This window comes from Microtus oregoni, unplaced genomic scaffold (genome assembly GCF_018167655.1).
Source record: "Microtus oregoni isolate MIOR12 unplaced genomic scaffold, Mior012 000006F_ref0000085, whole genome shotgun sequence".
Taxonomy (NCBI): Eukaryota; Metazoa; Chordata; class Mammalia; order Rodentia; family Cricetidae; genus Microtus; species Microtus oregoni.
The window spans coordinates 41509448-41650748 of NW_024543065.1; the positions used below are offsets into that span (position 1 = coordinate 41509448).

The 141301-nt window shown below is 45.7% G+C and overlaps 6 protein-coding genes, 1 long non-coding RNA gene, 1 other non-coding gene and 1 pseudogene across 12 annotated transcripts; 5 read left to right on the plus strand and 4 right to left on the minus strand.

The window, feature by feature from the left end:
* Positions 1 to 686: 686 nt before the first annotated feature.
* On the plus strand, positions 687 to 1952 carry LOC121449038 (annotated as a pseudogene).
* A 7031-nt stretch (positions 1953 to 8983) lies between these two features.
* Positions 8984 to 9143, plus strand: LOC121450227. Its single transcript, XR_005974564.1, has one exon. It is a non-coding gene; the product is annotated as a U1 spliceosomal RNA (small nuclear RNA).
* Positions 9144 to 13073: 3930 nt separating this feature from the next.
* LOC121450222 lies at positions 13074 to 25377 on the minus strand. Its single transcript, XR_005974561.1, has 4 exons — positions 25272 to 25377; positions 24083 to 24177; positions 23875 to 23980; positions 13074 to 13145 (listed from the first exon to the last, which is right to left on the minus strand). It is a non-coding gene; the product is annotated as an uncharacterized LOC121450222 (long non-coding RNA).
* A 600-nt stretch (positions 25378 to 25977) lies between these two features.
* Ttyh1 (tweety family member 1) lies at positions 25978 to 47962 on the plus strand. Of its 3 annotated transcripts, none has more exons than XM_041653947.1 (14): positions 25978 to 26218; positions 29094 to 29272; positions 31228 to 31339; positions 32119 to 32339; positions 34943 to 35038; positions 39325 to 39397; positions 39691 to 39766; positions 40482 to 40537; positions 40720 to 40812; positions 41210 to 41302; positions 45342 to 45484; positions 45618 to 45663; positions 45809 to 45883; positions 46486 to 47962. In XM_041653947.1, the coding sequence occupies exons 1-13, from the start codon at positions 26093 to 26095 to the stop codon at positions 45845 to 45847; spliced, it is 1353 nt and encodes a 450-aa protein (XP_041509881.1). In that variant the 5' UTR covers positions 25978 to 26092; the 3' UTR covers positions 45848 to 45883; positions 46486 to 47962. The 3 variants fall into 3 exon arrangements, with proteins under 3 accessions (XP_041509881.1, XP_041509882.1, XP_041509880.1); XM_041653948.1 differs by having other exon boundaries at positions 47138 to 47961; XM_041653946.1 differs by having other exon boundaries at positions 25979 to 26218; positions 46005 to 47962.
* A 675-nt stretch (positions 47963 to 48637) lies between these two features.
* Positions 48638 to 61523, plus strand: Leng8 (leukocyte receptor cluster member 8). 2 transcript variants are annotated; one of them, XM_041654802.1, is made up of 16 exons: positions 48638 to 49005; positions 50796 to 50888; positions 51487 to 51658; positions 52001 to 52108; positions 53067 to 53177; positions 54022 to 54274; positions 54483 to 54624; positions 54824 to 55027; positions 55421 to 55699; positions 55792 to 55932; positions 56052 to 56337; positions 58045 to 58146; positions 58232 to 58300; positions 58390 to 58519; positions 58600 to 58807; positions 60276 to 61523. In XM_041654802.1, exons 2-16 carry the CDS (start codon positions 50851 to 50853, stop codon positions 60436 to 60438), a joined length of 2406 nt encoding a protein of 801 aa, XP_041510736.1. In that variant the 5' UTR covers positions 48638 to 49005; positions 50796 to 50850; the 3' UTR covers positions 60439 to 61523. The 2 variants fall into 2 exon arrangements, with proteins under 2 accessions (XP_041510736.1, XP_041510737.1); XM_041654803.1 differs by lacking the exons at positions 48638 to 49005; positions 50796 to 50888 and having other exon boundaries at positions 51635 to 51658; positions 52958 to 53177; positions 58600 to 60416.
* On the minus strand, positions 56721 to 57958 carry LOC121450091 (glyceraldehyde-3-phosphate dehydrogenase-like). Of its 2 annotated transcripts, XM_041654807.1 has the most exons (2): positions 57600 to 57958; positions 56721 to 57545 (listed from the first exon to the last, which is right to left on the minus strand). In XM_041654807.1, the coding sequence occupies exons 1-2, from the start codon at positions 57720 to 57722 to the stop codon at positions 56721 to 56723; spliced, it is 948 nt and encodes a 315-aa protein (XP_041510741.1). In that variant the 5' UTR covers positions 57723 to 57958. The 2 variants fall into 2 exon arrangements, with proteins under 2 accessions (XP_041510741.1, XP_041510740.1); XM_041654806.1 differs by having other exon boundaries at positions 56721 to 57958.
* Positions 61524 to 61533: 10 nt separating the features above from the next.
* Leng9 (leukocyte receptor cluster member 9) lies at positions 61534 to 63438 on the minus strand. Its single transcript, XM_041654804.1, has one exon. It carries the CDS (start codon positions 63040 to 63042, stop codon positions 61576 to 61578), a length of 1467 nt encoding a protein of 488 aa, XP_041510738.1. The 5' UTR covers positions 63043 to 63438; the 3' UTR covers positions 61534 to 61575.
* Positions 63439 to 64659: 1221 nt separating this feature from the next.
* Cdc42ep5 (CDC42 effector protein 5) lies at positions 64660 to 69852 on the minus strand. Its single transcript, XM_041654067.1, has 3 exons — positions 69460 to 69852; positions 69042 to 69148; positions 64660 to 65196 (listed from the first exon to the last, which is right to left on the minus strand). Exon 3 carries the CDS (start codon positions 65194 to 65196, stop codon positions 64735 to 64737), a length of 462 nt encoding a protein of 153 aa, XP_041510001.1. The 5' UTR covers positions 69042 to 69148; positions 69460 to 69852; the 3' UTR covers positions 64660 to 64734.
* A 50976-nt stretch (positions 69853 to 120828) lies between these two features.
* LOC121449556 (leukocyte immunoglobulin-like receptor subfamily A member 5) lies at positions 120829 to 125533 on the plus strand. The gene is made up of 6 exons (XM_041654070.1): positions 120829 to 120862; positions 121006 to 121041; positions 121201 to 121485; positions 121625 to 121930; positions 125179 to 125229; positions 125358 to 125533. Exons 1-6 carry the CDS (start codon positions 120829 to 120831, stop codon positions 125531 to 125533), a joined length of 888 nt encoding a protein of 295 aa, XP_041510004.1.
* The last annotated feature ends 15768 nt before the right edge of the window (positions 125534 to 141301 follow it).

The window sequence follows — 141301 nt, forward strand, 5'->3', positions numbered from 1 at the left end:
CTTAAGGAAGGAAGGAATGAACGAATGGAGGGGGGAGAAAAAGACGGAGGGAGGGAGGAGGAAGGGGAGAGAGGGGAGGGATGGAAGAGAGGGGAAGGAAGGGAACTGGCAACTAGGAGCACCTTTATTCCTTCTGTCTCTGCCTTAACTCCCCCTAGAGAGTACCACATAGGCCCAAAAGAGAGCTGGAGTTCAGAACTGACTCTAAAGAAAGTTCAATACATGGTCACAGTGGGCAAGCGCGTACCTTGGCTTCCATAAAAGGAGACAAAGCAAGACTTCCCACTAAGCCCCAGATGGATGGAAATGTCTTTCCAAACAGGAAAGGCACGGCCATGTACAGAGCCAAAGATGGCAACCATGCTGTCTCCATGCACAGCTGTCAAGGTGATAACTGAAATAAAGGCTCCTGCTCCTCCTGCCTGCCCACACACATTCTGCCAGGTGCCCAGAGAGGATATTTTTTAGAAACTAAGAGGCTGACAGACCTGTGGGTGAGAGGGTTGAGCTCCTCAACATTTTAATATACAAGTTTTGCAAACATAAAGGTTGAGAGAATTTGACAGTTTCTATCTACTCATATTCTGCTTGAGTACTTTCAATAGCACCTTACCCTGCTTGGTTTTAAAATATAAAGTCTCAGGAGGGCGGAGCTGCTGCTTAGAGACTGCGGGAGCCTTTTCGCCATGGCTGCCGGACCGATCTCCGAACAGAATCAGGATGCCACGGTGTACGTGGGCGGTCTAGACGAGAAAGTAAGCGAACCTCTGCTGTGGGAACTCTTTCTCCAGGCAGGGCCAGTGGTCAACACCCACATGCCAAAAGACAGAGTCACTAGCCAGCACCAAGGCTATGGCTTCGTTGAGTTCTTGAGTGAGGAGGATGCCGACTATGCTATTAAGATCATGAATATGATCAAGCTCTATGGGAAGCTGATCCAGGTGAACAGGGCTTCCGCTCACAACAAAAACCTGGACGTAGGGGCCAACATTTTCATTGGGAACCTGGACCCCGAAATCGATGAGAAGCTGCTCTATGATACTTTCAGCGCCTTTGGGGTCATCTTACAAACCCCCAAGATCATGCGGGACCCGGACACAGGCAACTCCAAGGGCTATGCCTTCATTAACTTCGCTTCATTTTATGCTTCAGACGCAGCAATCGAGGCCATGAATTGGCAGTACCTGTGTAACCGTCCTATCACGGTGTCCTACGCCTTCAAGAAGGACTCGAAGGGCGAGCGCCATGGCTCAGCAGCTGAGCGACTTCTGGCAGCCCAGAACCCGCTGTCCCAGGCTGACCGCCCTTATCAGCTGTTTGCCGACGCACCCCCTCCACCTTCTGCCCCCAACCCTGTGGTTTCATCCCTGGGTTCTGGACTTCCTCCACCAGGCATGCCTCCTCCTGGCTCCTTCCCACCTCTGGTGCCACCTCTGGAGCCCTGCCTCCCGGGATACCCCCAGCCATGCCCCTGATGCCACCTGGGGATGGAGGACATGGCCCCCCAGCAGCGGGAACTCCAGGAGCTGGGCATCCTGGTCATGGACATTCACATCCTCACCCGTTCCCCCCAGGTGGGATGCCCCATCCAGGGATGTCCCAGATGCAGCTGGCCCACCATGGCCTAGGACACCCCCATGCTGGGCCTCCAGGCTCTGGAGGACAGCCACCACCCCGGCCACCTCCCGGAATGCCGCATCCTGGACCTCCTCCCATGGGCATGCTCCCCCCCCACCCAAGGTCCTCCTTTTGGATCTCCCATGGGTCATCCAGGCCCCATGCCTCCGCACGGTATGCGTGGGCCTCCTCCATTGATGCCCCCTCATGGATACACTGGTCCTCCAAGACCCCCTCCCTACGGCTACCAGCAGGGGCCCCTCCTTCCACCCAGACCCACTCCATGGCCCCCAGTTCCCCCTCGTGGTCCACTTCGGGACCCACTTCCTCAGTAAATTGCCGTCCTTTGTCTCCCTCTTACACCCTCCCAGTACCGCCATTTCTTGGACCAATCAGAGTTGCTGCAGCTTGTCAGGGCTAGTGCACTGCCCCTCAGCAACTCTGTCCCTGTTTCAGTGTCATTTTTCCACAGGGGGGGGGGGTTCTTCATTTCTGTTTCAAAATGTTGGTCCTAATTGTTTTACAAATGTATAGAGAAAATAAAAGTATACTTCTTTAAAAAAATAAAATATAAAGTCTCTATTAACTCTTTGAGAATCTCATACTTGCATACAACTTATTTTGATCATAACCACTCCCACTCCTCCCATAACTCCTCTCAGGTCCATCCTTCACCCCTTCTTACTTAAAGTCCTCTTATTTTGCCTTAAATAATCTTCAGAGCTCAATCTGTACTACTCATATACTCATCAGTACAGGGGTGTACAGTGGAGCTTGGTGGACTTACTAGGAGTCAACCGGTAAAAGCTGACTCTCCCTCTCCCAGAAGCCATCAACTGCCAAAATCTCCTCAACCAGGGAGGGGCACTGGTGAGCCCCTCTCACCTCCTTGCCGGATCGTCACCTGGCTTGATCTTGTGCAAGCATCCGCAACCTCTGTTGAGTTCATGGATACAGCAGTGCTGTTGTGTCCAAAGGAAACTGTTTTACTCAGTCCTCCTTGGCCTCAGTCTCCCCTTCCTCGACAATGATCATTTGGAGAGTGAGGGTGGTAGAGGTGGCCCATTTTTGGCTGAACATTCCACACTCATTATTCTCTGTACTTTAATCGGTTGTGATGCTCTGCCTTGACTGTTATATCCACTACACAAAGAAATTTCTCTGCTGAGGTCTGAGAGCTACACTAAATAATGAGTATAGAGATGGAAATTTAGAGGGTAATTTGATAGATACTACTCTCATGTCTTTGTTAGGGTTTCTATTGCTGTGATAAAACACCATGACCAAAATCAACTTGAGGAAGAGTTTATTTTAAGTTTCCTTGCCAGATTTACAGTACCAAGCATGATCTTCTAAGAATATCGTTGCTCAGTTAAGTATGTGAATGCTGGTGTGGATTTTTGTTAGGTAAATGCCGAGTTCCGGACCTCCTGAGTCCTGAGAAGAAAGTGCAATTTTATTTCTCTGGGTAGAACTTTCATGTTTAGTCATGCAGGTTAGTTGTTTTATTGCTGCTGATTATCAGTTTTGTTCATGTTTGAAACCAAATCACAAAACTTGAAACCAGCCACTGACTATTTTAAAATTCTCTTGAACTCCTACTTAATATATAGTGGGCGTTGGGGTATGTGAGGGTCGGAGGACAGCTTGAGTGAGACAGTGGGTTTCAAGAACTGAACTCTGATTGCCAAGCTTATCAGCAAGCATCCTTACCCTCTGAACCATCTCACTGACCCACAACTGACTGTATGTAATTTGGCAGATTTGGTATCTTCATATATTACCCAACTTCAAGACAAATTCATCACCCTGAAAGGAGATTCCATCCCCTTAAATCATCATTCCTTGTGTCCCTGGCCACCATCTCTCAAAATTAGTGATCTGCTTCTGTTGGCATGGCTTTTGATATACATGGACTCATATGCCCTGTGACTTCGTGTGTTTGGATTCTCTGACCCATCATACCCACCCATGTCCTAGGTATTAATAATTCATCTAATTTTTGTCTGAATAATATTCATTTTTTGTGGGGTGCTGGGATGGAACCTAAGATCTCACATATACTAGGCAAGTGATTTATTACTGAGTTACATCCCTAATCCCCTTTCCTTTTATTTTGAGATAGGGTTTTACTAAGTTTCCTAGGCAGATCTTTAGATCACCCTGTAGCTAAAGCTACCTTTGAACTTTTATCCCACACTGTCTCAACCTTCTGAATAGTTGGGCTGACAGATCTGGACTACTATGTTAGGTTAACTAGCCTTCCATTGCAGGGTCATGCCATTTTTTGCTTACCCATTCATACACTGATGGGTTGCTTCTAATAATCATCCAACTCTTGTGGTGCCCAAGAGTTCCAGGGTTAAACTGTGGGACCACACATTCTGCCCTCGAATCCCGGCTCTACTAGCACTTTTTGTGATAGTGGTCAGATGGCTCATATTCACTGACCATCTATCTGTTGTCTCATAAACAGAACTAAAGGAATGACTGTGTCTGACTCACAGGATGGGTGGGAAGGTCGAGAGAGTTGATCTATGGTGAGTGTCTGTAGCCTAGGAATGACCCCTAACTCTTTTCACCGTTAATGAAACTAAAGCTTTTGTGAAGCCAAGTCACAGATGCACTGGGAAGCGAAGTCAGGTTTAAACCCACACTCATATCCTACATAGACTCATGTCCTACATATAGGCCTAGTCCTTCCTCCTCCTCTTCCCTCCTCCTTCTCCTTCCTTTCTCCTTGTTTTTTGGAAGTCTCCTACCCCTCAGAAATACCTCAGAAGCCATAATAATGGTGATGACAGCCAAAGAAACATGGCCATCGTGTCAGAAGGAATAAGATACATGTTAAAGTATACGCAATAGATTATTGCCCCATCACAAAAAAAAAAAAAAGAGGACTGATGTGTCTCTGTTTTGCCTCTCTGTTGCCATGATAAAATCCTGACTGAAACTTACTGGAAGGAAGTGTTTCTTTGCCTTACAAGCTGAAGTCCATCACAGAGGGAAATTGGGGCAGAAACACGGATAGGAACCTGGAGGTGGGAGCTGAAGCAGAGACCATGGAGGAACACTGACTGGCTTGCTTTCCATAGGAACCTGGAGGTGGGAGCTGAAGCAGAGACCATGGAGGAACACTGACTGGCTTGCTTTCCATAGGAACCTGGAGGTGGGAGCTGAAGCAGAGACCATGGAGGAACACTGACTGGCTTGCTTTCCATAGGAACCTGGAGGTAGGAGCTGAAGCAGAGACCATGGAGGAACACTGACTGGCTTGCTTTCCATAGCGTGCTCAGTCTACTTTCATACTGTGGTGGTTTGAAACAAAATGGCCCCCAAAGGGAGTGACACTCTCAGGAGGTGTGGCCTTTGTTGGAGGAAGTGTGTTGCTGGAGGCTCAGCCTCAGCTCTGATTCAGGTCTTGAGGTGAGGAAGGGGCATCAGTGCAAGGAAAACTTCAGACCCCCCAAGTGGATTGCACTCAATTGACCCCAGAGAGCTCGAGCTGTCTTTGTACACTAACAGAGTATTTGTTTCTTACCAGGGTTACATGAACAACTTTATTATTGGCTCCTTTTTTTTTTTGATTCTTAAGAAATACATCACATTTTAGTCATTATAAAAGCCTTCGTTGTTCCCCTTTATGCTTCCCCAAATACACTTTTCCACCCCTTACATAACCTTATTCTAGACATAGAGCTCAGCATTTTTGCAGGACTAGCTAAATATTGAGTCAGACGCATCCCGTCCTTGCAGCACTTACGTCAGCTAACAGCCACTCGGCTATAGAAACTTAAAAATTAATAGACAGGGGTACAATGCTTTAAGGACAACAATATTCAAACTCAAACAATTCTTTAATGTCTACAAGATAAGCTTCTCTACAAAAGGGCCCCATGCCTCAATCGCACAGACTTTGGTAAGCCCTCTCCCCATCCCACTGTGCCATACATCTTTCACCAATATAAGCTCCTATATATGGTAAAGCTGGATCTCTTCATCCCACATTCACACTGCATTCTTCCCCACTGGAATATTCTAGATCTTATCATTGAGTCTATATGATTGGTGTCCAGGGAACTTACAACAGATGACACGATGTGTATTCCTGAGACCCTTTTCCTATTTTGCGTAGGTAAGCCTTACTCTCCTTTCCAGAACTGACACATGGTTAATGTTCCAAGTGTTATTTTCTCACGTGTGCCTAATTGTCCCTATTGAGTTAGAAAAGTTCTCAGGATCAGGAGCTGTAGTTAGTCATTCCAGATAGGAGATTTGAGAAACATTAACCCCCTTTTGGATCTTAGAGGAAAATATTTGAAAATGAGCAGAATTTCGGGAAAAATTACAGCTGTTGTATGTGTGACTGACAAAGTAAAACTAAAAACCCACCCAAAGAATCACCAATATAATGAGAGAGAAAAAAACATGCAAGTTGCATCAATTTTGTAAATCCCTGTGTTGTCCTATGGACTACTGATCCTTGGCAAGTGAGAGTCCATTTCCATAGGTGCCCTGCCCTGAGGGAACCCTCTGGACAGGTTATATGCTGATCCAAGAGTTTGTCACTGTGTGGGGTGGGCCTTAAGGTCTCTTTCTCTCAAGCTTCCTTCAGTAAGTCAAGATGTAGGACTCTCAGCTCTACCACCACATCCGCCTTTGTGCCACCATGCTCCCCAACTCGGAGATAATGGACTGAACCTCTGAAACTCTAAGTGAGCCATCTCAATTAAATGTTTTAATTTATAAGAGTTTACACTGTCATGGTGTCTCATCACAGGAATAAACCCTAACTAAGACACGTATACACTCAAGGACCTCCTGTACATGAATGGCACTGCCCAAAGTGGGGGAACCTCCTTATATCAGTCAGCAATCAAGAAAATGCCCCCAGAGACATGTCCGCAGACCAGTCTCATGGGGACAATACCTTTATAATTGTTTCCCCTTCCCAGGTGACAGTAGGTTGTGTCAGGTTGAGAAAAACTAACTAGCACTGTTCCCTGTCACTGGAGGATCCTTGAAAATATTTTGCTTTGTGATAAGAAAGAAGATATCATGGGCTATGGATTGCATAATTCTGATCCATGTGAAATGCCCAGAAAGCAAACCTAGAGTCAAAAAGCAGATTAGCAGGGGACAGAAGGGGTAGAGAGTTGCTTCTCTCCATCACAGAACATTCTATGGGTCTGGGAAGACGGCTTCTACCACATACTGTGAGAACCTGAATCCAGATCCCTATAAGCTTATACCCATATAAGCTGGGCAGGGTAGAATACGCCAGTGATCCCAGCACTCCTATGGCAGAATAGGAAATGGAAACAAGAGAATTCCGGGAAGTTTGAGGGTGAGTTGTCCTGGTGTACACAGGAGCAAACAAAGAGACCCTTTCTCAAACAAGGTAGAAGGCAAGGACCAACACTTAAAGTTGGTCCCCACATGTGTGCTGTGACAGGTACACTCTCACACTCAAAAGCACGCGCATCATGCACACACACACACACACACACACACACACACACACACCACAATTATAGTAGCGTGTGTATGTGCATGTAGAGCTCAGAGGATAACTTTTAGGTGTTTGTTTTCGGCTCCTGACTTTTTGAGGCAGGGTTCCTCTTGTTTCTGCCATGCTGTTATCCAGCCTATCTAGTTCACAGCCTTCTAAGTGATTCCCCTAGCTCTGCCTCCCATCTTACTGTAGGATTACTAGGATTTCACACACATCCCACCACAGCATCTGGCTTTCTCACATGGGTTCTTAGGCTTGCAAGGCAAGTGCTTTTACCCACTGAGCCATCTCTAGGGTCATGAAAAATACTTAGGCTATGGCAATTCTAGCAAAAAGCTGGTATAAAGCTCTATCTCAAAGGAGTCAGCTGATGCTGAGGACCCTACTTGTAAATTTCCCCTGACAAAGAGGCTTGGGTCTTTTCATTCCTTCCTCCATGAAATCAGCTCTAGTGTGGCTTCCTCTCACTCTCTAGACTTCTAACCAATCTTTTCTTCTTTCCTTCCTTGCTTGCTTCCTTCCTTCCTCCCTCCCTTCCTCTCTCCTTCCCTTCCTTCCTTCCTCCCTCCCTTCCTCTCTCCTTTCCTTCCTTCCTTCCTCCCTCCCTTCCTCTCTCCTTTCCTTCCTTCCTTCCTCCCTCCCTTCCTCTCTCCTTCCCTCCCTTCCTCCCTTCCTCCCTTCCTCCCTCCCTCCCTCCCTCCCTCCCTCCCTTTCTTCCTTTCTTTTATGCAAGATCTCTCTATATAGTTCTGGCTGTCCACGAACTTGACATATAGAGAAGAAGGCTGGTCTTGAACTTACTTACGTCAACCTGCCTCTGCCTCCCAATGACTGAGATTAAAGACATGCGCCATCACACCTGACACAATATTTCTCTTAAAATTATTTCATTGCACTCTCCAATGAGCTTGCAAGGGAAATCAACAGAAAGACAGACAAGATGTACATTTTAAAATCCAGGAACTGTTAGGTTTTACTGTCTTTCTCCTTAGTTGGTGGCAAATTGCTCCATGCCTGCACGCCTGTCATGCTATAAATAAAATGATTTAATTTTTTTATCTCACCTGCTGGAGCTAACGCATCTGCAGCAAAGCCCACACACATTTCCTGCCAAGTTCCATTCAGAATCTTACTGCTGTGCTTGGAATCACCCCAGCAGCTTCTGGTGCCCGAAAATATACTCTGAACTCCCAGCCACCATACTTTAGAATACTGCGGCGTTCACCCTGCCTGCTCCCAGATCTATGCTTTAGCAATTCTCCAGCTCACCCAACTAGCCCTTACCAAAATGCTGTCAGAGTCTTCAGCCCTGCATTGGGTCTTTGGTTGCAACTGCTGACACCCACTAGCTATAGCTTCTTCTCATGCTCCCTATACCACCTTTTGTTTCGACCTCAAAGCACCTCTCCTGGAGTCTAGAGAAGTGGCTCAGCAGTTTAGAGAACATGTTGCTCTTTCAGAGGACATGGGTTCAGTTCCCAGGACCTTCATTGTGACTCACTCTTGATAACGCCAGTTTCAGGGGCTCTGATGCCTTCTGGCCTTTGTAGGTACTACACGCACATGGTGCTCATACATACATGCACGCATGCATACAGGCAAAACACTCATGTATAAGTCAATTTTTAAAAAATAAAGAAAACTTTTTAAAGACTTCCCCTGGTTATTCTAAATAAAAGGTCTCCCTCGTTGTGCCCCATCAGACTTCCATATCCATGTTCTATCGCCATTCTTTCCACATGTATAGTTACATGGGGAGAACTGTGTTGTTCCCAACCTACCACCACTACATCCAGAGCCAAGAGAAGGGCACAGTCTCTTCTGAATTCTATATCTGAAATTTATGTCATGATACTTATGTAGCCAAGGAGATACCATGATCACACGTGGTTTCCCCAGGGTGAAGTTTATCCATTACACTCCAGATGTGCTAGCCCTGCAATTTCCCCAAATTTGGGAAACTTGACTGCATACTTGTGGTAGTGGAGGGCTGTGTTCTCACTCTCCTCTGGCAAAACAATAAATTTATATCATTAATCCCAAACATGAATGAAACGGCATTATAAGCGATACATTTTGGGGTGATTGGTTTTAAACCTCCCTAATAGCATTCCTGTTTGATATGGTGGGAAAGACACTGAAACAAGACCTCTCTCTCTCTCTCTCTCTCTCTCTCTCTCTCTCTCTCTGTCTTTCTCTCCGTCCATTTTTTGCTCTCCTCACTATGCAAGGATATACTAAGATAGCTGAAGCCTGAAAGACAACGTTCAGAACATTCTAGAATTTCCCCACTCATTTTTCCCATCTAGAGAAGACAGATTCATAGCAGCTCTTTGCAGCACCCCACAGAATGTGTCGAGCAGGAAAGTTAAATATAGAGGCCCCCTGAGACTCTTCCCCATCCAGAACTGTCTATTGACAAGACCAGTCTTGTGAAGACTCTACTGCACAATCTACTCCAAGCTCATGATATATTGGGTGTGTCATACTCAGAAGATGGTATATAATGGCCTTATCTTCTGCCTCTCATGTTCTTTTGCCTCCTCATCTAATGATCCTTAAGGTCTAGAACAGTGGTTCTCAACCTGTGGGTCATAACCCTTTTCAGGGTCGAAGGAGGCTTTCACCGTGCTCACATGTCAGATAACCTGCTTATTAAATATTTGCATTACTATTTGTAATAATATCTAAATTACAGTTATGAATTGGCAACAAAAATAATTTTATGGTTGGGTTCTACAACATGAGAAATGTCTGTATTACTGTATTAAAGGGTCACAGGATTAGGAAGATTGAGAACCAAGGCCCTAGAGGGAAAGGTATATCTTGCTGAACAATGAGCTCAACTGTCGCTAATTCTCAGCATCTATTCAGCCATGAGTTGCCGCATTCACCACTGTTGGTTGCACAAAGACAAGGTTCTTTGGCTAAGGTTGAGTAACAATTATATATGGGTATAAATATATTTAGAAGGTAGTGTGATGCTACGTCAACTTAGCTGAAAATGGTACCTTGTTCCCTCTGAGAGCCTATGAGTTCGCTAGCCAGTGTTTCTGACTAGATTTACAGTAGCAAGCATGGATTTCCTCCCATGGAGCATATCTCAAATCTAATTAGAGAGTGCTTGGTTATCCCAGTAAGAGTCGTGCCTCTGTGCCACTAGGGGACTAATTGTGCCAGGCAAGTTGATGCTGTAGTTTGTAAATTTCACACCATCTCTGCTGAGCTATTGGCTATTGATAAAATCTTGGAGAAAGGGAGTCATTGCCTCTAGTTTTGGACTTGCTGGCGAGTTCACCAGGCTCCAGTGGATACTTCCAAGCAGATGATGACACAGACACCAATAGTTAAACTCTGAGTCTCCAAACAAAACCAAAAGACATGAATGAGAGAAAGGGATCTATAGGGAGGAGGGAATTTAACAAGGGTGGGAGGGAGATGAGAGGGCATGTGGGAATAAAGACAACCATGTTGTGATATAAACATGTAGGAAATTGTCCGATAACAAATTAACTAAAAACAAGACAAAAAGGAGTATATTTAGACGACCCTATGGAAACCATCCAGTCTAGAGACGACTTCTATAACTCAAAAAGGAAGGATCCCAGGGAACTCCTAACAAAAGTGTCTCCCAAATCTCCACATCTGAGGTTGAAACATTCCAAGAGAAGCAAGCAGGCTGCCAAATTGCAAGGGATGCTCATTGAAGTTCTGGGTAGTACCACTAGATGTCAGTATTCAGTGTGCCCGTTGTTTAAGGCCAAAATAGAAATATTTAGGAGCTAGTAAGTATCTTAGAGGCTAAAATCCTGGGAAAGGTTACTTTCAAGTTCCTAAGCCATGATCTCTGCAGTAAATTACTGCAAACCTAATACCTTACAGAAAGTCATCTACATTTAAGACAGTGAAGTACACGTATCTCTTCAAAGCCCGTGGATTCCTGACCAACAGGCTTAGCACATGACTCCTGTATTATCAGTCTATATGTTTGCTTGTTTGTGATTTGACAACTTGAGGTGTTGAAAACTCTATAAAGGGCTTTTCTAGATACGTTATCACATGTTAAACAACTCATCTGTTATGATGTTTAATCTTGGTTGTCAACTTGATTGATTGCTCCTGGGCTCCACTAAGGGACACACCTGTCTGAGGCAGGACATTTCCTGTGACTATGATAAAAAAAAATGTTCTGACAAAAGCAATTTGAGGGAGAAAGCGGTCATTCGACTCACAGTTCCAGGCTGCAGTCCATCATGGGGAAGTTAAGGCAGCAGGGATTTGGAGCAGCCAGTCACATTACAACCACAGTCAGGAGCAAAGAGCAGTGAACCCTAGCGCTCAAGGCATTTCCCCATTTTTATACAATCCGGGATCATCTGCTCAGGAACTGATGCCACCCACAGTGGTCAGATCTTCACATTAATCAAGACAACCCCTCAGGGACATGCCTGTCGTCCAGGATAATCTAGACAGTCCCTTATTGAGGCACCTTTCCTAAGCGATTCTAGATTGTGTCAAGCTGATAAGTAAAAGTAAGCATCCCGAGTACATTTCCTAGAAGCATTAGGAGGAGGAAGCTCTTGCCCAGAATAAACTTTACATTATGCTGCTCAGATAAAGTCCTGAGAGAAAAGCAGGCTGGGTCTTGCCTGTCTGTTTAAGCCTTTGCTGGTGAGTGTATCTACACTGTGGTTGCTGCCTCTGCCACCAACCATCCTTTGCTGACATCAGAACCCAGATTTTCAGCCTTCCAATGTGGATTGAAGGTCAGTGGCTCTCCACAAATTCTCTAGGCCTTCAACATTAGAGTAAGACAGCTGAAGAGGGGCTGAAGAGATGGCTCAGTGGTTAAGAGCACTGACTATTCTTCTAGAGGACCGGGGTTCAATTCCCAGCACCCATGTGGCAGCTTACAACTGTCTGTAACTCCAGGATCCAGATACACATAGAGGCTAGAACACTGATACAGTAATTTTAAACAAAGACAGCTGAAGCATCTAGCTTTGTGGACTGAGCAGCTTCTGGGCTCTCATCCTCTCTAATGTTCAGACAGTCACTGTTGGACTACGCAGTCCCTATTGTGTCAATCAATCCAATAAAGTCACTATATGACATCCATTCTTGAGACCCTGTCTCAAAAAACCAAAATGAAAAAAAAAAAACATTCTGTCAATTTTGTTCCTCTAACTAAACCTGGTTGATGTATCTGTGATTGTGGTTTCCCTATGCAGACCACACAATCTAGAATCTACCCACCAAACCCACACACATCATCCCCCCCACTCCTCTGTTGAGCCTGTCATGGCTTGGGTAATTATTCTCTGTCCTCAGCATTCCAAGACAGATACCAGGTTTTAAAGGCACCCTATCTTGAAAGACACTGAAACTATTAGTGTTAATTAATTCTAAAATTGATTTTCACAAACACAATAATGTATCTCACTCATGAATTCCCCTTATTTTCAGTGCCTCTTGACTGGCCTTGTGCTTCCCCGGGTATTTTTGTGTGGCATTGCACATCCCTTTGTCTATAAAAAGCTACCCTTCAATGGACAATCTCTTCTTATCTGTTGGTTTCATCTTATCTGTATTTTAAAACATCTTGATGCCTGAGTGAAATGAGAGATAAGGATGTGCATCCCTGGTGTTTGGAGTTGGAAGGATGCCATTGTGAACATTAGACCAGGTCACCTTTGCAGGGCTCACAGAAGGCTCGATGCTGCAGAGTCTATGTCTGGCAAAGAGAAAGCTGCCTAGAAATGAGAACAGCCAGAAGGCTGCCTGAGGGGAAGATTGGCCCCAGGGGAGTCATGGTAAACAAGAGCATAAAGGGGCAGGGCAGGACAGTAAGAGTTATCGCGGCACTCACAGGAACTGGAAGCACCGTGGAGAAGACAGATTCAAGGAACATCAGAACTCCTCCTAGCCAGAGTCCTGACGTCATCCAAGTTTTCTTTTTCATTTGCAGATGCCTTCTGCACAGGGGAGCCATCCTTAATCCCTTGTGATGCTCCTGCCAAAGGTGAGATGGAGCAACTGAGACAAATTTTCTTGGCCAAGCTGAAGGTGATAAACAGTCTTTGCAAATCTTCCAACCCTAGAGAAGTCATGTCTGAAAAAAAAAAAAAAAAAAGGAAAAGCAGGACATAGGTAGTGGCACCTGGCTGGGATGCTGTTTTCCAGTGAAAATGAGGAGGGGGGTGAGGATGTAACCCAGCTGGGAGAGCAATCACCTAGCATGCATGCAGCCCTGGGTTTGAGCCCCAGCACCACATAAAAGTGGGTGTGGTAATATACACCTGTAATCCCAGAACTCAGGAGATGGGGGCAAGAGGATTAGAAGTGCAATATAGTAAAGTTGAGGGAAACCAGACTGTACTACTTGAAACTCTGTCTCGAAACAGAAGAAAAAGAAGAAAGGAAGATAGGAAGAAAGGAAGGGAGGGAGGAAGAGACGGAGGGAGGCAGGGAAGGAGGAAGGTAGGGAGGAAGGAAGGGAAGGAGGGATGAGTCATGTTAGCCAAGACAGATCAAATGCACGTCATGGCAGACACAGCAGTACTCCAACTAATCCACAAAATGGTTTTATGAGTTGAATCTAAGATGCACCCACAGCCCCTAGGGCTCTTGTTGTAAAGTCTTATCTTCAGCTGGTGGCGCTGTTTAGGGAGGTGGGATCTTTAGGAGGGGTCTGACTGACAGAAGTAAGTCACTAGGTACAGACCCTTCAAGGTTGTACTTGACCCCATTTTTTTCTCTGCTTCCCGATCTACTTGTGGGACAGCTTCTGCCTCGTGCTCCAGCCACCAGGCACTGACCTCCACCTTGTCTTCCCTGCCTTAATGGACTGAAACCCTCCGGTCACCAAGCCAGAATAAATTGTTCTCCTTTCAGTTGTTTCTGCCAGATAGTTTGGTCACAGGGATACAAAAATAACTAATGCAGTTGATTCTTAGGATGTACACAAGATCCCAAACAACTCTTTCCCATCTAAATGATGACTTCTTGCCTGGCACATCTAACACACCAAATCATACACACACACACACACACACACACACACACACACGATGTATAGCTAGCCTGTTTCCTTTTATCTACTCCTCACTCTGTTACAGATTTTTAGTTTGGGGTGGAGGATAAGTGCATAAAAATATATTCTACGGTGAAAGTTCAAGTCCAATACGAAGCTCCACAACTTCCATTCCTGATGGCTACTTTACTTGTGTAGAAATACGCTGAGATGTGTAGACTTTGGGTCTGATTAATTTTGACGTGATATTTTTCTATTTGTAAGGTTTTGTAACAAAGCTAATAAAATATAAGAGAATAGTGACCCAAATGTCTTAGTCAGGGTTACAATTGCTGTGATGAAACACCATGGCCAGTGGAACTTGAGGAAGAAAGGGGTTTTTTACTTACCCCTTCTTCTTCATCGTCAAAGGAAGTCAGGGAAAGAACTCAAATGGGACAGGAACCTGGAGGCAGGAGCTAATGCAGAGGCCATGGAGAAGAGCTACTTACCAGCTTGTTCCCCATGACTGACTTACTTGGCTGCTTTCTTATAGAACCCAGGACCACCAACCCAGGGATGGCATCACCAGAATGGACTGGACCCTGCCCTATCAATTACTAAGAAAATGTCCTACAGGCTTGCCTACAGGCACATCTTATGAAGGCATTTTTCTTAACTAAGCTTCCCCCATCTAGGTGACTTTAGGTCATGTCAAGTGAACATGAAACTAGCCAGCACACCAAGTAAATCCAAATCTCATGAGACTTTCTTTTTTTTTCTTCTTCTTTGTTTTTTGTTTGTTTGGGTTCTTTGTTTTTGGTTTGTTTGGTTTTTTGTTTTTGTTTTTGTTTTCTTTCTCACGGAGTCTTTTGGTGCCTGGATTAGCCTTGTGTAGCCAAGAATGGCCTTGAATTTCTGATCCTCTTGCTTCTGCCTCCCAAATGCTCGCATTATAGGCTTACACCAACATGTTTTATTTGTGAAGAGCTTGGTGTTGAACGCAAGGCCTTGCACATGCTAGGCTAGCACTAATGCGCAGCCATGTAAATTTAGGAGCTTTGTGTATGAGGTATGTACACTACATCACACCTTTTTCTGACCCTCAAGGGTCAAAAGAGGGCTTCAGATCCCTTGGGACTGGAGTTACAGATGGCTGTAGTTGGAGTTACAGATGGCTACCAGGTAGGTGTTGGGAACTGAACCCAGATCCTCTGCAAGAGCGAAAGGTGCTCTTAACCACAGACCTATCTCTCTCCTAGTTATATTTTTTATTAAAATGCATTACAGCATTTCCCCTTGGCTTTTCTTGCTCCAACCAAGTCCCCTCCCTCCAACTTAAAATTTTTATCTTTATCCCCTCCCTATTTGTGTGTGTGTGTGTGTGTGTGTGTGTGGTGTGGTATGGTGTTGTGCCTGTTGTATGTATGTGCATGTAGTATGGTGTTGTGTGTGGTGCGTATGTGTGTGTGCATGTGGTGTGGTGGGGTTGTGTATTTGTGTGTGTGTGTGTGTGTGTGTGTGTGTGTGCATGTTGTTGGTGCCCAACCAGAAAAAATTGTAGCTGGAGATACAGGTGAATGTGAGATACCTGATATGGGTGCTGACACCTGAACTCAGGTTCTGTAGAAGAAGCAGTCAGACTTTTAAATTGCTGAGCTAACTCTATAGGCCCTATTTATTTTTATATTTATTCATTTGAGATATATATATATATATATATATATATATATATCTCAAATACATAACATATGGGTATACACAAGTCATAACATGTATGTGGAGGTCAGAAAACAGTATGTGGGAGTCTGTGAAAGGAAATTATCCAATCGGGAATCCCAAAACCAAGTTCTCAGCCCAAAGGAGATTTATTTGCCCCAGAGGGACAAATAGCTTGGAATAAGAGACAAAATCAGGAGACAAGCTGGGCGACGGTGGCACACGCCTTTAATCCCAGCACTTGGGAGGCAGAGACAGGAATCTCTAGGAGTTCAACAGGCTCCAAAGCTACAAAGAAACACTGTTTCAAAAAACAAAAATAAAATAAAATAAAATAAACAAACAAAATCCAAAACCAGGAAACAGATGACCAGGGAGAAGGGGAAGGGAACAAGGGAAAGGGGACAGGGGTATTTGTTCCCAAGGACAAAGGACTGCCTCTGGGTAGGGAGGAAACAGACATGGGACATAGACAAATGGTGGTTTATAAATGTAAAATGGGAAACCCTGTGTTAAGGTAAGATGTTCAGTTTTTAATGGGCATGTTAATTAGTTAGCCAAAGGGGGCTTCTTATTGTTAGACTTCAAAACTTTAATAGCTGGACCTTGGTAGTCAGCCTCAGGAGAAGGAAGAGTCCAAAGGAGGGAATAGACCGTGGGGCTAGATTTTCGAACGTAATCTAAATGTTTTTAGCAAGGCAAAGGGAACAGGAGAGAATGGCAAGGCCTGCCAGAGCCATGCTTGCCAAGCTCAAGCTGGCCAGAGTCCCTTCAGTCTTTGGTCTGTTTTCTCCTAAAACCTTGTGGGTCCCAAGGACGGAGCTCAGGTCATTAGACTTGGCGACAAGCAGCTTGACCTGATGAGTCATGTCACTGGTCCCTAACTGCTTTTTACAAGGACTCCAGTTGTGTCAGAGTCCACTCTTGGGGCCTCATTTTCCTTCAGTCATCTCATTAAAGATGCAACCACATCTGAGATACAAGGGGCCTAGGAGTTTAATAAAGGGTGATGAACACACATCATCCAGAACATACTTTTACTTGGTGTGGATTACCTCTGACCTCTGAGCCTATAATGTGTGTTCTCCTTGTGCCTGGAGCAATGTAAGATGCTTGAATAACCTCAGTGTCACTTAGCTGTTAAGCTCCACACTGAACTATTTCTCCTGTGGGGTGGGAGGAGGCTCATGAAAACTACAGAAAACTTAGAGGAAAGACTCTTGGGGGCTCCCTCTGAGGTTCTAGTAGAGATAAACAGTTGATGGAGGAGAGGAAGCTGGTCAGTGGAACTGCCTGGAAGATATCCACGAATTTCCAGGGATGCCAGTTTTATGAGGCCTCACCCATGTTGGGATGGACTTTGCAGGAACAGAGCTGCCCAAGTCACCCATGCTCCTGTGAATGGCTCCGGTAAGTCTGCTGTATTTGGATGGAAACATTCCTCCTGCCTGACTCTGCTATCCCTAGCCTGGGTGAATAGGAATAGACTTGTGGGTGAAATAACAAAACAGGGTTGCTTATCTGATGGTCTTTGAATAAAAAACATGGAAATTATGTGAGCAGAAGATGAGGATGGGGAGGAGGAAGAAGAGACAAGAAGACTCCTGGGAGTCCACAGGAATGACCCCAACTAAGACTCCTGGCAGTGGTGGAGAGGGTGTCTGAACTGGCCATCTACTGTGATCAGATTGGTGACTACCCTAATTGTCCTCAGAGAGCCTTTATCCAGTAACTGATGGAAGCAGATTCACAGCCAAACACTGGGCTGAGCTCCCGGAGTCCTGTAAAAGAGAGATAGAAAGGATTGTAGGAGCCAGGGACGTCAAGGTCACAACCAGGCAACCCACAGAGATAACTGACCTAAGTTCCGGGAGCACGTGTCTGTGGACTGGAAGTTGGGGAACCTGCATGGGACTGACTCCTGCATGTGTGAGGCAGTTGTGTGTCTTGGTCTATTTGTAAGGTTCCTAGCAGTGGGATAGGGACCAGTCCTTTGCACTTGACTGGCTTTGGGGGAACTGTTCCCCATACTAGGTTATCTTGCCCAGCCTTCATGAGGAGGAGGAGCTCAGTCCTGTCTCAACTTGACATTCTATGCTTTGTTCAAGCCCATGGGAGGTCTGCCCCTTTCTGAATAGAGGTGGAGGAGGTGTGGATAGAAGGGGCATAGATGGTAGTCCCAGAGAGGGGAATGGATGGAGAGGAAGGAGGGGAAACAGTGATTAGTATGTAAAATAAATGAAAAATGTTAATTAAATAAAATAAAAAAGGAGAGACAAGAGTTTCTCCTGTGATAGAGATTCTATAAAGCCCAAGGACAGAACTCGGAAAGTGTGAATTACAATGCTGCAACCAGAACTCCAGAGCCCAATTATCTTGGGTTATTTTTACTCCCTTTGAAAGCAATCCACTGGCCACCCCTGTGCCTGACCTAACAGCCTGTAGCTATCAAAACCTTAAAATGTTATTGTCAGAACGGAATTGAAGTGCTGGACCTCCAGCTGGTATCAGAGCTAGGATTCCAGGTGGAAGAAAGAAATTATTAAAAGGTTTCAGGAGGCAATATGGGAAATGAGATCTGCCTGGCTATTGAAAGATACTATGGAAAGAACACCCTTAAATTTTATTCTTAGCATATCACCAGCCTCCACCAACCCCAAAGCTAAGAATGACATCATATAGCAACTGAAACCCATAGCAGGAATCCCCCCCCCCCCATGCCAAAACCCCTCACCAATTTCTTTGGCAAATACTTGATTTATAACATTTTCTTTCTGTAACTAACTAATAAAATCTCATGAAACTATTTTCACAGCAGAGCATGGCTTTGGGAGAGCGGGGACAGACCCAAATTTGTGTTCCTGGACTATACCTACCCATATATGATTCCACAATAAACTATCACTGCCTCCCTTTGGGGTAAGGAGTGTGCTTTGGAGATAAGGGCTGTGGCTTTGCCTTGACATCAACAGTAGCCAGTGAAAAGATTTTGTGCCCTGATAAACCTCCCCACCAATGTAATAATGAGAATCAGACCAAATCAAACCGAATTAGATAACGTGCAGGTTTAATGGACACCAGTGCTCTTGGGTGGCATTCCAGCCCCAGAGAGGAGATGAAAAGGAAGAGCGGAAAACCATGTTTGGTCTCTGGGTTGATGTTTAAATACCCTGTGGGAGTGGTCTTGAGCATCTCAGAGGAGGGGGTCATCATTTGGCAGACTTTTTTGGGGGTGGAGCCTGGACTGAGGCAGCTCCCAGGGAAGGGGGCTTGGGATGGAACTTCCACCCAAACATTCCAGACTGTTTGGGTATATGGAAGCCAAGGGCTGGGGTGAAGCCTTAACCCAAACAGCGGGAGATAAGGAAAGCAGCAATTCTTGAAAGACTGGTCAAAAGGGAAGAGGGCTTCCCAAGAGCTTCCATCAGACAAGGATTCCAGCTACTTTCCTGGCAAGATGCGGGAGAGAAGAGCCAGAGTGAAACAGTGCCTCATCTTGCTCGACTTGACCCCAGAAATTGGAGCAGGGGAGAAAGGAAGAGAGTGAGGAGAAAGGACAGGTCTGTGTCTGTGCTCTGCTCACCTCCTTTGTCCTAGGGAGGTCTCAGCTCAGGCCCCCACCAGGTTAAGAGAAGCAACTTCGAACTGATGGACTGTTAGCCGCTTTAATATTAAGTTAGGCTAGATGATAGGGCCCCTGGAAGTTCGGCCATTGGAAAACCTCAAAATGACAATAAAATATTGAAGGCCTTCTCCAGATTATGGCCAAGGAACAAAGCAAAAATTGGGCCTTATCTGGACAGAGTGGCAAGTCTGTTGAATTACAGCACTTAGGAGGCAGGGACAAGCAGATCTCTGTGATTTCAAGAACAGACTCGTCTAGATAGCAAGTCCTTGGTCAGCCGGGGCTAAATAATAAGTTCCTTTCTTGAAGTGTCAAAGTAAGAGAGAGAGAGAGAGAGAGAGAGAGAGAGAGAGAGAGAGAGAGAGAGAGAGAGATATGGGGGAAGGGATGTAGAGAAATGGCTCAGTGGTTAAGTGCACTGGCTGCTCTTCCAGAGAACATGGGTTCAATTCCCAGCAAACAGATGGTGGTTCACAACTATCTGTAACTCCAAAGCCAGGGGGATCTGATACTCTCCTCTAGCTTCTGGGGGCTCTAGGCACACATGTGTTGCACAGCATACATACAGACAAAACATGCATTCACTTAAAACAATAATAAAATAATTTAAAACAATAAAAAGGCCAAAAAAGAAGGCCCAGTCACACATAAAACAAATAAAAAATAAAGCTGTTTTGTGCTCTGAGTTCATTTTAGAAGATGTTTGTAACATACATTGATTTGTTTATAGTGCATCTGTGTGTGGGTGGGTCATGAAAGCCAGGGGTTAGCTTGCAGAAGCCAGTTCTCTCCTTTCTCCATGTAAGTGCCAAGGATCCAAGTCAGGTCATTAGACTTGGGGGTAAGTACCTTATTAGCTGCACCTGTGTATTGGTCCCCAGACTTATATTTAAAACTCTTCTGTTGTGCTTTTTTTTTTAATTCACTCTGCTTTTTTAAATAATATTTTATTTTAGAATTTCAGATGCAAGGCAAGTTGCCAGCTACAGAGTTCCTATACATCTTTCCCAGAGTCTCCTCCTATTATCATCTCACATTCCTAAGCTTCTTTGTCACAGCGAAGGAGCCACAGGGTCACACTGTTGCTAACTGTAGTTTACACTGTACTCATATTCTCTTCCTTTGATTTACTGTCATTTCTCTGTCCCCAGATCCTGTTACATTTGTCCCTCCTATCTCCTTAGGCTCTTCTTGGCCTTGGCAGTTGCACAGGCTTTCTTTGTTTTCACTAACCTTGACAACTTTGAGAACTCTGGCTAAGGATTTTATAAAATGTTCTTCAGTTGGAATAGTGCGTGTGTGTGTGTGTGTGTGTGTGTGTGTGTATGTATGTGTTTGTGTGATGTGCATGAACGTCTGTATGCATGTTCACACATGTGAGAGGTTTTGTGCATGAATGTGTACATACGTGGAGGCCAGGGCTGACAACAGTTATCTTCCTCTATATTTCTTCACTTTATTTATTGCACAGGGTCCCTCATTGAATGCAGACTTTGAAGACTCTGTTAGTCACCTAGTCCCAGGGATCCCCTGTCTCTACCTCTCAAGACCTTGAATTAGAGATGGGCCACGACGCTTCCATAGCTTACCAGACATATTTTCTCTGATATATAAGCTCCCCCAAACAACACTACCAACTGGGAGCTGAGTATTCAAATGCCCAAGACTGTGGGAGACATTTACCATTAGATAACTACAGACAAGGAGCCACCATCTTAATGACTGATGACATTGACCTTGGTCACTGTCTGAGGATGCATTTGTCACATTTCTCAACTTTGAAGTTATTTTCTTTCATTTCTCCTTTCTGAATCTGTATACTTTGGAAAGGGGTCAATGGTTCAGCCCATCCTTTGGGATTGAGGAGCTTGTGTTGTCCATCTAGTCTTAGGATTAAAGCTTGTTACATAGTGTATGGTCAGTTTGTCCGGGGCTACCTCATTAAAGAAAATGGACTTCCCCTCTCCTAGCATCTATAAAATGTCAGTAGCTCCTCAGTTAATAGTGGCAACATTCCCTCCTCTATGCTGGATTTTGTCTGGCTGGAGCTCGAACAGGTTTCATACATGATGTCATAATTCACCATGAAATTCATAAGTTTATCTGACCTGTTGTGTCTGGAGAACTCTATTTACTTGAAATTATCCACCAAATGTGGCTCTTATGAATCTTTCTGCCTCCCCTGAAAAGACCCCTGAGCCTCTGAAGGAAGGGTGTGATATGAACATCCATAGCATTTTGTTCTCTGCACAGTGGCCAACTGTGGGGTTTTGTGTTGCTTGCTATCTACTGCAAGAAGCTTCTCTGATAGGAGTTGAGAGATTCTCTGTTCTACAGGTATGGTCATAAACCATTCCCTTAATATTACGTCCATTTGACAGAAAAATATTGGATTCTCCCTTGGGGCCTATGACCCATTTAGCCAGATTCTTGGCCCCTTTAATAGTGTTAGGTATAGGTTCCATGTCATCCTTTGTGGATAGATATAGACTATTTCCAGTCCTGGATTATTACAAATACAGCTGATTTGTACACTTTTTCATAGTTTTTTTTTTTTTTGGTTTTTCAAGACAGAGTTTCTCTGTAGTTTTAGAGCCTGGAACTAGCTCTTGTAGACCAGGCTGGACTTGAACTCACAGAGATCTACCTGCCTCTGTCTCCCAAGTGCTGGGATTAAAGCTGTATGCCATCACCGCCCGGCTTCTTTCATAGTTCTTGTGGTAGATGGATGTATTCATTTTCCCTGACGAATACTTAAGTGTATACTTGCCAGAACCAAGGGTAGGAGTTCTGGTAGGAGTTCTGCAGAGAAACAGCACAAATGAGATGGATGAGTGATGGATAGATAGGTAGGTAGTTAGACAAAGAACTAAAGAGATGAGAGAGAGAGAGAGAGAGAGAGAGAGAGAGAGAGAGAGAGAGACTCCATTCCTGGTACCAACTTTTGTATTAGTTACCTTTGTAGTTGTGATAAAATGTCTCAAGTTACAGAAGGGAAAATTTGCACTCAGGATTCTAGAGGGAGAAGCTGTAATGTTGGGGGTAGGGATACATGGCCCCAGGAGGCTGGAGCAGGAACCGGAAGCAGGAAACTGAGACATTTCAATGGCAAGCATGAAACAGAAATAGCAAACTAAAAGTTACATAAGGTTGGAACTCTCAAAATCCGATACCTCTGATGTACTTCTTCTAGCAAGGATCCACCTCTGAAAGGTGCCATTACCTCCCTGAAACAGTACTGCTAACTGGGGACCAAGTGTTCAAGTCCATGAACCTGGGGAGCGACATTTCTCACTCAAAGCACCACAGATAGATATACTAGACAGACAGATGGATGGATCGATGGATGGACGGACGAACGGACAGATGGATGGATATGTACAAAAATAGATCGAAGGAAATTTATTATGAGAATTGACTCAAACAACTATGCAAGTGAGAAGTCCCACAATATGAAGTCCTCCCTGAAGACCCAGGGACATCAGAGGTTGACTTCACCTTGAGTCTGAAGGCCAGAATATCAGGACCTCAAGTAACTCATAGCAGAAGAGGATGTTACAGGTATGGAAAAGAATGTGAACTTATTCTGTTCTAACCATCAATAGATTTGGGGATACACAAATCTTACATCTAATGTGATGGGTTAATATCTAATCTCCAACAACTTCTCTCAGACACGCGTACTGTGAATAAAGAAATAAGGTTGTACCAGCAATCTGTGTATCCCCCAATCCAGTCAAGTTAGCACATAAAAATCAACCACTCTACCATCTGGGCTCACACCAGGCAGCTCAGCTGTGAGGTCTGATCCAAGCTGTCAGTCATTTGAGTCTATACTTGAAGGTCACCCACATGCAGAAAGAGCCATTTCCCAAGTGTCTTTTGTATCCAGAAGCAACCATTTCTTTCCACCACACACTCAAATAGACTATGGAATTTGTTGTTAGTATTGATTAATTGTACATAGCAATGGGTCTCATAATATTTTCATTCATAAATATACACATATATATGAATATGATCTAGGTCCCCGGATGACCAAAAAATGCAATGTTTGCCTTTATAAATCTGGCTTATTTCAATAAAAACAATGATCTCCAATTCCATCTGATTTTTCGAAAATAATAATTCATTCTTCTTTACAATTCTATAAATTTCCATTGTGCATACAGACCACAGTTTCTTTATCCTTTTTTATTCTTTATTTTTTATATTTTATATATTTTGCTTTATATTTATTTTTTTTTCAACTGCTGATGGACAGTCGGGTTGAGTCTGTCACTTGACGACTGTATGAGGTGCTGCAGTAAACACAGATGTGTAGAAATCCCTGTGGCACACTGACTTAAGTATTCCCCTTTTCCTACAGCTTCACACTATACTTACAGTCCTTTTCTTGGGTAGCTACCATCCATAGGAGGCTGTGTCATTTTCTTTCAGGACACAAAGCAATGCCTGAAGCATAGCAGACACCCTGTACTGTGTATGAGGCCTATAGGAAAACAAATCATAGTTCATTCCATTTAGTGAGGACATACTATGTGCTAGAAATAGGATACAGAACTTGGTGATATCTTCAGGAATCTCCGCGTACCTGGTTAGCCAGCAAAGCTCTTCAAGTCTAGGTTGAATTTCTCAGTCGAGGCCTGCTCTCACCTTCTGACAGGAAGGGCTGGGCAGGAGGGCTCCCTGGAGGAGGAGACACATTACTACCTCTCCTGGGCTTCTCTTCCACTTCTCTGACTCAGCATTACCGTGGCCCCCTCATCCCCCGCTTGCCCCTTGCATGCCAGTGAGGCATAGTGTCTGGCTAGACCAGAGCTTGCAGACCAGCCAGCACCAACCCACAGACAGGTTTTATTTGGCCCACACAGTCACATTTTTTTATTTGAATTTATTTTAGCATTTAAAAGCTAAAGGATTTTGCTTTAAAAATATCCAGATTTCTGTCTTCATTTGGAAATTTGGAACATCTGGTGAGGCTGGGTCCCTCTTCCCATATGGTCAGCACTGGCTGAAACTAAATGGCCCCGACCACGTGGTCAATCCCAGCTTCTCTACACCCAGCCTGAATTAACGCCTGTGGAGCCTGAGGTCATTTGGGAATGGTGTCCCCATCTGGGGACTCCAGAATCCCACAAGGGCCATCTGGGAATAATCCCTCCATATCACTTCCAGGAGAAACAGGGAGGATACAATGATAGGTGGAGGTCAAGCCAACCAACCTATATTGGATGTGCTACAAATCTCTGGTATAATAGGACAGGTGTCTTAAGTTTAATCAATACAGGCTAAAGCAGTTCCCCAAAGAGGCTGCCTTCTGGGACCAAACCACACATTCAAGAGGCAGAGAGATGGAGACAAAAGAAAGAAAGGGGTAGATGCAGAAAGCAAACAATTCAAGTTCTCTCTGTGTGTCTCTCTGTCTCTGTCTGTCTGTCTCTGTCTGTCTGTCTCTGTCTGTCTGTCTCTCTCTTTCTCTCTCCTTTTGCTAGCCCTTTCCTATCAACCTGGACAAGAATCGAGATGGACACCTTTTACTCTCTCCATTACTGGGTATTTCAGAGGCAAAGACTAAAGACTATTCCTTTTCCACACCAAGAGGGACCCCCGTGCAGCATCCTGGGAATGTTAGTTCTAGTTCACACAGTGAAGGCCGGGGTGATGATATCACAGTGGTCAGGACCCCCGCCAGGGTCTCTATAAACCCTTCCTCATCTATCTGTGTGACTTTAGTGCCTTCCAATGAGATCCCAAACAAGTATTTTTTTTCTAGAAGATACCTTGAAAACTTTAAGGTGAATGGTGATGGGTGAGGATGGTCTAGACTGCAGCAGTGTGAAGGACGTCTCAAAGACCTGGGAAGCCACCTCATGCAGATGGGATGAGTTCCTACGTGGATAACAGGAGCCCTTACACAAAGCGGGTGGCGGGGGGGGGTGTCCTCTTATAAGAAGTTGATTAGTTCTTACAGCATGTGCAGGTCTTTAAACACATTCTAGAAGGATCTATCCACACAGGAAGGTTCCTGTCCATATACAGGTTAGGACAAAGTGGTGGTGGTGGGGGCTGGGACTTTTATCCAAGCAGAAGCGCTCATTACAACAGAGAACACTCTTAGAATAAAAGTGAGGGATTTTCATTGGCGCGCCTGGGTATTACCTACAAAATGCTGCTCAAATACTAATGACCTTTACACCAAGGTGAAGGTTTTACATAAGGATAAAGAGCTTGTGTGCTTCAGAGAGAAATCACAGTATCCTGCTTCTTGCACCTACGGGAAGAAGGAAGGCTAACCGATTATGTTCTCAGCACAGCTCAGCCCCTAGATACAACTGACTTGAGCAAAGACCCTGCACCTGCTCAGGCAGCAGGTGGGAGCCCGGGAGAGGGCGGAGCAACTGGGCCCACTGCTCACACCGAATTGCCTCTGGTGGCCGCCAGGGGCAGCACCGAGGCGCCTGCCGCACCTCCCCCTCCCCAATCTCCACCCCCCGCCCTCCGGGCTCCTGCTCCCGGGAGCCCCGCAAACCCCGCTCCGCCCGCGCCCCGCACAGCACCGAGGCTCCCGGCCCGGTCCGCCCAGCTGCCCCTCCCCGGGGCCATGGGGGCACCCCCGGGCTACCGACCCTCTGCCTGGGTGCATCTCCTCCACCAGCTGCCCCGCGCTGACTTCCAGCTCCGACCGGTGCCCAGCGGTTTTGCGCCCCGCGACCAAGAGTACCAGCAGGTGGGATGGCAAACAGGGGCAAGGTACCCCGGGAACAGGAGTCTGGGTCACAGTTCCTGCATCTTGGGGGTCGGGGACCCAGCCTGCTTTTGGAGGTACAAGAACATAATTAGAGGTAGAGAGCTCATACCTTGAGGTTCCCCCCTCGGACGTGCGCTGGGAATGCAGACCCCTCTCTTACTAAATAAGAGAAAGCCAAGAGCCTAGACACCCCTCCCCAAGAGTCCTAAATGGGCGGAGATGAGGCCCCAGCATTTGGGTTCCCGAGACCTGCCTTGGAAGCCAGTCTTCAGGGTCATCTAAGGAAAGGTCCGCTCTTGAGGTCCTAGATGAGAAGGACCCCGCCCCTACAGAATCCCAGCTAGTAAATATGTCCCAGAAAAGGGGGTACCTAAGAGAGAGGACAGAGAGCGGGAAGTCTGGGAAGGCAGCTGAAGTCTGGGACCGGGGATTGATATCCTCAAATAGGGAAGAGAGATTTTATGGCCAGGGCTGGGGAATGAGGTGAGGTGAGATGAGGATTCAGGGTGTTTTTGGCCTGCCCCAGGACGGAAGGGGCGGTCAGGGCGTTAGAGAGGATCGGGTGGAGATGAGGTTAGTTTTGGGGATACTAAAGAGAGGCCTGGGTCCCAGGAGGGTGAGGCTGGTAGTGGAACCTCACAGAAGCTGGGTCTCCAGGGAAAGGGGCCCAGCTGCAGCTCTGGGTGGGGGTGTGTGAATGTCCCCTGACCCAGTTTAATTCAAGTCCTTGACTTCAAGATTAATGAGAAAAGCTTGGCTGAGCTGGGGGGCCTGGCGAGGGGGGCTGGGAGTCAGCCCTGCCCTCCCCCCAAATCTGAATCTCTGCGGCTTCTGGGAAAGGGGCACAGGGTTGGGAGAGCTTCGAGGGAGGGGGTGTTCCCAGAAAAGCAGCAAGGGGGAACGTGTGCCGTGTGCTTGCTATTTGGGTCATGGCTGGCACAGCCTGAGCGGCTCCTCCCTGCCTACTCCACCCGCCCCCTCTCCCCTCCAAACAGGGACCGCCATCCCCTCGCCCACAGCCACTTACACAATCACAGCCTCCAGACGGTGGGTCCACCTACTCCCAGCCAGACTCACGGGGCTTATGGCTCCAGAGAGCGCCTCAGCCACGAGGAATCCCCCCCCCCCCCCCCGTGGGCCCCCGGCACCACCACAGTTCACTCAACCTGATCTTCAACAGCCGGAGTCAAAGCTAGGGCACACACAGTCCCATCCCCGGGACATTCTTCCTCATAGAAATGACCACTGTGAACACAAAAAGACGCTACAAGGGTCTCTGGGACAGGACCTTCAGGATCACATGCCAAGGCACATATACACAGCACACTCATGTGTACACCATCACACACATGGGCACACACAAGCACCCCACACGTGACACGTCTACGCCCCCGTCTACACACACACACAAACTCACAAACTCAAAGTCACACGCACATACACTCCACCGTCCACCAACACCACTCACTGACTGAAGAAGCTGTGTTCAGAAAACATCAATGCCCACAAGTGTTGCCTTGCACACAGACATGCAGCATGATCTACACAAACACCTTATATTCACAGCCCATATGCCCTCACCTGGTGGAAGGCAAATTCACAGCCACAGAAACACTGCTCGCACTTGTCACTCATACAGGTGATGTGAAGGACAGGCAGATATGCTACGGTTCAGGGACAATAGTCCCTGGGAATGCAGGGCTGTGATTCCAGATCTCATCCTGCCCATATCCTGCAGTGTAGCTCCAGGCCACCTTGTCCAGCTCTGGGCCTCTGAGAAGACAGGTGACACAGGTCTCCTGAAAGCCCCTATCACATGAAGAGCCTACAGTTCTGTAATTTATTTGAGACAGGGCCTCACTCTGTAGTCCAGGCTGGCTGGAGTTTATGTAACTTGGACTGTCCTGAAACTGTGACAACCTTCCTGCCTCAGCTGCAGAGTGTTGGGGTTATAGGGGTGAACTGCCTTTCCTAGCTCAGAGCTATGATGTTCTGCAAGGTGTTCCCAGCTATGAACACCCTTTCTGCCTGCCTTTCCTTCCCTCCTGCCTTTGGGTCTCATTACATACTACCCTGTCAGTCTCCGGTTTTCTGTAGTTCTTTCTCTGTGTGTCTCGTCATCTCTCTGTGTCTGTCTCTCTTCCCCTTCCCTCTCTCCCTATTTGTGCTAGATCCCTCTGGAATTTTTTTATGTCTTGTCTCCACATCCCTCTTTCTTTTTGCCTTTGTCTCTTTCCTCGCCTGCCTCTTCTGTCTGCCTATTCCTCTCTATTGCTTGATCTGTCTTCCTTCCCTATCTCCATCTCTGAGCCCTGTGTGTATGTATCACAACACACACATGCAAGCTGTCACAGCACCCTGTCCCCATCCCCAGCCCTGGGGTGACAGACTCAACCGCAGTGGGTGTGTGAGCTCAGCAGCAGGAGGGAGATGGGGTAAAGAAGGCTGTCTCTCCTGCTCCCCTGAAGTACGGAAATGGAAGCCTTCCTGCGCCTTCATCCCACACAGTTCAGAGGGAACCTCTGGAAGTCCGTGAGACATGTTGCACTCCTATTGCCTGATTGCGGTGAGGAGGAAACCGAGACTCAGAGAGACGAGGCCCCCTTTGAGGCCGTACAACCTGGGAAGAACAAGCAGGGTCAGAACCCCAAACCTGGGCTCCTTACTTGGATGCTCTGCCTCCGGCAACCTAGCCCTAAATTCTGGATGGGCCTCAGTTGCTAATATGAGAGAGAATAGGCATCTCAACTTTTCCACAACCTGGGTGCCATCAGGGACTGGGCTTCGTGCCCCTGAGCCCCCCAACTGAGGAAGAGCTTTTTGTCTCTGAGGCTTCTCATCACTTCTTCCTCAGGCTCTGCTGCTGGTGGCAGCCTTGGCCGGGCTGGGTTTGGGCCTGAGCCTCATCTTCATCGCCGTCTACCTCATCCGCTTCTGCTGCTGCAGGCCCCCAGAACCCCCTGGGGCCAAGAGTCCCCCACCCGGAGGAGGCTGTGTTATCTGGAGCTGCATCGCTGCCCTTCTCGTGGGCTGGTAATGGGGCCCCAGGATGGGTGGGGAGTGGGGATAGAGCTCCCTACACTTGCTCTCCGTCTTGTTTAAGCTACCTTGGGGTGTGGGCCCTGAGTTGGCGCAGAGAGTACCTGTCTGCTTGGTGAGTGGAGGGCTAGAGGCTTAAGGAGGATGAAGCAGCCAGCCTGGGAGTAGAATTGAAAGCCTGGGATAGGTTTGGGGTTCTCAGTGGTTGTGCTACCTAGGGGAGTGAGATGCTCTCTCTAGACCTCCGTGTCCACATCTATAAAGTGAGTTTTGCAATACTACCCATACCCTCCTTAGTCACACTAAGACTAGAGAGGGCACAGCACCTGGGTCCTAGGGGGTTGTCCTCCGTGTCCGCACTGAACAAAGAGTTATTCATTCACTGAGCTCATTCATTCAACAACTGAACATAACTACCATGTGCCAGACACGGGACATGCCAGCCCAGGCACTCTGTGACTTCAGCCAGAGTTTCAGTCAAGGAAACAGCAGGCCTTACAGGGCAGCAGCAGCACCCTGCTCAGCCCACACCCAAGCTGGGTCTGAGTCTTTTAAGAGCTGTGCTCAAGATGGCCACACCTGGTTCTGATTGAGGGAAGGTTAGGGAGGGAGAAAAATGAATTTTCAAGCCCATATGGTTTAAGAGGCAAGTGGAGATTCAGACTCATGGAAAAAGAACCCTCTCCTCCCACTCCCCCCTCAGGACCCTCAATAGGAACTCCATAGGAGCTTCAGTGAACTTGACACCAAGATTGCTGGCTCTGAGACCAGCCCCTCCTAGGTCATGGTTAGCTGACTTATGTCACATATGAGAATATTCGGGACCTGCTGGGACCTCATGCACAGTTAGCAGGAGCCCTGGTGTCCCCTCCAGCCATCTGGGGGTGTGGCCTGGAATAGTCACTCCAATCTGGGCTCTGGTCCACTCTTCTCATTGTAGGAAAAAGAGGGTGTGTGTTTGGGAGTATATGGGGGCTGGGCACCCTCTGTCCAAGATGTTTTCTCATCAGGCTCTCCAGAATGAGGGTGGCTGAGGGAGGCTGACAAAGGCCCAGTGGGGGAGAGTCACAACCCCAGCCCCCTCAGAGCCTGGGAACAAGAGGAGCTTTGTAGGGTTCTGAACAATGGGGCAGGGCTAGTAGGCTCCCATCCAAGGGATGGGGTGGGGGCCTGTGTAGCCCAAGGCTGGGAACTGTGAGGGCATCAGGCTCTCGCCCCCTCCAGTGTGAGGCACAGACTCAGGGAGAAAAGAGGGTCCCCATATTCAAGCCCCACAATGGAAGTCTGTGTGTTGGCTGGGCAGGGACAGGAGCCCAGCTCCTGGTTTGGCCTTCAGCCCTCCCTCCCACATTCTCTTACTCCTCTTCCAGCTGGCCAGATGCCTGGATCCCTGGGCAGCAGAGGGGAAGGCTGAGAGCTCCCAGCACGTGGTCTTTTACAAAAGAATAGGGGCTAGCGACCTTGTGCTCCTAGGAACCTTTAGGAAGCAAGGGCAAAGAAGACCAGGAAGGGCTAGGATGAGACAGGGGTTGGTGCCTAATGACTCCTAAGACAAGGTTGTGAATTCTCGGGTGTTTTGACAAAGGATGGAGGATCTGGTCGTGAGCTGATCATAATTAGGAGTTGGTAACCTTTTATCCAGGGATAGGCAAAACCAAGGTTCCATTCTGGGGAGGTGCGAGTTAAATCTGGGGGCTCCTTCTTTTCCACCACTCCACCCACCATTAGCATCACAATGACGTCTTTCCAGCTTGGGGGAGTGAGGTCTTCAGGTTACCCTGGCAACTGGTGGAGGCCAACCTTGGGCTGTTCTTTTTCCCACGGAGGATGAACCAATAGGGTGGATGCAGAGATTGGATAGGCAAATGAAGCAAAGGGGAGGACTGGTAAGTGTGGAGGCATGATCCTGCCCTCCAGATTCTGAGACTATTTCTTCTTCCTTCTCTCAGTGCGGGCATTGGCATTGGTTTCTATGGCAACAGCGAGACCAGCGATGGGGTGTCCCAGCTCAGCTCAGCTCTGCTGCATGCCAACCACACACTCGGCACCATTGATGACTTGGTGAGAGGGGCAGCAAAGAGCCAGACTGCAAACTCATACCTCAATTGATCTCCACATGGGAATGTGGTCCCCCACTGAGGAACAAAAGAAACCAAGATCAAAGCAGATCCCAGACCAGAAACCTAATCCCCAGATCAGAACTGTAAACTCAGACCTGCTGACATTAGACCATATGTTCCGCCCAAACCCTGCAACCTGGAGCTGGATCTAGAAGATTCAGACTCAGGCTGAAGACTCTTATCCAGGCCCAGGCCTGCACTTCCGTTTATAACCAAGCCAGAGACAAAACACCAAGGACACTGGTCCCTGTCTTCAGGCCAGATCTAAGACTACAGGTCCTATCCTTGGACCAAATACAAGCTCTGGGACCCCCACCACCACCACTGTGAGATCTTATACCCCAGGATATAAGCTTGGGACTGAGCTGCAGGTATTATATTTCAGTGCCTACTTGTGTAGAGCCAAGGAATCAGATTTGAGATCCCAGACTCAAAAAGACTGATGCAAACTTCAGACTTAAGACTCATCCTTTCATGTTGACTTAATTTCAGTGCTGGGTTAGAATCTTTACCTTGGACTCAAGCTCCTGACTAAACTAGAGGACCTGGGAGCCCCACCTTGACTCCCCCCCCCCCCCCGTCTCCAGATGCCCCAGAACTCCAGATCTCAGGCAACTGACATTCCTCAACCCTGCTTCACCCCCGAGACCCCATCCCTCAGCCCCAACCCTAGGCTTTGGAAAAGGTGTTTCCAGACCTGAGACCATGTCATCTCCCCAGGTGCTGGAAACAGTGGAGAGGCTGGGTGAGGCGGTGAGGACTGAACTGACCACCCTGGAGGAAGTACTATCAGAACGTGTGGAGCTGGTGGCCGCCACCCGGGGAGCCAGGAGGCAGGCTGAGGCCATGGCTCAGCACCTACAAGGACTGGCCTTCTGGCAAGGAGTGTCCCTCAGCCCAGTGCAGGTGGCTGAAGATGTGACTTTTGTGGAGGAGTACAGGTGGGAAAAGGACCTTTCTGGTTTTTTTTTGTTTTTGTTTTTTTTTAAGCATTGTAGTCTCACACTAGTCCCTGGGGGGATGTGGGACAGTATCTGGAGACAGTTTTATTTGCCCCACTGGGGAAGCAAAGCTACTGTCACCTGGTGGAAGCAGGGATGATGCTGGTCAGCATCCTTCAGGCCAGCCCCATTGTGAAGAATTACCTAGTTGTGAATATAGACCAGGCTGACAAACTGAGCTGTGAGGTTGGATCCAGACATTGGGGGCCCATCCTCATGTTTACATACCCCCTCCACAGTCTCCTCTCTGATTCTTTCACTCACTCGGCCATTCCTTGACTCATTCGTTCAGCAAATCAATCACAATTCAGTTTCCTCTTGGACTAACCCAATAGCAAACCTACCTACCAGATTATTTGGGAGGCAACTGTGTTCACTGTGCAACTACTTAGCATCTGGTGAGAGACAGCACATGTGGTTAGGAACCTTAGCTTCGGGAGACCACTCTGTCTTTGTGCACACTTACACAAGTTTCTTTGGCCTTGGTTTTCCCACCTTAAAGTCAGTCCTGTTGTGCGTAGCTCAAAATGCCTTGTGCAGAGTTAATAACTTGGAGTGTCTGAAACAAAGACTACGTTATGACAGATGGAACAGTGCCAGTAAAGTACAGATATGCCAAGCAGGGAGGATGACACAGGAAATCCCACCCAGGAAAGATTCTTTAGCAGGGAGATCAGTATAAAACAGGCTTACAAAGCCAGACCTGGTGGTATAGGCCTGTAATCTCAACTACTCTGGAGGCTGAGGTAAAAGGGTTGAAAACTCAAGGCCTGCTTCTCCTACTGAGTAATTTCAAGGTCAGTCTGAATAACTCAGTGAAGCATTGTCTCAAAGAGGAAAAAGAAGGCTGAGGATCTGGATAATGGAAGAATGTTTGCCTAGAACTGACTGCTGAGGGACTGAAAGTGTGACTTAGAGGTAAAACTTCTGCCTAGAATCCCCCAGTGAGGGACTGTGGGTATGACTCAGTGGTAGAGCACCTGGCTGGAATCTCCCAGTGAAGGGGATGTGGCTCAGTGGTAGAGAGCCTGCCTAGAATTCCCCAGTGATGGGCTGGGTTTGTGGCTCTGGTAGAGACTTACTTAAAATCTACTACTGAGGGGCTGGGGAACTTGACTCCGGTAGAGTTGCCTACTTAGCATGTGTGAGGCTCTGTGTTCACCAAAGCATCAAACGGAGTAAGAAGAGAGGAACTAGAGAGATGTATTAATGGCTTAAGGGCACTTGCTGCTTGTATAGAAGACCCAGGTTCGGTTCCCAGCCCTCATGGTAGCTCACAACTATCTGTAACTCCAATTCCATGGGATCCAACGCTCTTTCTGACCTCTGCAGACACCAGGCATGCATTTGGTAGATGTACATACATGTAGGTAAAGCACTCATAAAATAAATATTTTTAGAAAGCAGGTTTTCTGTAAGGTGGGTGAATGAGAGCTTTGGAGCATGGAAAATAGGAAGGGGCTTGTCTGGGGACAGGCAGGGCAGTTTATGTGAAAGTGTTTAGAAGGGCCATACTAAAAGGTGACACTAGGGAGGAAAGGGCAAGCTGTGAAGCCCTCTGAGTCAACCATCCATCTCAACAGCCAGCAAGACCCGGCTTTATATCCACACAGTTATTTCATTTCTTCTTGCGTTTAGCTGACGCTCCCGAGTCTTCTGTTCCCAAGCAGGAGGCCATGCTGCTTGGTACAATCACACCGGGGCTGAAACAATCCCAGCAGCGGATGATGCTGGAGATGAGGCAGTGGGAGGCAGGCAGGTCTAAGTCCAAGGGCCACAGGATCTGTGTCAGCCTGGTCAGCGAGGTAGAGGGGACTGTGACAATGATGCTTGGCAGATGCTCTGGAAAAGTGTCTGGTAAAAGACAGGCCCTCAATAAATACACTGGGGCCATGGAGGTGAGTGCAGAGGTATGGACAAGGTCTCGGGGAGTGCAAACCACAATTACACGGTGACTACTGAGAATGAATCTCTTTATGGAGCACTCACAGTGTGCCAAGTGCCGAGTTTGGGCCCCCGTGTGGCTTCCTCTACAGTCCTGATGCATTACTTACTTACATATTGTGTCGCGTTCACAGCTCCCCGGATGATGATTTAGCTAACACGAACTTCACCCACAAGCCCATTCTCCTAGGACCGTTCCATGTGTCCATTCATTCACCTGGCAACGGATTTTGAATTTGATCCTGATATGCCACTCATGTTCCTGGTAGGGAAACTGAGGCAAATAGGTTACATGGCTAATTGCGTAATTGAGACCTAGACATCAGACCTCTGAAGTGTGCACTAAGGTCCTGGGTGACTGACAGTACTGGCTCAGGGATTTATTTAGAGAGGCCAATGCATGTGTCCACAAACACAGAACTTCTGTGTGATCTGTTCAGGGTAGGTTTCAGGTGCTCCAGAGTCTTGTGAGCCCATGCACCGTTTCGCCAATGAACTTTGCTGGGCAGCAGGGAGGCTGCAGGGTCGGGTTGGGTTAGTGTGAATCTGAGGTCCTGCTGGCCTCCAGAGGCCCACTTCCTTCTCCCTTCTTCCTACAGGTGGCTGGCCTACGTCCTCCTGCTGCTCTTGGTGCTGCTGGTTTGCCTCTTCACCCTCTTGGGCCTGGCGAAGCAGAGCAAGTGGCTGGTGGTTGTGTGAGTGGGGTATATTGCACAGGGGAGAAAACCAGGCGTGTTTCCAGCATGCAGCATTGCTAAAGTCTTAGGAAAGACAAAGGCTGTGTTTTCTATAAAGGGGGGGGGGGTGATCAGATGATCGCTGACATGGCACGGATACTTTCTCCCTTGGTCACCACAACAAACCCATGGAGGAAGTGCCACCAGGTCCTCTGTATGGCAGGTGAGGGACTTATGGTAATGTGGGGACACATAGGACCCATGCACTTATTGAATAGTTCGCTGTGTACCAGATATCATTCTTAGGACTTCATGGGATTCTTACACTTAGTGACCCAGGGATGTAGGCATTGACCTCTGTAGAAGGAGAAGCGGGCAGGCCTGCTTTTCGTCCTGCCCAGCTCCCCACACGACTAGTTTCATACCTGAAATAACTACACGGAAACTGTATTCATTTAAACACTGCCTGGCCCGATAATTCTAGCCTCTTGTCAGCTAATTTTTTATCTTGCTTAACCCATTTCTAATAATCTGTATAGCACCATGAGGTGGTGGCTTAAGGGGGAAAGATTCAGCATGTCTGACCTGGCGGCTAGCTCCATCACATCTACTTGACTCAGTTTTCTTTCTCCCAGAATTCTGTTCTGTCTACTCCACCCACCTATGTTCTGACCTATCAGGTCAAGCGGTTTCTTTATTAACCAATGAAAATATGACCCTCCTCCATCATTTCCCCTTTTTCTGTTTAAACAAAAAAAAAGAAGGCTTTCATCTTAACATAGTAAAATTACATATAACAAAACAGTTATCAAGCAAGAATTGCAGTTACAATATTTATATCTATTTTATCATTTATCATAACAAAGGAAAACAACTATAACTATCTATTCTTCAACTCCATCAAAGACTCCAGAAGGCTATAATATTACCTAAGTAAATGAGAAGTAAGCAACTTACAAAACTCTAGAAATCACAGAGACATCTCGCTGCCTGGACAGTCACCCAAAGTTCCTCTGTACTGTTGGGGCATCCATCTTTGGCCTACAGGCCCATAGTATCCAGAGACATTTTCATGAAGCTGGAAATTTCAAAGGCAGTTCAGTGACTATCTGCTGTGTCCTGCAGAATGTCTCGCAGACTCTTTCATGAATCAGGAACCCAAAAGATCATCTCACTTTTAGGCAAGTTTAGCAGTCCTTTCTCTGCGGGTTCTCTGTGTCCAGTTTATGCAGCAGTCCAGGCAAGAGCAGTTTCTTGCCCAAATGGCTATCAAACTCCATAGGAGCCTCTTTGATGCCCATCCTTTTCTTGAAGTAGCTGGTGCTGCCAGGAGCAGACGTGTCTCATTGTCATGAAAAGTCCTAAGTTATTAAAACATTAAATGCCATATTCTGTAGTCTTTGAAAGATATGAGGAATGCTTATCTGAAATATATATATATATACATATATATATATATATACATATACATATCTAGAAAACCCAACTAACACGACTACAAGCTTGATGATTATTAATGATTATCCATTAACAACCTATATACATTACACAATCACAATACCTTAGTCAAGGTCAGAAATACATATACATATAACAAGATTGACCTTAAATTTATATCAATAAAGTCAAATCCATACCAATGCAAATTATTCATATCTCTATCATATCCCCCTTTAAATGTAAAAGAACATTTATAAACAGTATTTGGGAATATGGGCACAGTTATTTCTTTCCAAACTGCTTCCTGCTGAATGGGGGTGCTGTTAATCAGATCTTTCATGGTGTAACCTGTGTGCCAGATTCATCTCAGTCAGCATTGACTGAAGTAATTTTTTGGAAGGTGTTCACAGCAACCTTTCAGGAGGGCATGGTTTATCATACCATATTAGAATAGAAGCAATCCACAGGGTCTCATCCTCTGTGAAAACAAAAGGAGAACTTTTCCAAAGCATCATAACCTTAGATCCAAATTTTGAAGTATTTTCAAAATATCTATGTTGGATTCTTTCAGCAGCATTTATAAACAAATATCTTTTAGCATCTGTTGCTCCTTCCTCAGCATTCAAACAATTCAGAGAGAGCATAATAGCATACCGTATCAAGATTCTCTGTGTATTTTCCATCTTTGTGCAGATTTGTTTTAACCTCTATTTCTTTTATTTTTACTTTTACTTTTTGAGACAGGTTCTCTGTATATCTTTGTCCTGGAATAACTCTGTAGACCAGGCTGTCCTTGAACTCTCAGAGATCCGTCTGTCTCTGTCTCCTCAGTGCTGGAATTAAAGGTGTATGCTACCACACCTTGAACTCACAGAGATCTGTCTGTCTCTGCCTCCCAGGCATTGGGATTAAAGGTGTGTCCTGCCATACCTTGAAGTCACAGAGGTCAATCTATCTCTGCCTCCCAAGTATTGAGATTAAAGGTGTGTGCCACCACACCCAACTACTCTCTTTCTTTCTTTTTGTTTTTTACTTTAAGAACTTTTAGCCTGCATATATTCTTAACATACTGTAAATCATTTAGAGGTTTTCTTTGTTTTTGAATCTCTCTTTACTGTATTTTTCTCTCTTTTTCTGGCCACATGAGCCTTTAAATTACTGAGCAATATGGGTAGGCTTAAAGCCGTGGCTTTGCCAGCTGGATTCAGCCCATCCTTAGCTTTCTGCGATTCCAGCCTTGTGGCTAAGCTACCTGCCAGACCCGTATCCATTGCCACAACTCTACAGTGTTTCAAGGTCCCTGCCAGCAAGCAAGCTGCAGCATTCTGCTCACAGACCACACTCAGTCGGACTGCCTGCCTGAAAGAATCAGAGTTTGCACTGGCAGTATGGACCAGAACGCCAGCATTTTAAAACCGCACAGCTTTTTCCTGCTACGGCTGAAAACCGAAAAGCATGCATTCAGCTTTTCATCAACACCGTTTAAGTGTTTTGTGGAAGGACCTCTTAAAAGAGCTACAGGATTTTGCGGCTAAAGCTGAGTCAGGAAGCCTCTCTTAGATGAGAGCGCTTGCTTGCCTGTAGCAAGCAGAGCAGACCCGAGAAATTGCTGCTACCAAGAAAACATGCTTTACTCTATTATTTCCCAAGCTTTCTCAGGCTTTCTGTGGATTCAGTTATCCACATCTGGGCACTATTTGTAGAAGGAGCAGCGGGCAGGCCTGCTTTTCGTCCCGCCCAGCTCCCGCACGACTAGCTTCATACCTGAAATAACTACACGGAAACTGTATTCATTTAAACACTGCCTGGCCCGATAATTCTAGCTTCTTGTCAGCTAATTTTCATATCTTGCTTAACCCATTTCTAATAATCTGTATAGCACCATGAGGTGGTGGCTTAAGGGGGAAAGATTCAGCATGTCTGACCTGGCGGCTAGCTCCATCACATCTGCTTGACTCAGCTTTCTTTCTCCCAGAATTCTGTTCTGTCTACTCCACCCACCTATGTTCTGACCTATCAGGCCAAGCAGTTTCTTTATTAACCAATGAAAGTATGACCCTCCTCCATCAGACCTCTGTTTAAAAGTGGGAGGTGTTTGAAGCCCATGTGACTAGGTCAGGACCACACAGCAAGAAGTACGGTGGTGGGGCTCAAGTCCAGCCTGCCCATCACTGGAAGAGTTTATCCTCCTTCTCCTCCCTTGTGGCCCACTGTCTGTGGACTCTCCCTGGGAGATTAGTCCAACTACTGCATCTAGGCTCTCATCAAGGCTTGGAGACTCATAAAACACACTATGCTGAACAAGTATATGACTGGGGGCCAGGTCTTCCAGTTTACCACAGCTGTTAACCTCCCCCACTACCCCAGGACCCAGAATTATTCTACCCCTCACAACCCTGGACATAGGTCAAGACTTAAATAAATCAAGCTCTGAGTTTCAGAAATTAACTCTGAAACACTCTCCACACTTTACATCCTGGAGGTGGGGGGAGTGGAGAGAGGATAGCTAAATAAAATAGGCTGTAGATGGGCCTGAAACTAGCTTAGAACCTCCAGGACCCTGTGCAATGAAATCCCAGCGAATTCAGCTAATGGGTGGACAGCTGCCCGTTAGGGTCCAGGAACAGCTGGGATAGTGGTTGCTGACCTGCAAGCCAAGACCTTCCCCTCTCCTTTGCCAACTGAACAGATGTTCTATTTGACGTCAATCTGGGCCTTACCCCACCCTTTACTCCCATGCCTCTGATGCTAATCCTCTAGGCTATGGATGATGGTGGGTACTGGGGAGGGCTGTGATTGGATGTGGGGTATAGAAAGAGGCAAGGCTGATTAAGAAATCTGAGTCCAATCACCTCCCCCTCTAGGATGACTGCCATGAGTCTCCTGGTGCTTGTCCTGAGCTGGGGTTCTATGGGCCTAGAGGCTGCCACAGCTGTGGTAAGTATGGGACTCTGGATTGGGGTGTTCTGAATCCTGGGGTGGGTGTGACCTAATTACTGCCATTAATCCTAAGGCTTGGTGGATATGATCACAGTTCTGAGGTTTCAAACTTATTTGCTGGGTCCTGAGAGGGCAGAAGCTGGGGCCTAGACTAGACTCCTCAGTCTGAGGAGAGCTAGGGTCTAGACCTCTGGATCTGAGGGAGCAGGGTTGGAGCCTGGACCTTTGAGTTCTATGAAAATAAGAAATTGGACATTTCTGGTCTGATCCCTTCCTATTTCCTTCATCAGGGCCTCAGTGACTTCTGTTCCAACCCAGACACCTATGTGCTGAACCTGACCGAGGAGGAGACAGGGCTCAGCTCAGGTGACTCCCATAAATCCCTGCTGTCCTCGGCACTCCCTGCCACCCCCCTAGTGCCCAGTCCATTGTAGGGGTAGAGTGTAGAATCATCTGGCAATCCTGGCAGGATGGTAAAAGGGCAGGATCAAAATGTGAGTGGTGGGGATGGTGGAGTGGGCCATGGTCCTCAGTGATAGGAGAATTTGATTGATTATGGGAGAACAAGGAAGCATAATTAGGTCAGTTGAATTCCAGGTGCAGGTGAAGTAGAAGGGATGGAAGTATGTGATGTGATATTGCCCACCTATAATCCTAGCACTCATGATGTGAAGGAAGAAAGATCAGAAGCTCAAGATGATCCTCAGTTACATAGCAAGTTTAAGGCTGGTTTGTGCTACATGACTCTGTCTCAAAACAAGAGCAACAAACTGAACAACAAAACAGGAAGGAAGAAGAAAAGGAGGAAAGGAAATGGAAGGAAAGGGGACAAGGGGAGGGAACAGAACTGGGGAGTAAAGGGAGGGAAGGAAAGGTAGTGATGAAGGGAGAGGAAGAGGGAGGGGAAAGAGAAGGGAGAATGGGAGGAGAGGGAAAGGATAGGAGAGTGACTAGCAGGTCTTTGAGACCCCAAGAAAGTTCCAAACTGGGGAATGTCCGCTGGGCTATGGCCCTCCAGATTTGCCCAGGGAGAGTCTAGGCCCAGGCTCATAGCCTGCTCCTTTCTCTCCCTCCACTTCAGACATCCTCAACTATTATTTCCTGTGCAACCAGGCGGTCTCCAACCCCTTCCAACAGGTTAGGACTGTGGGCAAAGAAACGGGAAATGAGGAGATGGCTAATGTGGAGCCCCAAGGGCATATGCTGGGCTGCCCTTCTGGGAGGTGGAGGGGGCTAAGGTCTTGAGTTGTGTATTCTAGTGGACAGATGGCATGGTGGATACCCTGACCTGAGTCCTCCTCTCTCTTCTCCTCCTGCAGAGGCTGACTCTGTCCCAGCGAGCTCTAGCCAGCATCCACTCCCAGCTGCAGGGCCTGGAACGGGAAGCTGTCCCTCAGTTCCCTGCAGCACAGGTTAGGTCAATGGACTGCACCAGTGGGTGGGGGGAGCTGAGCCTGGTGAACCTGTGGAATGCTGGCCCATCTCATGTGAAAGGGCAGGTTGATTGGGTCATATAGACTTGTGGAGCTGGCTCTTCTCTAAGTAGGCATGATTTCATGTTGTGTGCAGAGCCTACGGAAAGGGGCAGGGCAATAGAGCTAAGCAGCTCTCTGGGCCAGAGCCTCCAGAGGCGACAGAAGTAGACTGGTCTCTTGGAGCTGAGGAGGAAGTGGAGGCGAGGGAGGATCTAGAGTGCTGTTGAACCTATGTAAAAGGGACTGCCTGGTCCCTCTGGGAAGTGGGGCTCATGAGTTGAGGGCAGGACATTGCTGGGTAGCATGACTGTGTAACTGTTCCCTCCCACAACAGAAGCCCTTGTTATCTTTGGAGGAGACGCTGAATGTGACAGAGGGAAGCTTCCACCAGTTGGTGGCACTGTTGCACTGCCGCAGTCTGCACAAGGTGCGCTCCTGTGTGCTTGCTTGCCTGCCTTCTGTCTTTTCCTCTCTCCTTCCCCTCTGTCCCTCTCTGTCTCCCTCTCCCTCCCCTCCGCTTCTCTCTCTCCCCTCCTCCCGAGGTTTTCAGCTTCAACCTTCTCCCCTACTCTTTGAAAGCTGTTCAGCCTCTTAAGCCCTGGAATGAGAGCCTGAGAAGGCTCCTAATTCCCTGGGTTGAATGCTAGAGATCACAGATCTCTAGATGTGAAAGGGGCAGGGGAAAAGGGCAGCAGTCTGCTCAAGCCCCACTGTAGGCTCAGCTGTAAGCTGTGTGACCTCAAGAGCAGGCCAGCATCTCTGAGTCTCAGCTTCCCCATCTTTACACCTTTGGGAGAACAATTATGAGCATCACAAAGACTCTCAAGAGTTGATCTAATAGAGACTTAACTGCTTTCCTTGGTTACAGTCCTCCCACACTGATACTGTCCATACACACAGCTTTTGCCCTGATCCTGACTCTATGGGGTCACTGGTCACTGACCCCCATAAACAGACCAGATGACTTTTTTCTTTTATAGTACTGGGGGATTGAATTCTGATACTCTAGCCTATTAGATGAGCACACTACCATTGGTGTGTGTATGTGTGTGTGTGTGTGTGCGTGTTTAGGGTTTCATGTAGCCCAGGCTTGTTTCCAACTAGCTGCATACCTGAGGGTGACCCTGGGTTCTGATCATTTTGTGCATACCTCCCTCCTGAATGCTGAGATTACAGGTGTGTGATGGCACACCTGTATGAAGGACTGGGTATGGAACCCAAGGCTTCATGTATTTTAAGGAAGCGCTCTACCAACTGAGCTATGTCTGCAACCTCCAGTCTTTTTATTTTTACTATTATTATTATTATTATTTTGGATTTTCGAGACAGGGTTTCTCCGTAGCTTTTGGTTCCTGTCCTGGAACTAGCTCTTGTAGACCAGGCTGGCCTCGAACTCAAAGAGATCCGCCTGCCTCTGCCTCCCGAGTGCTGGGATTAAAGGCGTGCGCCACCACCGCCTGGCCCTCCAGTCTTTTTAAAACGTTATTTTTTATTTTGAGGCAGAGTCTCATTAAGTTGCCCAGATAGACCTTGGACTCCTAATCTTCTGGTCTCAGCCTCCCCAGTAGCTGACAATATTTTCCAGACCCAGCAGGGAATATTATTACATCTTCTGCAAACCCGGAGGCTGGGAGAAGGCAGTTGAGTGATTTTCCCAGAAGGCACGGATGTCATGGAAGGGCACAGAACTGCTTCTGGTGTGAACTGCTATGCATGGCCAGTCTGTCCCCTTCTGATTTTGAAACATTTGTACCCATTCAAGGGCTCACTGCAGATCAGATCTGGAGAACATATGCTTCTTCACCATCTCTGGTCATCTGGTCTACCTTAGGATTAGGATACAGACTCAGCAAACAAACTCCTCTCTACAGGGAGTCCTAAGCAACACCTGGAGGTCCTTGCCCCAATTCACTATTGCTGGATATCCAAAGTCTGAGATTAATGTGGTATCCTGCCTCAGAGGGTACCAAAAAGTCAGTGAAGGGTCACTGAATAGGTAGGGGTTCTTGCTTTTTTATATACAATGGCAAGCTGGGCCCCAATCCTCTTTTATGTCTCATTCAGATGCTGAGCTTTAATTCTGGTTCCAAGATGACTATGAAGGGAGAGAAAAGGGGTCAGAGTCTGTGCCAACTATTGAGATATCATGTGACCCTGGGCCTTGGTTCTCCATTTAGACCTTTTCCACCACATGTTAAAATTAGGGACAGGACTGAGGACTTTGCTCCATCTATAAAGTACTCACCACACAATCATGAGGACCTGCGTTTGATCCCCAGAAACCATGTAAAAAAAAAAAAAGGGCATATGGTGCTCAGCACAGAGGGGGCAGAGACAGGTGGATATCTGGGACCTGCTGGCCACCCAGCCCAGACCAGTTAGTGCACACCAGGTCCCAGAGAGAAAGCCTACTTAAAAAACAAACAAAACATTGCTGACAGTGACTTGATACACCTTTAATCCCAGCACTAGGGAGGCAGAACCAGACAGATTTCTGAGTTTGAGGCCAGCCTGGTCTATAGAATGAGTTTTAGGAGTCGGGCGGTGGTGGCGCACGCCTTTAATCCCAGCACTCGGAAGGCAGAGGCAGGCGGATCTCTGTGAGTTCGAGGCCAGCCTGGTCTACAAGAGCTAGTTCCAGGACAGGAACCAAAAAGCTACAGAGAAACCCTGTCTCGAAAAATCCAAAAAAAAAAAAAAAAAAAAAAAAAAAAGAATGAGTTTTAGGACAACCAGGGCTATACAGAGAAACTGTATGGATAAATAAAACAAAACCCAAAATGTATTTGAACTTTAACCTTTGTTCCCACCCCACATGCACAGGCATACAACAACAACCCTTCCACATGTACACACACACACACACACACAAACATGCATAGACACAAATATACACATAAATAAAATAGGGACAAGAGACACTAGGCTAAGAAAGAACGGACTGGGTGTGGTGGTGCACACATTTCATCCCTGCCCTTCCAGAGGCAGATGCAAAGACAGGTGGATCTCTGGGAGTTTTAGTCTACAAAGTGAATCCCAGGCCAGCTAAGCCTATAGGGAGAGACCCTGTGTAAATGAGAGAGGCAAGGGGGAGGTGTCTCTGGAACCTAAGAGACTTGGTTCCAGATTCAGCTCTGTACCTTCTAGGCTGTGTGTCTCTGTAAAAGCAGATTGTCCACTCTGGGCTCAGCTTCTTTCCACAGTGTCAAAGGCAGCATTATATGGGGCTATTGGCACAGTATGTGTGCGCCTGATGCAAGCCTAACTGGTTAGTATCCTGGTGGGCTCCTCACCACACTTCACTTACTCAACAGTAGGATCCTCTTCCTTCACCCCAGCAGTTGCACCAGGAAATCAGGACTGCCCTTCCAGCTCGCTATCCTCACTTCCCCTCTGCACCTGCTGCTCACACAGCCACTGCGGCTGCAGACCCGGGCCCCTCCCCTCCTGCCAAGACCACAGCCTCTTGCATGCCCATCTGCTCATTCCATCTATCCAGAGACAGCTAGTAATCCTTTCAAACACAATCAGATCAGAGTCTTCCTCGAAAAGCCCTTGTGTGAATCCCCCTGCACATGGATTAAAGCCAGGGCTCCTAGCACTGACCTAGCAGAGCCTGTATAGACAGCCCTAGCAAAAGCCGCCGTGTGGCCTCAGTCTTGGTGATTCTACCCTTGTCGTCCATGTCACCCAGCTACCTGCCTCTGTCTGGAACTAACCACCTGCCTGGCTCCTTGTGCCCTTCTCAAATGGCCTCTGCTGGCACTGTCCTAACACCTTACTGTCCTACCAGCTCACAAGCTACCTTGGTCCCATGTCCTGAAGGTTGCCAGTGCTGAGCAAAGGCAGCTTAGTCCATTTCTACAGAATGAACCAGCACGTTGGCTGTGCCACTGGGCATTGAGGTCACAGTGGTTCTGCTGTCCTCCAGGGCAGCAGCCACAGTAGACAGTCTTTTCTGCATGTGTATCATGTGCCATGTCCAATCCTAAGTTGTTACGTAAGCCAGCGATTTGTAGGACCCAAGGGGCATCTGACAATGTGTGGCAACATGAATTTCACAGCTACAGGAAAAGGGTGCCAGCATCCTCACCTGTCAGTAACATGTGGTTGGAACAAGGACAGGCAGGGCTGGTGCTGGTGGGACGCAGCATGCAGAGGCTATTCCACCTGGGATCCTGCGAGAGCAGTTCTCTGGGTGCTGAGTGGAGATGGTAGACCACTTTGCGTGTGGGGTAGATGCATGAGATAAAGTAGGAACAGACTGGTGGGCTGCAGCTCAGCCAAAGGCACAAGGTGAACATATGGATGGCCTTCCATGTTCAGAACAAGCTCTCTGACAGGAGACTACTCTTGGGCACAGAGTCTCGGTGACTCATGCAATACCACTCAGCCAGGCAGGTGGATGGTTGGACCTGTGTCCAGAGCACATGTGTGCACACTCTAAGGCTTACCCTCTGCCTCAGGACTATGGCTCGGCACTCCGAGGCCTGTGTGAAGATGCCCTGGAGGGCCTGCTGTTCCTGATGCTCTTCTCTCTCCTGTCTGCGGGGGCCCTGGCCACCACCCTTTGCAGCCTGCCCCGTGCCTGGGCCCTCTTCCCGCCCAGGTCAGCAGGGGAGAGAGGGCAGGGTCCCCAGGGAGGGGACAGGAGGCAGCACCCAGGGCCACTGGTGGGGATGGGGCAGCCTCCTGATGGGTTCCCATCCTGCTTCTCTGCCACTCCCCACATCACACTCCAGTGATGACTACGATGACACAGATGATGACGACCCTTTCAACCCTCAGGTACAGACCCTGGTCTGTGGAGAAAGGCTGGGGTGTCAACTCGTGGGTCTGAGGGATGGTTGGCTCTGGGTCTCTGGGTCTGAGGGAGGGACCCCCAGTATGTGACAGATTCTCATTGTATATCTTCTCCCCATTATGGTGCTAGGAATCCAAGCGCTTTGTGCAGTGGCAGTCTTCCATCTGAGCCTCCCCTCCAGCCTGGAGTGGCCTTTCCTGTTAGGTAAGCTTTAATGACACCTTGGTGATCTGCTGGACCTTGACTTATGGCACTCTGAGGCTGGGTGGGTATCCACGGGAGTGTCTCCTGCCTATGTCAGCTCCTCATCTCTCCCTCTCTCTAGCTCCTTTCCTGGCTGCTGGAGAAGGCCCCACTAACCTGACCCTGACTGGGCTCTGACCACTAACACTGCTGGCCATGGACACCTCACATAGGATGACATTCTGCTCTGGCCCCCCAACATTCCCCCATTCCCATTTGTCTTTAGCACAAGGGACTGCTGAGATGGCAGAGCAAGGATCTGGGCTCGCTGGGAAGGGGGCTGACCTACAGCCAGGTGTCCCTCACCTCTGGCTGGCTGCTGGTATTGTTCTTGGAGGGACTAGGGGAGGCAGGAACAAGGATGTCTCTGCTCCTGCCATATTCCAGCAATCTCAACTCATGGCACTAGCTTGGAAGAGGGTTGATTTGAAATAAAAGGGAAGACTATTTTACAAGTAGCTAGGACCTTCTTTTTTTCTCCCCTCCTGGGAGAAGAAGTCCTGACTGAGCTAGAGAGATGACCCCTTCCCTGACAGTTGAAAGACAACTCTCCTCTTGTCTAGGTTCAGCACTGCTCTGGTTGTTCTGACAAAGGAAGAGGCAGCCCCAGGAAGAGAATAAACGTAGCTCTAGATCTAAACATTCATGAATCCACAGGAACAACAAAGTCGAGCTTCCAGACATGTGGAATGTGAAGGCCTAGGGGGTTTAGGAACGGTGTGGCATCAACTCACTTCCAAGCAGTTCAAATCCAGCACAAGATGTAAGAAAACCTAAGTGTGTGCCAGTAAAGGGGAAGAAGTATTCAAAGAGAAAATAGAATATTTGTATGTAGTGCTGCTAAGGTGATGTAGAAGAGGAAACGTGAAGATATAAATCTAGACAAGAAAAGATAAGGCAGTCAATGAGCTAAAAACTACAAACAAACCAACAAATATGGCAGAGGAAAAAGGGAAATTTATTGTACGGGAATAATGCCTATGTAGTTCTCTTTTGTAAAAAGAAAAAATAAGCACATATGACAAATAATTCATAAAAAGACAACTCAGTTTAAAAATAAGAAACTGAGATGAACATACAAAGAAACAAAAATCCAGAGACAAAACTCATAAAGTGGTTAAAATTCTAATGATTTCCAAACACAATGTGCTACTCCCCTGCCCAGTACTTACTTACTGTGACGTTAAATTGGGGTGCTGTCTGGTGCTGTTCTAGAAGCCCAGAGAAGAGGTGCTCAAAATATGCTGCCCAGAGGCTGTGAATCCCCAGTTGTGTGAAAACAAACAAACAAACAAACAAACACCTACTTATCTGTGAAAGAATGGCAACTGTGATCCTTTGAGGAACGGCTTCCAGAAAGAGACAAGCAACTGAAGATGTGTGTGAAGAGCCCTCTGTCCAGGCAACACTTGGCTTAGTTACATGCTGGAGACAAAAAGTCCACAAAAGGAAGAAAAGTGACCTGCTAAGTAGAACTCTCTGGAAGACCAGCAGTTCTCTAAGGGAAGCCAGTAGAGCAGGATCCTCAGGTTGGGTGTGACAAACAGTGGCAGTCGGGTGCACAAGCACCAGGTGACAGACCCTGAAACGCCCCCACACAGCGGTTGGATGCTTCTGGGCCCCAGTCCAGGCACCACACTGCCGAATGTGGGCAAGTCAGTTGACTCGTTGAACCTCAGTTGCATCGTCAAGCAAATGGGTGTCATAAATCCAGAAACCTCAGCTCTGACAGAACAGAGAAAAGCAAAATAAATGCAACACGATGCTCGGGGTTACACACTGGCACACAGAAAACATTAATGAGAAAAGTATCGAAGTCTAAAGTTTGCAGCTTAGTTCAGAGTATTAAAGCAACGTCAGTCAGTTTCTTACTTTTTAACAAATAAACCAAGGTGAATCAGAGGTGATAGCAATAGGGGAAACTGGGCATTCTATGCCCAACTTCTGTATTATCTTTGCAACTTTTCCCCCTGTAAACCCAAATTTATTCTAAAATAAAAGTTCATTATAAAAAAGAGCTGGGAAGAAGCCTACCATGCTAACAGTAACAAAATGTTATAAAGTTATCAAAGTGTTATGTAATTACCAAAAGTCTCTAGTACAAAGTGTGACTAGAAGCTGGGTTATTATTATTTTAACAGGTATCCCTAATTGAACAGCACAATTCAATCATTTCTGGTGTAAACAATGAGCTTTAAGAAAAGTCTACTGGGCCGGGCGGTGGTGGCGCACGCCTTTAATCCTTGGGAGGCAGGAGCAGGCAGATCTCTGTGAGTTCGAGACCAGCTTGGTCTAAAAGAGCTAGTTCCAGAACAGGCTCCAAAGCTACAGAGAAACCCTGTTTCCCAAAACCAAAAGAAAAAGAGAAAAAAAGAAAAAGAACAGGAAAGAAAAGCCTATTGTGGCCAGGCGTGATGGCGCACAACTTTAATCCCATAGGAGGGAGGTGGATCTCCTTGAGTTCCGGGTCAGCCTGATCAGCACTTACACACATTCTAGGTTCTGCAAACCTCTCCCTACACCTTCCTCTGCCCCGGTTACCTTTCCAGCGTCCACAGCCGAAAGGCTACTCCTCAAGCGACGCGTGTTTCCTGCTTTCTTGGGGTCTCACTCACTGTTGCTCACGCCAGGTGTGCCATTCCAGTTTAAACAAGCCTATTGGGGGAAGATTCATCCTCATCACTTATTCACTCCTTAAAAAAAAAAAAAAAAAAAAGTCAGAGCGCTATGCGCAGCCTCAAAACTCCCGTCCCTATAGTTTACATTTTACAGCTAAGGCTGCTGTGTGGGAGAGCCTGCGGCGCTTGTCCCCGTGGGGCCACCGTCCACGCCCAGCTCTCAGCTTGCTGACAACGCCCACACGCAATTGCGTAGGCGGGATAGGTGGAGGATGGTTCAAAGCGAGCGGTGACATCCATTGGCTGTACGCGACACGGGGTGGGTACAGACGTCCTGGTGACGCCATCACGCCGCGGTCAGGACGTTCCAGCCCCAGAAGAGCCTGCCGGTGACCTAGCGCTATCGCGGGTGTCCTGTAGCTGCCGTGGCCCACCGGTAACGAACCCCGGGAGCAAGAGGTCCTGGTGAGTGTGAGAACTGGCGGGCGGACTGGCGGGCGAGCATAGGGACTCCTTCCGGCTCCGCGCTCGGCGAGCCCGGGCCTGCTTGGTCGGGCTAACCGACGCCGCTCCCAGCGTCTGTGAAGGGTGTGGCCGTCCACGCATGCGCCCGGGGTTTGTGTGCGCGCGTTTGGCGACACTGCGCGTGCGCGCGCGCTTCCGCTTTGCCACCGTCCCTGGGAACGCTGCGGACCCTAGTGCCCTAGGCGCTCCCCTCGCGGCCCCTTTGACCCGCTGTTACGCCGGCCGCCGTGTTGCCCTGGGCAACCCAGAGAGACCATCCTCGCGGCTTGGTGCACAGGCACGCCTGGCTGGTGGCTGACCGCGGGGATAAAGGAGGGTCGCTTGGGCTCAGGGTGGCCTCCATCTCCACCTGGTGGCGTGGACCCCATGCCTGCGGGACAGCCAGGTGCAGAGAGTCCATGTTGTCCTCGTCTGTCAGATCCCTGCCCCCTAGGCCTCACTCCTAATACCAGTTAGTACTCCCAGGGTCTCCCACTTGCTTTCCTACTTTCGACCGACCCCTTGACTCCACCCAGTGGTCTGTCTGTTTTTTTTCTTTTTTTGGTTTTTCGAGACAGGGTTTCTCTGTGTAACAGTCCTAGCTGTCCTGGAACTAGCTCTTGTAGACCAGGCTGGCCTCAAACTCACAGGGATTCCCCTGCCTCCACCTCCCGAGTGCTGGGATTAAAGGCGTGTGCACTACCACCGCCCGGCCCTGTCTTTTTTTTTTTTTTTTTTCTTAATGTCTTTGAGGCCTGTCATTGCCCCTAAGGCTTCCTGCAAGCTTTCTGGTTCTTCCATGGGCTTCTTTGCTGTAAATTCTATTGTTTTGGCCTCAAGTCCTGACCCCAAGGCAGTCCTTCATGCTTCTGTCATCCCACCCTTCAACCCTAATGGTTTCTTAAGAAAATTGTGGGCCTCCCACATCACCCCGAAAACTTTATCTGCAGACATCGTACCCAAGGGATTGCCTGTTGTTTCTCCCAGACTAGCTCCTGCTCCCAGGAACATCTCATACAAGTCTCTGTCCTCTGGGGACTCTTCATTGATTCAAGTGCTGACAGCCAGTGACTTCACATAAGGAGAGCCTCCCCCACCTCCACTTTCTGTTGCTCCTCAGTGAGACATCCTGAGATTCCCTTTCTCTTTGAAAACTTTGCTTTGTTCTTCCATGTTACTCTCAGTCTCGGCTCCATGATCCTCTATGTGTCCCCAGAAACTTCCCTCTTGCCAAACGTCTTGGTAGCTAATGCTTTATTCACGGGTAGTTAAGACTTTACTCACTGGATAGTACCTGCCTTCTTTCTGCTTCTTTAGAACCTGTATCACTATTCTAGGAATTCCCATTGGATTCCCTGCCCAGGACTTGGGTATCCACATCCACCACCTCAGCCTGGTTTCCCCTCGCATCCACTCTGATCGTTTCATCATCATCTCTGTCTTTCATTTTTACATCCTGCATTTTAGGGAGTCCAGTGTCTTCCTTTCATGCTCAAGTCTCTTCATTCCACAAGAGGAATTCTCTAATTCTTTTTACTGGTTTTAGAAACAGGATTTCAACATGTAGCCTAGGCAGGCTTTGAACTCCCAAAAGAGTGTCGGGATTGCAGTCATGAGCCACCATGCTTGGATTCTTTTCCATTCTTTACCAGTGCTCCTTTCTATGAGATACTCTGTCTTTCCTATCTATCCTTTTATGGATCCAACATTTTTAATTCCTCCTTAGGTCTAACTTATCTTTTTTCTTATAGACAGTGAAAAAGCAGTCTGGCTCCCGAGGTCAACTCCCTACACCCCAAGGTCCAGATGGCGGCCAACGTGGGTGATCAGCGCAGCACAGATTGGTTAGTAGGACTAGGGGAACACAGCCTATTGTGCTGGGAAAGAGGAACAAAATACAATGGGACTTCTTTGCACAGCCTGGAAGAAGAAATCCACATTCTGGGGCTAGGGTGGAGGGGCAAGCTTCCCGACTGAGCTTTTTGTGTGTGCATGCCAGTGTGTATGTGTGTGAGTGAGTGTATAATTCACACTCATGTAGCTCAGAAGAGGCATGAGATCCCTTGGAGCTAGAGTTACAGGTGTCTGTGAGCCACTTGACATAGGTGCTGGGAACTGAACTCGCAACATCTGCAAGATCAGCAAATGCTCTTATATACGGGCCATCTCTCCAGCACCCTCTTACTGTCTTTCTGATAATTCCTTTTTTGTTTTGTTTTTTTTCCCCCCATAGTTGGCCATATCAGAATTCATTGACTTGTAAAAGATTGAGTCCTTCTAAGGTCACGTAAAGTTTTGTGTATACTGGCCAACCTTCTGTTTGCTTGGCACTTGCTGTGTGCCAGCTTCAGCTATGGCTCTGGTAGGTAGGGATCTTAGCTCTGGAACTTTGGCCTTGTCTACCTGTGTACAGTAGAACATAACTCTGTCTCACCTTTGCAGGTCTTCTCAGTATGGCATGGTGGCTGGAGCCAGCAGAGAGAATGGCATGGAGACTCCTATGCACGAGAACCCAGAGTGGGAGAAGGCCCGCCAGGCCCTGGCCAGCATTAGCAAAGCAGGGGCTGCCAGTAGCTCCAAAGCTAGTAGCAGTGGGCCGGTGTCCAGTGCACAAGTGAGAAGGGCACACAGGACTTGGAACTGCTGTGCTGGGTGGGGCTGTTGCTGAGAGAAGGATGGGGAGGATGCTGACTTTCAGAGAATGGCATGCCTTAGCAGACTGTAAATATGTTTTCCTGTTAACTAAACCAACAACTTTGAGAGTCAGCCAGGGTCTGAGTGATCCTAAGGAGGAAGACTTGCCCCATCTTCCAGAAGCCTACTTTTACTGTAGAGGCATGGACTCCATTTCTTTTCTGTAGTTACTCCGCACTAAAGGCCTGTCCTCTTGGGACTGTAGTGCCCGTAGACTCCTGTGGCTGTACTGACAGATGCGTACATGCTTTTGTCTCCACAGTATGTCTCTCAGGCAGAAGCCTCAGCTTTGCAGCAGCAGCAGCAACAGTACTACCAGTGGTACCAGCAGTACAATTATGCCTATCCTTACAGCTACTACTACCCCATGGTGAGTACCTGACTACAGGGTGAGAGCTTTCTGTCCGTGTGGGGCCTGGCTAGTGGGGGTGAAGACGGACATAGCAGTGTGCAGAAACACCTACCAGTATCCCCTAATGTAAATCCCAGCTTCCTGTTCCGGTCTCACAAGATCTGACTTGTCCATGGTCCATCCCACTGCCTCCTTACCCTAGGACATTAGGATATCCTAGTCCCCTGTGCTTGGCTCTGCTGCAGCTTTCCATTTTACTGTGCTCACTTCAAGATTCCTTGCTGCCTAGAGAGCATCTTCAGAGAGCCTCCCACTCCCAAACTGTTCAAGTCATATTCCTGCTTCTCTTCTTTGCCTTGTTTTCTTTCATGCTAATTACTGTGGGACGTTACCCACTTACACCTATAGCTGTATAGCTATGTGTGGACGTTGTTAAACCCGGGATTTGTTTGAGTCAGAATTCTCTATATAGCCCAGGTTGACTTCAACCACCCCTCCTGCCTCAGCCTCCTGAATATACATCACCACAACAAGCTTGCCTTTTTTATTTTAAATTTTAATTTTTTAAAGACAAGGTCTTACTGTGTAGGCCTGGTTGGCCTGGAACTAGCTATGTAGATTAGGCTTGCCTCACACTCCACAGAAATCCACCTGTCTCCATCCTGGCTCATAAGTCCTATGATTAAAGGGGTGAGCCTATCCCCCCTGACTCCTGCCTGTCTCTTTATCATAGCATTAGAAATGCTGACACTCACTGCTTCTTTTCACTTGATAGCAAGACCTATTGGGTGCTGGCATGAGTGGAATGAAGAGGTTTTTGGTTTTGATTTTTTTGAAAATACATGATTTGGTTTATTTGTATGGTAGAAAGAACAAGGGCCTGGCGTCTACAGCCTCTTGAGTTGAACATGGTTCCAAGGGAGGCCGAAGGCCTGAGCAGCCTTCACTAACTCCGGCTCCTCCTGTGCCTTGGCAGAGCATGTACCAGAGCTACGGCTCCCCCTCCCAGTATGGGATGGCCAGCTCCTACGGCTCAGCTACAGCCCAGCAGCCATCGGCTCCCCAGCACCAAGGGACTCTGAACCAGGTAATGCTTTGCCTAGCTGCTCCTGGTCAGCTGGGAGCAAGAGCCTGGCTTTTGAGGGGACTTGCAACCAAGAATGGTCTGCACTATTTCAAAGCTGCTCCCTCCCCTCTCGCTTGTTCTTTCTTGTCAAGCACCTCCTGATGTAAAAGCTTAGCTTTTAAAACTAGGATGGGCTTGAGGCTGGGCAAGGTCCAGGGGCTGTAATGTTGGGGAGATGGCGGGAGCAGTTTGTAGTTTGGCAGTCTGCCGTCTCTCTTTTTCTCCCGTATGTGTACTCACAACTGCGTTCTAGAGCTAGTGTGCCCCCTGCACACACAGCAAGTGGTGTACACACACCCACAGCCATACCTACCCAACATGCTGCCTTTGCAACTGGTGCAACCTAGAGAAGTGGAGGACCCTAGGGCATAGGAAGTACATTGACCTGGCTTTGAGTCCTTGCTTTGCTTCACTGTTCTCTACACATTAGTGGCTCCTCAGAGTTGAGAGGATGCAGCCTTTCATAGGGCTTGAGTAAGTGTGTTGTCACGTGTTGATGTGCTCAAGAGAACCCTAGTGGATGTGTTGTCAATGGCTCTTAGTAGAGTCAGGCCCCAGTGTTGGCACTGGTGGTAGCTGAGCCTATGGAAAGTTGCTCAGTCTCTTGAGTCTGAGACCTCTCTGTTGTGGGAAGGATAGCTAGTAAAAATAGACACCCCAGGAAGCCACCGATCATACGGCGTGGCAACCCCCAGAAGATTGTAGCACTTACTGAGTACTTACTGAGTGACTTTAAGAACTGAGTACCATGTGATCTGGCATCAGGATGCTGCCTGCTGCCTTCAGCCTCTGCTTCTTCCCACAGCCTCCAGTCCCTGGCATGGATGAGAGTATGGCCTACCAGGCTTCCCCTCAGCAGCTACCTGCAGCCCAGCCCCCTCAGCCCTCAAACCCTCAGCATGGGACACATGGTCTAAGCAATGGCCCTCAGCCTGGAACAGCCCCAGCCACTCAGCACAGTCAGACAGGGGCACCTACAGGGCAGACCTATGGGCCACACAGCTACAGTGAGCCTGCCAAGCCCAAGAAGGGTCAGCAGCTGTGGACCCGCATGAAACGTGAGTTAGACTTGTGGGGGTCAGAAAGTTGGAGCTTATTTGTGAGCCACCCAAAGTGGCTGGACCTTTGTCAGGGTGTTGTGATCGACTCTAGTCTAGGGAAAGACTGTTCTGGAACAGATTTGCTCATGCTAGAGACCTGCTCCAGCGCTGGCCAGTTTGAATGTCTGGGAAGGACCTAACTCCGATCTCCGCTGTCCTCCCACAGCAGCCCCTGGGACTGGAGGTCTCAAGTTCAACATCCAGAAGCGGCCCTTTGCTGTCACCAACCAGAACTTCAGCTCCAATACAGAGGGGCAACACAGTAGCTTCGGTTCCCAGCCCAGCTCTGAGAAAGCCCAGAACCATAGGTGAGTCACATCCCCATCCCTACCTACCCATGCTCTGTGTTCAGCAGTGTCTGTTCTCCAAGGTCTTCCGAGTGCCTCATGTGGTGAAGGGAACCCTGGGAGTATGTGGTGTAGGACTGCCATCTAAGATCACAGTAAAATTTCTGCTGAGATGTGGGGTCCTCCCACCTGAGTGCCCTCATCTGTCTTATTCCCACAGTGGGCCGTCTGGCCGGGGAAACCTGTCTGGGAAGCCGGACGATTGGCCGCAGGATATGAAGGAATATGTTGAGCGGTGCTTCACTGCCTGTGAATCAGAAGAGGACAAGGACCGGACAGAGAAGCTGCTCAAGGAGGTGCTACAGGCCCGGCTCCAGGATGGCTCTGCCTACACCATCGACTGGAGCCGAGAGCCTCTGCCTGGGTCAGTCTGGGTGACACAATGAGGGAGTGGGGATGCTGGGTCCTGGCCTGGGGACTTGGGCCTCAAAACCTGGCAGCTTCAGAGAGAAATAAGCCAGAAAGCTGACAGCTCTATCTCAGGACCCTGTGGGGAGGGTAGAAAGCCCAGGAGTGATCGAGGATAGGGTTTTGGGGAGTGGGCAGGACTGGCTGGGAAGGTATGGGTAGCTTTATGGCTAAGAGCATCCCCTGGACACAGTCTGGGGCTTGGTCCCTTTCCCGCACCACAATGGCTGAGTTGCCAGGGTAAGTGCCTCTCTGTTCTGAGGTTTTGTGGTCCTGGGCCACAGGGTGGGGTCTGCAGTCCTGCAGGTTGGTGGCTGGTTGGTAATGCCCTGCCCTACTATATCCTCAGGCTGACCAGGGAGCCTGTGACTGAGAGCCCCAAGAAGAAACGGTGGGAGGCCCCTAGCAGCCTTCATCCTCCCAGGGGGGCAGGCTCGGTGACCAGGGGCGGGGGTGCCCAATCCCAGCGAGGGACACCTGGGTCTGGGGGTGCTGGCCGAGCCCGGGGTAGCAGCTTCGCCAAGTTCGGCAACCGCAACGTCTTCATGAAGGACAACAGCTCTTCCTCCAGCACAGATTCGCGTTCACGCTCTTCATCCAGGTCCCCTACTCGTCACTTCCGGAGAAGGTGTGCAAGCTTGTACTGGAGGGCAGCCGGGAGGGGACTGATGCTTCCTAACCCTTGTGCTTCAGGCCTGACTTTTCTGTTTCCCTATTTAGTGACTCCCACTCAGACTCTGACAGCTCTTACTCAGGGAATGAGTGTCACCCTGTAGGCCGCAGGAACCCACCCCCCAAGGGTCGGGGTGGTCGCGGGGCCCACATGGATCGGGGCCGAGGCAGGGCGCAGCGAGGAAAGAGGTGAGCTTTGGGTGGGATTTCTTTCCTAGGCATAGGTGGAGTTGATTGGGTCTCACAGGTGGGGTAGATGGCCTTCAGAGTGACTGAAGACATTGGCCTTCTTTACGCTTTGTCCCCAGGCATGACCTAGCTCCAACCAAACGCAGCCGCAAGAAGATGGCAGCAATCGAGTGTGAGGACCCAGAGCGTGAGCTTAAGAAGCAAAAGAGGGCAGCCCGCTTTCAGCATGGGCACTCACGCCGCCTGCGCCTTGAACCTTTGGTGCTGCAGATGAGTAACCTGGAAAGCAGTGGAGCTGACCCTGACTGGCAGGAGCTACAGATTGTGGGCACCTGTCCTGACATCACAAAGCATTATCTACGGCTGACCTGCGCCCCAGACCCATCAACTGTGCGACCTGTGGCTGTGAGTCCCAGGCAGTGGGTCCACCACCAGGATGTGTTAGCATTAGGCCCGGGAGGCAGGGAGGTGGCAGCTCTGGCTCTGAGAAGACCCTAGCGTGCAGGTTCTTCACACTTGGGGCATAGTCTGGCCACAGTCAGCCTTAATACAAGCAAAGTCAAGGCAGACTTTCTTTTTTTTTTTTTTTTGAGGGGTGCAATGAACTTTATTGATGGTATTCAAGAGTAGGGCTCCCTAAGCCCCCTCCTGCTTTTCTGGGGGTCTGGGATGGAAACTGTGAGGGAGATGCTCAGTGTTAAGGGTTAGTTAGGCCAGGGACTGCTCAGCAGCCGAGGACCTCTCTCTTGCTGTGTCCTTGCTGGGACAGGTGGTCCAGGGCGGGCTTCTTACTCCTTGGAGGCCATGTAGGCCATGAGGTCCACCACTCTGTTGCTGTAGCCGAATTCATTGTCGTACCAGGAAATGAGCTTTACAAAGTTGTCATTGAGAGCAATGCCAGCCCCAGCATCGAAGGTGGAAGAGCGGGAGTCACTGTTAAAGTCACAGGAGACGACCTGGTCCTCAGTGTAGCCCAGGATGCCCTTTAGTGGGCCCTCGGATGCCTGCTTCATCACCTTCTTGATGTCATCATACTTGGCTGCTTTCTCCAGGCGGCATGTCAGATCCACGACGGACATATTGGGGCTAGGAACGCGGAAGGCCATGCCCGTGAGCTTCCCATTCTGCTCTAGGATGACTTTGCCCACAGCCTTGGCAGCGCCAGTGGACGCAGGGATGATGTTCTGGGCAGCACCACGGCCATCTCGCCACAGCTTCCCAGAGGGGCCATCCACAGTCTTCTGGGTGGCCATGATGGCATGGACTGTTGTCATGAGTCCTTCCACGATGCCAAAGTTGTCATGGATGACCTTGGCCAAGGGGGCTAAGCAGTTGCTGGTGCAGGAAGCGTTGCTGACAATCTTGAGGGAATTGTCATACTTGTCATGGTTCACACCCATCACAAACATGGGGGCATCGGCAGAAGGGGCGGAGATGATGACCCTCTTGGCCCCACCCTTCAAGTGGGCCCCAGCCTTCTCCATGGTGGTGAAGACACCGGTAGACTCCACAACATACTCGGCGCCGGCATCCCCCCATTTGATGTTGGCGGGATCTCGCTCCTGGAAGATGGTGATGGCCTTCCCGTTGATGACAAGCTTCCCATTCTCAGCCTTAACTGTGCCTTTGAACTTGCCATGGGTGGAGTCATACTGGAACATGTAGACCATGTAGTTGAGGTCGATGAAAAAGTCATTGATGGCAACAACGTCCACTTTGCCAGAAGTGAAGGCAGCCCTGGTAACCAGGCGTCCAATACGGCCAAATCCGTTCACTCCGACCTTCACCATCGTGTCTCTGGAACGAGGCTGGCACTGCACGAAAAGAAGCGGCTGTCTCTAGAACAGGGAGGAGCAGAGAGCCAAAGCAGACTTTCATATGGGACCCTGGAGCCAGGTGGCCTTTCAAAGGCTGCTCTTACTCTGCTTCAGGATGGCACAGCGCTATGTGTCAACAGGAAGTTGTGGGGCACTGAGTCTTGCTGTGTGTTGTTGACTCCTAGCCGTGGTGAATCACTGATAGAGGCTGTGCTGCAGCTCTCACTGAGCAGTGACACAGTGGCTTTGGCCTGTCAGCTGTCTGTACGCTCAGCCTTGATTCTATTCCCTGCAGGTTTTGAAGAAGTCTCTGTGCATGGTCAAGTCCCACTGGAAGGAGAAGCAGGACTACGCCTTTGCCTGTGAGCAGATGAAGTCCATTCGGCAGGACCTCACGGTAAGTCAGTTGCTGCGAGGCTCTGGTGTCAGCCATCTTGCCCTGCTCTGCTCAGCCTGACTCTCTGCTCGTTCCCACTGCCCAGGTACAAGGCATCCGCACTGAGTTCACTGTGGAGGTGTATGAGACACATGCCCGCATCGCCTTGGAGAAGGTAGGGAGCTAGGCAACTGCCATGGGGCACCTACCCTTTTGAAGCCACCTGTACTTGCCTGTTCCTTACATCCCTTCCTCCACGCTCAGGGTGACCATGAAGAATTCAACCAGTGCCAGACGCAACTCAAGTCTCTGTATGCGGAAAACTTGGCAGGCAATGTGGGTGAATTTACTGCATACCGAATCCTCTACTACATCTTCACCAAGAACTCTGGGGGTAAGAGGCCATCCTAAGATGAAGGGTGCCATGCCCAAGGTGGCACCCTGTCACCTGACCTCCAGTTATCTTTTGTGCAGACATCACTACAGAGCTGGCATACCTCACAAGGGAGCTGAAAGCAGACCCCTGTGTGTCCCACGCATTGGCACTGAGGGCAGCGTGGGCCCTAGGCAACTACCACCGCTTCTTCCGGCTCTATTGCCATGCACCTTGTATGTCTGGCTACCTTGTGGACAAGTTTGCAGACCGGGAGCGCAAGGCTGCCCTCAAGGCCATGATCAAAACGTATGTGGCACTGCACTCTGCTGCCTTTTGTGCTGTGGCTCTGCCACTCTCCTTCACATCCTGGTCAACCTTCAGCTTCTCTGCTGGAGTCCCCTCCCACTCTCCTGTTCACACCGCTGGCCCTCATTGCTTTCCTCCTCAGCCACCCTCAGTTCCAGGTTTTCTCCCACTGTTCTTCCCTCACTACTCCTGGTGTCATGTCCTCTCCTTCCCTGCACTCCTCTCTTCACGTCAGCTTGAAACCTGGGTTATCTTCCCCTTTTCCAGGCCTTTGCCTGCAGCTACTTGCTGTTCTTCTTCCTGACATAGTTATTAGAAAGGGTGGCCTGGCTCATACTGTTAGCAGTTTCTTGAAATGTCTTTCTGGGACAGTGTGATTGGGGCCTATGGCACAGGGGGTGGTGTGACAAGGCCCTCTGGTCATCAAACTGCATGAGGCTTGCCCATGTGGGGAAGAGATGATCACCATGCTGCGGCCATCTAGTGGGTGGAGACCAGGAATACTGTGCAACAAAAGGCCCCATAGCAGTGTGTGCCAGTCTTGATAAGGTTGAGAAACCCTAGTAAATATATCTGTCAAGAGTCTCAAGGGGTCTTGAATGCCGGGCTAAGCAGCAGCATTTTCTCATTTGGTCCTGTTATGGTGGGACCTGCCGAGGAATTTAGGATTTTGTTTTAGTCAGTCCAACCCAAGGGAGTGAGATGAGTGGGCACCGAGCTCTCAACTTTTTATGCTCCAATGAGCAGCCCTCAAGCCTCAGTGGTGCAAGTGATTCTTACTCTGTTCTTAGTCAACCTTGGCTACATAGCACAAATGGTCCTTGTGAGAACTCAGGGCCCTGGCTGGTGTTGACCTCATTCTCACAGCACCTTTCCTATGAACTTTGCAGACAAGTCCCTGTCATGGCCTAGAAGGTCACCTAGAAGGTCACCTGAAAGACAGGGAGGCTGCCCTGTCCCAGAGCCATAGAATACCTGAGTTCTAGATACTTGAAACCAAGTAGCTAAAGGGCTGCGATGGTCTGCAGGAAAAGGTCCCCAAAACTAGTAGGACATGTACAAAATTAGGGCATCTTGGTACCAACCAGAAAGCACTGCTGAGTGTGACTCTGTGCAAACATCTTCGAGGGTGGAGTATCACTGTCCCTACCCTCCAAGCCTTTGTACCACTTACTCTGTCTGGCTCCAGCCCCTCAGCCAGCAGAGGAGCCATCTGGGCCCTTTCCCTCCTGCCCCCTCCTTCCTGGACAGGTAAGTGTGGGCAAGGGGGGGCAACTGGGCACTGGGGCTACCAACCCCATCCCTGGCCCCCCCAAGCCGCTAACATGGGGAGGTTGGGAGGGGCTGCAGAAGCCAGCAGGTTCCTTGCAGAGGAAAATTCTGGGAGCCCAGATGGGGAGCATTGCTCCCTGCTCTTGGGCCCTCCCTTGTCTGCTTGCCTCATCATTTTCTCCTCTTGTCTCCATAGCTTCCGCCCTGCGCTGCCAGTCTCCTACCTGCAGGCCGAGCTGGCCTTCGAGGGCGAGGCCGCCTGCCGGGCCTTCCTAGAGCCCTTGGGCCTGTCCTACACGGGCCCGGACAACTCCAGCGTGGACTGCCGCCTCAGCCTGGCGCAGCTGCCAGCCTTCTGAGCACTCATCGAGCACGGGCGGGGTTAGGGCTGTGGCCCAGTACCGCCTTTGCGGATTTTGTTTTTGAGCCATGGACATGGGTTGTAAATTAATTTGTGGGGAGAAGGCTCCAGGAAGAGCCAGCATCCCTACCCCCGTTTTCCCACCGGGGATCTGTACAGAGATTTTTCTACGTTTTTATTTTTTGTCTCACAGGGGATAATTGGGAGTATAGTGGAGGAGGGCGGGGTGGGGGCTACAGGTTCTGTGTCCACCTCTCACCTCCACTAATGCTGTCTCAGTGTTTTTTCTCTCTCTCTTTCGAGCTCGTACTCCAGCACCTGACCCTGCGTGCTGGCCCATCCCATGTTGGGGGGTCAGCAGAAAGAAGACAGGCCGTCCAGCCCGCACCCGCCTGCAGCGGGGCACCAGCCAGCCACACCTAATTGCCTCGTCTGCCTCTTCATAGACTCTTGTTGCCCAGCTATTGGGGCCTCAGTGTTTGGGGTGAGGGGAGCTGCTTAAAGACTATGCCCCACCTTCAACCCCTCACCCCAGAAATGCCAGCCAGCACCACCAACACAGCCAGACCAGCGCCACACCGCACTGAGGACTCCAGGGCCTTCGCGGGACCATGCCAGCCGGGCTGCCTCGTCTTACTCAAGTTGTATTAAGTTGTCTCCGTGTCCCTTCCTCCCTCTGCCCCAATGTTTCTTCTGATTTTTTTTTCCCTTCCCTCCCTCCTCTTCCTTCTCCCTCCTTGCTCCCTGGTTCAACACAGGTAAAATGGTTACCCTCCCTTCCTTCCTCCCCTCTGCCTTCATGGATCACCAGCTCACGTCATGTTTCCTTCTCTTTCCTCTGTGTGTGTGTTTAAGTTATTTTTCTTCTTTCTCCCCTTTTCTTTTCACCCCTCCCTCCTCTTCTGCCATGTAACTGGAGGATGTGCTATGAGGTTGCAAACAGCTGGACTGTCAGGCTGCTTTTTTTCCAGATGCCTCCCTTCCTCCCCTTCCCACCTCTCCCCTCCCCTCCCTTCATTCTCCTTGAGCATTGAGTACAGTACATTTTGGAAGCTTGAAACCAAAAATTAAAGAGAAAGAGAGAGAGAAATTGTTTCTATTTGACTTGTTTCTTCTACGAAGTTTGGAACGTTGGTCACTTGAGGGAAATCTCAGCCAGGGACACGTAGCTATGTCCTGCTCTGCCCATACGGCATAGCCAGAGTTTCCCTAGGGGCTGTCTTCCTAGCTCCTGGTTCAAACTGAACTCAGGCTCAGGAATGCAAACCTGGGATCCCTGTGGCACCTTGGCCAGGGTGAGGTGTGGCTGTAGGCCCCCTGGGGGCTGCACCACTCTCAGCCCTTCAGCCTCCAGCCTCTGATTCAGAGTTTGGACCATGCCTGCCAGTGTGGGGGAGGGTATGGCACAGAGCACGTGATGACCCAGAAGAGTCAAGTCCTTGAACTGTAGCTGGGAGGGTACCTGAAGCCCTGGTTTGAGGAGGGCCCTCCGTAGAGCCCCAGTAGCTGCAGCCTCTTTCCCAGGGCCTGTCAGCCTCAGCAAGGCCACTGTGAGGTGCAGGGCCTGTACAGGTACCAGGAAAGCAGCACAAGGAGGAGCAATCCGCACCAAATGCTCTTGGGCCTTGACCACTTCCGCCCTAAGCCCAGGCTCTGTCGCCATCAGTGCCACAAAATGTGTGGGCCGGGGCTGGCGAGGGAACCTTCTTTCATCAGGCCAAGTCCCTGGAGTCCACTCACTTCCCATCTCTTCAGCAGAAAGCTTTGGAGCTTCCATGGCCTGTGTCTCCCACTGTGGAAGTAGAGTGGCTCCAGGTGTCTCTAGTGGGTTCAAGATCTCCTTTACTCCTGTGAAGCACCCGCTTTCCTCTGGTGTTCCTGCCTCTGTGGTCCTATTCAGGACAGTCTCTCTGGTTGCTCCACCCTCTTTGGGTATCTCCAGCCCCGAATCAAGCCCAGTTTTATTTTCCTTAGTTGCCCCACCGTCTTCGGGTGTCTCCAGGCCCGAATCAAGCCTAGTTCTTGCCGGGTTTCCACTCCCTTCCTTAGGGCCATCCTGAGTGTCCTGACCCTCGGAAGCCGCACCTGTCTTCTCTGTGTCAGGGATTTCTGGTGCAACCTCTGGCCAGTACTCGTTCCCGTCGTCCAGTGCGTCTAGGATGGTGGGTCCCCGTCCAGCCACAGAGCCCGAGCCAAAAATGAGGTCAGTACGCGAGGCACGGTCCCACACCAGGCGGCCGCGGAAGCGGAAGTAGCGGATGCGGTGCTGTGGCACCGCCAATACGCCGGGCCCGAGCGCTGCCAGCGGCTCGTCCCAGCAGAAGGCGCAGAAGGGCTCTTCTTGCACGCCCAGGAAGCGGTCAGTGTAGCCCACCGAAAATTCGGCAGGGTCCAGGCGCGGATCCCAGCGGATGCGCTGGATGACGTCAGCCGCAGTGCGCAGCGCCGGCTTTTTGGACCCAGACTCCGGCTGCACGACCTCAGGGGTTGGCGCTGGGGCCCCGGGGTGTGGCTGACGGCAGCGTGCGCCGAAGCGACAGCGGCCCTCTAGGAAGAAGCGGCAGACCGAGGGGGCCTCAGAGGAATCGGCCCCTGCCTCCATGGTACCGCAGTACACTGGGCAGCCTCAGTCCACAACGTTGAGCCCCAACTGTGACACCTGGAGTCTAGTCCGCTTCACCCGGAGGGAGGCCAAGAGACTAGGCGGGACCTCGGAGTGTCCCACCGGCTCTGGTGCTCCCGGCCCCGCCCAGCTTATTTACGTGTAGCTGGCTTCTGAGCCTCTGGGAACCTGGTCTTGCCCCGCCCAAAATGATCTTCGTGAGTCCAGCTCCTCAGAGGCCTTAGCGAGTCTAGTCCCGCCCAACCAGCCAATTAGTGTGTTGAGATCCTCTCAAGAACTCAAGGGAGTCAAGTTCCATCCCATCCAACTATTTTATATGTGCTCCTCCCTTTCTGGGCTTTGGCGAGAGACAGTTCCCAACCCAGGCAAACACTTTACGTGTTCTCGGCCGCTTTCAGGGCATCAAAGGAGCAAGGCTTCCTCTCTCCAGCCAGCTGATTTACATATATTTCCGCCCCGTGCGGTGGGGTGGGGCTTAGAGATCCGGGCCTGCTGCAACCAAATACTTTGCTTGTGCCCTGTCCTTCTCAGGACACCACTCCGCAGCATGCGATTTACCTGTACACAGCCCTTTGTGTGTGTCAGGGGCGCGCGGGGGGGGGGGGGCGGGGGTCAATACCCTGGCTCCGCCCCCGACCTCCTTAAAGTGTGTAGTCCCTATACCAGTGGTTGACTTACATACCATACCTCACTATGAGCAAAGTGACTCCTGGTCCTGCCCCATGCAAAGTTACTTATGATTGTCCCGTCCTGTTTTTCCTGGGAGCGTGGCCTCAACCCACTTGGTCTCAACCCACAATGCCCCTCCTCTCGTTGGCCTTACCTTGGCCTCCCCAAGTTTCAGTGGTTTTACCTGATCCTGGTTGTGGGGTACGAGTCTTGCTCCTGTCCCCAGTCTAGGGGTTGGCACATATGACCCACCCCTCTGCAAACTTCAAACGACCTTATTCTGAGTCCGGAAGTTGGTATCGTCCCTTCAGGGACCTAAGATAGCCACTCTCCAAGCCGAGTGATAAATACTAGAGGTCCCCTCTTTCCGGGAACCTTTGAGAATCTGGTTCCACCCTCAGTCCATGATATAGGCCTAGAGAGCCCCGCACCTCTAGGGTGTTAAAACATCTGGACATCTGTGGGCTCAGGGTTAACTTTGTGCCCAGATTTGTGACGCAACAGCTACCGCGCATGGCGACACTTAGTTGGCGGGAGCAGAAGCTCTACCTACCGGGACCATGCCTCTCATGGCTCCAACGAGTACCCAACCGCTCCTCTTTGCAGTTGCTCTCAGAAAAGCGAATGGCACCGCCTGGTCAAAGTGCACCTGGGGGATGTGTAGAGCCAGGCGTCTATGACTCTTCAAATCAAATGTTACCGTAGGTGGTGCTAAGCGAACCACCGTGTCTGGACTTTATCCAGGTAGCAATGAGGCTGGGTCAATATTTGAAGAATGAATAAGACTGTGGGAGCGGCCAGGTGCGAGACTCCACCTTTGGGAGTGGTTTATTACATGGATAAACCGGACTTGGCTTTTAGTTGGTGGCAATCGACCACTGTCCTGCCTCTGCACCCCTTCCCATAAAAAGTGAACAGACACAGCACTGGCACAAACCTCAGCCATTTATGTGTACAAAAGTGGGTTATTGGGCGGGACTGAGGGGTGCAGGAATCAGGACACTACAGGCCTATGACGTCGTCCAGTGGGAGGTCAGCATTGGGGCGGCAGCGGGCCTTCTGGTGCTGCGTTCCAGGGTGGGTGTCCCCGACAGGCTTGGTGGCTGTTGCTTCAGCACGCTCCGCGTCCATGACGCCTAGCACCGCGTCTAGCATAGAGGGGCCCAGGTCCAGGTGAAAGGACAACAGCGGGTCCGCAGGTGAAGGCACTCGGAGACCAGGTGCAGGGGGCTGTGGAACTGTAGGTGGAGGGACAGAATGCGGGGCCCCGACTGGTGGCGTGTGGGGCTCGGGGGGTGGGCCGCCCCCGTGGCGACTGAGGAACGAGGTGTCCCCGAAGGCATCGCCACCGCGCCCCACATGCAATGTGTGCCTGAAGTCTCCAAGGGGCGCTGAGATAGACAGTGCTCCACGCTCCAGTCGCTTCTTGGGCTGCGCTGGGCCCAGCTGCTTCAGCACCGGCATCTGTGGGGGCACAGGCATATCAGAGCTGCCTCACCCTGGAGCCCCAACTCTATGTTCCAGACCTGCCTAGTCAGCCTCAAAAATGCTCGGATAAGGCAGGACGTTGGTGGGACTATTCTCAGTTAACAAGTAAGGAAACTGAGGCTGTGAAAGCCCAAGGTCACTACTGTTGGACTCAAATTTTAAGTTTTTCTGACTCTAACATGTCCATGTTCATATTATACTATGTGGGTCACCCCAGTAACTAATATTTGAGCCTTCTTGGAGGGTAAGTACCAAATAATTACTTTTGGAGTGCTTCCCAACCAGACTGTAAAAATCTCCAGTAAGCATTAGCTGTAGATGAAGTATAGATGAAGATTACCAGTGCCCAATCCTTGAAGACGGGGCAGACTCTATCCAGTGAGTACCCTGGGCACAGGTTTAGGATCAACCACACACGCTCAAGTGCCCTTCCCTCCACACACACTGAAGAAGTGGACCAGGAAGGCACTACAGAGCAAGTGCAAAATTCACTGTACAGACGACATGAACATTCTCATTTGGGAGGCTTTGGGTGGTTCAGGGGAGCTTTATATTTATGCAGAATTTTAAAATTAAAATATGCTTTGGGGAGCATCTAGGGCATAACATCACCTAAGGCATAACATCTCATTTTTTAAAAAGCAAATAATAAAGCAAATGCCTCATGTGTTAAAACTTGGTAACAATGAGGGCCCTGAGAGAATAGTGCTTGCTGCTCTTCCAGGGGAGGCAAGTTCCAGGACCCAAGTTCCACATCTTACAACTTCCAAATTGTAATTTTACAACTTCCAAATTTCTTCCATACATATGCAGCAAAATGTCTGATGCCCTCTGTTGGCCTCTGAAGGCACTGCACCCACGTGGTGGGTCATAACCATCCATTGTCATCAGTTCCAGAAGATACCCTCTTCTGACCTCCATGGGCACCAAGCATGCATGTAGTGTACACACACATATACAGGCAAACACTCATAGGTAAAATAAATGAATAAATCGAATAAGCAAATATCGGCAAGAATGACATATGCTTGCAGCTGCCAGCTTGTGAATTGTATACCAGATACGCAGTTGCTAGGTTACTGCACCTGACTGAGTGGTAAAGAGAAACCCAGCAAATCTTGGCCCATATCCTGGAGCTTAGTCTTTTTCCATGGAAACTGTGACAGGAACTTGACAACTTTGTACTTTTAACACTTACTATTATGATGAAATCCCTTGTTTCTATTTCCATCAAAACCCCACCCTTTTCCAGTTAAGTGAATCTCCACAAATTAATCCTTCGTTTTCCTGTCTATACCTCAGATAAAATGACACTGCCAACTCCCTGCAGAGCACATAGAAACATGAAGTATGATTTAATATTAAGTGCTGCCAAGCGGGCGTGCTAGTGTTGGGAGAAGAAAAGGCTGTGTCACCCAAACAATAACTGTGGAATAAAGATTAGATTTGGTAAAATGCATGAGGAAGGCAACGGAGCCAACATTGTTCTTTCAGCATTCAGTACCCTGGGAAGGATCAACGAGGATGTGAACACAAAGTACAGCCAAAAATGTTCGAAATAATTTAGACGGATGCAGTCTAAGGACTATTGAATCCATGTACGCATGCACACAGAGCCCCTCCCACAGGGAGTGAGCCTAGAAACACATGCACACTTGTGCACTTCCCGCGTTTGCCCTCTGCGAGGACTGAACCTAGACTTTCATACATGCTAGGAACGTATTCTACCACTGAGTTATAGCCCAACTCTCCTCTCTTTAATTTTATTAGCTGGACAGTGATGGTGCCTGCCTTTAATTCAAGTACTTGGGAGGCAGAGGCAGGTGGATCTCTGTGAGTTCGAGGCCAGGTCTACAGAGTGAGTTCCAGGACAGCCAGGACTGTTTCACAGAGAAACCCTGTCTGGAAAACCAAAAACAAAGAAACACAAAAACAAAATTTATTTTACGTACATTGGTGTTTTGCCTGCATATAGATCTGTGTACCGCATGCATGCCTGGTGCCCACAGGGGCCAGAAGAGGGTGCCAAATCCCTCGGAACTGGAATTACATATGGTCGAGAGTTACCATGTGGGTGTGGGAATCAAACCCATGTCCTCTGGAAGAGCCAGTCAGTGCTCCTAACATCTGAATCATGCTCCAACACGGCCATGCCCTCCTCCAAAGCCTCTTTTTGTTGTTCATTATGGAACAAGGTCTTACTAAGTTGTCTAGACCATTCTTTGTAGCCCAGTTCTTGAACTTCGTGAACTAACAGAGTAGCTGTGATTACAGGCCAGTATTGTGATTATTGTGTTTTGTTGTCGGGTTTTGAGAAGATTCATTTGTTGTCTGTTTTGTTTTGTAGATAGCATCCTACAAGACAGATCTGGATGGCCTCCAGTTCAGGACAATGCTCCTGCCTCAGCCTTCACAAGGTGCTGAGCATACGAACCTGTGCCATCTTGCCCATCTCTGAAACCACTGTTGCTACAGCAGTTCCACTCTGCCCTAACCTAGGTGAATAAACACAGTTTTACTGTAATTTGACACTCAGTCACCACTCCCTCCTTCACTGCAATGAAAACGAATGTTTTGATAGACTAAGACTTGCCCTTAACAATTTAACAGGTCCTCGGACTTTCCCTATTTTCATTTCCTTATTTTTTTTTAACTGTGACTATTGAGTCACAGTTAAGCATAAAAATCCTCTCTGGGTGTAAATGATGCCATTCCATTCATCTTAATACTTCCTCTGCAGAGAGAAGTGAAAAGAGGTAGAATTCAGAAAACTAGCTGCCCAGGTTTGAATCTGGCTGGGGCTGTTGCTGTGTGGTTTTGGATTAGCAGTGTAAACCTTCTGACCTTGTCTTCTCATCTGCAAAGTGGGATGCCAATAGAATGCTCTGCCTTAGCAACCAAACAGTAGATGCTCGCTGAGAAAATGATCCATAGAATTCTACCCCCATTTTATTGGACTCCCGAAGATAGAACCCCGAGTTAGCTAACTTCCTGGGCGTTAGGCAAGCACTCTACCATAGAGCCATGCCCCTAGTACCTTATAGGATGATAGCTAGGGCTTATTCAACTCCGGTTGAATAAGAGATCCTCCTCCATTTCGAGAATAAGGTGGAGCTGACCTAGGCCCTAGGACACACGTATGCACACAGCCCATGCATGCCTCTCACACAAGCACTGGGAGATTTTAATGCCCTAATGCCCATGAAGCTCCTGGCTGGCTTGGAGACCTTGAGGGAGTCACTTTCCCCTCAGGCTAGGTGTCCTGCACACTCAGCTCTAACCTCCAATATGCTTGTTGCTGGGCTGTCACACTCAAGGCAATGCGGTCATTCTTGGAAAAAGTTCGTCATCAGCCTAGGCTCTTACAGAGGGACCCTTGTTAGGGATCAATGCAAAGTGGGCTGGATGCAAGCACATAGGGGCCCCCGCCCGCTCGGACAGACACACGCTCAGATAAGCAGATCTCCTCTGGCCTCTTCAACTCCCTTTCCTGGCTAGGCACTGTGTGGTTCCAGCTGCATGGGTCAGGGGCACAGCTGGTTCACCTCTGTCCTCTCTCAGCCCCAGCCCTGCCAGGACACGGAAATAACAACCCGCTCAGGAGCTGGCCCAACTGGTTCTCAGGCTGGAGGAGGGTGGAGCCCAGACCTGGCAGGGGACCCCACCTGGAGACCCCTGGGATCTTAGGACTGGCAACTCTTTTCCTAAAGCTACAGGGCTGCAACAGGGACTTTAAAGGCCCTGGTCTCTTCGTTAACTAGTCTGTCTCTTTTTTATTTCCTCCGGATGAAGACCCCTGCCCACCACAACAGCCTCCTCACCTCGTGGTCTTGACTGAATGGGTCTCCGGCTCAAGCTCTGGTCCCTCCTGGCCTCGGAGGCTACCTCACTGGCGCCCTTTTCCTTCTTTTCCCGGGCGGGATCTCACCTGGCAAAAAAGCAAATGTCATGCCCAACCTGGAAAGGGTTCCAGGACCTAGGCATGTGGTCTGAGTACCATCACCTCAGGTCGGGTTCTGCGCTCTTGGGTCCCAGGAGCTCCCCCCCCCCCCCCCCCCCGCCCCCCAGCTCTCTGGTTTCACAGGCAGGGAGTTTCCCTGGTCTCCGCTCTCACATTCCAGGGGTCCAGGCTTCTGCACTCTTTATCATTTACGAGGGGCCAGACCGCGGTCCTCCTCCCTCAGACACAGGAGACTAGATTCCAGAGTCTGGCAAAAGCCGGTTGTGGTCCCTTCTTACCTGCACCAGGAACTAAGCTTCAGCCCCTCTCGGGGGCCATGGTAGCCTACCAGGCGAGCGCGGAGTCAACGCCCAGTCAGCCTAGTTGGTCTTAACTTCTTGTCCCGGGTTGAGAGGGTTAAGCCATAGGCCCCTCCCAGCCTTCCTTATTCCCCCAAAGTTTGCCTCTAGGATTTAAAGGACTAGAAAGCCTTGATGGTGGAAAAGCTGAGAGCCCTTTGAGCGGATAGTGGGCGCAGGAGGAGACCAGGACTGGACGTGCTGAATGCAGGGGCAGAGCTAGGGGGATGGACGGTCGCGCCCCCAGCCCGGCCCCTCCCCCTTCCCAGCTTGGAATTTCCTGAAAGTAGGGAAGTCTGGCTGTTTAGAAGAGTAATTTCTTCCAGATTGCAGCTGTTGGGGGAGTGGTGCGTGCGTGTGTGTGCGTGCGTGCGTGTGTGTGTGTGTGTGTGTTGAGAAAGAGAGGGAGACAGGAAGAGAGGAAAGGAGAGAACGTGTGTGTGTGTGTGTGTGTGTGTGTGTGTATGTGTGTGTGTGTGTGTCTGTGTGTGTGTGTGTGTTGAGAAGAAAAGGGAGACAGGAAGAGAGGAAAGAAGGAAGAGAGAACTAAAGTCCCGCCTGGAGAAAGAAGTGGTGTGAGTGTCCTGGAGTGATCCCCAGATGGATGTTCTCTTTCAGACACCTTCCGGAGAAGGGTCATTACTGTGAGTGTCTGTGTCTGTGGCACACAATTCACCGGTGTTCCAAACATCCTTCTGAAGCTCCTGGGGCATGGCTGGAGTGGGGTATAAGTGTGTGGTCCCTGAGGTGTGGTATGGCTTAGGACAAAATCTACAGAAAGTGGGACGGCTCAGAGGGTGCAGAGGTGACCCAGTTACAGGTCTACCAAGCAAGCCACTTTGAGTTGCACACTGAAAGACCACTGGGAACTTGCAGCGCCCAGGAAGGAGGGAGCATATTAAGAGGAAGGCAGAGGCTGAGAGCCGTAGCAGAGGCTGTTAGTCCCAGCACTCTGGAGACATAGGCAGGTGGATCTCTGTGAACTCCAGAGACTTCCACAGGGTTCACAGAGACACTGTCTCAGAGGGCTAGGCATGGGAGGAGTGGACAGAGGCCTCGTGGAGCACAGACACACAGGGAAGCAGATAGAAGTGACTTTGCTAGACCCTGAGAGGTCAGCTCTAAGGCCACTAGGAAGGATCTAAGTCAGCATGCCACATACCTGCTAGCCCACATGTTGGCAATTTTTCCACAGGAGCCAGGTTACTGGATTAGTCAAGATGTCCACAAACAGATAGATGAATAGATAAAGAAATTGTGGTGTACATTCCCAATGCAGTTTTGTGCAGCCATGAAAAAAAGCATGATTATGTCATTTTTGAGGAAATGGATAGAACCTGAACCTGGAGGTCTTTGTATTAAATGAAGCAACCTAGTCTGAGAAAGACTTACAGGGCTTCTCTGTAGCTTTGGAACCTGTCCTGAAACTTTCTCTGTAGACTAGGCTGACCTCGAACTCAAAGAGATCTGCCTGTTTCTGCCTCCAAGTCCTGGGATTAAAGGTGTGCACCACTACCACCTGGCCATTTATTTGGTTTTCAAGACAGGTTTTCTCTGTGTAATAGCTCTGGCTGTCCTGGAACAGCCAGACCTGGAATTTGTAGACCAAGTTGACCTCGAATTCACACAGATCCTCTTGCCTCTGCCTCCGGAGTGCTGAGTGCTGGCATTAAAGGTGTGTGCCACCACCGTCTGGCAACAAAAATAATTTTATGGTTGGGGTCACTACAACCTGAGGAACTGTATTAAAGGGTCACAGATCTTAGAGGATGTTGTGGGCTGGAGCAGGGCCAGCTTCATGAACATGCATTTTGTGAAGCTTCCCTGGGTTCCATGCTCAGAAGTGCCCAGAACTTGCTTTAACACCCAGCAAACCCCATTGTAAGTCACCATTTTTAGAGAAGAGGCTCCCTTTTGACTTTCTCTAAATACTACCCCACACATTAGGAGACAGATTTCCTATGGAAAGGAAAAGCAAGAAGGTAAGGCCTAGGGGAATACTTGAAGTGCAAAGTTTGAATGATAAGGGGAGGGAATGGAAACCCTGGGGCAAGGCTGTTGTAGAACTGGGAGAACCGGCAGGATTGAGAGGAGACAGCAAACCTTCCTTGGGTCTCAGCAGCAAGCCAAGCAAGGGCAGTAGAATGAAACACAACAAAATAAACAGGGTTGTTGGTTTTCAGAACAATCCAAAGACTACTGGGGGTGTGTCTAGGAGCTGGCCTTAGAGGACAGAGTGGGAGAAAGCAAGGTCAAGGGAGGTGAGGACAGGAGGCTCTGAGGAGGGCAGGACCTGAAGGGCAGAGAGATAGGGTATCCACAGGGAAGACTAGGGTCACAGAAAGGCCTCCTCTTATTGGCTTGATTTATACACGTTTGCTACTATTTTGTATCATTTTAAAACATAGTTTTATTTCTTTTTTAATTTTCAGTGACATATTGAATATACAGCTACTTTTCTTGTGTGGGAATCTTTAATAAAGCTTTAGTGACTGCCAATCTAGTTCCCATCTTATTATTAATAAAATAATTTGTAGTAATTTCTGAAATTATAAAAAATCTACATTATTCGCCCCCTCCCCTTTCTTCCCTGCAAACTCTCTCGTGCACTACCCTTTCAAATTCATGACCTCTTTTATCTTTAGTGGATGTTCCATCCATCCATCCATCCATCCATCCATCCATCCATCCATCCAATTCCTAAATTCATAAATACAGCCTCAGTCCATGTAAGGTTACCTGTGTGTATATGATCTTAGGGATGACCCATTGGTATTAGGTAACCAGTTGGGGAGTTCGTCCCCATGGCATTCTCCTGCCCTCAGCATTTGCCACTTTATGCATCTCTTGGAAGTTAGTTTGGGGAATACAGCTCCTGACATTGGCATGGGCTCTTACAAATTGACCTGAACTTTAGCACTCTCAAAAGTTCTATTTGGGACTGGATAATTCTTGTGTGTGTCCCCCACCCCAATTTGTGTGTGGTGCTTGCCTATGTGTGCGCCGTTGCTACATGTGTATGCTCCTTTGGGGGTCAGAGGTTGATATCAGCTCTCTCTATTGTTACCCACAATGTTATTGTTGTTTTAACTATTTTTTTAATCTTTAAAGATTTTCTTTTTATGCATATGTGTGTTTTGACTGCACCTGTGCCTGGTGCCCATGGAAGAGAGAAGAAGGCACTGGATCCCCGGGAACTGGAGCTTTAGACAATTGTTAGCCTCCATATGGGTTCTGGAAGTTGATCAGGTCCCCCAAAAGAGCAACAAACTCTCTTAGCTGCTGAGTTATCTCTCTAGACCCTTGTTATTTTTTGAGACATAGTGTCTCACAGCCTGAACCCAGAGTTCACTCATTTGGATAGGCTGGCTGGCCAACAAATCCCTGGGATCCATCTATTTCCATTCCCTGAATGTGGCTTACAGGCACATGTTACTCTGCATGGCCTTTGAAACTTTTTTTTAAAATAGTGCTTAGAGAGATGACTCAGTGTTTAAGAGATGTACCATTCTAGCAGAGGATCAAGTTTGTATGGTGTGTATGTGGGGGGCATGAGTATGGAGATCAGAGGTTAATTTTATGTGGTTGCTTCTCTCCATCCACATGCGTGAGGCTGGGTACTTTTATGTCATATCTCCCACACTTCCCATTTGAAATACCAAAAGTGTTTCCAGGCTTACTGTGTTCCTATTTCTATAAAAATATCACAAGCTGAGCCTTGAACTCACTGGGTAGCTTAGGCTACTCTCTCTCTCTGGTGTGAGAGAATGGTCTGTATTCTGTCAATTATATTTTAAACAAATGCTGATTGGCCAATAGCCAGGCAGGAACAACCAGACAGGAAGTAGTGGCAGGTCAAGGAGAACAAGAGTGTTCTGGGAAGAAGGAAGCTCTTTCTGCAGTTGTAAGCCTGGCACAAAAGAAACAAGATGTGACTGCCTCGCTGAAAAAGGTACCAAGCCATGTAGCTAACACAGATAAGAATAATAGGCTAATATAAGTTATAAGAGTTAATAAGAAGCCTGAGCTAATGCGCCAATGAGTTTATAACTAATGTAGACCTCTGTGTGATTTTCTTGGGACTAAACAACTGGGGACCTGGTGGGACAGAAAACCCTCCAACATCTCTCTCTCTCTGGCTTTTCAAGACAGGATTTCTCTGTAGCTTTGGAGCCTGTCCTGGAACTAGCTCTTGTAGACCAGACTGGCCTTGAACTCACAGAGATCCGCCTGCCTCTGCCCTCTGAGTACTGGGATTAAAGGCAGGTGCCACCAACGCCCTGCTAGCTACTCTTTTTTTTTTATTGAGAAAAGGAGAAAAAAAAGTTTCCACCTCCTCCCAGCCTCCCATTTCCCTCCCCCTCCTCCCACCCTACGCCCCCTCCTCCCACCCTTCTCCCCCTCCCCCCACTCCTTTCCCCCTCCTTCTCCAGTCCAAAGAGCAGTCAGGGTTTTCTGCCCTGTGGTAAGACCTAGGACCTCCCCCCTCCGTCCATATCTAGGAAGGTGAACATCCAAACTGGCTAGGCTCCCACCAAGCCATCACATTACATAGGATCAAAACCCCGTGCCATTGTCCTTTGCGTCTCATCAGCCCTCATAGTTCGCCTTGTTCAGAGAGTCCGGTTTTATCCCATGCTTTTTCAGTCACAGTCCAGCTGGTCTTGGTGAGCTCCCAATAGATCAGCTCCACTGTCTCAGTGGGTGTGTGCATCCCTCGTGGTCCCGACTTCTTTGCTCACGTTCTCCCTCCTTTGGGGGTGGGGTGGGATGGGGGTAAGGGGAAATGGGGAGAGAAAAGTTAGAAGGGAAGGAGGTCGGGCCTTGGGAAAACAGGAGGATTGGGATAAAGGAAGGTTGGACAGGGGAGCACGGAACCACAATTCTTAGTTAAGGGAGCCACTTTAGGGTTGGCAAGAGACTTGACCCTAGAGGGGCTCCCAGGTGCCCAAGCCGAGGTCCCCAGTTAGTTCCTTGGGCAGTTGAGGATAGGGAACCTGAAATGACCCTATCCTAGAGCAATACTGACGAATATCTTGCATATCATCATAGAACCTTCATCTGGTGATGGATGGAAATAGAGACAGAGACCCACACTGGAGCACTAGACTTAGCTCCCTAGGTCCCTGCTAGCTACTCTTGAACTCTCAATCCTCCTGGATCAGCTTCCCCAGTGGTAGATTCACAGATATGTGCCACCTCAGCTGCCCAAAGCATTTATATTTTCAGTGTTTGGGGGCCTGAATTCCAAAATCAGTGCAGATTTGGGGTGTGATGAGAGTCTACTGCTCACACAGCCTCTTGGGGCTGGGTCCTCAACAGGTGTGAGGGGCAATGGACATGAATTCCAAGTGGTTTTGTCACCTACCTTTTCAATAACCTTGGGGGTGAGGATTTCAGTGTCGGGGGACTGAGACATTCAGACACAGACACTGGCGCCAAATGTTTCTGCCTAGCAAAATCACCTTTGCAATAATTGATACCCATATAGGTTGTCCTCAGACACCTGCGGTGCTCTTTAAATATGCTGAAATCCTGTGAGATGATTTTGGAAAATCGAGGTGTGGTGGCACACGCCTAGAATCCCAGCACTAAGGTGGCAAGAGGATTAGGAGTTCAGGGTTCTCCTCCCCTCATAGCAAGTTCAAGGCCAGTCTGGGGCATAAATCAAGAGGGAGGGAGGAAGATGAGACTGTGGCTCATTAGACTTCCTTCCTCTGTTTTATTTATTTTGCATCATTCATCATATGTAAAAACAGGCTTAAAAAGAAAGAGCGCATTAAATTTGGTATTATAAAGTAAGGAATAGTCGGGCAGTGGTGGTACACGCCTTTAATCCCAGCACTAGGGAGGCAGATCTCTGTAAATTGAGGCCGGTCTGGTCTACAAGAGACAGTTCCAGGACAGGCTCCAAAACAACACAGAGAAACCCTGTATAAAAAAAAAAAACAAAATAAGGAGGCTGGAGAGATGGCTCAGAGGTTAAAAGCATTGCCTGCTCTTCCAAAGGTCCTGAGTTCAATTCCCGGCAACCACATGGTGGCTCACAACCATCTACCTGTAATGAGGTCTGGTCTCCTCTTCTGGCCTGCAGACATACACACAGACAGAATATTGTATGCATAATAAATAAATAAATATTTTAAAAAAACAAAATAAATAAATAGATAAATAAAGTAAGGAATAAAAAACAAACTAACCCAAACAACAACAACAACAAAAAAAACCACACAATGTCATCTGAATGTTATCCAAGACTCAAAACCTCCCAGGAATAATTCCTTCTTCAGCAATACCACAGTGGTGGGAGTATGACCAGTTACTGCCAAAGTAATTGTTTCTTGTTGTTTTTATTGTTGCTGTTGATATTTGACATTTGATACTGAAATACATTATTAATTTATTTTATTCAGTCCTTTATTGTGTGCCTGCATGCACAAACACACATGCCATCGTAGCACATGTGTGAGGCTCAAGGATAACTTGAGGCTCTTCTTCCACCATCCGGGTCCTGGGCTTCGAATTCATGTTGCCAGACTTTGCAGCAAGCACCTGTACACAGAGCCATCTCGTTTGTCCTGGAATTTATTCTTAATAAATGTAGTTATAAAATAACCAAATTAATAAATATTATATTATACATAGCTTCGTCAGCTTATGATTATTATTAAAGTGTTTGTATGTGCATGCCACCATTCATGTGTTGGGATCAGAGGACTCAAGGTCTTTCTTGTTGCTTTGGGATGTGGACACTGAACCCAGGTTGCCTCATCCACCACATCCCCAGCCTCCCATCAATCCTGTACTGTAGCTTCTCAATCACTTTGCTGTCACGACATCTCCACAAATAGCAGTATGCTGAAAACACTTCCCCAGAGTTTGTCAAGTTCCAAAACTTAGGTTTCGATGCCACAGGAATACGCAAACTTCCCACTGGCAAAAAAATGTGCGGCTTGCCCTGGCTCCTACGCTGATTAATAAAGATGTCTTTGAGCCTAGTAAAAATGACTTCTTCAGATCTGAACCTGCTATTCCTTCGGCTTTGAACCAGGAAGCCCATAGGTGTCCAAGTCAGGCCAAGGACAACAAAACAACCAGACAAAACGTTCAAAGGATTTAGTAACAATCCAGAAACTGCTGTGGTTGTGATTAGGAGCTGAGACGTGAGGGCTGAGTGGGTGAAAGCGATTGGTGTGGGGAGAGTGCAGAAAAAAGAGTGGAGAACTCTGGGCATCCTGCGGGAGGGGAAGGGAAGGACAGGTCAGGAAGATAGGATATCTGCAGGGGTGGGTAGGGTCAGAAAAAGGTTTTCTTTCTTTCTCCCATAGTTTGGATACATTAGCTACTATTTTGTTTCTTTTCCTTCCTTCTGTTTGGTGTCAAACCTGGGACAAAAGGCTGAGGTGCCCCTTTAACATTTCAAAAGGGGTGCTGGCACTCACAGGGTTCTCCCAGCACCCCTCAGTCCTTACCCATTACAGGGTCCTCCTGGTTTGCATACCCCCATCACCTACCCTGAACTCTCCATCTCAGGGGGGTGGGCTGCTCTTCCTTTTATAATCCAACCCTATTGGGCCTCCTGACTACTAAACCTGGTTCCTTCTTCTCTTTCCTCCCCTCCCTCTCTGCTCACATGGCTCAGGGTCAGTCGACTCTGGACTCTCCTAGATGTCCATACATCTGGCTATGCTCGCCCACATATCTTTAATAGACTTTCTCCTCCACTGTAGGAACAGTCATGGTCCTTTCCTTTTCATCACCTTCCTTCCTGCCTCCTTTTTTTTTTTCAAACATGTTCAAGATACACTGTATATTGTATGAAAATTCCAAAGAATAAAAGAAAACTAGCTGGGCAGTGGTGGTGAACACCCTTTATCCCAGCACTGGGGAGGCAGAGACAGCCAGATCTCTGTGAGTTTAAGGCCAGCCTGGTCTACAGAATGCCTTTCAGGACAGCCAGAGCTACACAGATGTTGGGTCCCTTGAGGAAAGGCCTTCGCATCCCCACTTGATCTGTTTTGCACTCTTGTGGTTGGTTGTTCCGAAAACAGAACAAAAACAAGAACAATCTGTTGTTTTCAGCAATGTTTCTAAAGATGTTTACCCCAAGGTGGTGAGCTTCTTGCTTTTGCTGGCTTGGCCTCCTCTGCTGAGGGCTATATATACTGTGTGAGAAAGTGGAATAAAGGCTTGTCTGCAGAACCTGAAGTTGTGATGTGTGTTAATCCTGATGTCCTTCGCTCAGAGAAAACTACAGTTGCCATTCTGGCGGGGCACACAGAGAAACCCTGTCTTGAAAAACAAAACAAATAAACAAACAAAAACAAAGCGTAAAAAAAGAAAACTATTGTTTTCGCTATAACCTTGCAAAATGAGCTTCTTTTAAAGTTTTATGTTTAACATTTTTATTTATTTATTGTATGAGGGGGTCACAAGATTGACCTTTAGCACCGTCTAAGATGATGTTTTAGTGGGGTTGAAAAAATGGAGTTTTAGATTGATTTAGTTATTTAATTTATTCAAATTGAAATGGTCACTGCTGGCTTGGGTCCCATCCCACAATGACTAGCTCAGGCCCAGAGAACTTACAGAGGAACAAGGAAGTCCATCTCCTCTGGAAAGGGGCAAGGAGAGAGGAGGAGAAGGGTAAGGACTCAGCCCTGAGGCACCTGCTGGTCTGGGCTGGTCTCCGAGAAGGGGAAGGGCCTGCCTCAGCTGAATGCAAGAAACAGAAGCTGCCTCATTCTAGGTAGGAGAACAGCAAGGCAGCATCTACAGAGCTTTGGCTGAATGCAGGGCCCTCCCTCATCTAGCTAGATATATTGGCACCTGCCTATGATTCTGGTACTCTGAACAGGAAACAGGAAAATGGCCGATCTGAGGCCAGCCTGGGTTATACAACAAGACTGACTCAGAAAACAAGCAAGCAAACAGGAAACAAACAAGGAACTATGTTTCATAGTTGTGTTATGCACGTGGTACGTTATCTCGCTCCATCCTATCAGCCAAACTGAGTCATCTAGGCAGAGTCTGTACCAAAGTCCATAAAGCTGGGGGTGTGTGTATCATAAACCTGCACTGACCGATGCCTGGGACTTCTGGAGTTTGTACAGTTTACTGTTAGGTGTGGGCTGTCCAGAGCCAGAGAAACTCAGGATTGGGATGTCCAGCAACAAAAGGACTTTGTGAGAACACTGGGTTCAGAGAAGACAGAGAGAAGGGGAAGGGAGGAAAGGAAGGAAAGGAAGGAAAGGAAGGAAAGGAAGGAAAGGAAGAAAAGAAGGAAGGAAGGAAGGAAGGAAGGGAAAGGGAAGGAAAGGAAAGGAAGGAAGGAAGGAAAGAAGGAAGGAAGGAAGGGAAAGGAAAGAAAAGGAAAGGAAGGAAGGAAAGAAGGAAGGAAGGAAGGGAAAGGAAGGAAGGAAGGAAGGAAGGGAAAGGAAAGAAAAGGAAAGGAAGGAAGGAAGGAAGGAAGGGAAAGGAAAGAAAAGGAAAGGAAGGAAGGAAGGAAAGAAGGAAGGAAGGAAGAAAGGAGAAGGTAATGGATGGAAAGAGACAAAGAGAGAGTGTGGGAGGAGACATAGCCAGTGTTTATGTCTGGAGCACTCTCTTCTAATACAGCTCCTTTCCTCCTTCAGTTGAGGCTTCTGTCACTATTCCTGCCCCAAAGCGCAGACAGCCTGAAATTTCCCTCTACAACTTTCACTCCCTCACATCAGAAGTTCCTGAAAGCCCACTGGGCACCTGGGAAGAACACTGGATGCCTTGGGAATAAAGTGGGAAATTTGAGGAATTAGGGAGGTGTCAAGAGACGATGGCTACAACCCTTGGCAGAGGGTTTGTGAGGTTTGCCTAGGACTTTCCTGCCTGACTCTAAACTCAAGTGGATGGGATTGCAGCATGAGCTCTGCACACCTGGGTGCAGAGCAACTGGTCTGTGACCCTGGTTCCACCCCACACAAATATCTGCAGAGCAACTGGTCTGTGACTCTGACTCCACCCCACGCACACATCTGTGTTTCTTGCTTAAACGGAAAGCAAACTTTAAAATAAAACCTTGTGGTTAAAAGCAGTATTGAGCATTTATGCCACTTTAATAGCTCCCAGTGCTCCCTCTCCCCTATCCTTGACTATTACCTCTATTTTTTCCTGCTTACTGACACAGCATATCCCTCTGTAGTCCAAGTTGACCCTGAATTTGTGGCAAGACTCTTGATTCAGCTGTCTGAGCACCTGGGGATGGCAACCTGGCTGTTCCTATGGCTTTAACTCATTTAAACATATTTTATGAGTGCAATCATGTGATATTTGTCTTTTGGGGGGACGGACATGGAGCTGGCTTGTTTGCTTTTAGCACAATGTCCTTGATATTTGTCCATTACGGTGCATAACAGGATCTTCTCCTCCTCCTTTTTCTTCTGAGACAGGGTCTGGTAATGTACCTGTGACTGTCCTGGAACTCACTATGTAGATGAGGCTGGCCTTGAACTCCGAGAGATCTTCATGCCTGCCCACTACTGGTATTAAAGGTGTGCATCACTATCATCACTATGCTTGATTTGGCCAGTTAATCCCTAATTTTTGAAGATTTTTCATAAGGTTCTAAATTATCTTTCTTTCCCACCCATCTTCCCTTCCTCTTTTCTTTTTCCCCCCACCCCAGTGTCTTCTACGTAACCCTGGCTGTTCTGGAGCTCACTATGTAGACCAGGCTGGCCTCCAAAGCCTAAGCGGTCTTCCTGTGTCTGCATCCCTTGTGCTGAGGTTACAGGCCTGAGCCATCCAGTTCAGGGTTCTGATTTCTCCATCTTCTCACCAACTCTTGTTAATTTTTGTGCTTTGGTGGCAAACGTAGTGCGGCTTCTTACCGTGGCTTTGCGTTGGAAAATAAATGTTTGGGATAATTTTAAGGGTCTCCAGCATCGCTCCAGGATCAGAGACTTAAAATTGGAGAAGGTTTTGTGAAGATTTTCACACAGGTGGAAACACAGAACTAACTGGTATTCGGGATAACAATGCTGCCCTCTAGTGGGCTAAAAAGGCAATATTCTCTCTGTCTCTGTTAGGTGACACCTTAGACAACATCATCTTGCAGAGCAAGTATATAGTGCCACAGCGATTTTTGAAAGCAGTATGTGTTATCACATTGTTATAAGGGGTTCCTCACCCAGCCTAATGCGCCAGATCACCAGCTCCACTGATGTCTCATGTGGATGCATCCGACCTATGGTGTCCACGCTGCCTATCTGCACCTTTCCTGAAGGGGCCTTAAGCTGCCGCTTTTACCTTGAGAAAGTAGACTCAGTTGGTGACTTCCCAGAGACCACCATGCTTAGGGATATCGGGGCCTGGAGAGATGACTTATCAATTAAGGGCACTTGACTGCTCTTGCAAAGTTCCCGAGTTCAAGCCTCACGGTGGTGGCGCACGCCTTTAATCCCAGCACTCGGGAGGCAGAGGCAGGCAGATCTCTGTGAGCTCGAGGTCAGCCTGGTTTACAAGAGCTAGTTCCAGGAGTTGAGTTCCCAGCAATCACAACGTGGCTCACACTCATCTGTAATGGGATCTGACTCCCTCTTCTGTTGTGCACGAAGACAGGGCACACATGAATTTTAAAAAAAAGTGAGTGTCAAGGAGAGGCAGTTGTGCTGGTTTGGTTTGTGACAACCTGGCACTGGCTAAAGTTACCCGGGAGTGGGACTCTTAACTGAGGAGTTGTTTCTATCAGACTGGTCTGTGGGCAAAGTCTATGAGGCATTTTCTTGATTGGTGGTTGATGTGGGAAGAGACAACCCACTGTGGGAGGTGCCACTGTGTGGTGATATTTTGTTTGTGATCTAGCAAATAAAACTTGCTTGAAGGTCAGCGTGCAGAGCTAGCTACCGTAGCTAGCCATAGAGGTCAAGCAGTGGTGGCATACACACCTAGCAGTAATCCTAGCACTCAGGAGAGAGAGGTAGATGAATCTTTGTGAGTTTGAGGCCACCCTGGGCTACACAAGATTGAATCTGCCTAAAAGAGAAACAGAGCTCACGCGAACAGATTATAGCACTTGGGATCATACACCTTTAATCCCAGCACTAGGGAGGTGGAGACAGTACTGATATGGCTTGGCTGAGAAAAAAATATAAGATAGGTGGGAGGGGACAAGAGCTTGGAGCATTCAGTTTGAGGATTCGTGGAGACAGGATCTTACTCACTTTGGTCTGAAGATTTAGTAGAGGTAAAAGATCTTTCTAGTAACTGGCTCTCTGATCTTTCAGTATTTACCATGATATCTGACTCCAGGTTTTTGTTATTAAGACCAATTAGAGTTCATGCTATCCCACCCCTGGCAAGTGGTCCTGGGAGGTATAAGGAAGTGGGCTGAACAAGCCATAAGGAGGAAGCCAGTAATTAGCTCTCTCCTCCATGGCCTCTGAATCAGTTTCTGCCTCCAGACTCTGCTTGAGTTACTGCTCTGACTTCCCTGGATGATGGACTACAGTCCTGAAAAGAAATAAACTCTAGCCTTCCCAACTTGCTTTCGGTTATTGTTTCAGTGACTGTTCTGTTTCTGTAGAGAGAAACCACGACTAAGGCAACTCCCATAAAAGAGAGCATTTAGTTAGGGGCTTGCTTACAGTTTGTGAGGAGTAGTCAGTGGTCGTCATGGCAAGGAGTGTGGCAGTGGGCACGTGTGGTGCTGGAGAAGTAGCTGGGAGATCACGTCTGATCCAGAAGTTGCAGGCACAAGAGAGAGAGAAAGAGAGGCTGGGCTTTTGAAACCTCTTAAACCTTTTAAACCTTTTGAAACCTCTCTGGGACACACCTTACAAGGTCACACTTACTAATCCTTTTCAAACAGTTCCAGTAACTGAGCCTATGGGGGGCATTCTCATTTAAACTACCACAGTCATGGTGTTTATCATACCAATAAAAAAAAAAACCCTGACAGCAGTATTTCCAGCTGTGTTGGGACTCACCCTTTTTTCCTACCTCTTATTCTGTTGGACTCTCTCCTGCCCACTCCAAATCCTCTTTGTCTCTTGGTGAATTTCTTGTAGGACCCTCTTAATCACATTCACAATAGAAGGTAATATCCATTCTCCCAAGTCTCCTCTGTATCTTGGATCTCATAGCCTACAAACAGGTTTAGCAAAGTAACTTTAGAATTGACTTCTTTTTAAAAAAGGATTATTTATTTATATTATGTATGAGTGCTCTAACTGCATGTTAACTGCATGTCAGAAGAGGGCATTAGATTTCACTTTAGATGGTTATGGCTGTGAGTCATCCTGTGATTGCTGGGAATTGAACTAATATCTTCTGGAAGAGAAATCAGTGCTCTTAACCACTGAGCCATCTCTCCAGCCCCTAGAATTGACTTCTTTCCTTCATCTTATTTTCTTTTTTTTCATTTAAACTTTTTATTACATTTATATATTTTTGTGTATGAATTTATGTCACACACACACACACACACACACACACACACACTGAGCTCATCATGCCCATGCCACACAATGTGTTTATGGAGGTCAAAAGACAGCTGGAAGGAGTTATTTCCTTTTACCATTAGGGTCCTGGGGATCAAACTCAGGTTGTAAGACTGGAATACAAGTGCCTTTACCCATTTCACAGTCTAACCAGTCCATTTTCCTTTCATCCTTCCCTCTTGTCTCCCTGCTTTCTCCTCCCTCCCCCTCTCTCTTTTTGAGACAGGGTCTCATGTATCTTAGGCTGCCCTTAAACTTTCTATAAGCAGAAGACACCCTTGGACTGCCAAGCCTCCTGCCTCCACCTCCCAAGTTCTGGGATTGCAGACATGAACCACCATGTCTAGCTTGGGTAGATCTGTCAGGTGCTCCTTGTCTGTCACCACTTGATGACAAATGTTACATTAAGACTCTGACATCAAGAAAGCTGCCACCAGATGTGGACTCAATATTATAGCAGAAAAATGAGCCAAAAACCATTTATTTATAGATCACCAGGTCTGTGGTATTGTGCAATTAACAAAAGAAAGTACTTTTGAGGCCTAAGAGGACAATTGAACTTCTGAATTCTCCTTCTAGTCAGAATTCATGGAGTGTGGAGAGAATTTGAATTGATGCTAAATATGGATGTCTTTTTACTTATTTCAAGCTTATGCTCATGCCCCCACTTTCTCTTTTTTCTTTCCCTCCCTCCGTCTCTCTTTCCCTCCCTCCCTCGCTCCTTCCCTCCCCCCTCCCCCCCCTCCCTCCTTCCCTTCATCCTTTCAAGGTCTTATATAACCCAGGCTAACCTAGAACTCACTATATAGTAGGTGAAGATGACCTTGAACTTCTTATTCTCTCACTTCTACTTCATGAATGCTGGATTACAGGTAGGTACCACCACACCATTTCTGTGAAGCAGGTGCTAGATCCTCAGAATTTATGCATGGTAGGCAGACACTTTGACAACTTAGCTATGCCCTTAGTCCAATGGCATATTTCTTCAGGAAGACTATGTGTACGAAAAGCAACTGATTTAGCTTTTATGCATCCTCTAGTTCAGACAGCAGCAGTACTTGGAAGAAGCCGCATGAACCTATAGATTCTGACCATGGTGCTGAACTCAGAGCAGAAAGCCAGCATCTCAATCAGCACTGTGGACAGCAACCAGAAAAAAAAAAAAAACGATTCTCTTGAGGCTGCATCCTGATGAGAAAACTATTAGGGAAGGCATCTAGATTCTGGGCATATCCAGGGAAGGATTCAGAATTTAGCAGGAAGTGAAGAATCTTAAGACATTGATGAGGTCCAGATAGATCAAAAGATATTGCTCTGCTCCAGGCTGAGTGACAGAAGGGTAACAGGGAAGATATGGGCTTGGATTAGTCTAGACAGGACATCTTCTCTCAGTGTCTATGTATGTACAGTACATATAATAAGAATGTTTATAACACATCAGACTTTTTCTTTATTTTTTAATTATTAAATTTTATTGATATTTATTGAGCTCTACATTTTTCTCTGCTCCCCTCCTTGCCTCTCCCCTTCCTCTTCAACCCTCCCTCAAGGTCCCCATGCTCCGAATTTACTCAGGAGATCTTGTCTTTTTCTACTTTCTACTTCCCATGTAGATTAGATCTATGGATGTCTCTCTTAGTATCTGCATTGTTGTCTAAGTTCTCTAGGATTGTGGTCTTTAGGCTGGTTTTCTTTACTTTATGTTTAAAAACCACCTATAAGTGAGTACATGTGATAATTGTCTTTCTGTGTCTGTGCTACATCACTCAAAATAAACACATCAGACTTTTGTCAGCTTGTAATGTTGAGATCTTGTAGTAGAGAAACTGTGATAGGCTCATGGCATCCCATACCATCCATGCATTATATAAGAAGGACACGTCTTTCTTTCTTTCTTTCTTTCTTTCTTTCTTTCTTTCTTTCCTTCTTTCTTTTTTAAAAATTTCCACCTCCTCCCATCCTCCCATTTCCCTTCCACTCTCTCCACTCCCCTCCCCCTCCCTCTCCAGTCCTAAGAGAAGTCAGGGTTCCCTGCCCTGTGGGAAGTACAAGGCCCTCCCCCCTCCATCCAGGTCTAGGAAGGTGTGCATCCAAACAGACTAGGCTCCCAAAAAGCCATTACAGGCAGTAGAATCAAAACCCGGTGTAATTATCATTGGCTTCTCAGTCCGCCCTCATTGGCAACCACATTCAGAGAGTCTGGTTTGATCACATGCTATTCAGTCCCAGGCCTTGGTGAGCTCCCATTAGATCAGTCCCACCATCTTTGTGGGTGGATGCACCTCTCGTGGTCCTGAATTCCTTGCTCATGTTCTCCATCCTTCTGCTCTTCATCTGGGCCTTGGGAGTTCAGTCCAGTGCTCCAATGTGGGTCTCTGTCTCTATCTCCATCCATCACCGGATGAAGGTTCCATGGTGATATGCAAGATATTCATCAGTGTGGCTATGGGATAAGGCCAGTTCAGGCACCCTCTCCTCTGCTGCCCAAGGACCTAGCTGGGGAAATCCCCTTGGACACCTGGGAACCGCCCTAGAGCCAAGTCTCTTGCCAACTCTAAAATGGCTCCCTTAGTTAAGATATCTTCTTCCCTGCTCCTATATCCACCCTTCTTCCATCTCAACCACCCCATTCTTCCAAGCTCTCTCCCCAAACCTCTTAAGAAGGGCACGTTTGCTAGGAGTGAGATATGTAAAGTTTTTTAAAGGTTTATTTATATATTTATTTATATTTATATTTAATTATTTATTTATTTATATTTCATGTACATTGGTGTTTTGCCATGAGTGTTGAGTCTCCTGGAACTAGAATTACAGACAGTTGTGTGCTGCCACGTGGGTGCTGGGAATTGAACCTGGGTCCTTTGGAAAAGCGTCAGTGCTCTTAACCCCTGAGCCATCTTTATAGACCTTATTTATTTATTTTATGTATACAATTACTCTATCTGTATGTACACCTGCAGACTAGAGGAGGGCATCCAATCTCAAGATATGTGATTGTGAGTAACCATATGGTTGCTGGGAATTGAACTCAGGACCTCTGGAAGAGCAGCCAGTGCTCTTAAACTCTGAGCCACTTCTCCATCCCCCAGAATATGTAAAATTTAAGAGAACTTTTTTGATGTTCTAGCTTTAATGATCTGTTCTGATTCTTTAAGAGACAAGCCACACCTACTCCCTTTTTGTCCGATGAGGCAGGCAGATCTTCCTTCCTGCTTGCAGCCTGTGTCTCTTCTTTTTCATCTCGATCTTGAAGGGGCAGCTTCTCTCTCTCTCTCTCTCTCTCTCTCTCTCTCTCTCTCTCTCTCTGCTCTTCTCCTTTTCTCCCTTCCCCGTTATAACCCTCTAAATAAATGTCCAACCTCACTCTGCATGGCATGCCTATCCATGTCTCTGTCTCTCACCTGCCACGTGTTTCCCTGCTCAGGACCAGTCACCTTCAAAGACCTGTGGTGTGGTCTCATGGCATGCCGATCCTTCTGTTTTTCCTTGTGGCCTGCTGCAGCCACTTGGGGAACAGTGCCATAACTGCCTGGGACTGGCTGCTGTCAGGACATGCTGAACCTGCTGTTCACTGCCTCCTCCCACATGAGCCCACTGCTGTCACTCGTGACCTGTAAGATTTCAACCACTGCCGCCCACTGGGGATCTGCAGCATATTTTTATTAATCCATTACATTTGTTGCCATGAGACTCAGGGAGAGTGGGTGTTGGTGGGTCCACCTTTAATGGGAGGTGTGGCTGGAAAGGCATCCTGTTCATTGTCATCCTGGAAATGCCAGGCATTTGTTTTTTGAGGAAGGTAAGAAGGCAGGTGTCTAGGAGATGCCATCCCACTTGGCCTTCTGCCTGCTGCCACTAAGGGACCTGCAGTGTTTATGTCACTGCAACTACTTGGGGATCCACAGCATTTTTAATTAATCCATTTCAGTAGCTGCATGTGAATCACCATGTTTATGTAAATGACATCTTGGATGTGCTTCTGTAAGGGACTTCAAGCAACTCATTAGTTTTCCAAGCTGGATTGGCACAGAATCCTTTCTTTGGTCTGTAAATTGCATAACTGAATTGAATAGGAGTTTTTTTTTATTGTCTTATATTTTTCATTGATCAGTACAATTCAGTGAAATTTGCTACATTTGATATTCTGTGTAATCTGTATCTCTACCTATAAAGTTCTAGAAAATTTTCATTCTACCAAGAAGAAACTCTTATTGTAGTAGTCTGAGTTCTTTTTTTTTTTTTCTGAAGCAGGGTTTCTCTGTAGCTTTGGTTTCTGTCACGGAACTAGTTCTTGTAGACCAGGTTGGCCTCAAACTTACAGAGATCTACCTGCCTCTGCCTCCCGAGTGCTGGGATTAAAGATGTGCACCACCACCACCTGGCTAGTAGTATGAGTTCTTTTTTTTGTAAAAATATTTATTTATTATGTATACAGTATTCTCTCTCTGTGTGTGTATGCCTGCAGGCCAGAAGAGGGCACTAGACCTCATTACAGATGGTTTTGAGCCACCATATGGTTGCTGGGAATTGAACTCAGGACCTTTGGAAGAGCAGGCAATGCTCTTAACCGTTGAGCCATCTTTCCAGGCCCTAAAGTCTGAGTTCTATAGAGAATCAAAACTAACTGAATTTGCACATGCATACACACACATACACACACACACACACACACACACACACCCTTAATTTGTGGAGGCCCAAAGAGTCCAAAGGTCAGAGAGTTTGGGACAGATTATTGTGCTTCTAACTCAAACAAATGTCCCACCTATTTGTAAATCAGAGTTCTACTCTCTCAAGGCTATTGTCAACAGGTGTGGCTAGTTGCTAGAACTTGTGCTCCTAAAATAGGGAAGTAGTTGGTTCTTACCCAACACAAAAGTCTAAGGATCCAACTAAGTTCCAGTTCTCTTTATGGAAATAACTTGGGATTCCACCCAGGGAGTGGTTTGCCTACAGAGTGTTTGGTCTAGAACATGAGTCAAGAGCATGAGTAATGATTGTATCCCATGATTTTCAATTTGTATGTTAATGCAGTCCTTTTGTTCTACTCCTACCTTTTGAAATAGGGGTATATTAAGTGGTTGGAAATTAAACACAGGTGAAATTTCAGTACTCACTGAAATTCCTTCTTGATACTATCCTATGTGTTTCTGCATTTTATTATATTTGTTTGCATCTTTGTATTCTTTATTATGTTTCTAAATTCCCAAGCCTCCACTCTGGAAGAGAGGTAATTTTGTCAAGGCTGGCCCCCAACATTAATTGATCACACAATTATTAAGGTTAGCAACTCTAAATATGCATGTGGACCTAACAAGTTGGAAAACTCGGGGGCAGATGAACTTGATATTCATACCTGAGACTGTCTGTCAGTAGAGATTCTTCTTCCTTAGAGAGCATCATTCTCTAGTTTCATCTAGACCTGTACATGATTCTATGAAGCCCCCCTCACTGTCTTAGGGTGAATATTCCTGTGAAGAAACACAATGACCAGTATGGGATGGTAGTGCGAGAACTTGGGAGGCAGAGGCAGACAGTAATCTTGAAACTTAACCATCATTTTACTTTTACAGAATCCCATAGAAAGAACATTGCCCCCATGACAGCTGGAAGTAATTCTAGAAGATGATGTCCCCTCTCCCAACAAAGTTTGTCTTCAGGGTTAGGGGCTTCAATTAGGGGTTGATTATAACTGGTATAGGGTTGGGGGCTGGGATGGAATTTATGTGGGCTCAGAGATCTCTCTGAAAAAAAGAAAAAAGGGATATTAAATGGGCTAATATGTATATCAGTATGAACTTACTTAGATTATTAATAATAGTAAGTTATAGAGTGAATACATGTGAGCTACTATTTATAGGCAATTTACATTGGCATAGATTCTTATATATTGAAACAAATTCAAATTATATTTGTTATATTGAATACACTCCTTTTTCAGTTTATATTTGTTCACTTAGGCAAAGTTATATTGTCATATTGCATGATTGCATGCTTCTACCTCTGCTTAAGGCATTTTGCATACTGATACAATTTAAGGATATATTTATCATATTGCATTTCTACCTATGATCAAGATACTTATACATTGTTTACATTTTGAGGTCATTGTCCTCATATGTTGCAAAGTTGCTTAAAGATTGTTTAATATTCTAATGAAGTCTTCATCTTCAGCTATATAGGTATTAAAAATAATAGGTCAATATTTGCCATGTTTGTCATACTTAGACTAATCAGGTTCTTTAGATACATAGAGATTGTATTCTACATAGATAGGTAATCTTCAACTACTTCAAAGAGCTGTAGAATATAGCATTTAAATAACTTAGGGTTTTGTTACCAGGAGACACAATTGCTCCCGACAACACCAATTCCTGAGAGAGTGTTGAGCACCAAAGACACTCCACTTGTAGCTTGTTTTCTTCTTGACATAGTTGGCCTCTGGGCAAAGAGCCACCCAGGCCTCGACCACTGACAAAATGCTTGGTGTCCAGACACGAGAAGTGGGATACAAGAAAAAAGACTGTCAAATCTTTCCCAGACAGGGTAAGATGGTTTTGAAAAATTTCCTGCCTCTGAAAACGGTCTGTCAGTTACTCTAGGCCTTAGCCAAAGTTAATTGTTCCAACATTACAAATGAGACTTTGGGTGATTACCCAGGTAGCCAGTTGTCTCTGTCATTTTTTTCTGCACATTTTAGAAGTTGCTTCATTGCACTTCCTGTTTACTCAGGTAATATTATTTCTTTTCTCAGGTCTTCAATGGGGTTGATGACTAGATAATCATAGTTACTTTCCTCTCAGGACTTGGCCAAGTGCTCTTTCTTTCTTTCTTTCTTTCTTACTTTCTTTCTGGATTTTTGAGACAGGGTTTCTCTGTGGCCAAACTATTTCTAATACAAGACTTAGACTCCTTAAAATAGTAAAATTATTGAAACATTTAGCATATGTTTCTTGCTTGATATTGTTTATGCTGGTTGTAATTCTAATTTTTATACTTGGTATTTGTTCTTATTGTATATAGTTTTGTATTAGGCTAAGAACTCTCTTATTTAAACAAAAGGGGTAGGTGCTGTAGGAATTTCTTCAGCCAGTAGTGTAAGAAACTGGACTGTAAAATGCTAATTAACCCAATGAACCCTCAGAGTGTAAATTATCGGATGCTGTGAATAAAGTTGGCGATTGCATGAAAAAAAATGGGGCACTGAACTGAACAGAGAATTCTCAACAGAAGAAGTTCAAATGGCCAAAAGAAACTTAAGGTCATGCTCAACCTCCTTAGTGATCAGGGAAATGCAAATCAAAACAACTTTGAGATCTTAGTCAGAATGGCTAAAATCAAAAACTCCTTTGCTGGAGAGTTTGTGGAAAAAAGGGGTACACTCATCCATTGCTGGTGGGAATGCAAACTTGTCCAAGCACTTTGGAAAGCAGTGTGGCAGTTTCTCAGGAAATTCGGGATCAACCTACCCCAGGACCCAGCAATACCACTCTAGGGAATATACCCAAGAGATGCCCTATCATATTACAAAAGCAGTTGTTCAACTACGTTAATAGCAGTATTATTTGTAATAGCCAGAACCTGGAAACAACCTAGATGCCCTTCAATAAAAGAATGGATGAAGAAAGTGTGGAATATATACATATTAAAGTACTACTCAGCGGTAAAAAACAATGACATTTTGAATTTTGCATGCAAATGGATGGAAATAGAAAACACTATCCTAAGTGAGGTAACCCAGACCCAAAAAGATGAACTTGGGATGTACTCACTCATAATTGGTTTCTAGCCATAAATAAAGGACATCGAGCCTATAATTTGTGATCCTAGAGAAGCTAAATAAGAAGGTGAACCCAAATTAAAACATATAGTTATCCTTCCGGATATTGGAAGTAGACAAGATTGCCGGACAAATATTGGGAACTTGGGGGTGGAGTGGGATGGAGGTAAGGGGAAAGGGGGAGAGAAAAGTGAGAAGGCAAAGATGGGGAGAGCTTGGGGGAATGGGATGGTTGAGATAAAGGAAGGGTGGTTACGGGAGCAGGGAAGTATATATCTTAATTAAGGGAGCCATCTTAGGGTTGGCAAGAAACTTGACTCTAGAGGGGCTCCCAGGTGTTCAGGGAGATGTCCCCAGCTAGTTCCTTGGGCAGCTGAGGAGAGGGAACCTGAAATGGCCCTATCCTATAGCCATATTGATGAATATTTTGCATATCACCATAGAACCTTCATTTGGCGATGGATGGAGATAGAGACAGAGACCAACATTGGGGCACCGGACTGAGCTCCCAAGGTCCAAATGAGGAACAGAAGGAGGGAGAACATGAGCAAGGAAGTCAGGACCTCGAGGGATGCGCCCACCCACTGAGACAGTGGGGCTGATCTAATGGGAGCTCACCAAGGCCAGCTGGACTGGGACTGAAAAAACATGGGATCAAACCGGACTCTCTGAACATGGCGGACAATGAGGCTGATGAGAAGCCAAGGACAATGGCATTGGGTTTTGATCCTAATGCATGTACTGGCTTTGTGGGAGCCTAGCTTGTTTGAATGTTCACCTTCCTATACCTGGATGGAGGGGGAGGGCCTTGGACTTCCCACAGGGCAGGGAACCCTGACTGCTCTTTGGACTTGAGAGGGAAGGGGAGAAGATGGGGGGAGGGGGAGAAGAGTGGGCGGAGGGAGAGGGAAATGAGAGCGGGGAGGAGGCAGAAATTTTTTTTTTCTCTCTCTCTCTCTCTCTCTGTATATATATATATATATATATATATATATATATATATATATGAAAAATAAAACATTACTTCAGCAGCATTTAATGATAAAATATTTAAGATGAAAGTTAGTAAATATTTATAAAATGCCTATATAGAATCATATATAGAATCATACTGTATTCAGAAGGCAACATTGAGCATTGTGTATTTTTCTTATGTGGAAATGCTTATATTTCTGGTTTCTTTCCTCCTTATATTTTTTATGTATTTGGAATTAATTTTGAAAAAAATTTAAGAAAATGTGATACCAATACTTCCTATGTAGTTCAGAATAAATCTACTCCTAAACTAAAATTATACATACACACATCTGATATATATATATATATATATATATATATATATATATATATATGAGATTAATTTTGTTTGCTAAATAAATGACTGAATTAAATTATCTGAAAAAAGATAACAGCCTACTTGAGCATGGCCTCTTATACTATAAATGCCAAAGTAAAGCGTGTGGTCGCTCTCTCTTCTGGCTGCTGGATTTGGTTCTTGTTCTCTGTTTGTGCAAAGGACTGTGACCTGTGAGTCTACCCCTAAATAGATAACCAATATACTCAATTCTGAGCTAGTGTGTGATTATTTTGCAACTCCCATCTTCAACTTGGAGAACACTTGCAATAAACATGCTAGAGTCTGGGACAGGAAAGTCCTCCAAAACTCCCAGAATCCAGTTTTTAACAAGCTTAACAGCATACAACATTGTACCAATGTAGAGTACATTGCATTCAATCTAGGAGAAACTGAGTTGTGATATATCCTATAATAATACAATAATATGAGATGACTGAAATGTGCTAAATGATAGAGTATGATTAATCATGTCATTAACTCTGTATTTCATGGATAAGGCACATCCACAAGATGGGAATTTGGGGGAAGAAGAAATAAAGCAGCATAGGAATAGAGGGATTGGGAAAGGGAATGTGGAGGAGGACAAATAAGAACGGAGCATGGGAGGATGGCTCAGAGTTTAAAAACACATACTGCTTTTGTAGAGGACTGGGTTCAATCTCAAAACCACTTGCAACTCCAGTTTCAGGGGATCTAGTGCCCTCTTCTGGCTTCCAAGGGTGTTCTACTCATGTGTACACCTCCTCCCACATACCCATAATTAAAAATAGTAAAAATAAATCTTTACAAAAGTAGAATTGCTTTCTACACTAGTTTGAAAAACAAATTAAAACAATATTCACTTGTAACCAACAGCTCTACAGTTGTAGAAATCACAAACTGTACAGTGGACAAGCAAAGTGTCTGCTTTGTGGACATGGAGTTCTTTTTGGGCTGGTAACAGCTAGATTAGATTATGGTGGTAGCTGTGTATCATTGAGAATTTATTCAGTGTTGTTGAATTACATGCTTTGAAGTGCTAATAGTTAAATTTATGCTTTATGAGCTATAGTCCAGCAGGAAAATAAAGAACCAACAACACATAATCTTTATAGCAGAAGGAGGTTCACATTAATTACTTTTCTGTTGCTCTGATAAAATATTATGACTAGACGCAACTTATAGACTAAGGTTTTCTTTTACTTATGGTTCCAGAGGGTTAGATAATCCATCATTGAGAGGACAGCATGACAGCAGGTTGTGGGACTAAGATGCCCACCAAGAAGCAGAGACATTGAACTGGACACGGGTCAAAACTATAAATTATCAAAGCCCACCTTCAATGACCTACTTTCTCCAGAAAGCCTCCCATGTCCTAAAGTTCCATAATCTCCCCCCAAATAATGTCACCAAATGGGGACCAAGTGTTCAAATACACAGGTCTATGGTAGTTCTCATTGAAACCACCGTAGAGGTGTACCATGCTTCAGAGGTCACAGCCATTAAACATTGCTTCCTTGGTGAAACTTTAAAAAAATAACTTTTTATTTATGTATATGTGTGAATGCATGCCCCCCCCCCCGTGTGTGTGTATTGTGTGCACGCAAGTGTGTGTCGCCACAGAAGCTGTAATATTGTTTCAGATCTTCTGGTGCTTGGACACTACACAACAGACAGTTGTGAGCCACTCATTGTGGTTGCTGGGTATCAAACTCAGGTCCTCTGGAAGAGCAGGCAGTGCTCTTTACTCCTGAACTTTATCTCCAATCTCTTTGATAAAATTTCTGAAATAAACTTTGGTTAATAATTTTCCTAAGTGTGGAGCTTGTGTTGTACATCTGCCTTTCTACCCAGGATACAGTATGGCATCTTATGTTCCTGTGCAGTAGGGGGCAGATGTGGAACACTAATGAGTTATTTCTACCACAAGTACTCTTGATCCCATGTCTTATTCTGAAAAATGAGAATGCCACTATATTGGATGATCCTCACAACAACCTGAGAGGTGGTGTCACAATGTTTTCACCTTGAAGAATATGGGATGGAGGCCAATTGTAAATATTTTCCCCATGTCTCAAGGGGACACTGGAGAATTTCTTCTAGTGAGCATTAGTATCTAGACATGCAGACATTTTCAGGCTAGGATTTGTTGTCAGGAGAGAGGAGAAATTGAGGAAGGAACAATAGAGTGGGGACGAGGAAGAAGAAATGACATGAACCGGTCCACAGAGAAGGGTTAAGAGGAGCCATAATGTCTTACAGAAACGAAGAAGCCAGAAGGAGGAAGTTTGGGGCAATAAACCACAGCCTTACTCCAGGAAGGAGGCCAGCATCCTTCTGCAAAGCAGATTTTTTCAGAGTTGTCACACTGAACAAATTTCCCCTCTGTTTTTCACTACCACTTCTGTCCTTCTATTTGTTCTATTGAGAACAAGTGCTTGAACCTGGATTGCGAGGGGTTTTGGGGTTCTGACTGCAAGCCCAACAACTCTGGGGACAACCAAGTGTGATTTGATAAGAAAAAGCAAATAAATGAGAAAGGAGCAGTTGATGAAGCCCTCATACTGAGCCCAGATAACCTATTTTTTCCTTTCTTATTCCTCTTCATCCCTCCAGGCTCATGTCCAGAATGAAGTGTTTTCCTTGAAACACCAATGTGTATCTTTTTCAAAATACCTTCAGGGTTTGGAGGATTCTGACCATGGTAAGGACCACAGAGTGCTGTGTAGACACATGGCAGGATGAAGGAGGGAGGGAGACCCTATGGTGTTCCTCTCAGATGGATGGCCAGCCCTCAGCCTCCCTCACCTGAGGGGTTTATTTCCTGACTTATTGAAATGCGCACCATTAAGTCATATGCCCGTGGACCTGAAAAGGAACTTCTTTCTATTTAAAGTGTCAACAGTCTTGTTCCCACCACTGCCTGTGCCCCAGCCCTAAGAAGATGAAGACCAACCTCCTGAGGTGGTCAGTTCCTCTTCCTGTGGGGCTGTTAGTGCCTTTGTCTCTGAGAAGACAAGGCCAACAAAGGCCACACCCTGCGTGTCTGTTCATCAGACTGCCTGCACCACAGTAGTTAGTGAGAGAAGATACCATGGCTCTCACCCTCATGGTCCTGTTTAGCCTTAGTGAGACGTGAAAAGGGGAAGGAGTCACCTACATCAAGGAGAGACCCCACTCCAAGACCGGATCTGGCATGTGAGGAGAATCCAAGGGCACGGAGGCTCTTGGTAGGAGGGGATCTCCTCAGCTTTCAGGATGAACTTCTCTCAGGACAATCTCTTTCAGGGCTGAGTCTGGGCTACAAGAAAGCACTATTGGCTGGTGAGTGTATTCCCAGTTGTCCCAGATACCTTCACTGTACTCGGGACAATGTGTCATACCAGGCAGAGGGGATGGGGGAACAGTAGATGTGGGCTGATATTGGGGAAGGATGGACAGTTCTGAGCTTGCAAACAATGATCTGAGAAATGAGCATCCTCGTAACTAGCTTCTGACTTCTTTTCCGGGACATGCTGTGTGTTCACCATCTGGGCTGAACCAGATTCTGTGATCACTTGGGGGACAACTATGAGCATCTGGTGTCAGGGTACCTTTGAGGCTCTTTAGTACCATCTGGAAAGAGAAGGAAGCCCATCATCCTTACGCAGACAGACTTCAGTCGAGCACAAAAACAAGGTAAATTTCACTATTTCATTTTTATCAGATCATCACACAGGGTGGTGTGTCATTGTTACTATCTGAGCCATGCTGGCTGTTCAGAGCACAGTGACCCCCTGGAGCTGGTGGTGACAGCTAAGGGGACACTCATGGATCCCAGTCCCCAGATCCTCCCTCTAGAAAGGGTATTCTTTCAGGAATGTTTTTTCTCACAGCCCAGTCCTTGTGGAAGAATTTGTGAGTCAGTTTGTCAGTTTACACATTCTGGCTGTCTTCTCCTTCCTCCTCCTCCTTCCTTCTCCTCCTCCTTCTACCTCTCCCTCTTCTATTTATTCTCATTCTTGTTGTCTTTTTGAGACAAGTTCTCTCTATTATACAGCTTTGGATGTCCTGGAATTGGCTATATAGACCACACTGGCTTTGAAGTCACAGTTCCACCTGCTTCTACCTCCTGAGTGCTGGGATTAAAGGCTTGTGCCATCACACCTGGCTGCCTTCTTCTTTTGTAGGATTCTACAGAAAACCCACCATCTCAGTCTTGCCCAGCTCTGAGAAACCTCAGGAGGGAAGATGACAATTCAGTGTGATTCCTCGCTGGGATATAATAGGTTTATTTTGACTGAGGAAGGAGAACACAGCCTATCCAGGACTATACATACACAGCATGTACCCACTGGACAGTTCCAGGCCCTGTTCTCCGTGGGTTCTGTGATCTTTGGCCAGAAATGGACATGCAAATGCTATGGCAATTACAAGATCAATCCATATGTGTGGTCAGAATCCAGTAACCCTTTGAAGCTCCTGGTGTCAGGTGAGGAAGCTCCGTGATTGACACAATAATTTTTGAGGTTTCCCCCATACATTTTCATGAGTCTTGCTTTCAGGGAAACTAAAATGGGATGTGGCTAAATGGGGTCACAGAAAACACACACACACACGCACGCACACACACACACACACACACACACACACACACACACACACACACACACGGACTGGGGGAGAGGAAGAAAGGAAGGGAAAAATGCTTTTTCAAATTGTAAGATAGGGTCTCTCTATTATCTTTGGCTGGAGATGGAGGAGGAGTGGATGGGGGTGTAGAAGGGAGGTAAGGGGAGGGAACAGGAGGAGAGGAGAGAGGGGAAGTGCGGCGGATATGCAAAATAAATAAATAAAAAAGAATACTGGTTGCTCTCCCAGAGGACCCAGTTTTATTCCCAACACCCACATGATGTCTCCCAACTGTCTGTAACTTCAGTTTCAGGGGATCCAACATCCTCACCCAGACACACACGCAGGCAAAGCACCAATGCACAGAAAATAAAAGATAGTCTATCTTACGTCATGAAAATAAGACATAAGAAGTCCTCAGGGGAACATTTTCCATCTCATCAGGATAAATATGCTCTTCTGCTTCTTTATTTCCTGGGAACAGTTCATCCCATTACAGAACAAGTCAGACACTGAAAACCTGACCAAGGAGAAACCTTAGATATGGCAATAGATAGATACAGAAGGTACAGTCTTGTCCCTGGGAGGCATGTGCCCTGTGTGAGCATTCATGTTTCCTCTGACCTTCCTTTGTTGTGATTTTTTTGTACAGTTCCCAGGATCACAGAGTGGAGAATCTCATTCAGATCACTGTGGCTGCTTTGGTTCTGGTAACCCTTGGAGTTCTGCTTTTTTAGGTCTCTCATAGCCAGAGAAGGAAATGAGACCTTAACGGTTATATTTAAACAGAAAAAGGGAACTTACACACTGCAGGGGGAAGTGAGGATAACCTAATGGAGGAGTATGAGCAAAGTACACTGATAAAAAACATATATTTTGAAACCTGTTCTCTTGTATGATAACACAATTAGTAAAATAAATAAATTCAAAATGGAGCTATCTAAAAATTTTTTACTTTCTATGTAGGTTCTTTTTTTTTAAATTATTTTTTTTAACTTTTTTTTTATTGAGAAAAGAGAAAAAAAACAAATTTCCTCCTCCTCCCAGCCTCCCATTTCCCTCCCCCTCCTCCCACCCTTCTCCCCCTCCCCCCACTCCTCTCCCCCTCCCTCTCCAGCCCAAAGAGCAGTCAGATTTCCCTGCCCTGTGGTAAGTCCTAGGTCCTCCCCCCTTCGTGACAGAGACCCACACTGGAGCACTGGACTGAGCTCCCAAGGTCCCGATGAGGAGCAGAAGGAGGGAGAACATGAGCAAAGAAGTTGGGACCACGAGGGGAGCACCCACCCACTGAGACAGTGGAGCTGATCTATTGGGAGCTCACCAAGGCCAGCTGGACTGTGACTGAAAAAGCATGGGATAAAACTGGACTCTCTGAGCATGGCCAACAATGAGGGCTGATGAGAACCCAAGGACAATGGCACGGGGTTTTGAACCTACGTAATGTGCTGGCTTTGTGGGAGCCTAGCCAGTTTGGATGTTCACCTTTCTATGTAGGTTCTTATGAAAACATACTGATGTCAAGATCACAAACACACTCATGTTTGTGAAATTCATACCTACAATCACCAAACAATGGCAACTGCCTAAATAGATGTCATCACATGAACTTATTAATAGATAAAACTGGAGAGTATTTCACCTCAAGACCCATTTCCATCAGTGTAGGTGTCAACCAAGTGCAGGATGACTTTCTTCATGCCTTCTCCTGTTGGGAGTTAAGAGCAAAAAGCCCTATGATTTTCAGCCAAACATTTGATCTGACCCATCTATTTGTAACTGAGTCACATTAAATAGGTGGAGCTCTAAAAACAAATCATCAGAAAATGAAAGAGTGAAGATAGGCTTATTGTACACAGCAAATGAGGAGAGCTAGTGGTTTTTGAAGAAAGGAGGTATAGGGTTTTATGCAGGGAGCCCATACATTCTCATGTCAAAAACAGCTTTAGGACTGTGCAGCTTCTTGATGTAAGGTCAGAATACAAGAAAAGAAGATTGTACATATATTTTGGGCAGCCCAAGAAGATCATAGAATGGAACATATGACTCAAAATCTGCAACAGTCATCATAAGCTCTTTGGGACATAGTCACCTTGCAGCACAATAATAACGGAAAAGAGCCTACATGTAGACATGCTCAGTGTGTGTCATTAAGATGGTCTCTGTCAACCTGGAAACAACCTAGATGTCCCTCAACTGAAGATTGGATAAAGAAAATGTGGTACATTTACACAATGGAGTACCACACAGCAGTAAAATATAATGACATCTTGAAATTTGCAGGCAAATGGATGGATCTAGAAAAAACCATATTAAGTGAGTTAACCCAGACAAAGAAAGACAAATATCATATGTACTCACTCATAAGTGGCTGTTAAACATAAAGCAAAAAAAAAAACCAACCTACAGTCCATAACCCCAGGGAATCTAGACAACAAAGAGGACCCTAAGAGAGACATACATGGATCTACATAGGAAGGAGAAAGGAGAAAAAGACAAGATCTCCTGAGTATATTGGGTGATGGAGTTATGGCAGAGGGTAGAAGGGAAGATGGGAGGAAAAGAGAGGAGTGAAGAAAAATGTATAGCTCAATAAAAACAATAAAAAATGATGATCTCTGTCAAAAAGAGAAACACCTCTAAGCAAGCTTACTCGGAATGAATCATACATATAGCAGACATGAACACTGGGAATTCTCAGACTATATTATAAAAGAGAGGCAGAAAAGACTTTGGGCATGCTCGGCAATCTTTACAATTTTATCTTTGTTCAGGAAAGACACTTTGAAGGTATTTTAATACAGAAGCTTTCTTACAATGGTGTCAGACTCATTCAGTAGTTAACAGCAATGTAAAAATTCACCTTACATTAACTAAATAAGTTCTAGAAATTTATTGTATTGTTGACAAAAGGGTTTAGTGTAATTAGACAACTGCAATCATAGTTGGTGGTAGATACCTTGTATACCTAGTACCATTTTACTCAAGGCACTGAAGTCAAAGAGTCTCTTTAGGTCATGAGTTCAAACCCACCATGAACAACTAAGTGAGACCCCATTTCATAGAATATTCTCCTAAGAGAGTAGATATCAACATCTTGTTATTTGATACCTGTTTTCTTTTTAAAGATTTATTTATTTATTCATGTACTCTATATGCATGCATAATTTTATGCCAGAAGAGGGTATCAGATACCACTAGAGATTATTGTGAGCCACCATGCAGTTCTTGGGAATTGAACTGAGGACCTCTGGAGGAGTAGTCAGTGCTCTTAACTGCTGAGCCATCTCTCTAGCAACAAGAAGTGAAGGCAGTACAAGGAAACTAAGAGAAATCAGATATGTTTATGATATAGGTTATACTGATAATTTCATAAGAAACATATATATCTAATCACATCAAATTATTGATGTTAAATATGTATTTTTTAAACTTATTTACTTCAAAATTATTTTTAAGTGTGTGTATGTGTGTGTGTGTGTGCATGTGAGTATATGCACATCAGTGCAGGTACTCTTGAAGGCCAGAGGTGTTGGCCTTCCAGGTTATCCCTGGAGCTGGAGTTAACAAGCAGTTGTAAACTCATGGTGGGAATTTAACTCAGGCCATCTGGAAGAGCAGGCAGTAATATCAACCAAAGAACTGTTTCTACAACCCTCTAGAACTTTTTCCGTAAATGCAAAATTGTATATTTTAAAAATTAATCTTTTTTTAAAAACAGATAACACCAGAATCCAGTGAACACGCAAAAGGAAGACTTGAACACTCTGATCCAGAAGAAGTAGAAGAAATTGACTTTAAACATAACATTATGAAAATTATAGAGACCCTTAAACAGGATGTTGCTTTTCAGGTTGTAGCAGGAATTCTTGCATTGGTGCCTGTCCATCTCTTTCTTCAAATGCGGCCAGGAGAGTCTTGGCCTTTGGCTCAATCTTGCTGTGGCTGACTGTACTTTGGGGGGGGGTTTCTTTGTCTGCCCCCTCATAGGTTTCTTCAGCACTGGAGCTGGCTCTCAGATCCCCTTTGCCCTGAAACAGGCTGTGGTGGTGGATCTGACGACCCCGCAGATGGAAAAGGGTGCTCGGGGGCAAGATGGAATGGGGCAAATAGAGAAAGCGAGTAGCTGGGGATACACCTCACTGAATGGCCAGAAATGTTTAGGGAGTTGGATGGGGCCTGTTCTCCATTCCCAGGTCGTCTGGCTGGCTGGGCGGGCACACAATTATCCCTTTGTATGGATCTCCTCAGTACAGGAGCAGGACCACTTACTGGGCCAAGGACCTTGCAGACAAAAGGGCAGGCTTGGCGGGGACAGGCTCAAGTGGAACAAAGAAGCCCCTGCTGCAGGAGCACTTACTGCTGCTGGCTACCCAGACCCTCAGCCCTGATGCAGGCTGAGTTGGGGGATCCTAAGTCCCTACAGATGGAATCAGGTAAATAGAGAGAGCCAGTAATCAGGGAGATGCCACCCTGAATGGTCAGAAATGTTTAGGGAATTGGAGGAACCCTTCGCTGTTGTAATAGGGAGAGGCGGGGCTGCGTCCCCAGCACCCCAGCCGCCTGATAGCTTATGCCCTGAAATAACAACACACAAATTGTATTTATTTAAACACTGCTTGGCCCATTCTGCTTGGCCCATTAGCTCTGGCCCTTACTGGCTAATTCTGATATCCCGATCAACCCATCTCTAATAAACTATGTAGCTCTGGTCTTACCGGGAAAGATTCAGCATGTCTGACCTGGCGGCTTGCTTCATCGTGCGTGTCTACCCGGGAGAGGGGAGCATGGCGTCTCTGAGCTCACTTCCTCTTCCTTCTAGCATTTTGTTCTGTTTACTCCTCCCACCTATGTTTTAATCTATTAGGGCCAAGCAGTTTCTTTATTGCTTAACCAATGAAATCAACAGATTGATATATGACACTCCCACATCACTTTGCCCTGAAACAGGCTGTGGTGGTGGATCTAAGGGTGCTCGGGGGCAAGATGGAATAGGGCAAATAGAGAAAGCCAGTAGCCGGGGATACACCTCACTGAATGGCCAGAAATGTTTAGGGAATTGGATGGGGCCTGTTCTCCATTCTTGGGGCATCCAGTTGGCCTGGCGGGCACACACTTATCCCTCTGGATGGATCTCTTCAGTACAGGATCAGGGCCACTCAGCTCTTAATATTCTTTCTTTATTCTGTATGTTTTGTGGTTGGATTAATATAAGGTGAGGATTTTTTCTTTTTTTGATTCAGTCTATTTGGTGTTCCGTAAGCTTCTTCTACCTTCATAGGAATATCCTTCTTTAGGTTGGGAAAGGGAAAGTTTTCTTCTATTATTTTGTTGAATATATTTTCTGGGCCTTTAAGCTGTAATTCTTCTTCTTCTACCCCTATTATTCTTAGGTTTAGCCTTTTCATGGTGTCCCAGATTTCCTGGATGTTTTGTGTTAAGAATTTGTTGGATTTGCTGTTTTTTTTAAATTTATTTATTTATTAAGGATTTCTGCCTCCTCCCCGCCACCGCCTCCCATTTCCCTCCCCCTCTCCCAATCAAGTCCCCCTCCCTCATCTGCTCAAAGAGCAATCAGGGTTCCCTGGCCTGTGGGAAGCCCAAGGACCGCCCACCTCTATCCAGGTCTAGTAAGGTGAGCATCCAAACTGCCTAGGCTCCCCCAAAGCCAGTATGTGCAGTAGGATCAGAAACCCACTGCGATTGTTTTTTTTTTTTGATCAATGAGTCTATTTCCTCTATAGTATCTTTAGCACCTGAGATGCTTTCTTTTATCTCTTGTATTCTGTTCGTTATACTTGTCTCTGTAGTTCCTGTTAATTTACCCAGATTATCCATATCCAGCCATCCTGGGTTTGTGTTTTCTTTATTACCTCGATTTCAGTCTTCAAGACTTGAACCTTTACCTGTTTGATTGCTTTTTCTTGGTTTCCTTGGGTATCTTTGAGGGATTTAATAATTACTTCTAACTTTTTGTTTGTCTTCTCTTCCATTTCTTTAAAGGAATTTTTCACATCCTGCTTAAGGGTCTCCATAATTTTCATAAGGTTGTGTTTAATGTCCATTTCTTCTACTTCTTCTGGGCTAGGGTGTTCAAGTCTTCCTGTTGCATGTTTGCTGGATTCTGGTGTTATCATGTTGCTTTTCAGGATGTGGAGGAATTCTTGCATTGGTGTTGCCCATCAGAGTCTTGGCATCTTGGTCCAATTTTTGCTGTGTCTGACTGTGTACTTGGGAATTTTTCTTGGTCTGCCCTGTCTTAGGTCCCTTCAGCACTGGAGCAGGCTCTCAGATCCTCTCTGCCATGAAGCAGGCTGTGTTGGGAGATCCTATCTCCTTTCATCCTTGCAGATGAAAATGTGGGCTTGGGGGGCAGGGTGGAATGGGGTAAAGAAAGCCAGCAGCAGGGAACTCTCCCCGCTGGATGGACAGAAAAGCTTAGGGAATTTTAGGGGGCCTGGAGTCAGTCCCCTCGGACTGTCTGGCCATGTGGCCACTTACTCACCTCTCTGGATTCTCTCAACACAGGAGCAGGGTTTCTTGAGATTAAAGACTTAAACTATTATGCCTAGCTGAAGTTTACTTTTAAATTAAAATTTTTTTTAAACCTAAGTGAAGTTATATATTTATTTATTTATTTATTTATTAAAGATTTCTGTCTCTTCCCTGCCACCGCCTCCAATTTCCCTCCCCTCTCCCAATCAAGTCCCCCTCCCTCCTCAGCCCAAAGAGCAATCAGGGTTCCCTGACCTGTGGGAAGTCCAAGGACCACCCACCTCCATCCAGGTCTAGTAAGGTGAGCATCTAAACTGCCTAGGCTCCCTCAAAGCCAGTACGTGCAGTAGGATCAAAAACCCATTGCCATTGTTCTTGAGTTTTCGGTAGTCCTCATTGTCCGCTATGTTCAACGAGTCCGGTTTTATCCCAGGCTTTTTCAGATACAGGCCAGCTGGCCTTGGTAAGTTCCCAATAGAACATCCCCATTGTCTCAGTGTGTGGGTGCACCCCTCGCGGTCCTGAGTTCCTTGCTCATGCTCTCTCTCCTTCTGCTCCTGATTTGGACCTTGGGATTTCTGTCCGGTGCTCCAGTGTGGGTCTCTGTCTCTGTCTCTGTCTCCTTTCATTACCTGATGAAAGTTAATATTCAGGAGGATGCCTATATGTTTTTCTTTGGGTTCACCTTATTTCGCTTCTCTAGGATCACTAATTATAGGCTCAATGTCCTTTGTTTATGGCTAGAAACCAAATATGAGTGAGTACATCCCATGTTCCTCTTTTTGGGTCTGGCTTACCTCACTCAGGATAGTGTTTTCTATTTCCATCCATTTGCATGCAAAATTCAAGAAGTCATTGTTTTTTACTGCTGAGTAGTACTCTAATATGTATATATTCCATACTGTCTTCATCCATTCTTCAATTGAAGGGCATCTAGGTTGTTTCCAGGTTCTGGCTATTACAAACAATGCTGCTATGAGCATAGTAGAACATATACTTTTGTTGTATGATAAGGCCTCTCTTGGGTATATTCCCAAGAGTGGTATTGCTGGGTCCAGGGGTAAGTTGATCCCGAATTTCCTGAGAAACTGCCACACTGCTTTCCAAAGTGCTTGTACAAGTTTGCATTCCCACCAGCAATGGATGAGTGTACCCCCTTTTCCACAACCTCTCCAGCAAAGGCTATCATTGGTGTTTTTGATTTTAGCCATTCTGACAGGTGTAAGATGGTATCTTAAAGTTGTCTTGATTTGCATTTCCCTGATCGCTAAGGAAGTTGAACATGACCTTAAGTGTCTTTTGGCCATTTGAACTTCTTCTGTTGAGAATTCTCTGTTCAGTTCAGTGCTACATTTTATAATTGGGTTGATTAGCCTTTTGCGGTCTAGTTTCTTGAGATCTTTATATATTTTGGAGATCAGATCTTTGTCAGTTGCAGGGTTGGTGAAGATCTTCTCCCAGTCAGTGGGTTGCCATTGTGTCTTAGTGACATTGTTCTTTGCTTTACAGAAGCTTCTCAGTCTCAGGAGGTCCCATTAATTCAATGAGGCCCTTAATGTCTGTGCTGCTGAGGGTATACGTAGGAAGTAGTCTCCTGTACCCATCTGTTGTAGGGTACTTCCCACTTTCTCTTCTATCAGGTTCAGTGTGTTCGGACTGATATTGAGGTCTTTAATCCATTTGGACTTGAGTTTTGTGCATGGTGATAGATATGGATCTGTTTTCATTCTTCTACAGGTTGACATCCAGTTGTGCCAGCACCATTTGTTGAAGATGCTATCTTTTTTCCATTGTATACTTTTAGCTCCTTTATTGAAAATCAGGTGTTCATAGGTTTGTGGGTTAATGTCAGGGTCTTCTATTCGATTCCATTGGTCGACTTCTCTGTTTTTATGCCAATACCCCTAAGTGAAGTTTTTGAAAAATATAAAATGTCTAAAATAGTTAAAAAAAACCCCAATTCAGTAATTTGAAATTTTTTAAATTGATTTTTGTTGAGCTCTACATTTTTCTTTTTTCTTTTTCTTTATTAGAAAATTTAAAAAAAAATGCCAATCCAAAATCCAACTCCCTTCCTTCCTCCCATTCCCTCTACACACCCTGACACCTCACCCCCTCTAATTTTAAGAGAGGATAAGGCACTTTGCTTTGTGGAAGGTCCAAGGCCCTCCCTATTTTATCTAGGATGACCAAGGTATACAACCAAAGAGAATAGGATCCCAAAAAGCCAGTACATACAGTAGAAATAAATGTCAGTGCCACTGCCAGTGGTCCCTCAATCTACCCCAGACATAAAACTGTCAACCACATTCAGAGGGACTAGTTTGGTCTTAAGCTTTTTCCTTCCCAGTCCAGATGGAGTCAGTGAGCTCCCTTTAGCTCAGTTAAACTGTTTACGTGGATGAACCCTTCATGGTTTTGACCTCTTTGCTCATATTCTCATTCCTTGTACTTTTCAACTGGACCATGGGAGTTCAGTCCAGTGCTCCAATGTGGGTCTCTGCCTCTGTTTCCTTCTGTTGTTGAATGAAGGTTTTCCCGCTTCTCCCCTCCCATTCAACCCTCTCCCAAGGTTACCATGCTCTGAATTTGCTCAGGAGATCTTGTCTTTTTCTACTTCCCAAGTAGATAAGATCTATGTATGACTCTCTTAGAGTCCTCATTGTTGTCTAGGCTCTCTAGGATTGTGATTTATGGGCTAGTTTTTTTCCCTTTATGTTTAAAAACCACTTATGAGTGAGTACATGTGATAATTGTCTTTCTGGGTCTGGGTTATCTCACTTGAAATGATGTTTTCTAGCTTCATCCATTTGCCTGCAAAATTCAAGTATCATTTTTTCTACTGTGTAGTACTCCATTGTGTAAATGTGCCATATTTTCCTTATCCATTCCTCAGTCAAGGGGCATTTAGGTTGTTTCCATGTTCTGGCTATGACAAACAGTGGTGCTATGAACATAGTTGAGTACATGTCCTTGTGGCATGATTGAGCATCTTTGGATATATACCCAAAAGTGGTATTACTGGATCATTTTTTTATTTTTATTTATTTATTTATTTTTTTAACTTTTTTTTATTGAGAAAAGATAAAAAAACAAATTTCCTCCTCCTCCCAGCCTCCCATTTCCCTCCCCCTCCTCCCACCCTTCTCCCCCTCCTCCCACCCTTCTCCCCCTCCTCCCACCCTTCTCCCACTCCTCCCACCCTTCTCCCCCTCCCCCCACTCCTCTCCCCCTCCCTCTCCAGTCCAAAGAGCAGTCAGATTTCCCTGCCCTGTGGTAAGTCCTAGATCCTCCCCCCTCCGTCCATTTCTAGGAAGGTGAACATCCAAACTGGCTAGGCTTCCACAAAGCCAGCACATTACGCAGGTTAAAAACCCCGTGCCATTGCCCTTGGGTTCTCATCAGCCCTCATTGTTCGCCATGCTCAGAGAGTCCAGTTTTATCCCATGCTTTTTCAGTCACAGTTCAGCTGGTCTTGGTGAGCTCCCAATAGATCAGCTCCACTGTCTCAGTGGGTGGGTGCTCCCCTCGTGGTCCCGACTTCTTTGCTCATGTTCTCCCTCCTTCTGCTCCTCATCGGGACCTTGGGAGCTCAGTCCAGTGCTCCAGTGTGGGTCTCTGTCTCTGTCTCCATCCATCACCAGATGAAGGTTCTATGATGATATGCAAGATATTCGTCAGTATTGCTCTAGGATAGGGTCATTTCAGGTTCCCCATCCTCAGCTGCCCAAGGAACTAACTGGGGACCTCGGCTTGGGCATCTGGGAGCCACTTTAGGTTCAAGTCTCTTGCCAACCCTAAGGTTGCTCCCTTAACTAAGAACCGTGCTTCCGTGCTCCCCCATCCAACCTTCCTTCATCCCAATCCTCCCCCTTCCCCAAGCTCCCCCCATTCTCCCCCTCTCCCCTCTCTCTCCCCATCTCCCCTTACCCCCATCCCACCCCACCCCCAAGATCTCAATTTTCTCGCCGTCAATTTTGTCTACTTCCCATAGCCAAGAGGACAACTATATGTTTTTCCTTTGGTTCACCTTCTTACTTAGCTTCTTTGGGATAACCAATTGTAGACTCCGTGACCCTTGTTTATAGCTAGAAACCAATTATGAGTGAGTACATCCCATGTTCATCTTTTTGGGTATGGGTTACCTCACTCAGGATGGTGTTTTCTATTTCCATCCATTTGCATGCAAAATTTGAGAAGTCATTGTTTTTTACCGCAGCATAGTACTCTAATGTGTAGATATTCCATACTTTCTTCATCCATTCTTCCATTGAAGGGCATCTAGGTTGTTTCCAGGTTCTGGCTATTACAAATAATACTGCTATGAACATAGTTGAACAAATGCTCTTGTCATGTGATAGGGCATCTCTTGGGTATATTCCCAGGAGTGGTATTGCTGGGTCCAGGGGTAAGTTGATCCTGAATTTCCTGAGAAACCGAAACACCGATTTCCAAAGTGGTTGCACAAGATTGCATTCCCACCAGCAATGGATGAGGGTTCCCCTTCCTCCACAGCCTCTCCAACAAAGGCTATCATTGGAGTTTTTTATTTTGGCCATTCTGACAGGTGTAAGATGATATCTCAAAGTTGTTTTGATTTGCATTTCCCTGATTGCTAAGGAGGTTGAGCATGACCTTAAGTGTCTTTTGGCCATTTGAACTTCCTCTGCTGAGAATTCTCTGTTCAGTTCAGTGACCCATTTTTTAATTGGGTTAATTAGCATTTTAAAGTCTAGTTTCCTGAGTTCTCTATATATTTTGGAGGTCAGACCTTTGTCTGTTGTGGGGTTGGTGAAGATCTTCTCCCAGTCAGTAGGTTGCCTTTGTGTCTTGGTGACAGTGTCCTTTGCTTTACAGAAGCTTCTCAGTTTTAGTAGGTCCCATTTATTCAATGTTGCCCTTAAAGTCTGTGCTGTTGGTGTTACACATACGAAGCGATCTCCTGTGCCCATCTCCTGTAGGGTACTTCTGACTTTCCCTTCTATCAGGTTCAATGTGTTCTGACTGATATTGAGGTCTTTAATCCATTTGGACTTGCGTTTTGTGCATGGTGATTGATATGGGTCTATTTTCATTCTTCTACAGGTTGACATCCAGTTATGCCAGCACCATTTGTTAAAGAAGCTTTCTTTCTTCCATTTTATACTTTTGGCTCCTTTATCAAAAATGAGGTGTTCATAGGTTTGTGGGTTAAAATCCGGGTCTTTTATACGATTCCATTGGTCGACTTCTCTGTTTTTATGCCAGTACCACACTGTTTTCATCACTGTAGCTCTGTAATAGAGTTTGAAGTCAGGGATGGTAATGCCTCCAGAAGATTCTTTATTGTATAGGATTGTTTTGGCTATCCTGGGTTTTTTGTTTTTCCATATAAAGTTGATTATTGTCCTCTCAAGATCTGTGAAGAATTTTAATGGGACCCTGATAGGGATTGCATTGAATCTATAAATTGCCTTAGGTAGAATTGCCATTTTTACTATGTTGATCCTCCCAATCCAAGAGCAAGGGAGGTCGTTCCATTTTCTGGTATACTCCTCAGTTTGTTTCTTCAATGCCTTAAAGTTCTTGTCAAATAGATCTTTCACTTCCTTGGTTAGAGTTACCCCAAGATATTTTATGCTGTTTGTGGCTATCGTGAATGGTGAAGCTTCTCTGATTTCCCTCTATGCTTCCATATCCTTTGTGTATAATAGGGCGACTGATATTTTGGTGTTGATCTTGTATCCTGCCACATTACTAAAGCTGTTTATCAGCTGTAAAAGTTCTTTGGTGGAGTTTTGGGAGTCGCTTATGTACACTATCATATCATCTGCAAATAACGAAGGTTTAACTTCTTCCTTTCCAATTCGAATCTCCTTGATCCCCTTATGTTGTCTTATTGCTATTGCTAGAACTTCAAGCACTATATTGAAGAGGTATGGCAAGAGTGAACGAACAGCCTCGTCGTGTTCCTGAGTTTAGTGGGATGGCTTTAGGTTTCTCTCCATTTAATTTAATGTTAGCTGTCGGCTTGCTGTATATAGCTTTTATTATATTTAGGTATGACCCTTGTATCCCTAATCTCTCCAATACTTTTATCATAAAGGGGTGTTGAATTTTGTCAAATGCTTTTTCAGCATCTAATGAAATGATCATATGGTTTTTTTCTTTCAGTTTATTTATATGCTGGATTACATTGATAGATTTTCGTATGTTGAACCAGCCCTATATCCCTGGGATGAAGCCTACTTGATCATAATGGATAATTTTCCTAATATGTTCTTGGATTCGGTTTGCCAGTATTTTGTTGAGGATTTTTGCATCGATGTTCATGAGTGAGATTGGTCTATAATTTTCTTTCTTGGTTGAGTCTTTGTGTGGTTTTGGTATCAGAGTAACTGTAGCTTCATAAAAGGAATTTGGCAATGACTCTTCTGTTTCTATATTGTGAAATACATTAAAGAGTATAGGTATTAGGTCTTCTAGGAAGTTCTGGTAGAATTCCGCATTGAAACCATCTGGTCCTGGGCTTTTTTTGGTAGGGAGGTTTTTGATAACCTCTTCTAATTCTTCGCGACTAACAGGTCTATTTAGATTGTTCACCTGGTCCTGGTTTAACTTTGGTATATAGTATTTATCTAAAAAAGTGTCCATTTCCTTTACATTTTCCAGTTTTGTGTTATACAGGCTTTTGTAGTAAGATCTAATGATTCTCTGAATTTCCTCTGTGTCTGTGGTTATGTCCCCCTTTTCATTTCTGATCTTATTAATTTGCAAATTCTCTCTCTGCCGTTTGATTAGTTTGGATAGGGGTTTATCAATCTTGTTGATTTTCTCCAGGAACCAGCTTTTTGTTTCATTGATTCTTTGGATTGTTTTCTGTGTTTCTATTTTGTTGATTTCAGCCCTCAGTTTGATTATTTCCAGTCTTCTACTCCTCCTATGTGAGTCTGCTTCTTTTTTTTCTAGAGCTTTCAGTTGGGCTGTTAAGTCTCCAATGTGAGCTTTTTCTGTTTTCTTTAAGTGGGCACTTAGTGCGATGAACTTTCCTCTTAGGACTGCTTTCATAGTGTCCCATAAGTTTAAGTATGTTGTTTCTTTATTTTCATTGAATTCCAGGAAGACTTTAATTTCTTCCTTAATTTCTTCCTTAATCCAGGTATGGTTCAGTCGTTGACTGTTCAGTTTCCATGAGTTTGTAGGCTTTCTGGGGGTAGCATTGTTGTTGAATTCTAACTTTAATCCATGGTGATCTGATAAGACACAGGTGGTTACTAATATTTTTTTTGTAACTGTGGATGTTTGCTTTGTTTCCGCCTATGTGGTCGATTTTTGAGAAGGTTCCATGAGCTGCAGAGAAGAAGGTATATTCTTTCCTATTTGGGTGGAATGTTCTATAGATGTCTGTTAAGTCCATTTGCTTCATTACCTCCATTAATTCTCTTATTTCTCTGTTAGGTTTCTGTCTGATTGACCTGTCCATTGGTGAGAGAGGAGTGTTGAAGTCTCCTACTATTAGTGTGTGCGGTTTGATGGCTGCCTTGAGTTTTAGCAATGTTTCTTTTATGTACGTGGGTGCTTTTATATTAGGGGCATAGATGTTCAGTATTGAGACTTCATCCTGCTGAACTGTTCCTCTTATGAGTATAAAATGTCCCTCTCCTTCTCTTCTGATTGATTTAAGTTTGAAGTCAACTTTGTTAGAGTTTAGTATGGCCACACCTGCTTGTTTCTTAGGTCCATTTGCGTGATAAGCCTTTTCCCAGCCCTTTACTCTGAGTAGGTGCCTGTCTTTGTGGTTGAGGTGTGTTTCTTGTAAACAGCAGAATGTTGGATCCTGTTTTCTTATCCAATCTCTTAGCCTGTGCCTTGAGTCCATTGACATTAAGTGATATTAATGACCAGTGGTTGTTAACTCCGGTCATTTTTTTAGTCGTAGAGTTTGTGTTTTTTCCTTCTTTGATTTGTGTTGGTGAAGGGTCTCTAGATGTCTGAGTTATTGTGGTCCTTGTTGGACTCCTTGGTTAGTGATTTTCCTTCTATTACTTTCTGTAAGGCTGGATTTGTGGCTGCATATTGTTTAAATTTGTTTTTATCCTGGAAAATTTTATTTTCTCCATTTATAGTGAACGAAAGCTTGGCTGGGTATAGTAATCTGGGCTTGCATCCATGGTCTCTTAGTTTCTGAAGTACATCTATCCAGGACCTTCTGGCTTTCATGGTTTCCATGGAGAAGTCAGGTGTAAGTCTGATAGGTTTACCTTTATAAGTAATTTGGCCTTTTTCCTTTGCAGCTCTTAATATTCTTTCCTTATTCTGTATGCTTTGTGTTTTGATAATTATATGGCGAGGGGATGTTCTTTTTTGATCCAGCCTATTCGGTGTTCTGTATGCTTCTTGAACCTTCATAGGTATATCTTTCTTTAGGTTGGGAAAGTTTTCTTCTATAATTTTATTAAATAAATTTTCTGGGCCATTGAGCTGCATTTCTTCTCCTTCTTCTACTCCTATTATTCTTAGGTTTGGTCTTTTTATTGTGTCCCATTTTTCCTGAATGTTTTGTGATGAGAGTTTGTTGGACTTGCTGTTTTCTTTGATCAGAGTGTTTATTTTCTGTATGGTATCTTCAGAATCTGAGATTCTTTCTTCTATCTCTTGTATTCTGTTGGTTATGCTTGTTTCTGTAGACTCTGTTTGTTTACTTAAATTTTCCATGTCCAGCCGGCCCTCTGCTTGTGTTTTCTTCTTTGCCTCCATTTCAGTTTTCAAGTCTTGCACCGTTTCCATTATCTGTTTGATTGTTTTCCCTTGGTTTTCTAGGGTATCATTCACTGATTTATTCAATTCTTTAAACTTTCTGTTATATTTCTCATCCATTTCTATAAGGGCGTTTTTTACATGCTGTTTAAGGGCGTCAATCACTTTCATGAAGTCAATCTTTCTACTTTTTCTTGATTAAGGTGTTGATGTCCTCCCGTTGTGAGGTCGCTGGTTTCTGGTGGCTTCATGTTGCTTTTCAGCTTGTTGGGCGAATTCTTGCCTTGGCGTCTACCCATCTTTTCTTCCAAATGCTCCCTTATGGATCTTCTTTACCGGATCAGGTCTCCTTGCCTACCCAATGCTGGCTCTCCCCAACGTTGTCTCTCCCCAATGCTGGGTCTCCCCAAAGCTGGGTCTCCTGGCGCCGAGGGATCAGGCGTCCTTGCTGGTGGGCAGGTCGCAAACCTGGATCTTTTTTTTTTTTAAAAATTTATTTATTTATTAAAGATTTCTGTCTCTTCCCAGCCACCGCCTCCCATTTCCCTCCCCCTCCCCCAATCAAGTCCCCCTCCCTCCTCAGCCCACAGAGCAATCAGGGTTCCCTGACATGTGGGAAGTCCAAGGACCACCCACCTCCATCCAGGTCTAGTAAGTTGAGCATCCAAACTGCCTAGGCTCCTACAAAGCCAGTACGTGCAGTAGGATCAAAAACCCATTGCCATTGTTCTTGAGTTCTCAGTAGTCCTCATTGTCCGCTATGTTCAAAGAGTCCGGTCTTATCCCAGGCTTTTTCAGATACAGGCCAGCTGGCCTTGGTGAGTTCCCAATAGAACATCCCCATTGTCTCAGTGTGTGGGTGCACCCCTCGCGGTCCTGAGTTCCTTGCTTGTGCTCTCTCTCCTTCTGCTCCTGATTTGGACCTTGAGATTTCTGTCCGGTGCTCCAATGTGGGTCTCTGTCTCTGTCTCCTTTCATCGCCTGATGAAGGTTAATCTTCAGGAGGATGCCTATATGTTTTTCTTTGGGTTCTCCTTACTTAGTTTCTCTAGGATCACTATATTACTGGATCTTGAGGAAGGTTGTTTCCTAATTTTCTGAGGAATAGCCACACTGAAATTTCAAAGGGCTGTACCAGCATGCATTCCCACCAGTAATGCAGGAGTGTTCTCTTTACCACACCACCTCTCCAGCATAAGTTGTCATCAGTATTTTTGATCTTGGCCATTGTTATAGGTGCAAGATGGAAATTCAGACTTGTTTGATTTGCATTTCTCTGCTGACTTAGAATGTTGACCATTTCCTTTGTAGTATTTAGAGTGGCAGGGCAGCATCCCCAGCACCCCGGCTGCTTTGCTAACTTATGCCCTGAAATAACAACACACAAATTGTATTCATTTGAACACTGCTTGGCCCATTAGCTCTAGCCCTTACTGGCTAATTCTGATATCCCGATCATCCCATCTCTAATAATCTGTGTAGCATCAGTCTTACCAGGAAAGATTCTAGCCGACATCCATCCTGGGTCTGAGCTTCATGTGTCTGCCTCAAAGAGCAGAGCTATCGCGTCTGCCCAGGAAAGAGGAACATGGCATCTCTGAGCTCACTTCCTCTTCCTCCCTGTATTCTGTTCTGTTAACTCCACCTACCTATGTTCTAACCAATAAAATGGGCCAAGGCAGTTTCTTTAATTTTTAACCAATGACCCTCCGCCATCATTCCTTAAGTGTCTTTCACCATTTTAGATTCCTTTGTTGAGAGTTCTCTGTTTAGGCTTGTGCTCCATTTTATTTATTGGATTATGTGTTCTTTTGTTGACCAATTTCTTGAGAACTTTGTATATTTTGGAGAGCAGACCTCTGTCTGATGTGCGGTTAGTGAAGATCTTTTCCCATTCTGTAGGTTGTCATTTTGTCTTTTTGACCATGTCTTTTGCTTTACAGAAGTGTTTCAGTTTCAGGAGGTCCCATTTATTATTTTTTTTCTCTCAATGTCTGTACTGCTGGGGTTATATTTAGGAAATAGTCTCCTGTGCCAATGTGTTCACGTGTACTTTCCACTTTCTCTTCTATAAGGTTCAGTGTGGCTGGCTTTATCTTGAGGCCTTTGATCCATTTGAACTTCAGTTTTTGGCATGGCGATAGATATGGGTCTATTTTGATTCTTCTACATGATGATATCCAGTTATGCCAGAACAATTTGTTAAATATGCCTTTTTTCCATTTGATATTTTTTTGCTTCTTTGTCAAAAATCAGGTGTTTGAAGGAGTGTGGGTTAATATCCAGGTCTTCAGTTTAGTTCCATTTGCCCTCCTGTCTGTTCTTATTCCAATACCAGGCTGATTTCAGTACTGTAGCTCTGTAGTAAGTTTGAAGTAATGGATTGTGATGACCCCAGAAGTTCTTTTATTGTACATGATTGTTTTGGCTATCCTGGGGTTTTTGCTTTTCCATATGAAGTTGAGTTCCATTCTTTTGAGGTTTGTGAAGAATTATGCTGGAATTTTGATTGGCATTGCATTGAATCTGTAGACTGCTTTTGGTAAGATTGCCATTTTTACTATATTAATTTTGCCTACCCAAGAGCATGAGAGATCTTTCTACTTTCTGGTGTCTTCTTCAATTTATTTCTTCAAAGATTTAAAGTTCTTGTCATACAAGTCTTCCACTTGTCTGGTTAGAGTTATTCTGATATATCTTATGTTATTTGTGGCTATTGTGAAGGGTGATGTTTCTCTAATTTCTTTCTCAGTCCTTGTATCATCTGTGTACAGGAGGGTTACTAACTTTTTTGAGTTAATCTTGTATCCTGCTAAATTACTGAAAGTGTTTATGAGTTGTGGAACTTCCTTGGTAGAATTTCTGGGCTCACTTGTGTAAACTATCATATCATCAACAAATAGTGAGAGTTTTACTTCTTTTTTCCCAGTTTGTATCCCCTTGATCTCTTTTTGGTGTCTTATTGATTTAGATAGAACCTCAAGAACTATATTGAACATATATGGGGAGAGTGGACAACCTTGTCTTGTTCCTGATTTCAGTGGGATCGTTGGAAGTTTCTCTCCATTTAGTTTGATGTTTGCTGTTGGCTTACTGAATATTGCATTTATTATGTTTAGGTATGTTTCTTGTATTCCTGCTCTCTCCAAGACCTTTATCATGAAGGGATGTTGTATTTTGTTGAAAGTTTTTCAGTATCTAATGAGATGATCATGTGGTTTTTACTTTTCAGTTTGTTTATACAGTGAATTGACAGATACTTGTATGTTGAACCATCCCTTCATCTTTGGGATGAAGCCAACTTGATCATGGTGGTGATGTGTTCTTGGATCTGATTTGCCAGTATTTATTTGGTATTTTTGCATCACTGGTGAGATTGGTGTGTAATTCTCTTTCGTAGTAATATCCTTCTGTGGTTTGGGTATTATGGTAATTGTAGCCTCATAAAAAGATTTTGGCAATGTTCCTTCTGTTTCTATTGTGTGTCATAATTAAAGGAGTGTTTGTATTAGGTTTTCTTTCAAAATCTTGTTGAATTCTGAGCTCAAACCATCTGGTCCAGGGCTTTTTTTTTTGGTTGAAAGACTTTTGATTACTCTTTCTGCTTCTTCAGCAGTTATAGGTCTGTTTAATTTGCTTACCTGGTCTTGATTTAATTTTGGTAAGTGATATTTATCCAGAAAGTTATCCATTTCATTTAAGTTTTCCAATTTTGTGGAGTTCAGGTTTTGTAAATATGACCTGATATTTCCTCCATATCTGTTTTTATGGGCAAACTTCCTTGGGTTAGAGTTTTCCTTTTAGTTTTTTATTTGTGTGTGTAGGGATGGGTTTGTGACTAGGTATTGGTTACATCTGGTTTTGTCCTGGAATATCTTGTTCTTCTATGGTGATTGAAAATGTTGCTGGGTATAATAGTCTGGGCTGGCATCCATGGTCTCTTAATGTCTACTCTACATAACACCTGACCATGACCTTCTGGCTTTCACTGTCTCCAATGAAATTTCAGGTGTAATTCTGATAGGTCTGACTTTTTACGTTACTTTGTCTTTTTCCTTTGCAGCTCTTAATATTCTTTCCTTACTTGGTATGTTGTTTGTTTTCATTATTATGTGGCAAGGGGACTTTTTTTTTTGTCCAGTCTATTTGATGTTCTGTAAGCTTCTTATATCTTCATAGGCATATCTTTCTTTAGGTTGGAAACGTTTTCTTCTATGATTTTGTTAAATATATTTTCTGTGCTTTTGAGTTCAACTTCTTCTCCTTCTTCTATACCTATTATTCTTAGGTTTGATTTTTTTATGCTATCCCATATTTTCTGGATATTTTGTGTTAAGCTTTTATTAGATTTAATGTTTTCTTTGACTGACAAGTCTATTTCCTCTATTGTATCTTCAGTGCTTGAGATTCTCTCTTACATCTCTTGTATTCTGCTGTTTGTGCTTGCATTTGCGTTTCTTGATCATTTTCTCATGATTTCTGTTCCTATAATTCCCTTCGCTTGTGTTTTCTTTATTTTCTCTATTTCAGTTTTCAAGTCTTGAATAGTTTATTTCATATGTTTGATTGCTTTTTTTTTTGGTTTTCTTTAAGGAATTTGCTGATGTCTTCCAATTTTTTATTTGTCTTTTCCTCCATTTCCTTGAGGAAATTTCTCATTTTCTCTTTAAGAGTTTCACACATTCTCCTGAAGTTATTTTTTAGTTCATTTTTTTCTGCTTCATCCATATTTGATTGTTAAAGTCTTGCTGCTGTAGGGTCTTTAGGTTTTACTGATATTGTGTTGCTCTTTGTGGTGTTGTGTGTGTTCTTACTTTTTCTACTCATGTTTTCTTCTAATAGGTGTTGTTGTGACCGTCTGTGATTCTGTTGATTAATCTTCTAGGTGCCAGTGAATCCAAGACTCAGATGGTTGTTCCTCATGGTACAGTCAGTGCCATGGTTCTAGTTACCCCTTTGGTCACTCTGTGTTTCTGGAGGTTGCTTAGTGCTCCCATGCTTTGCTTTACTCCCTTGGAGTTTGCTTTCTCAGGCCTCATGTAGCCTAGGTTGTCACTCAGATATGTTTCTGTAAATGTCCCTGGTCTGGATCCATTCCTGCAGAGGTCCCTGGATTGGGGTTGGTTTTATAAAGGACTCTGGCTCTGATCTACTCCCTCAGAGTTCCCATGCTTAGGTGCACCCAGACCTGCAGAGGACCTGGCTCAGAGCTACTCCCTTTGAGGTTCCAGACTCATGCCTTGACCTGTAGAGATCTATGGTTCCTGCCTATTCCTTTGGAGGTCCCAGATTCATGCCCAAATCCACAGAGGTCCTGGCTCAGGCCTAGTTCCTTGAATATTCCTGATTCATGTCTGGATTTTCTGTCTCTGGCTCACTTGCTCATGGGTTGCTCCCCTGTACCTCATCCTGTGGAGTTTGCTGTCTCAGGTCTGCTCTGGCCCAGGTTGCTGGCTCAATCCTGATCTGCCAATGTCTCTGGACTGGATAGGCTCCCACTCCTATGGAGCTTTATGGGAATTTGAAGTTTTAAGGAAAATATTCTGTATAATGTCATCGGCTCATATGACCCATTCTATTTTGTATGTCACTAACATGGGAATTTAAAATGGATGAACTGTTAGGTGAGTCCAACAATGTATTTAAAAGTATACCGTGATTAAATAGGAGTAATCTAATAAAATAAGATATTTTTAAATAAAAATAATCTGTGCATGTGACCCATTATATTAAAAGAAAAAGATGTGATTATCTTGGGAGGCACAAGCTGAGATTTTGATTTAAAATTTAATGTGTTTGTACTTTAAAAGGGATTTAAAAACCAGAAGAAGAAGTAGGCTTTCTCAGTCTGGCAAAGATGATATATGTAAAGCTTCATTTGCTACAATTTATCTATGCATTTTAATACATTTTTAAAATTATAATATAATTACATTATTCCCCTTCCATTTCCCCCTCCAGCTGCTCTCATGTCCCCCTAATTTCAAACTGATGATCTCTTTCCCTTTGATCATTGCTACATATGGATTTACATGAACATACATATTTATATATAGATGTTCAAATAGTAAGTTCTAAAGTAATAATTATTTTAATAATCGGGAGAAGATAGGAAAATTGTTCTAGTTATTAATTACATTTTTCCTCTAATTTTTCCTTGAAAATTTCATACATGCATGAGAAGCATCTTGACCATATATCCACTCCTCACTTCCACAGTTCTACTCCAACCTAACCCCTGAGCTCCTCATTGTGTCTCCCTCCCAACTTCATTATTTTCTTTTTATAATTTTGTTTTTAACTTTATGGAGTTCAATTAGTGGTGCACACATGTTCACGGGCATGGGGTAATCCACTAGGACATGAACAACCTTTCAGTGGCCATACCGCTAAAGAAAAGTGACTTCCCCCAACTGTACAGCAACAGCAAGTGCCAGTAGCAAACACACACACACACACACACACACACACACACACACACACACACAGAGAGAGAGGGATCTTAGCTGTTCTGATTTTGTTCAGACCTTCTGCAGGGAACCCCACTTGTTCTTATGCACAAGAGCCTTACTCATGTCCCCAAAACAGCATTTCACAACACTCCTCCCCCTCCTCTGGCTTTTACCCTCTTTCTATCCTTTCTATGATGTTCTCTCAGCCCTGGAGGAGGAAGTGATAAGAGCTGAGCATTCACAATCATTGCTGTCAGCCTTTTTTGGTCAGTCCACTGCAAAAGGAAGCTCTTCTAACCACGATTGATAGAAGCACATATTTATGAAGTGAATTACTTGCATGATTTTGTCGGGTTGAAAGCGATCTTCTCAGTCTCCCTCACCCTCCACCAGCTTTAATAGGTTGTGTGTGGTGCTTTGGAAGAGTGGAAACCATTCTCGTTCTGGCAGCCTCAATGTTTGTGGAATTCTGGTGTGTGTGGGAAGGGCACTTTTTCCTGGTAGTCCCCTTAGACTCTCACACTCTACCATGGCCTCTTCTTTCACTTATTCCCTTAAATAGAATTACTTTTAAGTGACATAATTCAACTTACAATTTCTCACTAAAATAATATTTCTAGTTCCCCATTTTTCTGATATGCTGTGTTCTACCCATTGATGTTTGTAATCTAACCATGCTGACCATGATTTCCCACAGAGGGTTCTACCCATTCTGACCCAGGAAACAGGCCAGACTGGGGAGATTGACATCAGCCCTGCCCTGTGGTATCTACTCTTCCACACTTAGCATCTGCTCAGAATTGTGACTGTCCGGGATGGCTACAGTGTGACACTCACAGTCAGACTCAAATGACACAGATGGTCATGGGTGGCGATACTGGAGTGGATCCGCCTTGCGTACTCACAGAGGGAAGCAGCTCAGTGCTGATTACAGGGCCTGTACAATCATGCCAGTGCTCCTCTGAAAACAAGGGGATTGGAGCCACAGATGCCTGATTTTGTCAGGATCCCTGACCCCACTTCTCCCACCTGGAGAACAACCTTCCCTACAGACCTCTGAAGATCCTACACCTACTGATCCCATTGTGTTCTCTGAAATGGGTTCTTCATTCAGGGATTTTTTTTTTACAAAGTTTTATTTATTTATTTATTTTATACACAGTGTTCTGTCTACACGTATGCCTGCAGGTCAGAAGAGGGCACCATATCTCACTACAGATGGTTGTGAGCCACCATGTGGATGCTGGGAATTGAATTCAGGACCTCTGGAAGAATAGCAAGTGCTCTTACCCTCTGAGCCATCTCTCCAGCCCCAATTCAGGGATCTTTTGTGTCTCTTTTTCTTTCCCTGACCATGATGATCTTCAGTTTTCACAAATATTATAACGGACCATCTGTAAATGCTCAGAGCACGCACGCACACACACACACACACACACACACACACACCAGTGAGCATTTAAAGTGTGTAACAACATAAACATTTCATGTTCCAAACTCATGCTGCACCCTGGACAGGAGATCAGTGATGGCTGAAATTCTTAATGTCCCAGACAGCCCAGCACGGTGCACAATCTGCACAGTGAAGTGCTTACAACAGACTCCAGAAGAGGAACTTCAGGGATGAGACGCCTGTGTTCCTAGTAGCACCAGCAGTGAGTAATATGCAGGCACTATGGAGAAAGCAACCCTTCTTCCAGCAAGAGAACTCAGTCCCACAAAGAAAGTAAACAGCGTGGAGGCAACAACAGCTCTGAAGGTTGTTCCCGGAGAGATGGGGGTGGTTGATGCTGCAAAGACAGGAAAGGATGTTGAGTGCAGGAGGCTGTTTCCCACAGACCCACACACCCAGAATCATGAAGAACAGCTTTTTCCTTCTCTATCTCCCTGTGTTTTCCTTTCTGCCCACCCCCAAGATGAAGGTCCACATATGGGACATGGTTGTGTGCTCAGTGTGCCAGCTCCTATGCATCCACACCGCAACATCACCCTGGATCTTCTCAGAAGTGTTTTTAGGGCTAGGATTTGACTGATGACCATCAGGACCCCACAGTGCTGTGCAGATGGATGAGCTGAAAGACTGGAGAGTGTTTAAGAAAGAAGAATCCACCTTCAATCATCCTCAACTGCTAGGTGGTCCAGCAAATGGAAGTAACAGATCTTTTTGCTGTTTCCTTCTTAGTGAGAGAGGCCAGAGGAGATGACCATTTCTCTAAGAAGTTCTGGAGTGAATCCAAGCCACAGCCCTAGGGAAATGAGAGGCAGTTGCCTAGGGAGGGTTGTTTTCTTGTGTATATCTGAAGAAATAGCCATGTGATGTCAGGCATCCAATCTCTCTCTAAAGATCTCATCCTCGTTGCTGTTTGACTATCCAGGCAGGCTCTGTGGTCTCTTCCATAAGTACAGTTGCAGCTACTGAGAGGTGCCATGACTTTCATCTTCATAGTCCTGCTCTATCTGGGTAAGATTTGAAGAAGAGAAGGGGATTGTGGTCCATAGTCAGGCTCTAGCCAATCGAGAAACCCCAGGGTGTGTAAGTGGTTTCAGTGAAGCTTGCTTATGTCGGCATTAGGGGCAAAGTTCTGACAAGGGACTCTCTTCTAGGGCTGAATCTGGGCCAAGAGACCTCAGTGTTGGCAGGTGAGTATGTGTCCAGCCGTTACAGAACACTCCTCACTGGGGACTTAAAGATAACTCTCCTCAGTGGAGCTTGGGAACATATGATACATGGGGCATGCTGAAAATGAAGGCTGACATCTGAGGTGAATGCCCTATGACAGAGCCCTCGTTTCATTTCAGGGACTCCCCGCAAGCCAACCCTCAGTGTTCAGTCAGGATCAGTGGTTGCCAGAGGGAAGCCGGTAACCATCTCATGTGAGGTGACCACAGGGGCCCGGGAATACCGTCTTTACAAGGAGGGAGGTCCACATCCCTGGCGCACACAGAACACACTGGAGGTCACAAACAAGGCTGAGTTCTTGATCCCATCAATTGAACAACAGTATGGAGGGAGATACCGATGTTACTATAAGACCGCTGCTGGGTGGTCAGAGCACAGTGACCCTCTGGAGCTTGTGGTGACAGGTGAGAGAACACCCAGCCCCAGGCCCTGCCCTCAGGAAAGAGTCTGTTTTCACGGGTTTCTCTTGTCTCCCAGAGCAGCATTGGAAGCCAACATGGGCTGCTTATGCCCACTTAATAATGTTACTACTTTCTTTTCTAGGACTCTATAGTAAACCCAGCCTCTCTGTCCAACCCAGCAGTGTGGTGACCTCAGGAGAGAATATTACCTGCCAGTGTGGCTCACAGCTGGGATTTAGCAGGTTTGTCCTGACTAAGGAAGGAGAACAGAAGCCCTCCTCGATACTGGATTCAGTGTTTATAAACTCCACTGGGCAATTCCAAAGCTTGTTTCCTGTGGGTCCTGTGACTCCCAGTCAGAAATGGACATTTAGATGTTATGGCTACCATGCTATCAGCCCCCAGGTGTGGTCAGAACCCAGTGATCCCTTGGAAATACATGTCTCAGGTGAGGAAGCCCCATCATTGACTCAATCAGTTGTTGACAGTGTTGCTTTTGCCGTGATCCCTGATTTTTTTCTAAGGGAACCCCAGGAGTTAGGAGGATGAGGGAAACTCAGTCAGAGCCCCAGTGTATGTATGTGTGTGTGTGGGGGGGTGGGGGTTATGGCAGTGGCATCTGCATGTAGGATGTGAGGGGACAGGTGTTGGACAGACACTGGCATTTCCACCAACACCTAGCCCATTTCTCCTAAAGGGCTGACCAGGAAGTGCTCACTGCTGACTTTGCATGGCCCTTACCCTGCCCCCTGGAGAGAACCTGACTCTCCAGTGTTGCTCTTACATAAGTTATGAAAGGTTTTCTTTGTCGAAAGGATGAGGAACTGACCTCGTCCACAGCCCTGAACTGTTTTACCAAGCTGGATTCTCAAGGCCAACTTCTTCTTGGGTTCTGTAAGCACCCCCAAAGGGGTGTACAAAATATCTTCCCAGTGGACATTCTGGTTATAGTTGAGGAGCCTAGCCAAGTGGGTCCACTTAGAGACTGAAGACTACACTGGACCAGATGATAATGGAAGGAGGAGATAATGAGCAAGATGAAATATGGGATCTAGGACTAAAGACCAGGAAGTCGGGTAAGAACAGAGTCATAGAAAGCAGAAAGAGAGCCAAGTTCCCAGAAACAGGTTCAGAATAAGATAAGCAGCCCCTCACCCATCTTTCTTCCTCTAGGACATCTCCCTGTCACACACTCTCAGTGAAGCCAGGCTCCCTGTTATTCCCTGAAGAGAAAGTGACTTTGCCATGTCAATCATTGATAATGATGGACACTTTTCTTCTGATCAAGCGGAGAGCAGCTACTTCCTTTTTGTGTCTAAGATCAATGTTTCCTCACTCAGCAGTGTTAGGCAGAATTCTGAATGTGTGTTGGGTCCTTCCGCCTTGGAGACACCCAAAGACTCTGTAGTTGTTAAAGCTCATCACCCTACCTGTCGCCATGGCACAGTCCTCCCGTAGAATGCAAGGTCTTAGATCAGAGAAATCTTAGCTGTTCTGTCTGTGCTCAACAGTTCACTCACCAGGAGAATTCTTGTCTCTAATTAGATGTTTTAGTGAAATTCAGGAAAGCTTTTTTTTTTTCTAAAGTGAGTCTGATGCAAAATTCGAACACAAAGATCAGAGTGGAGCATCCAGCAAGGAGACCAGTAGGAAGTCCTACAAAAGGGAGGGTTCATCTAGAGGTACATGAAGTCATGTGATGAGTGTAACACACAGGAAAGAAGAGACACAGGAAATGGAGCCAGGGGCATGGCTCAGCTGGTAGTTAATGTCTAGCATGCATGAGGTCCTGGTACTAAGTAAACTGAGGACCATGATTGGTACCTGTAACTGCAGCACTTAGAAGGTGGAAGCAAGAAGTTCAAAGTCATCCTAGGCTACATAGTGAGTTGAAGACCAATTTGGGCTAATAAGATCCTATCCCAAAGAAAAGAAAGAAGGAGAAGAGAAGACACACAGGAAGGAAGGAAAGAAGGGAGTCAGAAAGGGAAAGGGAGAGGGAGAAAATAAGAAAAGCAAGGACAGACAGACAGATAAAAAATACATACATACATACATACATACATAATATATATAAATAAATGAGGGAGAGAGGGAAGCAGGGAGGGAGAAACAAGTAAGGAATTAAATTGAGAAATTTGGGCTTGTCAGGCTTGGCAGTGCACCCTTTAATTCCAGAATTCAAGATGCAAAGGCAGGCAGATCTCTGTGAGTTCAATGCCATTCTGGCCTACCTAGCAAGTTTAATGGCAGACAAAGTTACAAAAAGAGATTCTGTCTCAAACAAACAAACAAATAAAAATTAAGATTTATACTACTTTATAAAATTATTTTATAAAACTATTACAGCAAAATCAAGCATAAACAAAACCATTTCCTTCTTTATTTTTATATTTATTTCAGTTTTAAAAAGAATTTTATACCTAGCTGTATTTACACTATTTCTACCCCCTCCTCTTCCTCTCCAACTCCTCTTATGTATCCTTCATTCCTTCTAAAATTCATGGCCTTTTCTTTAAATTATATGTTAGGTGTGTGTATATACATCCAATATGCTATATATAAAAGCAGTGCTACATTTAGTGTTGTGTGCACGCACGTGTGTGGGTGTATGTGTGTGTAGGGATAACCAGGGATAAAACCACCTAACAAGGGCTTTCTTTTCCCTGGAAAAGACTGGCTCTTTCTCTCCCAGCAGCCATCAATTGCCTGTAGCTTCCTCATCTAGGGGTGGGATCTTTTGAGATCTCACCCATTCACACTGCCATGTCAACTGGTTTTATTGTGCAGGTCTTGTTTAGGCAACCATATATTTTTCAGGTCTTTGCCCTATATGGAAGACACTGTCTCACAGCAGATGCCCTAGTGTCCTAGTCCTCTCTCTTCTGAGCTATTTCTTGAACTTTAGGTGTAGGGGTTGCGTCATAACTGTGTCAGTTAGGGGTGTGTAACTCATGGTAAGCTGTTCTCTGCTTGTGGCCTTTGTATTCTGCACAACCCACACCCACTGAGAGAGAGAGAGAGAGAGAGAGAGAGAGAGAGAGAGAGAGAGAGAAGCTGTTAAGAGAATGAAGGAAGGTCTTACTGCATAGGCTTAGCCTGGAACCCATGTATAGATCAGGCTGGCTTTGAACTCACAGAGATTCTCATGCCTCTGTCTCCCAAATGCTGGAATTGAAGGCATGGACCACCACACCTGATTTGCCTTTTTTTTAATGTCCCTTAAAATAATGATATGGTGGAGGGACAGAGGAAGAAAATAAAAACACAAGACTTAGAAAACACACTTCACAATCCTACTTTTTTTAAAAAAATCATGTTTATTTTTATTTTGTGTTCATTGGTGTTTTGTCTGCATGAGGCAGAAGCCCTGGAACTGGAGTTACAGACAGATGTGAGCAGCCATGTGGGTGCTGGGAATTGAACTTGGGTCGTCTGGAAGAGCGGGCAGTGTGTTTTTTATTTTATTTTTTATTTTCAAGACCAGGTTTCTCTGTGTAAAACTCATGTTTCTCTGAGTTCCTGGAACTTGCTTTGTAGACAGGGCTGACCTCAAATTCACAGAGATTTGCCTCCTTCTGCCTCTTCAGTGCTGGGAGTAAACCATGAACCACCACCGCCTCACAAGCCAGTGCTCTTCACCACTGAGTCATCTCTACAGCTCCTCATATTCTACTTTTTTTCTTTGATTCTTAGAAGCAGTTGAGCCCCTCAGGCTATCACCAAACATATCAGACCCAAAGACAGGTGAGTAAGGAGAATTCTCAGCCAGAGGACTCAATACAGAAGATGAAGTCCTGTCCAGGGGAAGCAGTCTTCTGGGGAGATTTAATCTGCCCTGACCTCTGTGATTCTTTTTTTCCTACAATCTCCAGTCTCACAGCCCCAGGATTACACAAAGGAGAATCTCATCAGGATTGGGGTATCTGTCTTGGTCCTTGTACTCCTTGGCATTCTTCTGTATGAAGATCAGCACAGCCAAAGACAGATCCAATACACAGCCAGTAGAGAAAATAGTGCATTTGTCAAGGTGGCAGAGACCTCAGAATAAGTCCAAGGATTTCAGGTAGTTCTGTGAGAAAATCTGGAGCATTCAGTGGGGAACCATTTCAGGTTCCAGGGAGCAAATGTGCTTTGAAAGTATGGAAACATCTGCGTATTGTGGTGGAGAAGTCTTCTACAGCAAATCATGATGTTATTTCCTCACTGGTATCAGCGGTCCTCAACCTGTGGGTTGCAACCCCGTTGGAAGTCACATGTCAGATATCCAACATACCAGACATTTATATTATAAATCATAGTAGTAGCAAAATTATAATTATGAAGTATCAAAGACAATAATTTTATGTTTGGGGGACATCAGAATGTGAGGAACTGTGTTCACAGCATTACAAAGGTGGAGAACCACTCACTTAGATGTATACTTAGCTGACTATCTCTCTTTCCATCTCCAGTGATTCAGGGGAGGGATAACCCTGTCCCATGAGTTAGGCTTGGGTCCTCACCTTCGTGAATCTTCTGTTTTCCTCACTCTCATGTAATATTTTCATTTATTATATGCTACCATATTCCCCACCTGCATCATGAGTCTTCATCTTCTCTACTGAGAACAAAGATCTTGACTGAAATAGCAAAACCAATGCCCAAAAATCAGATTCGAAAATGGAAAACAAGATCTGAATGCATGTGGTGACCCAGCACTGTCTCTTGAAGCCTCAACTTTCAACACCTGCTCTTTGTGTGGCTTTCTAGAAATATGAAGGTGTGCAATCAACACACTTGTGTTTGAAGGCACTCTCTGGTGGAGTACTGCTGGCATGGCTTTGAAAATATAATTTTCTTTTCTTTCTTTCTTTCTTTCTTTCTTTCTTTCTTTCTTTCTTCTTTTTTTGTGATTTTTCAAGACAGAGTTTTCTCTGTGTAACAAGCCTGGCTGACCTGGAACTTGCTTTGTAGACTAGAATGACCTCCAACTCACTCAGATCCACCAGTTTCTGCCTCTCGAGTGAAAATATAATTTTATTAATAACAATTAAATACATGAATTTGAGAGAATGTGGGAAGACATGAAAGGAATTGGAGGGGAAAAGGGAGGAGTAGAAATGATGTAAGTACAGTACTTATATAATATATTTGGAGAAATTAAATAACTCCTCTCACAATCTTGGTCTTGTCTAATTACTGCATATAATTACAGTAACAACTTTAAGGAAACTTCACAACACCAACTGAACGTCATTTATTTGGAGTATAGAATTGATGTATGTAGCAGATGTATTTTTAAAGCATAAATTCCATTGCTCACTGCTGGTATTTATAAAAGAAGCTGGCATGTACATGAATCATTCTTAGGCCACCATGCTATAAATGCTGAGAAGTTTCACAAAGTCATTTCTGTGTTCCTAATATGGGTCTTTAATTTACATACTACCCTTGCTGGAATAGTTAGGGCTTCAAGTACAAAGCTGAACAATATATGGAAAGAAGGGATATTGTCATCTTCCTCCTGATTTAAAATGAGATTTTTGTGTTATAATTGTTAAATATAATGTTTTTATTTTATGTTGTAATTAATTTTATTGAGCTATACATTTTTTGATCCCCTCCCTGACTCTCCCCTCCCCTCAACCCTCTCTCAAGGTCCCCATGGTTCTTATTTACTCAGGAGATCTTGCCTTTTTCTACTTCCCATGTAGATTAGATCTATGTAAGTCTCTCTTAGGGTCTTCATTGCTGCCTAGGTTCTCTGGGGTTGTGAATTGTATACAGGCTGGTTTCCTTTGATTTATGTTTAAAAACCACCTATGAGTGAGTATATGTGATAATTGTCTTTCTGGATCTGGGTTACCTCACCCAAAAGATGTTTTCTAGCTCCATCCATTTTTCTGCAAAATTCAAGATGTCATTATTTTTTTCTGCTGTGTAGTACTCCATTGTGTAAATGTATCACATTTGCTTTATCCATTCTTCAGTCGAGGGGCATTTAGGCTGTTTCCACGTTCTGGCTATGACAAACAGTGTTGCTATGAACATTGTTGATCTCACATCCTTGTGGTATGATTGAACAATCTTTGGGTATATACCCAAAAGTGGTATTGCTGGGTCTTGAGGAAGGTTGTTTCCTAATTTTTTGAGAAATCACCACTCTGACATCAAAACGGGCTGTGCCAGCTTGCATTCCCACCAGCAATGCAGAAGTGTTCCCTTTTCCCCTCAACCTCTCCAGCATAAGTTGTCATCAGTGTTTTTGATTTTGGCCATTCTTACAGGTATAAGATGGAATCTCAGAGGTTTTTTTGATGTGCATTTCTCTGATGACTAAGGATGTTGAACATTTCCTTAAGTGTCTTTCAGTCATTTCAGATTCCTCTGTTGAGAGTTCTCTGTTTATGTTCCATGTTCTATTGGATTATTTTTTCTTTTGATGACCAATTTCTTGAGTTCTTTGTATATTTTGGAGATCAGACCTCTGTCTGATGTGGGGTTGGTGAAGATCTTTTCCCATTTTGTAAGCTGCCATTTTTGTCTTGTTGACCATGTCCTTTGCTTTATAGAAGGTTTTCACTTTCAGGAGGTCCCATTTATGAACTGTTTCTCTCAGTGTCTGTGCTACTGGGGTTATAGTTAAGTATAATGTTAATTTCAGCAGTATCATATTATCTTATCGAATATAAGAATATAATAATGGAAACATATCACTGTTTCTAATTTTCTGTGACTGTGTGAAAAAATTGACATTTCTGTATCTACATAAATGTCTTAATCATGTATGTTTTCATTTTTTCCTTGCTGATGTAAGGGATTGTATTAGTTTCTGAATGACCCAGATTTACAAGTCTGTGTAAAGCCTTTATTGATAGTGTATAAATCTTTTACATATATTGGATTGAATTTGCTAATATATCTGTGTGCCTTTAAAAATAACATGTTCTCTCACATGACAGTCTCATCATATATAAGGTTCATGCTTTCATAATTGACTCTCTATTTCTGTGATAAAGCATCATGAGAAAAAGCAACATAGGGAGGAAAGTGGTCACAGTCCATAATGAAAGAAAGTCACAACCTCAAGCAGGGTAGAACTGGAGACAAAAACTGAAGTGCAGCCATGGAGGAATGCTGCTCACTGTCTCATTCTTTTTCTCTATTGACCTGTCCAACAGTCTTTAATAACAATCACCCAGGAGAATCAATATTATTTTGTCTTGAAATGATTTTTACCAAAGAAATTAGCCTATTATTTTTTACTTTAAGCATCAGATAAATTCTTAGAATGGGCAGAATAAAACCAGATCCTTTGCCCAAATATCACAGAAATGGTCTCTATCCCAGTTTCAGCTAAACTCTTTATTTCCCTCTGAAACCTCTTGAGTTAGGTATTTACGGTCTGCGTTAGTCTCAGGACTGTTTTCCAGGCTTGCACTAGGATAGACTGATAAACTTGGTTATAGAATCCAATTTCTTTTCTAGTACCCAGAGTCTTCCACATATCTTCAAAATCCCAACATGCTCAGGCTCTTCACAGCAACAGCCAGCTCTTTGGTCGTAGCTTATGTATTAGTTACTTTTCTGTTGCTGTAATAACACAGACTTTATAGAAGAGTTTATTTTGGCTTATGATTCCAAAGGGCTAGAGTCCATAATGACAGGGCAGACGCAGTAGTCTGGCATGGTGGCTGGAGCAGGATGCTGACAGCTCATTTCGTGAATCATAAACACAAAAAGAATAAACTGGAAATGGAAATGGCTCAAGTCTTTAATCTTTCAAAGCCAACCTCCAGTAGTTGGGAGCTAGACATACCTGAGGTTTTCTCTGAGGTTCCAAAGAAAAGACAAAGAAAGAATTGGTTCTATGTACTAGTCCGGAAGCAGTCTTGGCAAGGCTGGTCTGGGGCAAGAGCCAGTATCTCTAATGAGTTAAGTTGTGGTTTCTGGCACTTGACTTCCTACCCTAGGTTGTGATTACAAATCCTAAGGAAGCTACACCTGTGGTATTCTGTGTTATCTCCCTAACATTGTCTGATTTAGCTCTCTGCTGACCTTGAACATTTTCCCCTGCAAACAGAATATATGATGATATACTTCTTTTTAATTTTTAAATTCATTTTACATACCAACCACAGTTTCCCCTCCCTCTATTTCTCCCACTCCCCTCACATTTTATCCCCATACACTCCTCAGAAAGAGTAAGGCCTCCCATGGGGAATCAATAATGTCTGAAACATCAAGATGAGGCAGGACCAAGGCCCTCCTCCCTGCATCAATGCTGAGCAAGGCATCCCACCATCGGGAATGGACTCCAGAAAGTCAGTTCATGCACCAGGAATAGGTCCTAGTGCCAGTGCCAGAGACTCCACAAACAGGCCAAGCCACACAACTGTCATCCACATGCAGAGGGGCTAGTGTGATCCCATGTAAGCTGTTGGTCTATAGTCCATGAGCTCACAAGAGTTTGGGTCAGCTGTCTCTGTGGGTTTCCCTATTATAACCTTGAACCCATTTCTCATGTAAACCCTCCTCCCACTCTGTAACTGTACTATTGGAACTCAGCCCGATGTGTGGCTGTGGATCTTTGTATCTGTTTCCATCATTTACTGGATGAAGGTTCTATGATGATAATTAGGGTAGTCACCCAAGGAAAAAGCCAATTCAGGAGTCTTAGCTGGAGTCATACTTGTGGATTCCTGGGAATCTCTCTAGCAACAGGTTTCTCCCTAACCCTAGAATGGGTCCCTCTATCAATATATTTATTTCATTGCTCTCCCACTCTATCCCTCCCCCAACTTGCCCATCTGGTTTCCTCATATTCTCATTCCTCTTCCCCTCCCCTCTACCCTTTTGCCCCCAGTTTACCCAGTAGATTTCCTTTATTTTCCCTTCCCAGGGAGATCAATGCATCCACCTTTGGCACTCCTTGTTACCTAGCTGTGACATGAAGGCCGCTTGTTCATCCCAGCTGCCCAGAACTGAAATAACCACACAGAAATAGTATTAATTAAATCACTGCTTGGCTTGTTACCTCTAACTTCCTATTGTCTAACTCTTACATCTTAATTTAACCCATCTCCATTAATCTGTGTATCACCACGTGGCCTTGGCTTACCGGGTTAAATTCCCAGCATCTGTCTCCAGTGGCTCCATGGAGTCTCTCTCCTCCTTCTTCTTCCCAGCATTCAGTTTCATCTTCCCTGCCTACCTAAGTCTACCATATCAACAGGCCAAGACAGTTTTTCTATTCATTAATCACAGAACACAGAGGTGACTCCCACATCGCCTAGTGCTTTCTGGGTTGGTGCATTATAGAATGGTTATCATTTACTTTACATCTAATGTTTACTTATGAGTGAGTATTTACCATGTTTTTCTGTGTCTGGGTGTCCTCACTCAGAATGATTTTTTAAAAATTTATTTATGTATTAAAAATTTCCACATCCTCCCCTCCTCCCATTTCTGTCTCACTCCCTCCTCCCCCTCCCACTTCAGTCTTAAGAGCAGTCAGGGTTCCCTGCCCTGTGGGAAGTTCAAGGTCCTCCCCACTCCCCCCAGGTCCAGGAAGGTGAGTATCCAAACAGACTAGGCTCCCACAAAGCCCGTTCATGCAGCAGAATAAAAATCCAGCACCATTGTCCTTGGCTTCTCAGTCAGCCCTTATTGTCAGCCACATTCAGAGAGTCTGGTTTGATCACATGCTTGTTCAGTCCCAGTCCCATTGGCATTGGTGAGCTCCCATTATATCAGTCCCACCATCTCAGTAGGTGGGCACATCCCTCGAGGTCCTGACTTCCTTGCTCCTGTTCTCCCTCCTTCTGATCTTCATTTGAACCTTGGGAGCTCAGTCCAGTGCTCCAGTGTGGGTCTCTGTCTCTATCTCTATCCATCACCAGATGAAGGTTCTATGGTGATATGCAAGATATTCATTAGTGTGGCTATGGGAGAAGGCCAGTTCAGGCACCCTTCCTCTGCTGCCCAAGGAACAAGCTGGGAACATCTCCTTGGACACCTGGGAACCCCTCTAGAGTCAAGTCTCTTGCCAACCCTAAAATGCCATCCTTAGTTAAGATATCTTCTTCCCTGCTCCCACATACACCCTTTCTCCATCTTAACCATCCCATGTTGCGGGAGCTCATTTCACTCCTTCAGCCAATAGCTGCTTAGCTACCAGCCCATTGGGGCATGGTCTCTCTCCCTTTAAAAAAGTAGCCACTTCCCTCCAATCTCACTCTGGCTTCCGGCTCCGCTTCCAGAGACTAGGCTCCTTTCCTGATTGTGCAGAGGGCTGTTGTATGGGATGGTGATCTGTAAGTTTTTCCCCTTTAAATAAATAACCATTCTATTAATCATAATTCCAAACTGGTGTGGGATTTTTTGTGACTTACGCCTTCATCTGGCACCCGAACGTTTGGTTTTAGGACCCCTTCTCCCCCCCCCCCCCTGGGCTGCCTGCTGCCAGTTTGGCAAGAGGCCTTCCTCAGCCATGGCCTGTGTCCTGCCTCCCCATGTGGATTTAAACTCCACAGGCTTGCATAGTCTCTGCCTGTTTGGTTTGCTCTTTTCTGAGTCGTTTTTAAATCTCCCTTGCAAGCCCAGCACTTAAGTGGCGTGAACCAGAGTGCAAGAGGTTGCTGAAAGCTGCAACCCCTAGGGGTGACTCTGTCACATGGAGGCATATGTGGCTTCTGGGTTGCTCTTCTCTACCCCTGGATTCTGGGTTTCTGGTTTGGTGTATGGAATTGATTTAATTACATTTACTTTGTTGAGAAACTCGCATTTCCCAGTTTTTAACAACTACTAAGGCAGACACTGAAACAGGACCCCTTTTTTTGTCACCTTTGCAGCTGTTGTAGTTGTGACTCGGTAACAGTGCCAGCTGCTGGATAATAGGTAATATGGCAGTTTTTATTTCCATTGCAAATTTTACTGCTTTGTTTACTAACACAATGGATTATATCATGCAAGGTTTATATGATTATGGGGATACCTTAATTTACTTGTTACTAGGTTTCAGTTTTCTTTTCCATATTCTATTATTAAGGAAGAATATGGCACTCCTAAGAACAATAGAATCTTTATGGACTAATAATGAACAACTAGTTGAAAGGATTAAAATGATTGAAAATCAGAGGTTATCTGAACAAGTGGATACTATGATAGACAAAATTGACTCCATATCCAAGGGTACTATGAAATTACCTGAAAGGGTTCAGGCTGTTAAATTTGACGTTCAGACATTATCACAAAGTTTTGATAAGGTAACAGACAGGATGAACCTCCAAGATGGGAATCTACATGATATACAAGAAAAATTTAAGGAGGACATGTTATTTTTGAAGGAAAAAAAATCAAAGCTTGGGAATCACAGGTGCAGAATAGGGACCAAAAAATTGATACCTTAGTGAAATCACTAGAAATTCATGCAGGTCAGGAGATTCGGGATTTAAGAGAGACAATGATAAAAAGATTTGAAAAGATTGAAGAAATTATTGGAGCTAATGAACAAAGTAAGGAGGCATGAGGACAGGATACAATGCCACCACCAGCTATTAGAACTGGCTTACCCAGGGTTTTAGCGACATACCCTATACTTTATTCTGACACAGTGTCAACTTCTAAAGGCTCAAAGGGAGTCAAAGAAGCTAGATGGACTCCAATAGCAATGAATGATCTAAAAGAAATTAATCAAGCTATTGTTAATTATGGCTTGCACTCTGCATTTGTTAGGGAAATGATAAGGACTTGGTCTTTTAATGTTAGAGCTATCCGCCATGATTTCTTTCAGTTAGTGTCTGCATTTTAGATGTTGGACTTTCCTTGATGTTTGGAATCTATTTCAGAGAAGAATCCAAACATATGGAATAGCAAGGAAGAGCAAAAGGTGTGGAGGTTTCCCAAGACCAAATTTTTGGTGTGGGAGCATATGCTGATCCACAGGTCCAAGCTCTTTAGGACGAAGAAGTATTGTGTCTATGTCACCAAGTAGCTTTAAATGCTTGGAATAGGATACAAGATCCATCAAAAAGGGTTGAATCATATACCAGGATTAGGCAGGGACAGAGAGAACCCTTTACTGACTTTTTGCAAAGATTAATTAAGGCTCTGGACATAGGGGTAACAGACCCAGAAGCTAGACGAATACTTCTTGAATCTCTAGCTTTTGAGAATGCAAACATAGAATGTAAAAAGATAATTGGGCCTTTAAGGTCTAGATCAGCACTTATGGATGAATGAATTCAGCATACAATGAATGTTGAGACATTTGGCTATAATGATGAATCTTGGGTAGGAGAAGCAATTTTCAAAGCAATGAGGAAAAACTGCCAGGTGTTTTAATTGTGGTAAATTAGGACATTTGCAAAGGGATTGCAGGCAAAGAATTTCTAGGAATAATGTCTCCTCTGGGAATGACAAAAATAGGAGACCTTGGTTTTCAGATATATGTAGGAGATACAGTAAAGTCTGGCATTGGTCCAATGAATGCAGGTCAACAACAGACAGACAGGGCAATCCGATACCATCAGGAAACTCCTTGAGGGGCCTCTCGCAGGCCCCCAAGCCAACAGTGGCCCAGTCATTCCCAGTCACAGTGGAGAACATGCCTCACCAAGAAAATTAAAAGCTCCAATTTCTGCTGTAAAAAGTAATACTGGTCTAAATGATGAATTACATGTGGAGAATGAGTAAAAAAATCCAGTAGGACAGAGTAAACATATATTTTGGCAGACTTCTATTAACAGTCAAAGACCAAAGCTAAGAGTCTGTATAAATGGCATTTTTATTGAAGGCTTATTAGACACAGGTGCGGATGTAAGTATCATTACTCCAAAATCTTGGCATCCGAATTGGCCTCTTCAAGAGGTAGATGCTCAGTTCCTGGGAATTGGAACCCTATCTTGTGTAAAACAAAGCACAAGATGGGTTGAATGCATAGGACTCGAAGGGCAAATAGGAAGACTAAGGTCATATATAGCCAATATTGTAATAAATTTATGGGGCCGTGATGTGCTACAGCAATGGAATACCCAGATTAACATTCCTGTAGTTCCAGGCACTCATAATTCTGGGACGGATATGATGAGGTATTATGGAAAAAGCCATTCAGGCTGTACAAGAACATACAGCAAAAAGCAAACCTTTAGAGGTACCAACAGCCCTACCTTTAAAATGGCTAACTGAGAAGCCAATATAGATCAAACAGTTGACTCTAGCTGAGGCTTTGGAACAGCTGGTACAAGAGGAACTAGATGCTCACCATATTGAAGAATCAACCAGCCCTTGGAATTCTCCTGTGTTTGTTGTAAAAAAAGAAATCTGGTAAATGGAGAATGGTGACAGATCTAAGAGCTGTCAACAAAGTAATTCAACCTATGGGCCCACTACAATCTGGAATTCCTTTGCCTTTTCTCTTACCAAAGGATGGCCTCTTATAGTTATTGATTTGAAAGATTGTTTTTTCACTATATCTTTACAAGAAAAGGATAGAGAAAAATTCTTCTTCACAGTGCCTACTTATAATAATTCTCAGCCTACTAGGAGATATCAATGGACTATCCCTCCCACAGGGGATGCTCAATAGTTCCACATTGTGCCAATATTTTGTAAGTAAGCCATTGGAAATAATTTGTAAGCAATTTCCCAAGTCCATAATTTATCATTACATGGATGACATGTTGTTGTCTGATTCAAATAAAGATACTTTAGAAAGGATGTTTGAAGAAGTAAAGAAAGTCTTGCCTAGGTGGGGATTACAAATTGCCCCTGAAAAGATTCAAAGGGAACCCAGATTGCTCTTTGGGTTGACAAGGGAGGTGGACTTGATTGGGGGAGCGGGAGGGAAATGGGAGGCGGTGGTGGGGAGGAGGCAGAAATCTTTAATAAATAAAAAAAATAAAAAAGAGGAAATTCTATTAATTACCTAGGTTACAGAATAGGGTTAGAGAAAATTAAAACGCAAAAGGCACAAATTAGGAGAGACTGGTTACAGACTCTTAATGACTTCCAAAGATTGTTAGGAGACATTTCCAGTCTATGACCAGCTGTTGGGATAACACCTGATCTAATAGTTCATTTAATCAAAACCTTAGATGGTGATAAAGATTTGAATAGTCCCAGAAAACTGACAGCTGAAGCAGAAAATGAACTGACAATGATTGAGGAAAAATTACAGGAGGCACATGTGGATAGGTTTAACCCAAATCTTAGTTGCATCCTAGTCATATTGCCTTCCAGAATTTCTCCTACAGGGATTTTAATGCAGAGGGAAGATATTATTTTAGAGTAGATATTTATACCTAATAAACCAAGTAAAAAATTAAAAACTTATGTGGAAAAAGTCTCTGAATTAATTATAAAAAGTAAGCTGAGACTTGGCCAACTAGCAGGTATAGACCCAGCAGAAATTATAGTGCCTTTTACTACTGAGGAAATAAAAAAGTTATGGGAAGACAATGAACCATGGCAGAGAGCTTGTGCTATTTTTTTTTGGAGAAATTAATAGCAACTATCCCCAAAGTGATAGACTTAACCTCATAAAGAGAACTTCTTGGATTCTTCCTTGAATTGTACGTGATGCTCCAATAACTGGAGCCCGTACGTTCTATACTGATGCAAATAAATCAGGGAAAGCAGGTTACAAGTCAGATGAATTGAGTAAGGTGGAACAAAGCCCTTATAATTCTGTCCAGAAGGCAGAATTATATGCCATTCTTATGGTGCTAAGGGATTTTTAAAGAACCTCTTAATATAGTTACAGATTCACAATATGCAGAAAGAGTTATCTTGCATATTGAAACCGCTGAATTTATACCAGATGACACAGAGTTGACTTCATTGTTTATCCAGGTACAAGACATAATCAGGAATAGGCTTTGTCCAATGTACATAACACCCATCCGGTCCCATAGGGGTCTGCCTGGTCCTCTAGCACAAGGTACGTCAATTGCAGCTAGGAGAGTCTTGGCATCTTGGTATGATCTTTGCTGTGGCTGACTGTGTACTTGGGGGTTTTCTTGTTCTGCCCTCTCTTAGGTTTCCTCAGCAGTGGAGCTGGCTTTCAGATCCCCTCTGTCCTGAAGCATGCTATGGTGGTGAATCTAAGGACCCTGCAGATGAAAAGATTGTTTGGAGGCAAGATGGAGTGGGGTAAATAAAGAAAGCCAGTAGCCAGGAAGACGCCCCACTGTACGGCCAGAAACGTTTAGGGAATTGGAGGGGACCTGTCCTCCATTTTCTGGACCGTTAGGCCAGGCGGCCACACTCACCATTCTGAATGAATTTCCTTAGTACAGAAGCAGGGTCTCTTGCTGGGCTTCCATAGACTTCACAGACAAAAGGGTGGGATTTGGGGGGCGGGCAGGGTGGTGTGTTGCAAAGAAGGTCCAGTGGCAGAAGCACACACCACTGGCTCCACAAACCCTCAGCCCTGAAGCAGGCTGAGTTGGGGGATCCAAGGACCCCACAGATGGAAAGGAATGCTTAGGGGCAAGATGCCATGGGGTAAATAAAGAAAGCCAGTAGCCATGAAGATGCCCTGGTGGGTGGCCACAAAATTTTAGGGAATTAAAGTGGGCCTGGACTCCATTTCCTGGGACCATCTGGCCTGGCGGCCACTCACTCATCACTCAAAATGGATCTCCACAGTACATAAGCAGGGCCTCTTGCTGGGCCAATGACCTCACAGACAAAAGGGCAGTCTTGGGGGGCAGGGTGGTGTGGAACAAAGAAGCCCCTGCAACAGGGGCACTCACCACTGGCTCCCCACACCCTCAGCCCTGAAGCAGGCTAGATTGGGGGATCCAAGGACCCCACAGATGGAAAGGAGTGCTTGGGGGCAAGATGGGATGAGGTAAATAGAGAAAGCCAGTAGCTGGCAAGATACCCTGCTGGATGGCCAGAAAAAATTAGAGAATTGGAGGGGGGCTGTACTCCATTCCTGGGGCTGTCCAGCCAAGTGGCCACACATTCGCCACTCTGGATGGATCTCCTCAGTACAGAAGCAGGACCTCTTGCTGGGCCAAGGACCTCGCAGACAAATGGGCAGACTTGTGGGTGCAGGGTCATGTGGAACAAAGAAGCCCCTGCAGCAGGAGTACTCACCACTGGCTCCCCAGACCCTCAGCCCCAAAGCATTCTGAGTTGGGGATCCAAGGACCCCACAAATGGAAAGGAGTGCTTGGGGGCAAGATGGGATGGGGTAAATAGAGAAAGCCAGTCGATGCTACACTTCTTAAAGTTGCTAAGCATAAGTCATCAGCTTTTGCAGGACCTCCTGATCTCAGTTATTGCTTTTAGTTTTCTGTACTCTTGTCTTTGTTATTCTTCAATCCCAAGTCCTCCCACTAGACCCCTCACCACTGAGAACCCCTATTCCTGTGAATTCTCATAATTCTGTAACATACTTCTTCCTACAACACTATACTGCCTCAATTTCTCCAATCAGCATTATGACTTGGAAATCCAGTGTTCAAATCCCTGAGACTTTAGAGGATAAAATCAAAGTACCATACCCCCATTCTCTTTAAACTTCCTCTCATCTTGATAAGCCACCCACTTCAAATTACTTTCCCACACTCACATCTTTTTCTTACCCACCCCTTGCTGAAATATTTACTTCTGTCTGATGAATTCTGGGCAAGGGGAATTAATTGTCTCTGTGTGAGTCCAGCAAAGAACCTCAGCTTCAGAAAAAAGGTCCAAAGCAATGGTCATACAGATGATATTTGTTAAACTTAGTGGGTATCAAGGTCAAACAGCAGAGATAAACTATGTTCTCAAGTGACTCAGATGCATGTACTGAACATTTTCGGTACAGTGAGGATGAAGAAGGCAATAAAAAAATCAGGATCCTAGCAAGTTTGCAACGAGTCTTTCTTTTTGAAAATAATTGGTATACCTGGAGAAGTCAAGCAGAGGTTCCATATGTACTTATTCACACACATGCTCTCCAGTTTTTCTTAGATAAGGTCTTAGTCACTGTTCTATTGCTGTAAAAATCCACCCTGAACATGACAACTCATTTTTTTCTTTTTTTATTGAGAAAAGGAGAAAAAAAAACAAGTTTCCACCTCCTCCCAGCCTCCCATTTTCCTCCCCCTCCTCCCTCCCTACGCCCCCTCCTCCCACCCTTCTCCCCCTCCCCCCACTCCTTTCCCCCTCCCTCTCCAGTCCAAAGAGCAGTCAGGGTTTTCTGCCCTGTGGTAAGACCCAGGACCTCCCACCTCCGTCCATATCTAGGAAGGTGAACATCCAAACTGGCTGGGCTCCCACAAGCCATCACATTACGTAGGATCAAACCCCCGTGCCATTGTCCTTTGCGTCTCATCAGCCCTCATTGTTCGCCATGTTCAGAGAGTCCAGTTTTATCCCATGCTTTTACAGTCACAGTCCAGCCTGTCTTGGTGAGCTCTCAATAGATCAGCTCCACTGTCTCAGTGGGTGGGTGCATCCCTCGTGGTCCCGACTTCTTTGGTCATGTTCTCCCTCCCTCTGCTCCTCATTGGGACTTTGGAAGCTCAGTCCAGTGCTCCAGTGTGGGTCTCTGTCTCTAGCTCCATCCATCACCCGATGAAGGTTCTATGATGATATGCAAGATATTCGTCAGTATTGCTCAAGGATAGGGTCATTTCAGGTTCCCTATACTCAACTGTCCAAGGAACTAACTGGGGACCTCAGCTTGGGCACCTGGGACCCCTCTAGGTTCAGGTATCTTGCCAACCCTAAAGTGGTTTCCTTAACTAAGAATTGTGCTTCCGTGCTCCCCTGTCCAACCTTCCTTTATCCCAATCCTCCTGCTTTCCCAAGGTCCAACCTCCTTCCCTTCTAACTTTTCTCTCCCCATCTCCCCTTACCCCCATCCCACCCCACCCCCAAGATCCCAATTTTCTCCCCGGCAATTTTGTCTACTTCCCTTAGCCAAGAGGATAACTATATGTTTTTCCTTGGGTTCCCCTTCTTACTTAGCTTCTTTAGATTCACCTATTGTAGACTCCGTGACCCTTATTTATGGTTAGAAACCAATTATGAGTGAGTACATCCCATGTTCATCTTTTTGGGTCTGGGATACCTCACTCAGGATAGTGTTTTCTATTTCCATCCATTTGCATGCAAAATTCGAGAAGTCATTGTTTTTTACCGCAGCATAGTACTCTAGCGGGTATATATTCCATACTTTCTTCATCCATTCTTCCATTGAAGGGCATCTAGGTTGTTTCCAGGTTCTGGCTATTATAAATAATACTGCTATGAACATAGTTGAACAAATGCTTTTGTCATATGATAGGGCATTTCTTGGGTGTATTCCCAAGAGTGGTATTGCTGGGTCCAGGGGTAGGTTGATCCCGAATTTCCTAAGAAACCAAAACACTGACTTCCATAGTGGTTGCACAAGATTGCATTCCCACCAGCAATGGATGAGGGTACCCCTTCCTCCACAACCTCTCCAGCAAAGGTTATCGTTGGTGTTTTTGACTTTAGCCATTCTCACAGGTGTAAGATGATATCTCAAAGTTGTTTTGATTTGCATTTCCCTGATTGCTAAGGAAGTTGAGCATGACCTTAAGTGTCTTTTGGCCATTTGAACTTCTTCTGTTGAGAATTCTCTGTTCAGATCAGTGCCCCATTTTTTAATTGGGTTAATTAGCATTTTAAAGTCTAGTTTCTTGAGTTCTCTCTATATTTGGAGATCAGACCTTTGTCTGTTGAGGGGTTGGTGAAGATCTTCTCCCAGTCAGTAGGTTGCCTTTGTGTCTTAGTGACAGTGTCCTTTGCTTTACAGAAGCTTCTCAGTTTTAGTAGGTCCCATTTATTCAATGTTGCTCTTAATGTCTGTGCTTCTGGGGTTATACATAGGAAGCGAACTCCTGTGCCCATCTGTTGTAGGGTATTTCCCACTTTCTCTTCTATCCTTTTCAGTGTGTTCGGGCTGATATTGAGGTCTTTAATCCATTTGGACTTGAGTTTTGTGCACGGTGATAGATATGGGTCTATTTTCATTCTTCTAGAGGTTGACATCCAGTTGTGCCAGCACCATTTGTTGAAGATGCTTTCTTTCTTCCATTGTATACTTTTGGCTCCTTTATCAAAAATGAGGTGTTCATAGGTTTGTGGGTTAAAATCCGGGTCTTCTATACGATTCCATTGGTCAACTTCTCTGTTTTTATGCCAGTACCACACTGTTTTCATTACTGTAGCTCTGTAATAGAGTTTGAAGTCAGGGATGGTAATGCCTCCAGAAGATCCTTTATTGTATAGGATTGTTTTGGCTATCCTGGGGTTTTTGTTTTTCCATATAAAGTTGATTATTGTCCTCTCCAGATCTGTGAAGAATTTTGATGGGATCTTGATGGGGATTGCATTGAATCTATAAATTGCCTTAGGTAGAATTGCCATTTTTACTATGTTGATCCTCCCAATCCAAGAGCAAGGGAGATCCATCCATTTTTTGGTATCCTCTTCAATTTCTTTCTTCAATGCCTTAAAGTTCTTGTCAAATAGATCTTTCACTTCCTTGGTTAGATTTACCCCAAGATATTTAATGCTGTTTGTGGCTATCGTGAATGGTGAAGCTTCTCTGATTTCCCTCTCTGCTTCCATATCCTTTGTGTATAAGAGGGCGACTGATTTTTTGGAGTTGATCTTGTATCCTGCCACATTACTAAAGCTGTTTATCAGCTGTAAAAGTTCTTTGGTGGAGTTTTGGGGGTCGCTTATGTACACTATCATATCATCTGCGAATAACGAAAGTTTAACTTCTTCCTTTCCAATTCGAATCCCCTTGATCCCATTATGTTGTCTTATTGCTATTGCTAGAACTTCAAGTACTATATTG

What these genes read in the sequence shown, in the direction of transcription:
- LOC121449556 (XM_041654070.1), top strand. Translation starts at nt 120,829, where the DNA reads ATGACTTTCATCTTCATAGTCCTGCTCTATCTGG. An exon ending in TCTGGAGCTTGTGGTGACAG is followed by an intron (nt 121,486 to 121,624) that starts GTGAGAGAACAC and finishes TTTCTTTTCTAG; the next exon opens with GACTCTATAGTAAACCCAGC. An exon ending in CTTGGAAATACATGTCTCAG is followed by an intron (nt 121,931 to 125,178) that starts GTGAGGAAGCCC and finishes TTTGATTCTTAG; the next exon opens with AAGCAGTTGAGCCCCTCAGG.
- LOC121450091 (XM_041654806.1), bottom strand. Translation starts at nt 57,722, where the DNA reads ATGGTGAAGGTCGGAGTGAACGGATTTGGCCGTATTGGACGCCTGGTT.
- Cdc42ep5 (XM_041654067.1), bottom strand. Translation starts at nt 65,196, where the DNA reads ATGCCGGTGCTGAAGCAGCTGGGCCCAGCGCAGCCCAAGAAGCGACTG.
- Leng8 (XM_041654802.1), top strand. Translation starts at nt 50,851, where the DNA reads ATGGCGGCCAACGTGGGTGATCAGCGCAGCACAGATTG. An exon ending in CTTCACCAAGAACTCTGGGG is followed by an intron (nt 58,520 to 58,599) that starts GTAAGAGGCCAT and finishes TCTTTTGTGCAG; the next exon opens with ACATCACTACAGAGCTGGCA. An exon ending in CTCAAGGCCATGATCAAAAC is followed by an intron (nt 58,808 to 60,275) that starts GTATGTGGCACT and finishes TTGTCTCCATAG; the next exon opens with CTTCCGCCCTGCGCTGCCAG.
- Leng9 (XM_041654804.1), bottom strand. Translation starts at nt 63,042, where the DNA reads ATGGAGGCAGGGGCCGATTCCTCTGAGGCCCCCTCGGTCTGCCGCTTC.
- Ttyh1 (XM_041653947.1), top strand. Translation starts at nt 26,093, where the DNA reads ATGGGGGCACCCCCGGGCTACCGACCCTCTGCCTGGGTGCATCTCCTC. An exon ending in GCTGCCCTTCTCGTGGGCTG is followed by an intron (nt 29,273 to 31,227) that starts GTAATGGGGCCC and finishes TCCTTCTCTCAG; the next exon opens with TGCGGGCATTGGCATTGGTT. An exon ending in CTCAGTTCCCTGCAGCACAG is followed by an intron (nt 40,813 to 41,209) that starts GTTAGGTCAATG and finishes CTCCCACAACAG; the next exon opens with AAGCCCTTGTTATCTTTGGA.